Here is a 122,565-nt window from a genome sequence, read left to right as displayed (position 1 = left end):
TTGTACCCATTCTGACTCAGCAGCAGCCAAGCTGTGGGTGACATGCTTATGTTCCTTGAGTGTCAGCTAGGTCTCAGGCTCTCAAGGGTCTCCAAGCTCAGTGAGAAACCATTTAAAGAATAAATGGTGTCACTCTCTTCTGCATGGCTTGGACATCCCTCTAGTTGCTGTGACCCTGCAAGAATGGGGCACACAGAGCCCCAGAGTCACCCAACTTGCCTGACTCTTGATGCGTTGGGTCAGTGAAAGCCAGGAAAGAAGGCATCTCTGGAAATAAGTGTGGACACACTCAAAGGCTTGACCACAAGAATGTTCAGCATGCCTTTGTTTACAATCCAGAAAAATCTAAAGTAACCCACACAGTCAATGGTTAAAGTCTGCTGCCTTCACAAAACCTAATCCCACAAAGAGGGTGTCACATGACACCAAGAGATGGTCACAATGTATCTCTAAGTGAGGGGGTAGAATGTAAAGTTCAGGGGAAAAACTGACTCCAGGCAATTCTGGAAAGGGAGAAGGGGGCTGGGGGCCGCATGCTGCCTCATGGCCAGGGACTCTGGGAGATCTACCAGACCAGAAAGTCAAGAGACCACCCACAAACTGGAGAGAGCACAAGTGCCTGTTGGTGTGTGTACACCAGCCACAAAGAGCCATGTGGGAGGCATGGACTAACCCAGTGTGTACACCAGTGTGAGCAGCTCTGATCCCACAAGGTGGGTCATTTTTATCACCTTGTGTTTGTGTGCTTGTGCTTCCAGAATTATCTGTGTGTTTATGTATGTGCACATTGTGTGACTGCATTGAGTGTGTGTGTGTGTGTGTATACAGACTTCAGGATGACAACAGGTGACCTCAATCACTAGCCACCTTTTGTTTTGTTTGTGTTGATTTTTTGGAAACACTGTTTCTCACTGATACTGGGGTTCACCAGTGCAGCTAGGCTGAATGGCCAGCAAGCCGCATGAATCCCTCTGTTTTCATTGGATTCCAGGTGCATACTGCCATGCCTACCTTTGACATGGGTGGTAGGATCCAAACAGGCCTTCATGCCATGTAGCAAGCACTTTACCCACTGAGACATCTCTCCAGCCCCCTTACACTTTACATTTAGAACTGATGTTCTTTCTTGTTTTGTTTTTAGAGACAGGGTTTCTCTGTGTAGCCCTAGCTGTTCTGGAACTAGCTCTTGTAGACCACACTGGCCTCAAATTCACAGAGATCCACCTGCCTCTGCCTCCCACTGCCTCTTCCTCTTGAGTGCCTGGCTGACGTAATACTTTTACAAGCTTGTATTACAATGAAATGGGAATAACTATTTGATGAGGTAGAAATAGTTTAATACTACATAAAGACTTCGACAAGTACTCTGATTAAAAAGAAGCTTGCAAAACACAGAAGATGGGGTCAGTGAGAAGACTCAGCGGGTAAACAAAGGCACCTGAGTTCTGTCCCTGGAACCTACCTGACGGAAGGTAGAACCAACTCCCACAAACTGTCCCATACCCTCCACTTGTACACTGCAGCATACTTTTCCACACAGGCAACGTAAATGAATGAATGAATGAATGAGTTATCTTTAAAAGCTTTATTTAGGGGACAGAGAAATGACTCAGCGGTGGAGAGCACATATTGCTTGCTCTGGCGGAGGACCCAAGTTTGGTCGCCAGCACCCACGTCAGGTGGCTTACCACCACCTGTAATTCCAGCTCCAGGGTCCAATGCCATTTCTGCCCACCTCAGGCACCAGCACACATGTGGGCACATGCACACACATAGAAATAGATAATGATAAACAATGCTTCTAAAAGCTTATTTAAAAAAATACAGTGTGTGTTCTCTTACAGAAACAACTCTCTGCCTGTGACCAGAAGGCAGAGCACAGTGGTCATCTCAGGGCAGTAGGACACTAACGTTGTCTTACTTGTCTGTATGTTCTCCATTTTCCACAACGGATATTTCTAACTTTGGGGATGACATGTACACATGTGAGCATGTATATTCTTAAAAGGAAAGAAGGCTCAGTTTTTTGCCTGTGCTAACGCGCCTCGGTTACAACAGACTGCATTCCCAGGCTTCTCCTTGCTCCAATCTCTCCCACCATGTCTTCACACCTGCTTCCAATTTGCACCATCTTGCTGTCCTTCCCGAGTCCTTATAAAGGATCTGAAGTCCGTGTTGGAACCAGACAGCCAGGGCTTGGGCCCAATCCACTGCTCCTATCCCGTGGGCGCCCACCACCCCACATGGCCTCCTGGGATACTGTTCCAATTACTGGAGACTCAAAGCAGATCCAAAGACAGAACTATAAACACCACAGGCAGAGGCCCATAAACATCTGGTAAGCGACCCCAGCTGTGCAGATGGGCCCTGGCCCTCATTCACACTGGGACCCGAGGGACTGGCTGGTTACGAGGGATGCCCTCTGCCTCCTCCTTAGACCATGAACTACCAGGAATCATAGACTTGCAGGGAGGGCTAAACTAGGCGAAATCACACCCAAGAGAGTAAGATTATGAAGGCCAAAGATTCTCAGCCATTTGAGCTGCATTACCTATATACTGGGGCCACAGTTTACCTGTCTATAAAATGGGGAAGCAAGGATGTAACGGACTAGACAGCCATGCGCTCTAGTACATTGTGAATAATTCATAAGTCAATGCCCTAGGCATAAATGCTCACAATATCTTTGTCTATACTATACTAGGTATATATGAAAACTTGGTAACATATGCTATAATAACTTATGAATAAAAATTTGAGCATACACCTCCCAAGTGCTGCAGTTACAGGCATGCAGCATTACACTCTGGCTTACTCTTATTGTTTTTATATGCTGATATAATAATCATCTTCAGGTATGTGATGGGAGGACTATGTACAGACAAGCCAGGAGGGCTTCCTGTAGGAAGGGAGATATAAGGCCTATGAGTGACAGGGAGATGAAATCTCCAAAAGCTCCTAGGGTCAGATAACAGAGATATGAGGGTTAGAGGTTTCCTAGGACTATTTCGGGGGAGTTTCAACAAGCATCCTGGACTAAAACAACCAAGCCTCATCATCCTGAGAGCTCCTAACCCCCACCAACACCATAGGACCCTTGGGGAGTGAGGTAAAGCCTAACGCACTACATGAGACCTGAAACTTCTGAGCCCAGCCAGCAGGACCTGAGTTTCTGACTGTGCAACAGTTGCCTGGTGGGTTCTGAGGAGAGATGTCTGGCATGGTGGGTGCTGGGAACCTCTGATCTGTGATGGCTTGTGGAGTAGAGAGCTACTGCCCGACACAGATCCTCTGACCACAAGGCTACCGGGCAGCTGCCCCATGCGTGGGGACCTGATGGAGCTGGGGACCCTTAGGAAGTTCACTAAGTAGCCAGGGTTCTGGAACAGACCCCGCCCCCCTCGGCCTTCTGAGTCCAGTGCTGGAGGCTGGAAGCTTGTCAGTAGTGCAGCCCAAGGGTGGGTACAAGAGCACTCAGAGCAACACAGCTAGAAGCTCAGGTAGAGCTTAAAGATGCTGTGTTTGCCCAGCACAAGCCCACATTCCAACCTCAGCAGTAAAATCAAATAGTACCATCAACAGCAAACACACACACACACACACACACACACACACACACACACACACACAGGAGGCTTTCCAGAGAAGGTACCTGAGGGTGGGGAGAACTCGGATCAGCGAACAGGCCAGAGGCCATCCAAGTGGGACCATCTCTGGCCCCGTGTGTGTCAGGAGCCCTCCTACTGCCTGCATCAAAGACAGCAGCAGAGTCCAAGCCTAAACCTCCCGACATGCCTGTAGACATCTCCCCTCTGCCACGTGACCTCCCGGTTCCTCCATCTGAATCCTACAGGGCAGGTACAGGCAGGAGGGAGTGGCACATTCCAATCCTGCCTCCGAGAGCAAAACCTCCTTTTCCAAGTAGGCCGGAGGCCATGCCATTCTTGGCCCGAGTCACCCATCATCAAGCCAACTCATTGCCAACTGCCCTTTCTACCCATGCTCTTCGTCATGCTCTATCTAAGAGACCATGAGAACAGCAGAGCCAGGCACTCACAACCAAGCCCAACAATCTGAGTTCTATCCCAGAGACCCAATGGGTGGAAGACCTGACGACTCCCAGGAATTTTCTCTGACCTCACGAGGGCTGTGGAATCCATGAATGAGCACACATAGGAACACGCGTAAGTGTAAAAATATTTTTTTCAAGAATGGAATTTTAAGCACTGATAACTGGGGAAATGCAAATCAGAATTCCAATGAGAATCCATTTCCTGTCCATTAGGCTAGCTGCAGCTCACGAAAAGGAAAATACTTTTTGGTAAGGATGCAGCGGAGTGAGAATCCTTATACTTACGCATGGCATGCGTGGTTGGTTGCTTTGCAAAGAATGTGGCAGTTCCTCAAAGAGTAAACACAGAATTCTCTTATCCTAGCAAACCTCCAAAGCTTAGACCTAAAGGGTTTCAGACACACACTTACACTCAAATCTCCACAGCACTGTATGCAGTAGCCAACTAGAAAAACAACACAGTCAAATGGTGGTGGCGCATGCCTTTGATCCCAGCTCTCAAGAGGCAGAGGCAGGCAGATCTCTGTGAGTTCGGGGCCAGCCTGGTCTACAAAGAGACTTCCAGGACAGCTAAGGCTGTTACACAGAAAGACACTGTCTCACAAAACAAAAAAGAAAGTGGGGAAAAAGAGAGAGAATCTCCTGCCTCTGCCTTCCAAATGCTGGGATTCAAGATATGTGTTCCATGTTTGAAAAAAAACTTTATTTAAAAAACTATATTAAAATGAAGTTTTGGTAGATGCTACAAAATAAATGGACTTTAAAAACACCATGGGTGTTTGCCATGCAAGCCTCATGACTTGAGTTAGATCCCTGAAACCTAGGGGAGGAGAACCTAAGTCACAAAGCTGTACTGTGACTGCCACATACATGTGGCGGTTGCATGTGCCTGCATGTAAACATACATCATGCACACACTCACAAAGCGGTAAGTTTAAAAACGAAAACTACGGGAAAAAATTGTGCTAAGAGAAAGAAACCAGGCACAAAGGCCACATCACACAGAATTCCTTTCATGTGAAATGTCCGGTGTCAGCAGGCCACACAAACAGAAAGTGCTAGCCAGGGCGGCAAGCTCCTGTCTCAGCTCTCTGGAGGCTCAGGCAGAAGAATCCCAAGTTCAAAGTCCATCTGGGCTACATGGACAGACCCTGTCTCCAGAAGAAAGAAAAAAAAGGAAGGAAAGGAGGAGGGAGGGTGTGTGAGAGTGGGGGGGGGGCGAGGAATAGTTTAATGTTAGGAGCAGAGAACAGAAATGGAATTAGAGATATGGGACCCGGCTCTTGGCACACGCTGGACAAGCATCTAGTAACTGAGCTCCATGCCAGCCCCACCAACCTCTGTTTGGCCTTACTATTAAAGTGGTGCTGACCTCAGAGCACGGGTCAGTTAGTGTTCCTACTGCTTCCATCTTTTTGTAAGAGTTTGGCAGGGATTGGTGCTGATGCTGGGAAGAGTTTGCAGTGATGTCAGCTTAGCACTCAGCTTCTCTTTGCTGGGAGGCTTCGAGATGTTTTGATTTGCTGGGCTTGAGTGTGGACCAGGGATGGGGCTCAGTTGGTAGAGTGCTCTGTAGCATGAAGCCCTGGGTTCAGTCCTCAGCCCTGCAAAATCCGAGTGTGATGGGGCACACCTGTAATCCCGGATTTGGGTGGTGGAGGCAGGAAGCGCAGAGAGACGAGGTCATCCTAAGAGACAGCCCAAGGACAATCATGAGAGTCTAAAAGGAAAACGACATAATCACTTCTCCACCTTTTAGCTATGACCAAGTGTTTGTCCCATCAGTTCCTCAGCTGCCGAGCTGGTTGGTTGACAGATTTGCGGGGACAGGGAAAAGGTCTTGCTCTCTAGCCCAAGTGGGCCTCAAACTCCTGGTAATTTTCCTGCCCGTTTCTGGAATGTCTGCCACCATGCCTGGCTCTTGCTGGGAGCGTTTTGATCTCTGGTTCTCTTTCCTGGCTCTGCCTACTGGATGACCCATTGCTCCTGAGCATCTCTAGGAATTTGTCATCTTCACCTCAGCTCTCCAGTGTGCTGGTGCACAGCAGTCATTTCCCTGACGTCTCCCACGCTCCTTTTCTGTTTCTGGCCGGTCGGCAGTTCCATCTAAATTTTAAGGATCATTCTCAAAGCCCAGATCACCAAATCCTTCCATCCCAAGGGTCGTTCCTGGGAAAGCAGTCAAGCGTGGTGTCTCTGTGCAGGATGGGTGCTCAGGACCAAAGTGGCAGCATGGCTTCAGGCTCAGATGGAGTGTGTGAACTGGACACCAAGAACTTCCCACCCAGCAGGCTTCTACAATGAATTCTTCAGGTTCAGACGCCTCACACCTCCCAGAAGCTATCTCAGATTGTTACGCAAGTCACATTTTACAAATGGGGAGCCAAGTCACCCACCCTAAGCCCCATGGCCAGATCTGAGGTCCAATCAACCCTCCTGGAATGTCTTGGTGGCTATGCTAGCAAACTTACCCTTCACAGGATCAGTGAGCATTCCCTAAATAGGGCAAAGGCAGGAGAGGGCAGGCTTCAGCTTCCCCATGCTCCTCAAGGTGGACAGAGCAGGGCCTCCCTGGATACCTAATACAGGAGCCCCTCCACCTGCCTCCATGCACGGCAGCAGACTGCCCGCACTGGTGCCCAGGGGCTCTATGAAAAAGAATGGAAAATAACACGAAGAGCACAAACCAGTGGAGGATGTGTTTACTTACGTGTTCACACATGTAAAGTAATTCTGGAAAGATCTACACATCCAGTAGTGGTGGTTTGCACTGAAGCAAGGGCCTGGGGCTGAGTATTATTACTTTCTGCTATACTTTTGTTGGTTTTCTTTTAGGCTCTGGAATGTTTATAGCTTTAAGGACCCAAAGTGGCCCATCCCAAGACTGGGAGGAACAGTGCCAAGCACAGGGAATTGTTCCTCTGTCCCAAGGACACTGCACGTTGCTTGTCTGAAGGCCAGGGCTATTTCCCAGCCTCAGCCCCAGGAGACAGGACCACAGAGAGGACTTGGGGCTGAGGAGTCGCAAGTTGGCCATCCTGGCCGTTATCTAACCTCTCAGACTTTGGGTCTGCAATAGAATGGTGAGAATATCTGCCTCAAGGCCTTGTTACAAGTACTGAGAGGGCAGCTCCCAGGAGCAGAGTGCCTGACCAGCAAGTGGGAAGTTCCTTTTATTATTTTCCCACTTCTTTAATGTCCTATCAGCATAGTGTAATGCTGCCTCACATTAACTACAGGCCTCATCTGGTGAGGCGCACAAGTCTTCCAGAAACTGAGCTGAGAGTGCCCCCTGGTGGGCACATCTTAGACCGTAACCCCACACGTACCAAAATTCAGCTTGCTTTCTTCCCTGTTACTCCTAAACACGAAATATTTCAGTGTGTACTTACTATTAGCCCAGGCTGGCCTCAAATTCATGGCAATCCTCTCGCCTCAGCTCCCATGTGCAGGTGTGACAAGCAGGTGTGACATTCTGCTTCAGTATGTACTCTTAACAGTGACCAACTCCTAAATACCAGTATAATAGCCAAAATAAGAGAGCTTAACTTTGAGAGAACACTATTCCCCTAGAGTGAAAAGCCCAGATTCACAGATTGTCCTTCATAGCTAATTATTTAATGGTCCAGGTTCATTTCCCGGGTCACCGGTGAGCCATTACGCAGCCTTGCCATTATTAGATTTTCAGATGGTTACTTGGCAAACTGTCTTGATGAGGACGTATCTCTGGTTTCCTCTTGGGATCTACAATGTTGACTTCACAGGTAGAAAGCCAGGTCCCCAGGGCATCTCATCAGGAGCCCCACAATGTCAGTCTTTTCAATGCTGGTGATTACAGCTCTAATATCCCTGGGAGAGTGGGACCAACGCCAAAGGGAGCTGGCTGGCCCGCAATCACAGTCAGGCTCTTAGCCTAGGGGGTCTTGGCAAGTGTCCAGGACAAATGGCGTAGTCCTCCCCTGGGCCTGCAGAACCCTTCCTAGAAGGAGCCTTAGGGTCAGGTGGAACGCAGCACCAGCCCCTAACACGCCATCCCAAGTCAAGCTGTCTTGAGCCCCCTTTCCTGCTTCTGCTAGAGTTTTGATCCCACAAGTGATGTCTGAGCAGAAGCTAAAGTTCCCTTAGAAAATACCCCTCTAGCCAGGCGTTGGTGGTGCACGCCTTTAGTCCCAGCACTCAGGAGGCAGAGGCAGGCAGATCTTTGTGAGTTCGAGGCCAGCTTGGTCTACGAGAGCTAGTTCCAGGACAGCCTCCAAAGCCACAGAGAAACCCTGTCTCGAAAAACCAAAAAACAAAACAAAACAACCCTCCCCCCCAAAAAAGAAAATACCCCTCTTCCAAGTTTCCTTTACTTCCTCTGGAAGCAGCCATTGTGGTTGTCTTGGTAGGAAACACATTTATATTCCCAGGAAAAACATGCTAACATTCTTGTTACACAAATGGCCACAAAGAAATTGCCTAAGACTTAGAGGCTGAGGCAGTTCGTGTGCATGTGTGCGAATGTGTAGCAGATGCACGTGTCGCTGCCCAGATGTCGGGTGTCATTCTTCAGCTAGCCACCTTTCTTTGGGGGAGGCAGGAGTCTCTCGTTAGCCTAATGGCCAAGTATGCTAGAGCGGCTGGTCTGCAAGCTCCCACCTGTGTGCTTCCCCGTCACTGGAATTGCAAGCTATGCCATCATGACCGGGTCTTTTAGTTGTTTTAAAACGTGGGTTCTGAGGATCACACTCAGGTCCTGGTGCTTGACTTGTCACACCGTATGGGTCCTGGATCACGGGCTGTTCCTGGCACTTGGCTCTTAGGAAACATACTTACCTGTGCTGTTGGTTCTTTGTCAATCTGACGCAAGCTAGAGTCATCTGAGGAGAGGGAACCTCTTTTTTTTTTTTTTTAAAGAGACTTTGGGTATTTTAAAGACTTTGGGACTTTAAATGCTGAAATGTCTGATGTTGTGATTGTAACATTAACATGGTATCTTAGGGACAAGAAAGAAAAGGTTATGCTATAATAGTGATGTGTTTGTATGTCAAGTTTTCAAGTTGGTTAGTTAGCTCTCTTGTCAACTGGAGACAAACTAGAGTCATTTGAGAAAGGAACCTAAATGGAGAAAATGCCCCTACCAGACTGGCCTACAGGCAACCCTCGATAGATGCTTGATGTGTGTCTAGCCTGCTGTAGGTACTGCCACCAGGCCAGTGGCCCTGGGCATATAAGTAGACTGAAGCCAGGAAGATCACTCCTCTTCAGATCCTGCTTCCAGATCCCAGCTTTGAGTCCCTGGCCTGCTTCCCTCAGCGTGTCTGACATAAACCCTTTCCCCCCAAGTTGTTTTTGGTCATGGTGTTTACCGAAACAAGAGAAAACAAACTGGAAAATTACCCTAAGGCTTTCCCAAGGAACTGTGTCCTCCGGAAGCTTGGGCACTTGGTTAACTGGCATTCTGAGGGGGTGGACGCCTCGCTGTCCAGGGTAGAGGGTCTGGTGGATCTCCACTCACTGAGCTGGTGGTATTGTACAACTCTTCCCGTCCCCTCAGAATTTGTACTACTCTTGATTACCCTGCAAACAGCTGAGCAAGGTTTTTCTATTTCAAGGAATCTTAGAATTCCAGAATAGCATGAGAGATGAGGCTGAGACAGAATCAACCTCACCCTTGCTCCAAATACGGCTCGCCAGTCTTTAGCCCGTTCCTGTTAAGTGACTCCGGAAAGTCTGTCTGCTCCTGGCAGCACAGCCTCCAGCCATTCTGGACGACGGTGTCTCATGACCCATGCATGTTACACTTGCTGTCGGCCAGTTTGTTGGAGCTTGGTGTGCTCACCTGGAACCTGGGCTCCCTTCTCCTCCCAGGTGTGTCCAGGACACCTGTCCTCTTTTTCAAGGTGGCGGTTGGCACATTCTCTGGCGTACACTTGGGACCTTGACTCAATGTTCCCAAAGCTTTCTGAGCTTCAGGGAGTTTCTTGAATATACACTCCTTGATCTTACAGAAATTCTGGGTAAGTGGGTTTGGACTAGGTGCCTGGAACGCCCACTTCCCCAGAGGATTCTGGGATTGGGCCTGCAGAGTCTCTCTGCTGGGAAGACTCTGGTCCTCTCTAGGATATTCTCAAGGCATGTCCTCAGTAAGCTGGAAGTGGGGGGGAGGGAGATATGACAACTACTAATTTTTCCTAAGGTTTTCTTGGATAGTGAAGAACCTATAAAACCTTCCATCTCAGTCTGAGTCCCCAGAAGTTTGCTCAAAATGCCTTGTCCATTTGTCCATACCTGCTGGTATCTCTAAAGTCAGGGCCTGGGACATTCTCTAGGTGAGGCCACTAAATCCAACTCAATTCACATCCTAAAAGACAAGGGAACTATCAATCAAAAAGTAAAAGTGGTGTGTCCCCAGTCATGAAAGAAATGAATGGCAGAAACATCTCTAGACTCTGAGGGTCCTCTTGGGACAGTGGGCACGCCTAGCACTGACAACCCTGTGCCCAAAGGCTCTTGGTCATCTATCTGAGACACTGCATGGTTGCCCTGGGGCAGGCCTCTACAGCATCTGAAAAGGCGTTGATTTAGAATGCAGGGGAAATGCGCTGTCCTGACCAAATCAGGATACAAACTGAGCTAGTTTGGGCCATGATGAAAATCTTCCTATCTCCACCTTCCTAGCAGGCAAAAGTCAGACACAAAAACAGGACCAGTATGTACAAACAGAATCCCATTTTATTAGCAGTTAGTTCAAGATTGTACATTAATGGAGGAAAGTTCCCATGTTTAACACAACCCAAAACGGCTGGTTCAAGAGCCCTCTTCAGGTGAGCTGGGTAGCATGCCCTCTGCAACCCCTTCCCACCCCTGCAGGGAAGGGAAACCTCTGCCTGCCTCCCAAGTGTGCCCCCCACCCCACTCAGTTGGCCCTCTTCTCTCCCCAGGAAATAACATGAATTTCATGCACAAATTACAAAAAGAGCCCTCTTGCCCATAAGAAAAGCTAGCTCAGTCATACAAAACCCTTTCCTCTGGTGGCCTCCTCCAGGCCAGGGAGAGAAGAGGGAGAAGTGAACTTCTAGAAACACTGTGGGGAGTCTCCCCTGGCCTTCACGCTGGACCTCAGCAGAGCTGACACACACAGTCATTGCCCCCGGCCTGCTTGGAGCTGGCAAGGGCATCAAGCCCAAAGCCAAACAACCTTGACCCCAGCACTGCATGGAAGGCCTGGAGGTGAGGGATGAGGGGCAAACTCCTAACCTCATTTCACACAGAGTACAGTTAAGTCTTGCATGGACATGTGGGAACCCCTGCTGTAGTCTCCATCTCCTCGTTTTATGGAAGGGGAAGCTGGGGCCTCGGGAGGAAGACTGTCACATGACCACCCACTGTACCCAGTGCTCTCCTCACATCTCAGCTAGAGCAGGAAACTTCCATCTAGCCCTTCCTGTCATAAGCTGAGGGCTTATTCTTGCTCCAGTGCACACGGACCATCTAGAAAGTGAAGACCCCAGAACCACAGACCAGAAGCAGGGACAAAGCCAAAACAAAGACAGAGAGAAGGAAAGACATGGAGAAACACGAATGCTGTGCTCAGCATGGGCAGCCTGGCTCCTCCAAGGTGTACACAATCATTCTGACAACACTGTGTCCACCCTGGCCTCCCTGGGGCAGTTCAACAGGCCACCCCACCCCACAGTGCCCTCAGACCCTCCCAATGTGACGCTGTCCCTTCAGGGAGCCCTTTCCCCTCCTCCAAGCTGGTTTGGCCCTTGCCACAGGTGGCATGCCTTAGGCAGGAGGGAAATGCCACATTAGCACAAAAAATCAAAGTTACCCTTGAAAACATGTGGGTTCGAGGACTAGGAGGAAACAACTGGGTCTGGAATGTGGAACTTCTAAATGACAACAGACCCTCTGGCCTTAAAATAACACCATTTGGGGCCTGGCAGTGGTGGCGCACACCTTTAATGCCAGCACTTGGGAGGCAGAGGCAGGTGGATCTCTGAGTTCAAAGACAGGCTGGTTCACATAGCAATTTCCAGGACAGCCAGAGTTACATGGTGACACCCTGTCTCAAAAACAAACAAACAAAAATGCCATTTTGGACTGGACCTGGTATAAGTGCACACATTTAATCTCAGCTCTTGAGAGTCAAGTGGATCTCTATGAGTTCCAGGGCTAACCTGGTCTACATAGCAAATTCCAGGCTAGCCAAGACTACATAATGAGACCTTGTCTCAAATAAACAAAAACCAAACATTTAAAAAAAATCAGATGGGCAGAGGGAAAACTTTTTAGAATTCAAAGAAACTTTTAAAAATACAATACAATGTTCTTGCCCTGACTAGATCTGACACTAAAACCGGGTATAATTGCTGGGGGGCGGGATAGGGTGGCAGGGACCTTTGGGTACAGACAAGACGGCAGCTGTTAGTGGGTAGGGACTACTGTGGCGCTGGCTGGTTTGGCAGAAAGCCCTTACCTAATCTCAGGGCAACCCGAGGGTAACAGTCTCATGTACCTGCAGCTCAGTTTGAACACACACATGCACAGGGAACAGAAGACAAGCTGGCGAATGCTAACCTCCTTCAGTCCAGATGAAGGTGGCTGGCACTCGCCACCAATCGCCACCAAACACTGGCTGAGGCGGTTCTGAACTTGCTCTGCTCACTGACATGGCTGTGGAGTTCTAGGGTGGGATGGGCCAGCAGCTTACTCCACTGGAAGCACCCGCTGCTCATACATCAGGGTGTGAAAAGGGCCATTTTGACTTCATGCTCTCAGAGGTGCCTGCCCCAGGGAAAGCTCTAGAACCTGGAATGACTGAGGCAGTTGCAGGTGATCTGCACCCATAAGGCAAAGGCTGCTGGTAGAGAGTGTGGAAGGGACAGGGAAACAGCCTGAATAACTGAAAAGAATTCCCTCAAACTTTTTTTTTTAATTTTCCAATGCTTCCAGTCAATCAGTGGACACTCTAGCTGAGAGATCCTAGAACAAACGTATCTGTTTTCCAAGACCCAATGTCTGCAAGCTGGGGCAGAGTCTGGGTCCAGTAGCATGAAGGAACATAGTAGCAGCAATAACCTACAGGCTGAGAGAAGATGGGGGTCTCAGAAGGAAACAGACCACAGACAGTAGCTCCTCTGTCTGCCAGGGTCTCCAACCTGCCAGCTTCCACCTGAGGCCAGAGGCACAGGCTAAGGGAGCTGCAGGCTATACAGGGGCCTCTCCAACCACCCTACCTCAGCTCTCACAGGGTCTCATACAGAGAGTAACTTTCAGAATACAAAAGCCATCCTCACCGATGATGGGAAGTGAGGCTAAGGGCACACGCTGGCCTGTCTCTGAGTCTGGTCCAGCTTGCTGGCAGGGTGTTTGAGCATAGTCAACCCTGTCCTCAGGTACTGTGTAGTGAGCAGTCCACAAGCTCAAGACTCCAATGAGAAACATGACGTGACACAGCTCTACACACCAAAACCACACATGCAGATTCCCCTGAGCATCTCCCACTCTCCACAGCAGTGGAGAGCTCAAGGAGAGACTAGCTCAGAATGAAGACAGCCACCAGGATGGATGAATGCCGGAAGCAAGAGAACACAGCAGGAACAGTGGTGTGCAGGTCTTGGAAGGGGAAGGCTCAAAGGCACCTGGCTGGGAAAGAGTGGTTTGTCCCCATGTCCTGGAATGACCAACGCTGTGACTGAGGGAAAGACAGGAACCTGGAACACAGGAGGGCCCCGAGGGTGGGCTCAGAGGCAGTGTGGTACTGGAAGAGCACTGGGCTCAGAAGCAGTGGCCTGAAGTTAGCTCTCGGCACTGCTTCCAACAGCTCTGTGACATTGACCAAGGCCACCTCCCATTCCTGAACCTACTTTGTGCCCATCTTGGGACCCTTCCAAGCCCAGGGTGTCAGAATGTCCTAGATGCCTGGTGGATACTGAATTGGCAGTTGAGGGGGCAGGGAAAGGCAACCCAAGCTCAGTCACTTCACATTGTTAAAGGCAGTCCCAACCTAGCACCATGTGAGGGGGAGGGGCAGCTCCCACAGCCCAGCTTTTCCCAAACACCCCAGGGCCACTAGGCTTGTAAACCCAGACTTCCTGGAGTTGCTCTTCCTTTCCAGCTTACCGGCTCTGCTCCCTCTGTGGGAGAGGGAAGAGGGACCCTTCAAGCCATCTCCCTGAGGCCTAGACTCTGACATAAACACTCGTCTTTCCTTCCAACTCATTCTCTAGCATTAAGATATGACACCCTTTGAGGCTAGGGCTTGCCACCATTGTGTATGACTGAATTAAAAACAAACCCAACCAAAAAAAATATAATATATATATACACATAATATATATATATATATATATAAAACACAGTGCGACCCCAGCACCCAGGGTATAAACTCTGGCACCAAGAAAAAAAAAACACAAAATATTAAAATACTTTAGCTTCTTAGTATTTGGGAGGTTAAGGGGGTCTCAGGGGACCCTCGGCCACAGGTTGCTGGGCAAAGCAGTGAACAGCAGTCTTGCTAACTCTGCCGTGTCTGCTGGGCCGAGGCGGTGGCTATAAAACGATGTATGTACACGGAGCATGGACACTGGCAGACTCCTGACTCGCCTCAGCCTTTACCACAGGAAACACCACAGTCCCACCCAGGTGAACAAGACAGGGCTAAGGACCATGTCTCTGGGCCCAGTGGCATGGCAGTGGCCCAGGGCCTACAAGTGACCATGAGCAATAGGTGAACACTATAGGGGCCAGAGAGACGCTCCCCCAAAGGGGAGATGAGATGTGATACTATCAACCCAAATGCAGAGGTCATATGTCCTCTCAAGATGGCCACCCTCACCTCCAATCCAGAGTGCATCTGGGCACCCCGCTAAACCCTGGCAGAGCCTGGCTCAAAACCCTCAAGGACATGCCCAGTTTTTCTCCCTAGTTGGGCGAAAGGCCCAGCTGCACTCTTCTCCCTTACTGTCTGGAGGACAGGGAAATATGGCAGCTAATACTGAGGGGACACCCTGCTGGAGCAGGGAGAGGTGTAACAAAGGAACGGGCAGGAGGAGCGGTAAAACACAGTGAGGGACAGGAGAGAGTCTCCAGGACTCCTCCTACCAGGGAATGACCTTCCACCACCAGAAGTGGTCTTCCCAGGCAGGGAAGCTGCGAACGGAATGGACCTCTGGTACCAGAGAGGTCCGTAGGCCACACATCCAGCAGCGGATGCTCTGAGGCGCTTGCAGACCTGCCTGGACTTCAGGCCCCGATGGGCCTCAGCAGAGTATTGCTCGTTGCTTTTGGCTGGGCGGGCCCAGTGCCCTTCTCCGCAGGTCAGTCTGGCTCAGTGTGAGGCAGGACATCCCTGCTAACGCAAGCGTTCTGTCTGGCTGTGGTGGCCGAGGCTACCTGGTGTTCTGGAGGTCTTCCCGCAGCCAGGTGGGCAGTGTCTGGCCCATCTTATACAGCAGCTTAGAGAGCTCGATGTTGTGGTCCCGGTAGTAATCCTTTAGGAAGGCTCGGGACTGCAGTGGGAAGACAGCTTAGGTCAGAGATGACATGTCAGCATGAGCATGACCCCCTCCATAACACCACTCTGTCTTATTCCAATCCTCTTCCAAAAAGAAGCCTCCAGAGAAAATGCTCATGGGGGAGCACCAAAACCCAGTGCCCAAGGTCAAACCCATGGAGAAAAAGGGAGCATTCATCAAAACTACAGGAAGAGGAAAACAAGACAAGATACAATCTGTGGCCTTCCCTGAATGTGCTTTCATGCAATGTTCTCCCTATAGAGTGGCCTGTTTCTCCTTTCCTAGGTCCAAATCCTGTGGCGTGGTCCCTAACTCTACATTCAATCCTGTAACCACCCCTTGTGTCGGCACCCCTGCCTTGGACTATGCTTTCTATTGTGTGGAAGCCATGCATAGCATCTGCTACCCTTGCTAAAAGATAATAAACACATACTTGACAAAACCAATGCTGACCTCCTGGGCCCAAACCCTATTTCCTTGTCTATGAAATGACTACTGTGAAAGAGGTTCCAAGGCCACTGTCATAGTCAAGAGCAAAGGTTTAAAGGCCTCCCCCAAGAGGGAACCCTCCCACTCCGCCTACTGTCATGGGACTACAGCCCCCACTTACATCCAAGTCCATCTCTGGATATTTCCGTCCCTTGCTTTTGCCCAAACACTTGGTTTTTCCTCCTTCAAGCAGTTGGCACCAAAATCCTTTCTTTGGGTCAAACCTGAAGAGGTTGGAAACCTATGGGTGAGTAGTCTGGTCTCCCTCCTCAGGGCCATGTCCTTGTCCCAGTGTGCAGGGAGTCTCTCTTCTCCACTCACTCAGTGTGAACAGGCAGACTGACACTTGCCATCTGTAGTCAAGTGTTGCCTTGGGCACACCATCTTTCTCCCAGAAAAAGCACCTCCATGTTCTAAGACATTGTGGTCCAGGCTGAGGAGCTTCAGTTCCTCCTATAATCCCTGTGGACTCTTCCCAGTCCCATAGAGTCCTGTGAGACATTCTCTGAGCAATCCTTAATGGTGCAGAATGGGTTTTCCCAATAGATAGATAGATAGATTAGATAGATAGATAGATAGATAGATAGATAGATAGATAGATAGATAGACAGACAGACAGACAGACAGACAGACAGACAGACAGACAGACAGACAGACAGGCAGACATAGATCGATCAATCTATCTATCTATCTTGGTTTTTTGAGACAGGGTTTCTTTGGGTAGCTTTGGAGGCTGTCCTGGAACTTGCTTTGTAGACCAGGCTGGCCTCAAACTCACAGAGATCTGCCTACCTCTCTGCCTCCCGAATGCTGGGATTAAAGGCATGTGCCACCACCACCCAGTGAACCCAAGATTTCTTTAGCCCCCAAATTTCAAGATGGTAGCAACCACATAGAAAACACATGTTATATTCCAAGCAAGGGCCAGGGAAATTGCGTAATGCAAAGACCAAGGCAACACTTACGCCAAGGTTTTGTGGTAGTCAACGGTGCTGGTCACCCCGAGGAATTTCTGCACCGAATCCATCACTTTGGCAGGTTCTGTTCGCAGCAGTTTGCCATCCAAAACAAGGATCTGGAGACAAGGAAAGGGAGAAAGGCTATCTGGACTTGCTTTTGTCCCAGTGGCAAACTGCCCTCGCCCACTGCAGCAGGAATGGCCTGGCTGCGAACACAGTGCCCTGAACATCTAGAGAGCACCCCCTACTCCTGACATCCTCTACAAGGTACCCCTGCTCACTGCCAGCTACCCCACCTTACTCTCTCCCAGAGTTTAAGGGATCGGCAAAGCTGGCATCCCTGCTCCTCACATCCCTACAGTGTACTGACTGCAGCCACCAGCTTCAAGACTTCTCTAAAAGACATCCTGTGATCTAACCCTGCTGACCCTCCACCACCACACCCTGGCTCCTAGCCCCCCACAAGGCTTTCCAGGTCCCCTTAAACTAAAGCCACTCCTTTCTCCAAGAGGCAGGGCAGACAGCTACCTGGTTGGCATGGAAGGCGCTGAGCCAGCGTTCAATATGAGTGGCATACCAGCCAGGGACCAGGCAACGGTTCTGGAGGGCACGCAGCTTTGAGGATGCATCAGGGCCAGCCGTGATCACCTCGTGGAAGGTGTACTTTAGGGCCACTGGGTCATCGTGGGCTCTCTGGTGCTGCAGGCAAGGGAAGAAGATGGGTGTGTCACAGATAGACAGAAGCAAGTGGGTGACCTGGGCTGATGTCCTGGTTCTGCCTCACTGCTTTAGCCTCAGAGTCATCAACTCCAGAGCCCCGAGTTCTACAACTTTTGCAAGGTAGGAGATACACTACACCAGCATCCCAAATGCTCTTCATTGGCATAGTCCCTGAGACTCCTGATGCTCCAGGAACCTGCAAACCAGCAAGTACTAACATCAATGTGGCTTTCTTCCCATTGACTCTTATTTCTTGAGACAGTCTCATAATATCCAGGATGGCCTCAAATTTACTGTGTATAGCGGAGGATGGCCTTGTGACCTTGAACTTCTGATTCTCTGACCTCTGCATTCTGAGCACTAAGAGTACAGGCATGTGTCACCACATCTAGTTTTGTGCAGTGCAGAGACCAAACCCAGAACCGTATGCATGCCAGGCACGCATTCTACCAACTGAGCTACAACCCCAGCCCCCATTTCTACAACCATTTACTAAAACCCAAACAAGGAAACGCTTGACATGATCTTTATAAAATGGAAAACCAGAACCAGTTGCTACATAAAACACAACCATAGTCTCAAAAGCCAGCTAGAGGGAAATACCTGCTCCAAGTCCTGCATTCAAAGCCCCCGTCCTTGCTGAAACAGAGTGTTACTTACTAGAAAGGACATAAGAGTCTCCTCCACCAAAAGCAAAATTATCCTTGATAGACACTGGATGAACTGACAGAAATCACTGAAGGGGGAAACGTCAGGGTGACCCACCTGTAATCTGTAAGCCATCAGCAGATCTCAGAGTCAGAGGTCAGACACTTGTCCATGCTAACTGACCCTGCGCATCACTGAGAATCAATGCACAGCCCAGGGCAGGGCGGATAGGGCAGTAATGTATATAAATGTATAGACAACCTCTACTACTCCTGACTTTTTGAAGACAGTCCAGCTCCCTTCCTCTCCTCCCAGTATCTTCTTATATCCTCCTAGAATGAAGCAGCCTCTTTCTCCTTATGACACTTGCTCCCGTGATCATGGACAGGAAAAATAATTAGGCCTTAGGTTTATAAGACATGCATTCAAAGTGCCACATGTGATGGTGAATCTTAGTTGTCAACTTGATGTAATCTGTATCAACTAACTGGCAAGCAGCATGAGGGATCTTCTTGATCAGGTTATCTAAAGTGGGAAGACCCACCCTAAATGTAAGCAGCACCTCCCAGTGGCAGCCTTGATAAAAAGAGCTGGAAGAACAAGGCTTGGCTTTTGCATATCTGTTGTCACTCTCATTGGCAAGTCCATCTACTCTGTTACTGCTGCTGCTACTGTTGCTGCGGTCCTTCCCTTATATCAGAACTCAACTTCTGGCTTCCAAATGTGAACTGAAGACTAGCAGCTCTCCAGCAATCCTGCAGGCCTTCAGTGACAGACTGGGATTGCTGAGTTCTCAGCCACTCCACTGTGTGACAGTCACTATTAGTCTACTCAGACTCTATCATGTAGCACATCCAATAAATCCTTTATATACATATTTGTTCTGTAAGTTCTGTTTCTTTCGAGAACTCCAGTATACCACATGAAAACCTGTGTAAAGGAGCCCTGTATACACACACACACACACACACACACACACACACACACACACACACACACACACCCTTGTCTGCTTTCTAGAAAACCACTGTGCCCTTCAAGGGAGGCAGCACAGTTGTTTTGTCATGAGTACTGACTCATGGGAGCAGCCCTCTAGCCATCCATGCTTTGCTGGAGCGGTTGTACCCACAGAGGAAGGAGACTACCTGCTGCCCTCTGGACTTCCCATAAAGATGAGGCCCCTGGGAATGGCAAGACAATGTATAAACCAGCATCCTAGAGAACAAGAAAAAGAGGGCTCCTCACCACTGCAGGCTCAGGATGAGAGTTCTAAGGGATCAGAAGAAGAGAGGAACCCTGTACGCTACACAGGATTCAGCAAGGCCCAGGAAGCAGTCACTACAGCATTAGGTGAGGAGGGTCAGAAGGTGGCAGAGACCCACTGAAAGTGGCTAGGCAGGAAGAAGCTTCCCAAGCCCGGACAGTGAACTTCCCAGGTAACCAAAGGCTGAGGCCCACAGCATGAAGGTCAAACCAATCTGATGGCTTGATGCAGGCAGACCAGGAAAGTAGCCTCAGGCACAAGGCCACTCAGACACAGTGCTTGCAGCATGGCATATTCCCAAGAAAGAGCAGGAAGACAGGAGAGGAAACCCCTCCTAGTCCCATGCCAGGATGAGAAGCACTCCCATGAGCCCCGTGGAGTGCATGCTGAAGTCGAGTCAGGAACAGAAACTCCAGAAGCCCTGGAGTACTCACCTGCAATGGCAATAGGGAGGTCTCTGTCTGCAGCTCGTGTGGCAGCCCAGGTGGGAGCTGCCTTCCTAGACCCCAAAAGAGGGATTCATCCTGCCTGAGTCCCCGCTCCCAGCTACCCCTCATGGGTAGGAAACCCTAGCAAGCATAACCCAGATGGCTGCTTTTGGGGTCTAGGCTGTCTCTAAGTCCACTCAGCTTTTGCCTCTTAGGGCTGTCAGGAGTCCAAGACAGGACCCATGTGAAGCCTGGAGTGGGCGGCTACAGAAGATGATATTTGGCACCAATTCTGCCTGTCACCACCACCAGGCCAGAAGCACCACAGAGGGAGGACTATTGTCCCCCATCACATGCCAGGCGACGTGTCCAGGGCCAAAGCCAGCGGTGCTTCTTCAGTGCTGGTGAGTAAATGTATGCAGATCCACACCCTACTCAGGACACAGGTCCAGCTCACTCACCTGGTACCAGGAATAAGCTCGGTCGGCCGGATTGATGAGGATGGTGAGGATCTTGGCCTTGGGCAACAGGGTAGCTGCCCGCCGTGGTGCCACTTCTGAATCAAAGTAGTTGGCACTTTTCTCAAAGTAGAAGTCAGAGGTGGTGTTGGAGGGAATAGGGAAGAACTCCATGTACCTGTAGGAAGTCCAGGGGCAGAGCTCAAGGCCAAATCTCATAATCCAGGGGACCCAGGAAGGCAGTGTGACAGGGTGGGGGTCGCTAAGGTAGAACTTCCTCAAAAACGAAACAAGGCACACTGCCCCAACCAGACTGCCTCTGATGGGGTCTTGGGGAGGAACTGCCACTTGGAAGTCTCCTATTCCAAATTCATTTCTTTTCTGGTGAGCATCATAGACTCAAATGCCTGGAGAGAGAACTGTGCATCTCCACAAATAACCTGCTGGCCCTGACCTCTCTGTCTCTGGGGACAAGCTAGGCTCAGAGTGACTCCAGGCAGGACAAATCCAAGGAGATGATGTCCTCTGCCACCTCTGGGCCTGGGATGGCATTTCCAGTCACCCTTTGCCACACGTACCCTCTCTCTAGACTGCTGTGAATGAGCACAGCTTCCTACCCACACAGAACAGACCTTTGTGGAGATACTGAAAAGTAAACAAAGTGCATATCTCTTCAGTAGTCCCAAGGGCTTTAAAACAGAATCCCCTAGGACCTACAGACCTTCGTACCCCACCGCAGACCTACCTATAAAACCAAAGTCCTGGCAATGGGGCTAAGAAGTCAGCCTAACTTTCTCCATCTCTAATACCGTGTTTCCTAAGCTTGTAGTATCCAGCAACCAACTCCTTAACCATCCTGGGAACAGCATCCACACAGCTACCCACCATCCACATGTGAGTGTGTGGTGGGGCACCCTGTAGGCCAGGCAGAATGACACATATTTCCTTTCTAAGATCCCAAACACACTGGCTTATACTAAGACATCTGGCCACAAGGATTTTAGGTAAGAGGATACACTTGTTAAAAATATAGAATGAAAGAAGGATAAACATGGACAGATGATAAATGACAAATGAAAGAAAACAATGTGGGAAAAAATAGCAAAAGGCAAACACAGAGGCCCATAATCTCCGCACCCAGGGAACCCACTAATTAATAACACATAATAGCAGAGCATGCTCACAGGAGCCTTATAAAGGCAGGAAAGATACAAATGGAAAAACTGGAGAGTAACAGCAGCCCATGTTAGCCCCTATACAGTGCCCTCGGGAAAGTTCTGGTGGAAAGTTTGATTCTACTGCCCCTAGAGAGCTCCTAGATGCCCACAGGAACCCCTCTTCCTGTAGTTGGCCATGAGCATAGGAAAAGCCAGTCAGAATAACCTACTGTCACTAACTGGCTTGTCAGATGGGTGCAACCCTCCCTGCGTGAGGACTCTAGGTTCCTGTGCAGTCAGGGAGGGGCTGGATGCCCACTCCAGCTAGCTCTGACCCTGAGCAAAGGGCTTCCTCATCCAGTGTCCTGTTTGTCACAACAATGTTGCAACATGACTCAACGGTCACTGAGCCTTGTCCCTGTTTACAGGAATTTCAGCTGCGTGTGAGCAAGCACCAGCTGCTTCCTGCTGTGGCCACAATGGCCACTCCAGCTGGCTCCATGATGGCCTTCCTGTCCTGCTGGAGACAGAAGGCCACTTACCAGTCGATGCCTTTGTGATAGTTGTGGCCATTAAAAAACTGGATCTCCTCAAAGGTCTCGGAGCTGGGGTAGTTGCTGCTGAGGTCCGGGTGCATGCCCAGGAACAGGTAGAGGGCCGTAGTGCCTATGAGAGTGGGGGCAGCTGAGACCTCAGCCCAGCCCCCAACAAGACAAGAGAACATTCTGGGCCTGTCTTCCCTAGTCACTGGGGGAGCCTGGGAAAATCCCTTCCCTTCGGGAGTCTTAGTGCCCTCATGAGTATTAATAAAATGTGCACTAGATGCAGTCTATTCATGATCATTGGTCGCTGTAACCCTTCCAGAGACCATGCATCATTACACCGTTCTTCATCACTAAACAAGGACTTGACCTCAGAAGCTTTCTTGCCAACACACTCCCAGCCCAGGTACTTGCTATCTCCTCAGTCTCAGAACGAGGTGCTTCCTGCTGTCTTTTCTAGCTCTGGACCCCGGCATGGGAACCTGGTAACAGCCTAGGACAGGAAGCACCAACCCTCCAGGTCTGTTCATGGAGAACTCTTGGGTCTCTTCACTTCTTGTTACTGCTGTTTGTTTGCTCACTTTGCGTTTTGACAGGGTCCTGATATGTAACACAGGCTACTTCAAACTCATGGTCTGCCTGCTTCAGCTTTCTGAGCGCGGGACTGACAGGCATGGGGCATGATGTCAACTCTCCAGAAGTCAGGACGCCCAGGCCCGCTAGCCCTTCGTGCTGGTGCCTCCCCATCATGTCCCCTTCCTCTTCTTTGAGAGGACCGTTTGTTCATTCTCCAGGGGCTCTCTGTGACAGCACATTCAGGGGGACACTCTCAAGTCTGGTGACTGCAAAGCTTCAGAGTCACAGAGATCAGGTCTCAAGACCCGGAACTATCACTTCCCAACCCTAACGCCAAAAGTCACTTCACTTCTGCGCCCCTGTGCTTGTCTATAAAAAAGGAACATCCACCTGCCCTCACAGAACTGAGTGGATGGCAAATGTCTAGCTATCGTGCCCATGCATCTTTCTGACAGACATGACTAATTGATCAGCCCTCTCTGCGCTGACCCAGTTTTGCCTGGCACTGCTCAAATTTGCAAAGTAGGTGCTCTAGACATCCTGCCTTGTCTCAGAGGCTCCTAGGAGGGTGTCAGAGATGTTCTCCGAGGCTGTGGTTCAAAATAAATGCCACATTTCCCTCTGCTCTCCACCCCCACAATGACAGGCAATTCATAGGTGTCCCCATGTTGCCCCCATTTCTGGTAAAAGGAGATTGAATATTTAAGACTGAGACCTGATCAAGATGGTCCCCAGAATTCTGTGGCTGAGATAACAGGCAGTGGGGGAAGCTGGGTCAAGGGTCAAGAGACCTGCCTGTTTTCTGGGGGCCAATGATGAGAAGCTTTGGGAAGCGGTCACATGTCTTCTCCTTAGACCAGATGTCTTTGTGGCGTTTGTCCTCACAAGGATCCTAAAACAGCAATGGAGAGGATATGAGGGAGGCCTGAGATCCACGAATGAACTCCCTCTACATGTGGCTGTGTTTGTTTGTTTGAAACCAGGGTCTCACTATGTAACCCTGGCTGGCCTGAAAGTCACTATTAAACTAGGCTGGCCTCAAACTCACAGAGATCTATCCGACTCTGCCTCCCTCCCAAGTGCTGAGCTAAAGGCATGCACCCACGCCCAGCTCTTGCTGAATCCTCAACTCCCAACACCACTCTGTAACAGACAGGGACCATTTCTGGTTAGTGTTACAATCCCATCAGGCCTGGAAAACGGTCAGCTATGTGCTCATCACTAACAGGAACTCACAAGAACTTGTTGACTTTAACTGCACAAGCTTTGCCTGAATCCAGGGTTCAGCAAGCTTTCCCTGTGGGAAATGTTTAGTAAACACTGTAGGCTTACAGTACTCTCTGTCTCTGCTGCAGTGACACAAAAGTGGCACAGACAGATACACAAGAAGCGTGACTGGGTGCCAACAAAACTTTCTTTATGAAGACAGACCACAAGCCAGACTTGGCCCAGAAGTAAGTGTGTGGATCCCTGGCCTGAGTCTAGCTTTTGCCTCCAGTTTTTAGTAGTCCAGGTATAGATTTTCCCTAGGACTACCCTAAACTTTCCCTCAGCCCCTTTACCAGTAGCTCAGAGCCTGCTGCAGTTGAAGGAGATGGCATGAGTGGCCACTAGGCAGGGCAGACACTAGTCTTACCCCAAGTTTTCTGGTCTTGGATTTTTTTTTAAATGTGCACTGGTGTTTTTGTCAGCACATATGTCTGTATAAGAGTGCTGGGTCCCCTGGAACTGGAATCACAGACAGTTGTGAGCTGCCATGTGGGCACTGGGAATTGGCCAGGGTCCTCTAGAAGAGTAGCCAGTGCTCTTAACCACTGAGCCATTTCTCCAGCCCTTACCCACAGTTGCTAAAGGCTCTTTTCCAAGGCTGTGTATGAATGTGCATGCGCACAGGTTTATGGGTAGGGATGAGGCATAGACAGTGTGTACACACATTGCACCTATGCATGCCCAGGAGTGTGCTCACACTGCTGAAGGAGTGTGAAGTGTGATGACTGAGCCTGAGCCCACGCCTGAGCCCACGCCTAGAGCCCACGCCTGAGCCCACACCTGAGCCCACGCCTGAGCACATGCCAGGAACAGAAAGTATGTTACTGTAGCAAGGCACCTTGCCACTCTGCCCACCTGCCACAGTGGGTCCTTCTCCTCAGAGAAGATCTGGAAGTACTTCTGGGCCAGCTGCACGGGGGGCAGCGTCTGCAGCCTCAGGTTGGTCCAAGAGTGCAGAAAGCGCACCAGGTGCTTGAAGGTGTACAGCCCCAGGCGGTCATTTCCATAATTGGACAAGTGAGTCATGAAGATGCTGATCTGTGCCGGGGAAGGGCGAGAGAGGTGAGGCGGGCTCAGGTTCTGAGTCACCCTTACCCCACCTGTGACTGGTCACTGATACCAGGGCAAGGTACACTGGGACTATCCACAAAATGTGTGACCTTGAGCTGTGTTCAGCCGAGGAAAACCCAGGTCTAACTGACGTTACAGGCCTAGGGTAGGAAGCTGGCCTGGGCAGGAGCTATTTGCATTGTTTTATAAATCAGGACAGGGAGTGTACATAGAATATGAGGAGTATGCAGTCCACAGGCTGAGAATAACACACACATTGCTCATTTTACAATGTTAGAATAGTTGGTTCCACCTTACGAATAAGAAAAGAGAGGCCCAGAAAAGTTCAAGTGAAATGTGTACGTGTGCACATGTTCACACATACACACACAGAGAATAGAAAGAGACCACAATAAGCGCTAACATTTCAATATAGAAGTGCACAATTACAAAAGAGGAAAACCAGTGCTTTTGTCTGGGTCACACAGAGGAGCCCAGCGCCACAACTGGACAGTGGACCTTCCAGTTTCCAGGCTCCCATGACAATCTGCCCATTCTTCCCCAGCTCAGGAAGCCTCCTGAGTTACAGAAAGACTGTCTGCACCCCTCCCCGTACCAGCCCTGGGCTGCAGAGCACTCACAGGATTAAGGAGCACGGTGAGGAAGAGCTCGCCCCCATTGATGATCTTGTCCAGCTCACTGGAGCCTCCAGGGTACTCATTGTAGAAGATGGTATGTGTGAAAAGGCCACAGGTCTGCCGAGGGAGGACCTGAGAGGGAGCAGTAGAGGGACCATGGTATCTCCAGCCATGGTCCAGAAAGGAAGGTTGCTTCCTCAGGAGAAGGGCTGGGCCTCCTCAGAAAGATGCTCCCCTATGAGGCCACATAACCCCCACTCCTGGGAGTGCTTGCCCGGGGCTCTGCAGCCTGTAATATTCCCCAGGTGAACCACTGCCCTTGCCTTATACGTCACTGCTATTCTCTACACAAAACAAACAGGTCCAAAAGTAGCATGGGAGTCTCTGACATGACACTGCAGGCAGTGCCAGAGCCTCAGCTAGTGTACTAATAGTCACAAACTGATGTAACTGCGAGTTGTCTGTCTTCCTTCGGAAACAAGGCTCTAAGAACAGGGGATGAATGAGCATGTCTTATAACTACCTCATGCCCAGAGTTAACACAAATCCCAGGGCCAGCCTGGGCTATGAGACCCTGTCTCAAAATAAATAAAGAGAGGGAAAAAGGGAGGGAGGGAGAGAGGGAGGGAGGGTAGGACAAAGAGGAAGGAAGGAAGGAAGGAAGGAAGGAAGGAAGGAAGGAAGGAAGGAAGGAAGGAAGGAAGGAAGGGTCCTTGATCCTGTCACAGAAGCTAAGGACGGCAATCTGCCCTTCCTATGATGGAGCCTCTAAGGCAGAACAGCAGCAGAAACTTGCCCACACCCCTAAGTCAGCCAGCTGCAGCCACGCCTCCCAGAAGTGTGTAGCCCCATAACGACAATGCCCGCCATGGCCCTCCAGCCACTTGCCATGATGCCGTTGTGAATGAAGCCACGGCGGTAGCGGGCAGGCTTCAGATGGGGGTACTCCTCTGTGCTGGTCACACGGATGTTCCAAACCTGCTTCCAGGCCTCGTACAGCTGCACATGCACGGGGTACACACCAGAGTGGTGGGGCGCCACTGCATACCCCATGTCTGTGGGAATGCCGTGCTCCTGGAGAGAGGATGACCAGGCAAGATGAGAACGGAGGTCTTTCCCTTTGGACCCTGTTTTTCTTTTATAGAACAGAAGACAAAAGCCAAAGGCTACAATGGCAGGGCATGTGGTCTGAACCTGTAGGTACAGATGGGGAAACTGAGGCCTGGAACAGAAAGGGAGGGACTCAGAATCTCAAAGCGAGTGACTAGCAGAATGTAGGCTGGAGTGTCCTGACTCTCATTCAGCACACATGCCTGGCACCTAGCTCAGGACTCACATTCCTGCTGTCTCCTGGTGGCCAGTGTGTCCCGGCTGGTCTCTTGAGCATCTCTCTTTTCCTATGGACCTCTGCGAGCTCTCCAGAGGTCCCATCCTGCCTAGAGGCAGGAGTCTGAGCCCAGGAAACGAACAGGCCTCAGTGTGAGTCCTCGGGTGACCTTGAGCTTCAGTTTCTTTTATTCGGGTTTTTGGTTTTTGTTGTTTTGAGAAAGGTTCTCATGTAGCCCAGGCTGGCCTCTGCCTCCCAGTGGCTGGGATTCCAGCCATGCAGCACCAAGCCCAGTGAGTTTTAGCTTCTTGTCTCTAAAGAGGGACTGCCCTCTGGAGGTGTCTGGGAGACGGGAGCTACCAAGGCAGCTCACCCCAGGCCCTGGCACAGAAGCAGATCTATCAGACTGACTGCAACAGTACTGAGAGACCAGTGAATCCCAGTCCAGCCCTGTACCCCCGGGCTGTGCCATAGGGAATCTTACTCACGACAGCGAACTTCTTGTTCAGGGCCATCTGCTCAGCCAGCACAGACTGGTTGTGGAACAGGTGAGGCTGCATGTGGCTCCACATGTGGGGGAACCACCAGAACTCTTTCACATAGGACAGCAGCAGATCGTCCCCAGAATCCTCAGCGTCGGTGCCTATGACAGTGACATAGCGGTCAGCACAGCTGGCTGGCTGGCAGCCCTCCAACCCCGCCCCTGACTACACATGGAATATTCAGCCATGGGCCACCTAGAAGCTGTGTGGAGGAGTCAACTGAGCTTTGGCACAGGAGACACAAGTCTAGTCTGGAATGCCCTTGCCTTGATAAGTGGCTTAGGCACACTATCTCCTCTGTGGGCTCTTGGTGTTTAAAGTCAACAATGCCAAGTGTTTCTTCTGTCTCTTACATGCTTACTCTTGTCCTATTCCAATGACGCAAACTGGGCACATGCCCTTTTGCCCACTAGCCTGCAGAAGCTCTGGGTGGATACAGGAGGCTTGAACCTGTGTCTCAGAGGTACGACTACAGCCCCTCTGATGTGCTAAGGGCTGAGAACACAAAGTGCAGTAGCGCACTCTCGGGTACCTTTGGGTCATCTTGCACACTTTCAACCTCAACCTATTGCTGACTACGGTGGTCCTGCCTAGAGCTGCAGAAGCTAGCTGTCCTCACTGAGGACTGTAGGCCTCAATCAGCTCAGGCCTGTTCCCTGTCGTTTGCCCAGCATGTGAGGGACCTGGAAGCGCCCTCAACCTCATCCCTGCTACTGCAAACAGGATACTGGTGGTCATGGTGGGGAGGGACATCATTCGTGCTTTCACTTTCTATGCTATGTACTTCCATAACATAGCTCAGCGATGAAACAGCCAAGCCTTGCATCCTGAGTTCAATCCCCAGGATCCACACAGTGGGAGGAGAAAACCAACCCTCAAGTTGCCCTCTGACCTCCACACGCTATGGCAATATGAGCACAAACATATGCATACACACGGCAAATTAAAATGTAATGAAAGCTTTTTTTCCCCCTGAGACAGGGTTTCTCTGTATAACAGCCCTGGCTGTCCTAGAACTTGCTTTGTAGACCAGGCTGGCCTCAAACTCAGAGATCTGCCTGCCTCTGCCTCCAGAGTGCTGGGATCAAAGGCATGCACCACTATCATCTGTTAACCATTTTTTTTATTCAACTAATATCTTTTATAAGTAGAAATCATTCTGAAAGGTAAGGATGAGGAGGAGACAGGAGAAAGAAGATACATAAGCTAAGACTGCACAGGCTGCCAGGCATATGGAAACCTTCTTGCTGTTACAATATTGTCCCCAAATGCCCTCTCCTGGGATGTCCCTGTGGACCATGAACTCTGGAGTCACTTCCCATCCCCACCCAGTATATCTGGTGCCCTCGTAACAGCAATTGGGGGAAGGAGTGCTGGGAGAAGCCCAAGAGGTTGTACGGAGGGCATGGGTAAACCACCACGTACCTGTGTGGAAGAATTTCCCTGAGTAGCCCAGGTTGAAGGTGAAGTTTGGGATGTGTGTACGAAGTTCATTCTGTGTATCAAACAGGGCCTAGGACAGGCAGAGGAGAGGTAGCAGTGAGGGGGCGGGGTCAGGTCAGGCTCCTCCCATCGAACACATGAAGGGTATTCTCTTAGAACAGGACCCGACACAGGGCTGGCGACACAGGGCTGGTGACGTATTTCTGTGACAGAGCATCTGCCTCACACCTGCCCCCCACGATGCAAATGTTGGGCCCTTGCTCCAATGCTAGGAACATCAAGCAGATGACAGCAGGGCTCAGCCACAAGGAACTATCTCAGGATGAGCTCGAGGGGCAGCCCAGGCTGCACACCTAAGAAGCCAGCCCCCTGCCACCTCCTACACCAGATGCTATCTGGCTTGAAAAGCCCTGAGCTCCAGCCTGGCTCAGCAATGCATGCCTGAAGAGCTGTTGAATTTCTCTAGGCCTTAACTACAAAAGGGGACCAGATCTCTGTCCTCATGGGGCTCTTCAGACAAGTGAGATTGTTCGGTCTGTAAAACTGCATAACTTAAGATAGAAAAGTGGTGAAGTGTGAGAGTTGCAGTCATTTCTGCAGTCACTGAAACCACGAGCACCAACGTCTTCACATGAAGAATTTTTCCTCTACGGGGGGGGGGAATGCAAGACCAGATCAAAGGATCCTGGCCCTTCCAAGGACAAACTCTGTGCTGTGTGCCAGTGTTCCTGTGTGAACACATCTAGCACCCTTGGAATCTCATGGTAGAGGCTGACATCTAGGTTAGGACTGTACCGCTCACACAGCTTTGAGGAAACTTCCGGGAGCCCACTTTCAGGCAGGACTGTTACCTCGGGCGTCTAACCAAGTCTACTCACTGCCTGACAGACACATGATCCAGCCATGTGGCCTGAGGCAAGCTGTTCCATCTCCCTGAGCCACAGTGGCCTTCTCTGTAAAAGGGGACTCATACCTCTTCGCCAGCGGCTGTGAAGATCCAGTGAGGTAACACTTAGACAGCTGAGCACAGATCAACACTAATCAAACCCCAGATAAGCAAATTCTGCTGGGACTACAGAAACTACACCGTATGGCCAGAACGGCACAAGCTAATGAGGTGACAGTGACGGTTCTGAAGGAAAGTCAGCTGACAGCTGTGCTTAGTACTAAAGTGGAAACTGCTCTGCCTTTCTGACTCAGAAGGACGCTAAAGGGGAAGGGCCTGCCAAGGAAGCACTTGCCGTCTGCCCTGAGTCCAGTGTGTGAATACAGGGGTCTAGTTTTCTACAAGCATAGATAGCTCTTTGCTGTTGCACTGCCTCTCCCTCAGAAACGGGGGAAAGGAGTCAGGCCTGGTAACACATGTCCATAACCCCAGCATTCAGGAAGAAAAGGATGGAGGACCAAGAGTTCAAGGTCAACCTGGGCTACATGAAAATGCATCCAAAAGAAAAAAAACAGGGGGAAGGGGAGTGCTAAAAGCTAGGCAGAGTATTTAGGAGGCTGAGGCTCCAGACTAGCCTAGGCTTCAGTATGCAACCCTGGACAATGCTCACAGAGGACATGGCAAGCCTGGTTGCCACAGTCTCTCAGGCATTCCCTTGTTCATGCAGTGAGGACCTAGGCTACATGGATAGAAGCCTGGACCACTGAAGAGTTGTCAAGCAAGCAACAGGGTCATCTGCTTTGCTGCGGTTGGTTACGGCATTGCATGAAGATAGATGATGGTAGGAGGGCTCAACCGGAGTGAGCTTTATCTTCAACAGAACACTTGAGAAGTGTCAGGGGCAGCATTGTGCATAAAAGCAGATCAGTACTGCCTAGGTCTGCTGTGGCAAGTAGGGGAGGGAGGAGCTGACATGCCCTTCCCCCGCCTCAGCCAGGCACCACTGTGTAAGCCTAGTGGAGCCAACAGCCTGAGCCCCTCCCTGGCAGTCTCCCTTACTTGAGGCTTAATGATGGGATGAGACTTTCCCAAGTCACCTAGTCAGTCACAATCCACCATGCTCCTCTTGGCACAGTTCATTTCTGAGCAGGACAAGGCCACAACCCCAGAGGTTTCTAGACCTTAGGCCAGTCCTGCCAGAGGTTTCAAGTTCAGGAAGACAACACCAACGTGTCTGCAGTGCTCAGGCGGAGTGCCTGCCACACTATCCAAAGCCTCTTGTAGCATCAAAGCGATCTGGGTCTGGTGCTAATACACCTCTAGCCCTGTTAATCTCCCGAGAGAGGGCACCAGTCAGCAGGCAGAAGCTCCAGGGACTTAATCCCCTGTTTTGTCTCCATCTGCTTTATTGTTGTTTGTCCTCTGTGGTGGCAACCCACACTGATGCCCTGACTCTAGCGTGCTGCCTCCTCTGCAAAGTCTCCAGTAAGATCCATGACTAAAGGACAACTGTAGCTTAAAGACTGGCCTCTGGCACACTTCTTTCTTGACAGCTCACATGTGTATGCAAGCCTGTGTTTCCAAGGAGCTTCCACAAACAATTTGGTAAATGGCTCCAGAATTCAACATCAGCATCCCACTATCCACATACAGTGGTTAAGACACACTGTGCATGTGACTTGGGATCTTATCCTGAAGAATCTTGTGGGAGCTCTGATAACCACTATCGTTTTTGAAGCATTAAAATCACACCTGGGTTAAAAGGCAGATTACAACCCTGGCCAGATATTTTTTGTTTCTGCCTGGGTCTCTTCCTCCTGAACTCCAGAGTACACATGCAAAATCTCTCCATATTTAGCACTTCATAGATGCCTCTTGCACACAGTTAGAAAGCAAATGGCTGAAGTGGGGACCAATGAGGCTACAAATAACAGCAAAGAGGCCCAGATGGGGGTGTGGCCCAATGAGGTATTCCAAGACTCTCCTTACCTTCACATCCTCCACCTTCATGCGTGTGCCTTCCTTGCCCACAAAAATGTCATCGATGTCCACCAGGATGTATCGGTCCAAAGGCAGTGAGAGGCGCTTCCCTGTGAGGAAGGCCACAGCATCCACGAAGACAAGCTTATGCAGCCAAAAGTTGAGATTGTTGCCAAACAGCACACGCTGGATGCCGTCATGGAGGCCCAGGTCCTGAACCACAGTAGCATGCAGTGCAGCATGCAAGCCCGCATCTGCACCCAGGTGTGGGATGGACTCGGAGGAGCGCGTCTTGGCCAGCAGTACTGGTTCATAGGTCGAGTGATTGGACTGGAACACAGTCCAATCCTCGCCAGGCAGCACACCCTTCTCCACCTCACTGGGCCGCGTCACATAGAGCAGTGGGGACTTGGGGTTGATGCTGCAGTCCTTTAGGCCCAGGTTCGAATGCAGGAAAAGAGGGAAGCCTTTGAGCTGTGCACTCAGCAAGCTGTTCTCATTGGCCTACAGCAGTGTGGGGTAGGAGAACAGCTGTCAGGCACAGGTGAGAACAGCAATGTCAACAATATTTACAACTTCACAAGAACTACCATATCCCTCACTGAATACACACAGAGACACAGACACACACACAGACAACATACACAGCACATGTATGCACATAAATATACAAATACAGACACAGATCTACATAAATAGACACAGATGTGCACAGGCATAGACACAGACACACACACACACACACACACACACACACACACACACACACACACACACACACACACAAAGGCCGCCCTCCCACACAGAAAGGCAGCTCTCTTGCTCACTGGCCACCACTGATCGTGATATGATCTTTACCTCCTTCCCCCTCCTGGGACATACTTGCTGCTGCCCCCATTCCCTGTACTCCCTGTACTCCCTCTCTTCCTCCCTGGTCTCACCACTCCTTCATGCTCTCCCTCACCCTTCCAGACAGCTGACTCTAGACACAGCACATTTGTCTTGTCCCTATACTGGTTCTAACTATCAACTCCTCTGGGGCTGGTAAACTCCTGTTTATCTTCAAAACTGAACACATAAACCTGCTTCTTGCACTGGCCTCCCTGGGGCCATGGCAAAGCCTTAGCTGCTGCCCTGGGTTCAGAGGCTCCCTCCTACCAGCCTCTGCCTACTTGAAAACAAGGCTATATTTCCTATTTTGGATCCCTGACACCCACAGGAACACACATTCATTTGATGAGCAACTATTTTTAAGAATGAAAGAGGAACAGATAGCTGCCGATACCTAGCACCTGATAGCTGTGGGTTCCAGGGTTAATTTATCAGTCTACAGTTACTTACTGTACCAGACATTATAATAAGTATTTAATGAGATATAGTGAGAGAAAAAAGACAGACAGGAAACTGTGTAAAGTGAGAAAAGCAGATGTGACCTCTCTCTCCTCTGAGTCAAGCAGGAAGGAGCGACAGCCATCAAAACCACATAAAAAAAAAAAAAACATGGTAGCCGGGCATTGGTGGCGCACGCCTTTAATCCCAGCACTCGGGAGGCAGAGGCAGGCGGATCTCTGTGAGTTCCAGACCAGCCTGGACTACCAAGCGAGTTCCAGGACAGCCTCCAAAACAACACAGAGAAACCCTGTCTCGAAAAACCAAAAAATAAAATAAAATAAAACATGGTACCCTACATGGGAAAGGTCACAGCAGCAGACCAGCCCCTGCTGGACACCGCTGCCTCAGGAGGCCCCTGGAGAAAGGGCCTTTGGAGCCGGTTACAGTGATCAACTAGGAGGAGGCAGAGGTCAAGTCCTGAGAATAGCCAGTGAAAAGGTCCTGAGGCAGGAGAAAGCACAGCATAGTCAAGAAACAGCCAAAGAGTGGCCAAGAAAGGACAGGAGCAGGAGGGCCACTGGGGGAGCTGTCAAAGGGTGCTGAACGCGGTCACGGGTTCCAGTTTGCACCTGGAGAATGAAGGAGGCTCACCTACAGGGCACCTGTAGGGCTGCCCTGGTGAGCACCAGGCCTGGCACAAGCTGAACAGATTGAAGATGGAAGGTTTTAGTTTGAGCCTTGTGCCAGGTGCAGAGCTGAGTCTGCCCACAGGAAGCTGGTCTCTAATCTTAACACTCAGGCCTTTTCTCATTCCCAAAGCCTCTGCAGGGCATGGCTTTGTAGACTGTGATAAGGAACCATTTTGGATCTCTGAAAGCAGGGAGCAGGGAATACCTGCCAAGTCTCCATCCTGAGCCGGCCTCAGGGCTGAGGGGCAAGAGACTGAGACCCAGACTCAGAGACACCCTCCTCAGGCTCCCAGACCCCCACCACCCCCAGTCAGCACTGGTTCAGAGTGTGACCTAAGAGGGGACCCAAGACACATCAAGCCCTATCTACCACTGCTGAGATAGGGCCCACTGCAGACACTGGAGCTCGGGGATCCCATTTCAAAGTCCTGGCTCCGAGCTTGCTGTGATGGCCTGACTAGACACAGAACCACTGAGGAAGAAACAGGCCAAGACAGTCACCACAGGCAGCCAGGGAAGGGGACAGAGGGCTTAGGCACTGGAGCCCCTGGCCCTGTCATGCGGTCTTTCTCCCTCCTCCTCAGCACTAAGGAGGCAGGGTCAGGAACGGGATGTGAAGACCTAGCACAGGCAAGCCGCCCTGAGAAAGCCTGCATCCTTTCTGCGCATCTCTAGTCAGATTGCTTCTACGTCGTCTTCTGAGGTCATCCACTTAGAAGCAGTAAGCTGGGCTGTCGAATCTTGGCTGTGTGGCACACTAACTATGTCACACTAGTAAAGCCACTTAATTTTGAGTCACGTTATCTGAAAGCAAAGTGCCTACTCTATGTGACAGCATGCAAAGCAACACGCTGGGCACTGAAAGGTCAGGTGGCCTTCACCAGCCCTCGGTGCATTCAGACACAGACCATCTGCCTGCAAGGCTGATGTGTGACAGTGTTAGGATGGCACAGGTGAGGACCCGACACCCACCTCAAAGACTTCTGGGGGCACAGTGTCAGAGCCACAGACCAAGTGCAACTGCTGTGTTTGCTGAACTTGGAGTAGACACGCCACCCTAGATGCCACTGATGGAGTGAGTGACTCCAGGTGCTGGCCTCGTCCTTGGTGCTTCCCTCAACTGTCTTACTTGTAGCGTGGTCTAGAGGCAGGAGCTGTAACTAATCTCACTGTTGAGCATCCTGGCCAAGGTCACACTGCTAAGTTTCATAAAGATTTGGCCAAGAGTCTGGAGTTTTCAGCTTGTGCTTTCTCCCTGCCTTGAGAATCCGGCCTCTGAAAGAGATGGAACTTGAGCCTGGCACAGGCGCTGGAGTCTAAGTCCAAGGCACAGTGTAAAAGCAGTGGTGTGCCTCAACCACCAGGAGGCGTGCATTCTAGATGAGTCAGGAGCCTCAACTCGAAAGCCAGGAGTCTTAACTTATGCAACAGGGCAGGGAGAGCTGACCCCGGTGAGACTGACCACATGACCCCTCTCTTCAATGTGTCTCGAGTTCACTGTACGCAAGGAGCTGGGGTTACACAGGGTCCAAACTCTGTTGTTTTAACCATGCTCAATGTCCACGCCCCAGGCCAAGAGGAATCTAGTATATAATGTAGGGTTTCTGATACAGACTTCCACTAAGTAAAGAAGTCAGCTCCTAGACCCATAAACCTATGGCGTGGGGATTTCTTTTGTTTTGTTTTTTTGTTTTGTTTTTCGAGACAGGGTTTCTCTGTGGCTTTGGGCGCTGTCCTGGAATTCGCTCTTGTAGACCAGGCTGGTCTTGAACTCACAGAGATCCGCCTGCCTCTGCCTCCCAACGCCTGGTCTGCCTTGGGGATTTCTGAACTTGAATCTTGGCAGGGGTGTGAGCTTGGATACATTTCTTTTTGTTGTGTTGTTTTGTTTGTTTTTTCAAGAAAGAGTTTCTCTGTGTGGTCCTGGCTGTCCTGGAACTTATTCTGTGATCAGGCTGACCTCGAACTCAGAGATCCACCTGTCTCTGCCTCCCGAGTGCTGGGATGAAAGCCATGAACCATTACCACCTGGCATTGGACACATTTCTTAAATTCTCTCTGCCTCAGTCTCCCCTCTCTTAACTCACCATGCCCTCTGCCTGCCTTGGAAAATGGCTTATTAGTGCGCAGTAAGTTAATTTGTGTGAAGCAGGAAGGCAGCACACGGCACTGAAGGAGCTCTCAATAAACGTCAGCCGTCTGATGCGTCTCAGGCCTGGGGCTCTGAAGCAACCTTAATGAAGTTCATGGCAGGAAAGGGGATGGAGTTCAGGAGAAAAGAAAAAAGCAGAGAGACAATGGAGCCAGCCTAACTTTGTGCTTCTGTGAAGCCATAAACCAGGCCAGTGTTCCCCAGAGGGTGCTCTGTGAAAGAGATCGGGCTGGCTGGGAAACAAATCATACCGGGCCGCCCCACTGCAGGGTTTCTAAGGGCCTTTGGTGTTTTGACTCACTATCCCTTTTCAATCAGAGCCTCCTGCTGCATTAGTGCATGAAAGAGCATGCTGTGGGAAGCCTGGGCTAAAGCAGCCCTCCCAGCACCGAACAAAGGAACAATGTGCAGAGCTGCTTGGGACATGGGCACCTTCTGCCTGACCCCACTCCTCACTCTCGGTACTCAGCTTTCCTGGCTGACCACAGAGTCCAGCGCTGGCCCCCACACCACTCCCGCATACCCTTCTTCAGGTTATGTTCATCAGACCTACCACAGCCTCTGTGCTCCCAGTGGCCCACTCCATCCCTAGTGTGCTAAACTGCCGGCTCTGGGAAAGCAGGGACTTATCCGTGTCCATTACTCTATGCACTGGGCTTAGCTCAGGGCCCAGGATACTGGAAACATCCAGTAAGCAAGTGTCCCCCATAGTCCCTAAGTCAAGTCCCCAGCTGGTGCCTGTATTCATCTTTCATGACCTATATCCATTGTTCCTGCCCCCTCCTCAAGGGCAGACCTTCCATGACAAGCTTTAAGCAATGACCCCAACCCCCATCCCAGGGGTGGTGCTGGGAACGCCCCAAAGCCCAGAGCAGCTTCCCACCTGCAAACTGGGTTTCCTTTCTCCTTTCTCCTAGTGCAAAATGGTTCTGGTTTGAGAGAAACACAAGCTTCACCCCCACTATCTAACTGCCTCAAGTGAGCGTCAACCCTCTTGTCCCTGCACTTGCTCATCCTGAGGCGACTGCCATGGCAGGGTTCAGAGTTCCTAGCAGAGTTTGCCTTTTCCTACCTTGCACCCAGCCCTAAGTCCCTTCAGGCAGGTGCCTACGGTGCATTGAGCAGTAGGCAATGCCTCCAAATACTTAGTAAGCATTCATCAGCAGGAACCCATTTAACCATCATGGCAAGGCTAGGAGCTTAGTGCTGCCGGAACTGCACTCATTTTAAGAGTATGAACTGGCAGGTACTTGACTAACAAGTGTAGAGACAGGGCTGGAACGGCTCAGACGCCTGCTCCCCAATACCTTGAAGAAGCCGATGATGCCCACGCCATAGGCCACACAGTACTTGTCCAGCAGCTCCCGGTTCCAGGCATCCAGGTTGACGTACTTGAGGATGTTCTCGTAGATGATGAGGGCAAAGCGGCCACGGCCCTTGTCCGTGAGTGTGGGCATGTCCCCCTTTCCCGGTGCAATCTCTGTTCGGTACTTGAAGCGGCTCGATTCCAGGATTGCCACCACCTCCTGGCCCAGCTGTGAATAGAGGCTCTCCACAAACACCAGCACCAGTGGGTCTGTTCGGGAAGGGGCAACCGCCTGCACAGGCTTGATGGGCAGGAGCCGGCTGGGAGCCACAGGTGGTGGGTCCCCACAGTCGGACTCGGAGGCATCTGCTGAGGGCTCAAGGCCCCGGTTCCAACCATATAGGTAGTAGGCAGAGACAAAGACGCTGAACAGGCAGAAGACGAACAGCAGGAAAAGGACAGCCTGTGGGGACATGTGCCGACACAGCCTCCGGAGGCACGCCAGGGCAGGCATCCTGGCCCCCAAGATCTCAACCAGCAGGGGCCCAGCCTGGCCTGGCCCCCTCAAGGCCTCACACAGGAGGCCCAACAGTTGTCCACTGACTGGGAAATTCAGAGACTTAGGAAGTAAGACGTTCAAGTTCAAAGGGCAGTGGAGAGAAGGATCCGGGCCCCTGGCCCTTTCTCCCAGCCAGGGGCACAGTCTACAGGCTGGTCTTGTTCCTTCCTTCTTCTACACCCCTTTATGTCACCATGGCAAACCCCAACGTGGTCCTGTGCAGAGCAAAAGTGCCCCAGGGCGTCAGGGCCTCCTGGGGGTGGTCAACGGCAGGTCTGACGACGAAGGGCCAGCCAGGGGCCGTGGCATGCCTCCTGCTGCTCGCTCTGGCTCACTCTCTCCAGTTGGGCACACAGGGGATGCTGGGCAGCTAGGGAGAAAAGCAGACAGTCAGAGGAGTGGGCTTTCAGGGCCAGCTGACCACAGAAACACGGGTCCTGGCAAGGTGTGCTCATGTTCAAGAACTGTCACCCAACCTGACACTCGTTTATCTCTGTGAGCCTCAGTCTCCCCATGTGGGAAACGAAGCAAACAACAAAGGTAACCACACCAGAAGGAACTGGAAAATGAAGGCCAACAGCATAGAAATCACCTGGGGTGTACTTAACGAACCGTCCACCAATGGTAGCTGTGAGTTCTCATTATTATTAGGCCAAGAGTAGGCCAAGAAAAATTCAGAAGCAGGGTGTGACAGATGGCTCAGAGTGACCTCAGTACTCAGGTTAAAAGTTGTTCTTGAGAAGATCCAGATTCAGTTCCCACTACCTACATGGAGGCTCACCACTACACTCATGGTACATACACATACAAGCAGGCAAAATACTCATATACAAAAAACAAATACAGTATCTTTTTAAAAAATCCAGAAACAAAATGTGACACTGAACAGTTGCAAGGCCTGGAAGGAAAAAGTGCCTGCATCACACCAAACAGCACTTTCTCCTGCCACTCCCCTCCTGGGAGAAAAAGTACCTGCATCACACCAAACAGCACTTTCTCCTGCCACTCCCCTCCTGGGAGAAAAAGTACCTGCATCACACCAAACAGCACTTTCTCCTGCCACTCCCCTCCTGGGAGGAAAAAGTGCCTGCATCAGGACCAAACAGCACATTCTCCTGCCACTCCCCTCCTGCTTCCTACCTTCTGCTTTTCATTCTCTCTGCCAGTCTTTCCCGAGCAACACCAGCAACCCCAGTCACTAACAGAAGCAGCCGAAGCAGGAATCCAACCCAGAGCAGTGTATAGAAGCCTGTAGTGTACAGAGGCATCAGTGAACTCACGCTGTGTGGTTCCTTCCACGCTGGGCTGTGGTAAGGATTGATGAACAAATGTGTCTAAGGGTCTGACACAAGGACACTCAGAAACGGGTGTGGTAAGCATTTCCCGAGATGCAACCATGAATCTCTCTTCCTCAGGTACATGCTTGGCAACCTTGGACGCCAGGTGACCAAAAATACCTACCTGTGGGCCAATGGGACAGGCAAGGACTTCCTGTACACTGGGCCTTATCCACCCAAACAGACAGAACTCTAGATTCTAACTCTTTCCCAGCCTGAGCCCCACCAAGAGGCCCAAGCCAGAACACCATCACTCTCTGGAAAGAGTAAGCAAAGACCACACGTGCAGTGTGAAGGCTCCAATCCCCATGTGGCCACAGCAGCCCTGGACACCGCCCTCCAGCCCCTAGTACATGAGTGAAAACCACCAAACCAAGAAGTGCCTTCCCACAGGGCACTCTGCGGATTAGAAAGCCCTCCATGTGGGCCGGCCATCACAGAAGTGAGGCAGTCTGGGCTGAGGCGCCAGATGGGGAACTGGAAATCTGGGGGTTGGCCTTATGGGTAAAGATTGCTAATCTCCTCCTAGGCCCAAGACTCTGATGTGTTCAGCATGGGGCAATAGACCACAAGAGCTATACTTGTAGGAATTCAGCCTGGATGTAATCACTGCAGAAGCATGTGGATTCCCCCAGGACAGGAGCAAGATGGGGTGGGGAACGGGGAAGGAAAGGGAGAGACAAACAGAACTGAAGCACAGGGGCTGCAGAGATGGCGGGCGGGCGGTTAAGAGCACTGGCTGCTCATCCAGAGGACCCGGCTCTATTTTTAGCACCCACATGGCAGTTCACAACATCTGTAATGCCCTCTTCTGGCCCCTCTGTGGGTACCAGGCAACACACATGGTACAAAGACATACAAAAAGGAAAAATACTCATATGCATAATAAATTTAAAAATTAAAATTCATGTACTAGTTTATAAAGAAACAGATGTATGAAAATGTCATCATGAAACCTGTCTTTTGTATACACACTTAAAATCATATGAAGGGACTGGGGAAGTGGCTCAGTGGATCAAAGTGCTTGATAAGCGACCCGACAGCCTCACAAGAAGTCAGCTACAGCAGCCAGATGTGATCACAGCACTCCCTCAGTGAGAGGAGGCCGAGATAGCAGGAGCCCCAAGAAGCTGTGTGCCAGCTAGCCTAGAGTATGCAGCAAAGCAACAGCAACGACCAGGGACCCAGCTTCAAGTAAGAAAAGAAAGTGGAAGATGAGAACCAAGTCCCGAAAGTTGTTCTCTGACCTCCACAGACATGCTTTGGTGTGCACACGCCTGCACACACACACATTATCATCCACACACACCATTATACAAACACAGAATGGATTTTTTTTTTTTGGTTTGTTGAGACAGGGTTTCTCTATGGCTTTGGAGGCTGTCCTGGAACTAGCTCTTGTAGACCAGGCTGGTCTCGAACTCACAGAGATCCACCTGCCTCTGCCTCCCGAGTGCTGGGGTTAAAGGCGTGCGCCACCACCGCCCGGCCACAGAATGGATTTTTAAAAATAATTTATAATACAGAGAGACCCTGTCTCGAAAAAACAAAAAAAATTATTTATAATTTATTTTTATTTTATGTGCATTGGTGTTTTTCCTGCAAGTATGTTTGTGTGAGGGTACCAGATGTCCTGGAACTGGAGTTACAGACAGTTGTGAACTGCCATGTGTGTACTGGAAACAGAACCCAGGACCTCTGGAAGAGCAGTCAGTGCTCTTAACTGCTGAGCCATCTCTCAAGCCCCAAGAATGGATTTTTTAAAATAATTTTGGGAGAGGGGATTTCAAGACAGGTTTTCTCTGTATAACCTTGGATGTCCTGGGACTCACTCTGTGAACCAGGCTGGTCTGGAACTCACAGAGATCTGCCTACATCTACCTCCCAAGTGCTGGGATTAAATATGTGAGCCATCACTGCCTGACTAAATAAATACTGTTTTAAAAAGATTTATCTATAAGAATTCAAATCTCCAGCCCCTGGTGTCACTCTTCAGATACTGTCTACTTTTTTTCAGAAATAAAGATCTCTTATTGGGCTGGAACTCACCATGTAATCTATGCTGCCTAGCCAGTGAACCCCAGGTATGTGCCTGCTTCCACCTCCCTAGTGCACACCCTTTTCCTCCATGGATTACGTTAGGAGGGAACTCAGACAACCATGCTTACAAGGCAAATACTTCCCTGGCTGAGCTATCACCCCAGTCCCTTGCCACAAATACTACTGAAACAATCTGTATGGGTGTCTTTGTTTCTGCTAAATATTTTCATGTACAGGATAGAAACTGGTACTTCACACACACACACACACACACACACACACACACACACACCTCTCTCTCTCTCTCTCTCTCTCTCTCTCTCTCTCTCTCTCTCTCTCTCTCCATGTTAACACTGGCACCTCTGGTGATTTTCGTGTTCTGCTTTTCTGTCATGAAATGAGGAGTTGGTCCCACCTGTATTATGGTGTACTGTGACCCTGAGCATATATCTTGTCCCTCTCTGGGCTTCCTGTTAGAGGAGGCTTGGGAATTCTATCTCTGTCATTCTGCACTATGTGCAGCTGGGAAAGAGACTACCTACCCAAAGCAGACATCTGCAATCTCAGGGAGTAAACAGGGAAAGAAACATGGTATCTCAAAGAAGTTAGCGGCATTTAACCTCACAGACAGACTGGGGGGGGTGTAGAGGAAGGCTTTCTGGGACTAGTGGAACTTGAACAACCCAGAGCAAGAAGGACTAGTCAAGAATGGAAGAAAGAATGACATGTGCAGCAACCTGGAGATAAGGAAGTGTGTGATGTTTTCCAGAACTCCCTGCAGCTCTAGAGAGCAGAGTAAGAAAGGGCAGGTAGCCTAGCAGAGCCAGGGAGGCTAGAGGGACCAGCATCTCACCAGTGATAGGAACTAGCTACAATCACAGCCACGGCCAGGCCTGACCCCACACCATGCCAAGAGGACTACAAAGCTTGGGGTGGAGTTTGCCCTGATGGTCCCTGCCCACCCAAGGGGAGGTGGTGAGCTCCAGTGTGTGTCACTGGCCTGTGTCTATGCCATTAACAGTCTTTCTGCTTGTTAATAATGCAGTTCATGGTCTCAGGCATCTGAGGGTCAAGGACCCTGATGAGAATCTGGTATTTTTCAGATATAAAAAAGTTCCCACTTTAAACCAGGGCTCCACACAGGCTCATGTGCTGTAACATGCACTACTCCAGTGGGGTCGCTGATGATGGAGAGACTGTGTGTACAGCAGGGAACACTACTTCCTATCAATCTTTCTGTGAAAGCAAAAATGTCCTTTAAATATGAGAGACACTTCAGCATTAAAAGGTCTTCCAGAAGACCTGCATTCAGGTCTCTCTACCCATGTTAGGTGGCTCACAACATCTGTTACTCCAGGTCCTGAGAACCCAACACTCTCTTCTAGCCCCCACTGACACTCCCACACACTCTCAAATACAAAGTAAACATAGCTCAACTTCTAAAAATACAAACGTACATGTACTGTAAATGTGGTAATCCCAGAGAACTCAGACTAGGTGCCCAAGCCCAGCAAGGGCCAAGAGGCCTACATTAAGGAACTCTTACACACGCAGGCTGTAACCCGGTGGCTTCAAGTCAAAACAAGCCTCACCACCTAGGAGCTGCGTACTCTTGTACAATTAACTACTCGGTGCCTCGGTTACCTCATCTGCAGCCAAGGAACTTACATGCTACTTCTGGGGTTTGTGAAATGATGTGAACTCGGCCAAGCCTGGCACACCGCGCTGGGCTGTCCACCCGCTGCTGTGAGTCCTTGCTCTTGTTGCCTCCTTAAGCATGCTCACAATGGCCCCTCACAACATGGACAACAGCTTAGCTCACCCAGCACTGCAGAGCTCATCTCTCTGGCAGCCCTGGAATCTGACCGGGGCAAACCCTGATTTCACAGAGGGAGAACAAGCACAGAAAAAAGTGGGGTGCCTAGTCCATGCAGTAGGGGCCTGGCCCAGCCCAATGCCTCCTCCTCCAAGAATTCCCATCTTTGGAGTCTGTGGCTTTCCCCAGGAGGCAAGGATATAAGGCCTTGGCAAGTCCAGACCAGAGAGAGCAAGCTAACTGGCGCCCTTGTAAGCAAAACACTGACTTCTCACCTTCTGCACTAAACAGCACCAGTGGCCCAAGGGACAAGAACTGGGGAACATTCTCTCTAGAATCATCAAGGCTTCAAGACCGCTGAGGCAATCTGGACTCTTTCCCGTAAACCACAGCCTTGGCCAGCCAGTCACCATATTAGTCAGGTAGCTCATGACATTCCCATCCCCAGAAATGCCTTCCCCAACCTCTTGAGACACTTAATCATCCTTTGCATCCCAGTTCCAATGTCATGGCCTCTCTGAGTCATTTCCAATCACCCCAATCTCCCCCCAGGCCTATCCCTTAGCGTCCCCACCCCTTGCTGGAGGGTGGGAAATACAGTTCTGGAATTCAGAGGATAGATACATGCTCTCTGGTTTACACGGTTTTCTTTCATTTAGGAGACTCCCTCTAAGGGCCAAGTCTTTATAACTTCTCTTTTAAAAGAGTAACACCCAGAACTAGGGAAATGGTTCAGTGGGTAAAGTAGCATCACATAAGCCTGAGGACTGGAGTCTAGACCCTCAGCACCCACACAAATGTCAGGCGGCCATGGCAGCCCTCCTGTGATCCCAGTGCTTAGGAGGCAAAAGACGGTGGATCCTCCAGAAGTCTTTCTAGTTTGAGTAGAGAGGGAGGGGCAGGGAGGGAGAGGGAGAATGTTCTAGTAACAATTAGATGCATATCCCCACATCTTCAATCCACTGAGACCCTGCCCACCTGACTGGCTTCTAAGGACCCTAGAAAATCAACTTTGCTTCCTTCCTTCTCCCCAGCCCTGGGTGTCACACAAAGGTGAGGGCCAGGTCTTAGTCATCATGGAAGCTCCCACTTTTTCTCAGATCCTGATGTCTCCAGATATGACAAATAGCTCCCAGGCAAGGTTCTTTAACAGTCACGTGGAAACCACTAAGTCTTGATTCAAAACTGCTTCCTCCCGACTTTGAGTTAGTCTTACATTCCTTCAAGAAGCCCAGAGGTTCCTCCAATAAAATCCTATCAATTAACAGTCATCACCATGACTGATACTGACACTACACATGAAACATCTCCTATGAGCCTCACACTGTGCTTAGTACCTTTTATACCTCATCTCATGTAATCCTTACATTGTATGTCAAAATCCTCATTTACAGTTGAGAAATGAGGCTTAGAGACTGCCATTTTCCAAAAATCACACATCTAATCCATTGCACAGATGAAATTTGAACCCAGACCCTATGAAACAGAAGAGTGCTCTGGAGCTACAGGAGACCCTCAGCTGTGCAGTTGGAGAAGAACCCCAGCCACAGAAAGAAGCCTCCAGTCCTCAGCCTGACTCCACTGCACTCTCCCAGTCCCAGCCTTAGCTTTGCCTGCCAAGGTGCTGGAGATAATGAATGAGATGCTCTGGTCGTCATAGAGACGCCATGGCAACCCAGCACTTTCAGGAAACACCACTGTAACTGTGGCCACTGCTCTAGAGTTGAAAGTCACTCCCAATCCTACATCCCTGCCTCAAAGTGCTGTTTCTCCACAATGCTCCCTGGGACCCATAGGAAATGGAAGATTTCTTACAGAGCAAGCTGTTCAGAGCATGGCGGCAGAGGAGGGGGCAGGCAGGTTGGCTCAGACGACAGGGTGGGCTCCAGGACTGAGACTGGGAGGCCCCAGAACAGACAAGCACTGGGTGAACTCTACATGTGAGGGTGAAGTGTGTCACTGTGTGCTCATCCTCCTCTACCCAAACACCATCAGCAACAGAAGAGAGCCGTAGTCCAGTCTCAGGCTAAAGGCAGGCTGCCAAGCTAGAGCCTTGGCTTCCTTATTTACCAGTCTGTGACCTTTAGACAAATCTCTCAATGTCTCGGAACCTCAGTTTCCCTTCCTCTGCTGGAAAAAAATGTAGTTGTGTTATATTCTTTTCTATGATATGGACGGCTGGGTGGAGTGGCTTTGGCTTATACCTGGAATTTCAGTACACAAGAGGCTGAGGCAGGAGGACTGCTGAGAGTTTGAGCTAGCTTGAGCTACAGAAAAAACTTTTTTCAAGCAGGGTTTCTCTGTATATCAGTCCTGGCTGTCCTCGAACTCAAAAATGCACCTGCCTCTGTCTGGGTATTAAACTCTCAGATGTTGGGATTAAAGGTATGCGGTTCAAGACTTTTTTTAAATTTCGTGCATATGTACATACATTCATGTGTTGTGCATAGTCTATGGGTATGTGCAGTTGTCAATGTCCACAATCAAGATGTGGGAGGAGCCGGGTGGTGCTGGCACACGCCTTTACTCCCAGCACGTGGGAGGCAGAGGCAGGCGGATCTCTGTGAGTTCGAGGCCGGGCTGGATTGACAGCCTCCAAAACAATACAGAGAAATCCTGTCTCGTAAAACCAAGAAGGAAAAAAAAGAGCATTGGCTGTTCTTCCAGAGGACCCAGGTGCAATTCCAGCACCCACATGGCAGCTCACAACTGCCTATAACTCCAGTTCCAAGTAATCTGACCCCTCTGGCTTCTACAGGCGCTGCATACACATGGTACACAGACACATGTAGACAAAACACCCATACACATAAATTAAATACATCGCAAAAATTAAAAACAAACAAAAAAACTTAAGATCATTGTAGACCAGGTGTGGTGGCTTATGCCTTTAATTTTCCCACTTTGGAGACAGAGGTAGGCGGATCTCTGTGAGTTCCAGGCTGGGCTGGGCTGACAGCCTCCAAAACAATACAGAGAAACCCTGTCTCGTAAAAACCAAAAAAAAAAAAAAAAAAAAAAAAGATGTGGAAAGGGCAGAAGACATTGGCTGTCCTCCTCTATGACCCTCCACCTTATTCCCTTGAGACAGTCTCTCATTGAACCTGAAATTCACCATTTTTTGGCTAGGCTGACAGCCAGCAAGCCCCAGCAATTCTCCTGTTTTTACCCCATTCTCCATTACATGGCCTGGCTACTGCCGTGCCTATCTTTTGACATGGGTACTGGGCTCCAAATTCAGCCCTCTTACGCACTGAGCCATCTCTCCAACCCCAGACCCCATCTTGAAGATAAAGTGTAAAAAGGGGGCTCTCTCAGCAAGAGTATGAACCATATTCAAGTCTTCAAAACATATGCCTTAACTTTCTTGTGAGCTTTGCAAAGGATTCTTTTGATCTTTTTACCTGCTTTTTTTAACCTTAACCTATAAACTTAGACAATACATTTCATTATGAGCTGGAGAAATGACAACAATTAAGAACACTGGCTGCTCTTATAGAGGACCAAGGTTCAGTTCCCAACACCCACCTGGCAGCTCACACCTGTCCCTAATTTTAGTTCCAGAGCCTCTGATGACCTCTCTGGACTCCACAGACACCAGGCACGCAGTTGGTGCACAGACATTCATGCAGGCAAAACACCCATTCATATAAATTTTAAAATTCTAATAGAAATATCAAAAATTAATTGACTAGTTAAATTTTAAAAAGAATTCCAATTTAGCTTTTTTTTTTTAAAAATGAAGCTGGGCCGTGGTGGCACATGCCTTTAATCCCAGCACTCGGGAGGCAGAAACAGGAAGACCTGTGTGAGTTCGAGACCAGCATGGTCTACAAGAGCTAGTGAAACTCTGTCTCAAAAAACCCAAATAAATAAGTAAATAAATAAATAAATAAATAAAATGAAGCCAGGCACAGTGGCAGATGCATTTAACTCTAGCATTCAGGAGGCTGAGGCAAGTGGATCTCTGTAAATTCCAGTCCAGACTGGTACATAATAAATTTCAAGCTAACAAGGGCAACATACTGTTACCCTGTCTCAAAGCAAAACAGGATCTGTGGTCTTGGAACCAGAAAGGAAAGATAGGGAAGGGGCTTCAGGAAAGAGTGGCAGTGTGATATCACCCTGGGATCTGGAAGTGTGCAGATAACCTGTCAGTTCCCTCAGTCTGTCTGTCACACACCATGAGGGTCCCAGCGGTGACCCAGAGCTTCAGGGAAGGTTTCGGAGAGCTTCAGAAATCATGGTTTTAGGTCTCTGGTGTAATGCCACTTCAGAGTGAGCGAGGGAAGGTCCACACAGCCCATCACTCATTTTATTTCCAATCTGAGTCATTCCTGATAACACTGGGGCACCCACCTTCCAATATAGACATTCAAGCTCCTGTGTACTGGATGCGTGTACACACACACACACACACACACACACACACACACACACACACACACACTAAAAGGCATCACTATGGGCACCCAGACCACACAGACACTGAGAGCTCAGGAGGCACCCTGCAGGCAGTTCCAAAGGGTCTGCATGGTATGACTTGGCCAAGAACTCGGGAGGATAGGGTTGGCCCAGACACTAGTCCCCCATACATCGAGAACCACGCCCCACAGCTGGCCCAGCTCCTCCCAGCCATTACACCGGCAACCCAGTCACACTGCCACCCACCCACCAACCAGACACACCCTACAGCTGAGCCACACCCCACAGCCACCCAGCTTGGCCTGCCCCACCCTCCAAAGTCAAAGCAGTAGAGAAAATCCTCACATTTGCTTCCCAGCTCCAGGGAGAGTTGTTCCATTATGAGTTCTCCCCAAGAGGCCGAGACTAGGAGCAACCCCTTCTTGGTGGAATTTGTGGCACTCCCATCCCCCATGATTCCACAGTGCTGACTGGCCTGTGGCCAAGCTGCCTATCAGTCACCCCACCATGACCACAGTCACCACTGGCCAGAGACTGTAAGTGGTTTGGATTGGACTCACAGGGCCGCAAGGGCATAGTCCACCTGCAGTGAGTACACAGAGCACTGCCGTCCAGAGAGAGGAAAAGGAAGGAATTCTTTGAATTGTACCAGCCAGGAATGCCCTGCTCCCACTTACCTTGAGCCTTTTTCTTATCCATTAGAGCCCTGCCCACCCTCCAACAAAGCCAGGACCTGCCTGCTGCTGGTCTTGCAAGCACCTGAATGAACGCTCCTCTACTTCTCCACGGCCTCCCAAGCACACAAGTTTCCTGTCTCCAGTGGGTGCTCACAGCAAAGAATCCTTGCCCTTCCTCTTCAGTCTGTGGCAGGAGTCTCAAGCCAGCTACATCAGTTACAGCCACTTCCCTTTCCTGGACACCACATGGTGAGACTACGCCCACTCCAACAGCGCTGGTGACCTCTATTCCCCAGACTGTCCAGATGAGGAGCCGAGCCCCAGAGGCTCTCAGCCTGTGGAGCTGGCTGGGCAGCTCAGCACCAAGTCTAGGCTCTCCTCCATAGCTAAATTCACCTGGGGCAGCTGGTGCTTGCCCAGTGCTCAACACAGTGTGTGTCTCCACTCTTCCCGCTCATTACCCACTGTCTTTCACATGCAGGGACCCCACTAGAAGGAGCCCCACAAGCCCTCCCTCCATGAGCAAGCACACCAAACAACACTGCTCACCCTGCTTCTTAGCTTGGGAACTTGCTCTGGGTCCCCCCCTGGCAGGCAAAGGCAGGTCCAAGACTGTGGGTGGCTAGTGTCTTATTTCCAGCAGGGCCTGAGTTGAAAATTTATCTGTTCCAGCTCTGAAAAAAGGTTTACCAAGCAAACAAACAGCAGGTGGGGGATGGGCGCTGTAGATAACAAGCCAAGGCAGGACCAGCTATGCAGGACCAGGGACGCCTTCCCCCAAAACAGGGCTCTCTGCTTACCCCAGCATTCCTAAGACCATCAAATCCATGGCAGTTATTTTCCTTAGGTTCTGATGACAGACACTTAAAGGAAAAGGACATTTTCTTACAAGAATAACAACTGTCAGTGGCTGCTGACATCCACTAACTCAGAGAGAGCTCCTGGGAGCTCACAGGGCTGCTGAATATCCCCTGCTGTGCTCACCACACTGGGTAGGGTCACCAGGTGTGCACTGCATGGAAGTGCAGACTCAGAGAAGGTGTGTCTTTAAAAAAAATCACACATCTGAGTGGACACGGAGCTAGAAAGACCCTCCCCAGTCCACTCTGGAGTCCATTCATACGCCCCTTAGAGTTCCCTGCTCAGCATTCCATACCTCAGGCAGGTCCACAGAGGACCCTTGTCTTTCCCCATCCCAGTAGAAACCCTACTAAGAAATGGAATGCATCTGGTAGGCACTTGCCTTTAATCCCAGCAGAAGCAGGTGGATCTCTGAGTTTGAAGCCAGCCTGGTCTACAAAGCAAGCTCTAGGACAGCCAGGGCTACACAACGAAACCTGTCTTGAAAAAGAAAGAGAGAGAGAGAGAGAGAGAGAGAGAGAGAGGGAGGGAGGGAGGGAGGGAGGGAGGGAGGGAGGGAGGGAGGGAGGGAGGGAGGGGGACAGAGGGAGAGAGAGGGATGGAGGGAGAAGGAATGCACTCTAGTCAGAGGCTTCCTGCTAAAGAACAGCAGGGGAAAGAGTAGTTCAAGTCAAAGCAAGCCATCTTGTCATTTGTCCCCAGTGGAAATCAATCTATGCCTTGAATGTCTCTGGTCTGTCCTCCTTTTGGGAAAGAAGGATGTCCAGGCTGTTACATTCCCCTACGGCTCTGAGACATGGACACACACATGAGCAACCAGCCCTCCCCAGGTGTCAGAGCTAAGAACAACAAAGCAGGAAGACATCTGGGCAACTTCTCTGCCGAGCCTGTCTCCCCAGCTGCACACTATGACATGTGTGTGCACCAGAGCGGAAGCAGTTTAGGACTTTTTGAGAAGCTAATGACAATTGCTAGCAGACTCACTCCAGATCCACAAAATCAGGGTGGTGGTGACGGGTCCCCACCAAACAGAACTTGGATCTCCAGGAGTCTTGTCTTTGGCAGAGCCCAGTGTGTCAAATTGGATAAGAATGTCCCCTATAGGCTCACATGAATGCTTAGTGTGTGGAACTGTTTGACAGGATTAAAAAGATTAGGAGGTATGTATGTCCTTGCTGGCTGAGGTATGGTCTCGTTGGAGCTTCTTCCTATTAGGGGCAGGCTTTGAGGTTTCAAAAGCCCACATCAGGACCAGTTTCTCTTAATAACAATGGACTAAGCTCTGAAACTATAAGGTAACCAGTTAAAGGTTTTCCTAATTTTTTAATTATCTTTTATTTTTGTTTTATGTGCATTGGTGTTTTGCCGGCATGTATGTCTGTGTGAGGGTGTCAGATCCCCTGGAACTGGAATTACAGAGAGTTGTAAGGTACCATGTGGGTGTTGGGAATTGAACCTGGGAGAAAAGTCAGTGCTCTTAACCACTAAGCCATCTCTCCAGACCCAAAGTTTTCCTTTGTCAGAGTTGCCTTGATCATGGTCTCTTTTCAACAACAGAACAATGACTAGACACTCAGCTCTGTGGCTAGAGAAGTAAAGCCACATATGTAACAAGTGAGTACCTTTAGAGATCACCATTCCAGGGTCCCGCTGCCCTGAAGGAACTTCAGTTCCTTAGTTTGCCCGCCTCAGGTGTTGCTGTTGACTCCCCTAGCTATTCCAGGAAGCTGTAGAACTAAACTTTCCCTTCACATCCCTCAACCAACATCACCTGTTCGTTCCTCCTCCTCCACCTCAACAACCTACCAGGCCAGCCCGCCACCTCCCTATGGCAGCACATGTTGCCAGGGCACTCTTGGAACCGGCTTCTTCTCCTCCTGACTGTTGACAGACAGAACGCCATGCCAGGCTTAGGAGCTTGCTGTATGTACACCCAGGCCCCAGGTGAGTGGGTCTAAACACACACACACTGCACATTAACACACATTCAGAATGGACAGGGCAGGGGACTGAGGACAACAGTCAAAAGGACCAAGAGGCCAGCACTGACGGGAACCAGGACAGGAATGACGGGACCCACCAGATGTGAGGAACCTCTGCTGGGAACCTCTGCATCTGGCTCCTCACTCACTTCACACAGCTGCACCTAGTCCCAGAGCCAGGGACTAGAGCCCTCTGGGATGGGGGAAGGGAAGAGGGAGAGAGATGGTCCTAGGGCACCCAGAGCAAACAACCCTGTTCCAGGAAGCCTCCTGTTCTCTCACCACCTCCCTCGCAGGGCAGCCAGTCTGGACTCCTGAACCTCCCAGGCCCAGCAAACCCAGGGGCCCCCAGCAAGCAGAAGGTATCCTCCATACGAGAAGAAAAGCATGTCCCCAACCCTAGGAGAGGCTGGCTTCTCTGGTCCCTCTCAGGAAAGGTGACAGGGAGGCATGGAAAGAACCCTGACAAGCACCAAGTGTCAACTGGCTTCCAGCTGCACTTGACTTCCCTGTGACCTCCCCAACCAGCCACAATTTCCTACCTGTCCTGAAAAGAGGAGAGAAGGTTGCTATCCCTCTTGGTACCATCTGGAAGTCAAAGGATCCATGACGTTGGCTTTGGGCTCCTGACCCCGCCCTAGCTGAGCTGACACAGGCCCTTCCCATTGTCCCGCCCCACAGAGAAGGAAGAAAGGTGACTGGCAGGAACATGGAGGGTGTCAGAGTCCCTGTGAGTGTCCACAAGCTAGAGCTGCAAAGCTTGTACCCAGCAATGGCCCAGAGAGAAACAGCAACGTGGCTCTGGTCACACAGTAAACTGGGAAAAGTCAGGCCAGCTGGGGATAACTTTATGGCAGCCAACACTCAGAAGTGTCCACCAGAAAAGGGACTTGGATTTAGCTTCTGAAAGGACACCAAAAAAGTACAAAGCCCTTCTCTAATGGCAGAAGCTCAGGCCCAAGAACAGCAGTGGAACCAATAAGATGACATGCTCACACTTGTGGGCTAACTTCTCAGCCTCTCGAGTCACAGCACAAGGACAACAGGGGTTCCAGGGAACCCCTACAAGGGACAAGTCACCTGGGTTTCAGCACTAGGGAGGCCGAGGGAAGAGCATCCATCGACAAAAAGTTGGGTATCAAACTAGTTTACAAAAACAAAAAACCGCACACCTGGGCAGCAATAAGAGACTCACCAGAGGAGTACCCTAAGCCCAGCCAGCCCCAAAGAAGTCAAAGCCCTGGGGATGCTAAAAGCCTGGAGGCACTAAAGACAGTACAAAGGAAAGCCAGTGGGTAGAATGACTCCGGAGGCACAGAGGCCCCTAATTTGCTAAAGGCCTGGTGGGCACAACAGGCCTGCGGAGACAAAGGATGTTTCCTGAAGGCCCACATGAAAGCAGCCTGTCCCTTCGGACTTGTTGGAGCTTGTCACCATGACAAGAGTCTGCTGCCAATACACCTGGGGCATGAGGGGGCTCAATGCAGTCACTTGGAGGCACAGCTAGCAGCAGAGAGGGTGGGGAGAGGCTGGCGAAGGAGGAAGTGGCTTCTCCAGAGAGCAGAGAGCAGAACAAAGGGTACACCAGACCTACCTCAGGGTCCTTTGGAAGGGGACTGAGGGCACTCCAGATGGTGTCACCAGGTAGCCCAAAAGGCTCCTGATAAATACACCACACACTACTCCCAGGACTCTGCTCAGTGAAGCAAGCAAGGTGTGGGGACAGTTGAAAGACATGGGTGAGGGTGGCTCCTCTATTCCTCACAGGAGGCCCGGCTTTGGAATAACCAACCTGGGACCTCATGCAAGCACCTCCTCTTTCTAGGCTTCCTCTTTCATCTGTAAAAGAAATTGTACTAGATGGTCTCATAGGCTCTCTTGACCCTCAACTGAGATTCAAGATCAGGCACAACTGACATCCACTTCATCCACCTAAAGGCACAATAGCCCAGCTCACCACAGCCCAGAATTCCACTGTCTTCCTCCCCTCTGCCAACTGCTGAGCCCCTGCATCTTCTCCGGGCTTGACTTCACAAGCGAGGAGACTGTGGTTCACAGAGCTTCAGCTGACTGCTCAAACTCCCAGTGGGGAAATACTTAGCTGACATTCAAACTGGTGCCTGTCTTGGCTCTTAATTCCTGGACACAGGTCACCCCAACCCCACCAAGTCCTTCGAAATGCCGTGGGATCTTTGTACTTCCCACGTTTCCTGGGACATATGTTGAAACTAATGTGCAAGGTGGCTGGGAACAGGCAGGTGGAGAGGGGAACCCATGTGGGCACTGGGAACTCCACAGATTGGCCAGCCTGCCACCCAGCCAGCTGTCCACCGCTATGGTTACTGTCCTCATTGTCCCAGCCTACACCTGCCATTTTTGAACCACAAACACAATGCCTCACACCATTGCTTTAGTATCACATGACAGCTTTGGGAAAATATGATAAGGATTTCTCCCCCATCCTCAGGAGGAAGGACACACAACTTCCCCTAAAGGCACACAGGAGATGGCAAACTCAAAGCCCACTCCTCTGCCTCCTTGCACAGAGTTGAGCCCACCCCACACTCAATTTGCCAAACCAGCCAATCGGCCTTCGTGACAGCCATGAGCACATGTGAGAGCTTATGTCTTACCAGCATACCACCTGTCATCTCAGCTGCCCATCCCCCAACCACCCTGCAAGCTAATGCCTGTGCTGATCTCACTGAGCAGACGGGGATGCTGAGCCTTCCAGGGGGCCATTATGCCCACCATCTCCACGCTACACACAGAGGAAAGAGCTGAGCGGCTCAAACCCAAGCTGAATGGCTCCAGAGCCTGAGGCCTAGACCTCTGTACTGTATACTCTGTCTAGGAGGCTCCATCCCAAGCACACTACAAGGGGACAAGAGGTCAGACATATCAAATAGTGCGAGCGCCTGGCAGGGCACGGCGAAATTATGATAACAGGAGGACAAACAAAGCTCCTGGGGAGCCTCCAGAGGGAGGTGGATATAAACGTCTGTCTGGGCATGAGGCCAGGCGTCTGAGCAAGGGACACAGGAACAGAAGGAAGTGTCAGACGTGAGGGGGAGGCCATGTGAGATCTTGGTCAAGCGTCTTGCTTTCTCTGGACCTCAGTTTACCTAGATGCTAAGAAAAGTTGCTGGAGTGTCTCCAGACCCTTTCCCACAGACCTAAACACCCTTGGACCCTGAGAACACAAGCACTGCCCAGTGTTGTCCCAGGGACTTTGAAATGTCCTTGGCTGTCCTGGCACAACTCAACCGCTAGAAAAGGCTTACAAAGCAAAGGGTTCAACCAGCATGCCTGGACCAGTGAAGTGTGTGGGTCCTTAGGGGGCCACATTCCACTCATTGTCAACCTTTCCGTGGCTCCACTGAAGCAGGCACCACCCTGCCTGGACCCCGACCAGGAGCCAAGGCCACATCCAAGTGCACAGAGGAATGCCACTCCAGCCCAGCCTGCCCCGCAGCCAGCCCTGTTACTGCCCTAACTGTTTGCTTTGTTTCAGTCAAGGTCTCACTGTGTAGCCCAGGTGGACCACAAATGTTTTGGTGCCCACATTTGGACTCCTAGGATCAAGTGATCCTCCTGCCTCAACCTCTTAGAGTACTTAGCACTGGAGGTATGCAGCGCCACACCTAACTCAATGTCTGGAATGTCCCTTAAGTACCCTCAATGTTACCTACCCTTCAAGCCTCTCACTCATACTTCCCTAAGGCTGACACTGAATGGCAGAAACAAGGAGTCCCTAGGAACAGGAAATCACCACCCTCCTCCCTGAGACCTGTGCTGTCATGCCAACACAACAAAGACCCTCAGCTAGGGAAGGTACAGAGGTACAAGGGGAAGGAACAGAGCCAAGGACCTTTAGCCGGGCCAGCCCTGTTCCAACTGTGAGGCAGTAAGATTCTGCGTGAGACTCATGGGAACAAAAGGAGGTGACCACATAAGGAGGCCTTCTGAGACTTTGCTTAAGCATCTTACCTGCCATACCTCAAAGGGAAATTCCTGGAACAACCCAGACCCGTACTATCTCAGATCTTAACAACCACAAGTAAATGTGTTCTTCTTTTGTTTGTTTTTTAATAATTTATTTATTTTTTACACGCTTCAGTGTGAAAAATGTCAGCAGCCCTGGAACTGGAGTTACAGACAGCTGGGAGCTGCCATGTGGGTGCTGGAAATTGAACCTGGGTCCTCTGGAAGAGCAGCTCTTAACCACTGAACCATCTCTCCAACCCCATAAATGTGCTCTTGCTTGAAAAACTGCATGGCTCCTATAACCTACTAAACAAAACCTCTACCCTGATGGATCACACAGGTCATTGCTCCTAACAGCTTCTTCTAATTGAGTGTGGTGTCAGATCTTTGCTTAGTGTTTTCTGCATATCTCTCATTAACTTTCAAAATAACCCTGTGAAGCAGGTGTTAGGATCACCCTGTTTACACAGATGAGAAAAATAGAGGATCAGGGATGTTCTTTCATTTGCCCAGAGTCTCACTGCCAAGCAGCAGAGGAAGGACTCACTGTCCACTTGCCTGACTCTAAGCCCAATTTTATTTTATTTTTTTATTTTTTTAGGTTTTGGTTTTTTGAGACAGGTTTCTCTGTGTAACAGTCCTGGCTGTCCTGGAACTCGCTTTGTAGACCAGGCTAGCCTGAACTCACTGAGATCTGCCTGTCTCTGCCTCCCAAGTGCTGGGATCAAAGGTGTGCACCACCACCACCCAGTTAAGCCCAAATTCTTAATCAGCATACTTTGCTATCTCCTCAAACGCTCCCTGCTACGCTCAGAACTCCAGGCCAGGGCAGCACGGAGAAAGGCAAACCAAACAGGGAGCTGGCTAGCAGAGCTAGGGCCTGAGCCTCCTTCAAGCTCCTCAGTCCCACCGAAAACTCTTCCCATGAGGCATGCCACACAAAGGGTGTGGGCCTCCACCAGGACCTACGGTCCTCTCTGTCAGGAGGAGGGGAGGCAGGTTTGCAGACAGAACTGAAAGAGCCAAAGCATTTGTCTCAGGGCAGACTCTTGGAGCAGGCACAGCTCACAACCGGACAGCACTCAGGGCCCAGCTACTTTCCATCAGGGTATGCCACACCCCAACCCAACTGACCAGAGATCACCATTTCTCTCTCCAAGCCTGCTTGTCCTCAGCCTTCCCAATCCAGTTAGTATCAACAATGTCCTTCCGGTTCCTCCAGCCAGCAACACTCTCCTCTCACACCCACATCTAATCCTTCAGCAAATCTGTCAGCTCATCTGCAAGATAAATCCAGAAGCCACCCCTGGTGGCCCCTACCTCCCTGCCACTGAGCCATCTCGTTCTTCATCTGGATACCCTCTGCATGAAGGGTTAAACAGGGCAGTCCTGCGCCCCAAACCCTGCAGAGGCTTCCCCTTTACTCATTCCTAAACAGTAAAGTCCTCCCTCAGAAGGAGCGAGAAGCCCTTCCCCTCCCCACTCCCACCTTCTGCCTGCCCAGGTGCCTTGCTGCTCCTCATATGTGCAGACTGGGCTTGATGCTCCCTCTGCCCGGCAAATTTGTACCAGCATCCTGCCGTGGGAAACACCCACCTGCTGTGGCATAGCCAGGCACACCTGCTATCCCCAGGCCAGCTTTACTTCTCCTAGGGGGGCTTAGCACTTGGCACTTACAATGTGTTTATACTGATTAACTGGCTCGACCCGACTGGTGACATGATACATGAAAACAGAGTCCTGGTCTATTCTGTGCACCGCTGTGTCAGTTCCTAGAAAAGGGTCCCAGTGAAGCAGACGCTTTGTAAAAATGTGTTGAATGGGACACTATCTCCCTTCTAGTCTCGGAGCCCTGAGAGTGGTACCACACCTCAGCCTTAACGAAACCTCTATGGTCTCATGTGACCAGTCCTGGTCAAATTCCTAACGGTGACCACTGGATATGACATTCTGTTTCTGTCTACAGTCTTTTGGCCCCTGAGGAGAGACTCTAGGTCCTGACACTTGGGCTGCCAGAAGGAGCCTTGACAGGGCTGCTGATGGCCTTCACAACAGCCCACAAATGCTCTTAGCAGATGGAGGGGAAAGCCAGGGCCTCGCCTGCCCTTCTCTGTCAGCAGGAAGACTGTTAGAAACTAGCTTTGTTCTCAGAAGAAAGAGCCCACAGCCAGTGCCAGGCAGAAGTGGGCTCACAGACAGCTGGTCCATGAAGACAGTGCAAGGGAAAACCAAGAAACAGGATGCAGGGTATTTAAGGGGTCACTCCCATACCTAGCCTATCTCATGCCTCCAGCGTACGGAGGCCCTGCTCAGTCTTCAGACAATCAGTTGATTGTTCCCACTGCATCGAATCTGCCACTATCTGTACAGAGGGAGATGAGGACAGGGAAGCAAAGCCTAGCTTAGCGTGAGAAGATCTGAGATTGCAGCCTGACTTTCACACCTGTGTGGCTAACATTTGGAGAGCCTCCTCCCTTTAGAACCTCAGTTCACTCAGCTGTAAATGGCTTGTTCGGTCTTATACTTAATGTCTCAGCCTGTGTGCCACAGACCCCCTGCACACCAGTCATTTCTTATAAGGCCTGAGAGCGGGGGGCCTAGCACCTACCTGCTAAGAGCCAGACTTCTGGCTTCTTCCCCTTCTGGATAAGACTACACCTCTCTCAGGGCACCCTTCTCCTGAGCTGTCAGCGTGTGAAGTGAAACCCTCTGGGCCTGGCCAAGGCAGGAACAGGACTCTAGCCCACCCCACAAACCTGCCTAATGTGCTATCCTTGAAGACTGATTCCACAAGCACGCAGAGCCATAGTGACAGGGAAGGAGGAACCCTGCGTGCTGGCCCAGAGGGTGAATGAAAAGCCAGGGGTGGGATAGGGAGGTGTTCCTATTAATGTCCTCTACCAGCACTGGACCCTACGCCCTAAGACACAGTGCTCAAAGTGTCTAGATATTTTGGGGAGGGAAAGGCTAGGACAGTGTCAGTAGACAGAAATCTATAGGCAATTTTTGTTAGTCCCAGGGTTTTCTTGTCTACAGGGTAAGTGTGACCTAGCAGCAAAGACCACTTCCAAAAGGTTCCATCTTCTTTGGCATGGAGGCCCACATCTTTAATCCCAGTTCTTAACGGTTCTTAAGAGCAGAGGCAGGTGAATCTCTGTGAGTGTGAGGTCAGCCTGATCTACAGAGCGAGTTCAAAGGCCATCCAAGGCTTAAACAATAAGAACTTTACTCAAAAAAAAAAAAAATCAAGCCAGGCATTGGTGGTCCACGCCTTTAGTCCCACCACTCGGGAGGCAGAGGCAGGCGGATCTCTGTGAGTTCAAGGCCAGCCTGGTCTACAGAGTGAGTTCCAGGACAGCCTCCAAAACAATACAGAGAAACTCTGTCTCGAAAAACAAAACAAAATCAGAAAATGAGCCCAATAACCCTTGAATGAACAGACAGCTGGACAAAGGAGCTGAAGGCTAAATAAAACAGCATAATCACCAAGAGTACGGAGCGACCAGGAGAGCCTAGTGCAATGGCTACCAGAACTGTGCACACTGGTTTCCACCCTCCCCTTTGTCCCAGGACGACAGGGGCAGACCTAGACAGGTACTGCTGAGAACCGCTGAGCCCGCAGGTTTCTGTGAGCATGTGCTGGACCATGTGTGCTGTGGCAGTGTGAAGTAGCACTCTCAGAGGCTGTGTCAGAGAGAAGGCCTGACAGGAAGGCCACGGTGGGTACCAGGACCGCCTGTGCTACAGCAAGCCTGACTACGGTAAAGGAACACAAACGAGCATCAGCTGCAGCCTGTCTGGAAGGAGACCCCAGAACCGGGGCAGGCTGACTCACAGCTGGCAAAACGATAGCCTCTACCACACCTTCAGTCCCACGGGATGTCATTATTATGCTCCTGCTGTATGCACAGTCCTGAGTCTAAGCACATTTCCAGGACACAGATATGAACAGTCCACACCCTCACGGCCCACAGGAGACCAGCAGGCAGCACAGTGCCAAGCGGGAGAGAAAGCAGCTCCCTGCCCTAAGGACAGGGTGGCAAACTCAGATGTCCCTGGGGTCCAGGATTATGAAACACATGAAATGACAGGCAGGGTCAGTAAAGAGCACAGGCCTCATCCCCAGCAGGAGCCCCTGGAGAATGCAAGCTTGGGGTTTGCAATCCTCTAATGGGGAGCAGGAAAAGCTGGGAGGCGGGGTCCCAAACTCTGGGACTAACAGCATACACCACCATGCCCAGCTTGATGTTCCAGTTTTTGCAGTAAAGCAAGAAGTGTGATTTTTTTTTATGTAAAATTTCCTGTTGACTAGCTCAATATTTGGCATGGACCAAACAGAATCTGCCCATAGGGCATATGTGGCCTGCCAGCTTGTAACCTCTGTTCTCTTAAAAAGCACAGAAAAGACACTGTCGAGTTCACTGCAGAGCTCAGCACAGGAGTTTGACTGGCCCAATGGAGGCCAGTCAGAGAGACCGATTCTCTGTACCAGGAAGGCTGGCCTGGAAGAAGTGTTCGGCTGAAAAGTGAGGCCGGGGACGAAAGGAGACAAATGCAAAGCTGGGACCACGGGGAACACCAGCCTCTTGGCCTTACCGGCTGGCAGGCACACCAGGAGCCCCTGCCACTTAGTAACCGACGTCTCCTCAAAAACCCAGGGTGCCTGCCAGTCTCCGAAGAAGCACAGGCCCTGGACACTGAAAGGAGGGGTTGCCTGCCTCAGAGCCTGCAGCCGAAATCAATCAGGCTAAATCAATTGGTGGGAGAATAGCAGGGGTCCGATTTCAGACCTGCAGCTCGAGGAAGTCGGCTAACAACAGCTCCATGGGGGAAGGGAGCTGAAGAGACAATGGAGGGACAAAACGAGGCTGAGAATCTTGTCCTGCCTGGCCAGGCCAGGTTGTTACATAAGCCTGCCTCAGGACACAGTGTGGGAGCGCCTGGGCCGGGAGTCCCAGAATGCAGAGAAGGCTACCCTCACTGCCTACCCACTGCAACCCGACATCCTTGCCCTGCGGCCCCGGCGCCCGGTGAGCCCAGGGATGGGGGGAGACCCAGAACTGGGGCAGGCATTTAGAAGGCCAAACCACAGACCTGCAGCAGGGACAGCCATGTACCAAACTCTTTTCAAGTGACAGTTCTGTACCAGGCACTGGGGGTGTCCTCCCCATGTACATTCTGACTGAACAGATAAGCATCCCTAGATATTGCCATTCTATACACGAGGAACCTGAAACACAAGGTCACCAAGGTCATACAGATCCTAACTGGGGGAGCTAGCTTCACACCTCTGGGACCACACTTGAAACAGCAGTGTGACATAGCCCCTTCTCTCCAGCCTATAGTGCACACGGCCCTCGCTCATCGCAGAATACCTTATCGCTCTGTCAATCTGCTAAAATTGACAAGACTCTTTCTTAAACACAGTGAGGCCTGAAGAGATGGCTCAGCGCTTAAGAGCACGGGCTGCTCTTGGTCTTAAGTTCACTTTCCAGCTCCCACATGGTGGCTCAAAACCACCTATAACTGTAGTACCCTGTGATCAGATGACCTCTTCTGAGGTACAGATAGATGGAGGTACATGCAGACAAAACATCCATATACATAAAGTAAATACATCTTTGGGGTTTTTTAGTTTATTTGTTTGTTTTTTTGCAGGGTTTCTCTGTATTGTTTTGGAGGCTGTCCTGGAACTCGCTCTGTAGACCAGGCTGGCCTCGAACTTACAGAGATCCTCCTGCCTCTGCCTCCCAAGTGCTGGGATTAAAGATTTTTTTTAAAGAAACAGTATAAGGGCTAGAGAGATGCATAGAAGTTAAAAGCACTTGCTTAAGAGGACCCAGATTCCTGTGAGTTCAAGGCCAGCCTAGTCTACAAGAGCTAGTTCCAGGACAGCCTCCAAAACAATACAGAGAAACCCTGTCTTGAAAAACCAAAAAAAAAAAAAAAAAAAAAAGAGGACCCAGATTCAGGGGCTGGAGAGTTGGCTCAGTGGTTAAGAGCAGAGGCTGCTCTTCCAGAGAACCCTTGTTCAATTCCCAGCACACACCTGTCTGTAACTCCAGTTTCAGGGGACCCAACACCTTCACACAGGCATACATGCAGGCAAAACACAAATGTACATGAAATAAAAATAAATAATTAAGAAAAAAAAGAAGAGGACCCAGATTCGGTTCCTAGTACCCACATGGTGGCTCACAACTCTCCCTAATTTCAGTTCCAGGGATCTGACATCCTCTTTTGCACTCCACAAATACCAGGCATGCATATGTGCACAGACATACATGCAAGCAAAACATCCATACTCATAAAATAGGTTAATTTTTTTATTTAAAAAAAGAGAGAAAAGCAGTATATAAAAATGCCTTCAAAACTCCACATCTGAATTTAGGGGCTCACAAAACCCTGTGCTGGAGAGAACCAGTGGGCCATGACCACAGAGTACCCTATAGACACGAAACCAGGAGCAGAGGGAAGGGCTGCTCACAGCCCTCTGAGGTCTCTCATCTGTAGGCAGTGAGCCCATCACCCACACTTATGGGCACAATCGGGGCCAGGGCCTAGTCATCCCTGCAGAACTGGGAAAACAGAATGAATCAGGACACACAATGGCCTGTGACTCTGTACCCTACTGAGTGTGACTCAGAGTTCCTAGCTGCTGGGTAGGCGGTGTGCAGCTAGGCCCAGCATCTGGACATGGTGGTCTCAGCCAGTAATCCATCCAGCCTTCTGCCCACCACCTTGCTACAGACCAACTTGGCCTTCCCCAACTCCGGCAGCAATGAGTTTCCAAAGCCTCCAGCGCCCCCCACCCCCAATATCCCTTGCCATCTCCAACAAATCAAGATCTGACGGCAAGGCCATGAAGACCCCATTCTAGCCCAAGTTCTGGGCTGCCTCTGGCTGGGAGACTTCTGGCAGTCCCCCCACCTCTCAATCTGCTAGTGAGGTGGGGAGGCTCCCTAATGGAAGTCTTGCCCAGCTCCAAGGCCCTGAATCTATAAACAGGCCTGACAACTTCACAGAGCTCTGGATCTTGCCTTCGGGAAATTACATAAACATCCTTCAGAAAAACAAAAGTCAAACCTACAGACTCAACTTTTTTTTTAAAGATATCAAGAAACCTGTTTCCAGTCCAGCTTCCCCCATCCTACCGCCATTGTTCCAAATATCCTCTCAGGACCTAGAAAATACATTTGGTTTCCGTCTGGGGTTTGGGCTTCTTGGTGATCTTCCTCGTGGAAACTGCCCCACCCCTTCTTGGCAGCTGTCTCCCAGGGCACCCCCATCTCTCTTCCCAGAACTGCCCTAGGCCACCCTGAGAGGATATGGCTACACAGCCTGCCAAAGACTAGAGGGATGGGATAGTTCAAAGAAAACCTTCCCTGGGTAAGAACGACAGCGACAATTCTGGACTCCCTGGTCTGGCACCCTGTGCAGCCCGAGTGAGACCCTCTCGGCTCCTGTCTGAGCCTTAGTCCTTCAACTGTGAGATGAAAGATTGCTATGCCACCAGGAAATCCTGGGGCTTCTAGAAAGTACACTGGGGATACAGGCAGCAAAGAACAGGGTAGATGGTAGACAGACTTTGAAAGTTTATTTTATTTATGTATGCTTGAGCTATCATCGCGCATACGTGTGAGCTTGCTTGCATGCGTGTGCGCGCGTATGTGTGCGTGTGTGTACGTGCGTGTGTGTGCGCCCACGCGCGCCCGCGTTCCCTTGCACAGAGACCAGAAGCAGACTTCAGACCCCTTGGAGCTGAAGCTACAGATGTTCGCAAGGCTGCTGGGATCTGGTCCTAGTGCTCGATAATGGCCCCTAGTAAACTGATCTTACCCCTCCCACTTCACCCAACCAAAACCAAAGGGAACTCACTTTATTTCTCAAATTTAACCTCTCACCATACCTTGGGGCCTTTAGTCAGGCAGCTCATGGACAGAACAGAGAGTAACAGTGTCTGCAGTAGAGGGTCCTGCTTGGGAGCAGAGGCAGGAGGATCTCTGTGAGTTCCATTTGTCTCAATGAGCAAACAAACATTTCTGAATCTATTCCTCCTGGCTATCATGGCCTAGGTACTTCCATCTATGAAACAGAAGTGACTACAGCTCCTCCCTAATTTAGAGGGTTACTCTGGAATTGCTTCTGAGATGTCCAGCAAGCACTGATAAACTAACTGTCAATAGATGTGAGCAGCAATTATGATCATCATTAGAATTACTGAGATGCTTAAAACCACTGACTGGTGACAGCTAAGGCTTCTCAGACCCATATCCGGCCACTGAGCCATAAATATGCATGCCCACACATCCCTAACACACCATTCTCTGATGCAGGACCCACATTCTCTGACCCCAGCCCAGGTCCAACACAGCTGGCTTGTCCCTTGCACCCATTTTATTGTTTGTTTTTGAGACAGTGTCTCTCTATGTCATTCTAGTGGTCCTGGAACTCACTCTGTAGGCCAGGCTGGCTTTAACCTCACAGAGATCCTCCTGCCTCTCCCTCCTGAGGGCTGGGATTAAAGGCACTCTGCCCAGCCTCCTGGCACCCACTCTGGCCAACACAATCTCTCTCACACTCTTCCTACTCCCAAACTGTCTTCCTCAAATTGTCCTAATATTCTTTCTTATACTCACAGGGTTAAACTGTAACCCAAAGCTCTCATAAGACAGTTTCTTAGGGTATGGGGCACTCGTCCAAAATGGTAGCTCCTTTGAAACACAGTAGACAGTGGGCATAATAGTGAATACCTTTAATCACAGCACCCAGGAAGCAAAAAGGGTAGATATCTCTATAAATTCAAGGTTAGCATGGTCTACATAGTATCAGACTAGCCAGGGCTACATAATGAGGATAGTGAGATCCCCTCAAAAGAGAGGAGAGAGAGACAGACAGACAGACAGACAGACACACAGACAGACAGACAGACACACAGAGACAGAGACAGAAAGAGAGAGAGAAAGTGGAGAGAAACTAGGCTTTCCATGGATGCCCCCACACTTGTTTCCATATCTAAATATGCTGAAAACAGGGTCCAAAGAAAGAGACATTTGTTTTTCTGTTAAATGGCCTAGCCGGCACTCACTAAAGAGATAGGACAAAAAGGAACTGGGCTTTCCTGGGTTCCTCCAAGTGCTGGGATCTGAGTGAACTGAAAAGAGAAAAGAGGCCCTGACCTTCCCATGACCTAATCCAGTGGTTCTTGCGTGTCAGAGCCGCTGGGAGAGCAACTGAACAGACTGCTGGGCCTCAGCACCCGGCACCTGACTCAGTGGGTCTTACAAGCTCCCAGGTAACACAAATGCCAGTGCTCCAACTTCGAGACCGCTGGCTGAAACCTGCAGGGAAAGCACCTACTGCTTCCATTCCTATAAAAGCATGGGCCCGGATGCCACAGCTGTCAGGAGGAAGGGCACGCAGGCCGAGGGACACAATCTGAATAAAGGACTGGCTATGACAACACTCACTTCTCGCTGGCATCTGCCCGGGCAGGTAGCTAAATGGAAGCAAGGCAGAGGGTACAAACCAGAGATGTCTGCCACTGAGCAAAGCCTACAACCTCCCTCCGCCCTCCGCCACCTGGAGACCTGTCCAGACAAGCCAGCCCTTGGCCAGCCCAAGGGTGCTGAGAATCCAGACTCTCCATCGTGAAGTCAAACCTCAGGCCGGAAAGACCAGAATCCCCGCCATCTTTTAATCACATGACCTCTGGGATTTTTTTTTAAGATTTTACTCATTTTCATTTTATGTGCACGTTTGCCTGAATGTATTGTATGCCTGTACACTACTTGTGTATAGTGCCCATGAAGGCCAGAAGATGGTGTCAGAATGCCTAGGACTGGGATTATAGTTGTGAGCCATCATGGGGATGCTGGAGATTGAACCTGGGTCCTCTGGAACAAGGAGCTACTTAGGAGCCTTTCAGAATCAGTAAACACTGACTGTGATCCTGAGTCTAAGCTCCAGGGGGAGCCACTGGTCCCTCTAAACCTAGGCTGCCATAGCTGCCTAAAGGTGATATTAATTCCATTTCCACTGCTGTTTTAAGAATGAAGTGACCGGGCGTTGGTGGCGCACGCCTTTAGTCCCAGCACTCGGGAGGCAGAGGCAAGCGGATCTCTGTGAGTTCGAGGCCAGCCTGGTCTACAAAGTGAGTTCCAGGACACCCTCCAAAGCTACAGAGAAACCCTGTCTCGAAAAAACAAAAAAAAAACAAAAAACAAAAAAAAATAGAATGAAGTGAGAGCGGGCGGTGGTTGCACATTTAATCCCAGCACTCAGGAGGCAGAGGCAGGCTGATCTCTGTGAGTTCGAGGTCAGCCTGGTCTACAAATCGAGTTCCACAACAGGCTCCAAAGCTACACAGAGAAAACCTGTCTTGAAACCAATACCCTCCCCACCCCCAAAAAAAAAACAGAATGTGAGCATCTCAGTCAAGAATAACTATCAAGCTGGGCTTGGTGGTGCACATCTTTAATCTAGCTCAGGGAGGCCGAACTGAAAGCCAGCATGGTCTATTTAATGAGTTATAGGCCAGCCAGGCAACACAGTAAGGCCCTGTGTCCAAAAACAGTAACTATCACCAGACAGTGGTGGCACACGCCTTTAATCCCAGTACTCAGAGGCAGAGGCAGGCAGATCTCTGAGTTGGAGGCCAGCCTGGAGTTCCAGGACAGCCAGGGCTACACAGAAATACTGTCCAAAAAAACCCAAAAACTTAAAATGAAAAGCTGGGTGGTGGCGCATACCTCTAATCCTAGCACTCAAAAGACAGAGGCAGGTGGATCCACGTAAGTTGGAGGCCAGCCTGGTCTACAGAGTGAGTTCCAGGACAGCCAGGACTATTACACAGAAAAACCATCTCAATTCCTTCCAAAAAATAAGTGAATGAATGAACAAATAAATAAATAAATAATAACAATGCCAGTCCCGATAAGCATAAGTAACCAACCCTGACCCTGCAGAGTTAAAAGCTTCAAGGTAAGGACAACTGCAGTCCCATAAGCAGAAGTGACAGCAGGGACCTGGCCCCAGCCTGTCTGGCACCCAATCTTGCTTTCAGCCTTGACTTGATCCGTACCTCACTACCACCTTAAGTCCTCTCCTCACCTCTCCCTGCCACGCTTCATTCCTCCTTCCCTCCTGGAAGCTCCAAGGCCACAGCCCAGGTTGTGAGAGATGGGTCTTGAAAGCAGCCATAGGGCCATCTGCCCAACTCACCTGGAACACGTTTTAGACACTACTCAGTGTGGTCACCAGGGAGGAGACTGGGCCTGTTGGACTTGAGTCCCTTAGCCTGGTGACAGGAAGGAAGGCAGAAAGCAGAGGCATCAACAAAAGGAGGAAATCCTGTCCAGCTTCCCAGATACAGCTGCTGCGGGCCATGCGACTGTCCCACCACCCCAGGACTCAGTTTCCTCGCCTGCACTTCCCAGCCTGCTACTTTGAATGGCTCCTGCCTGCTGGGTACTGCACACCAACCACGCTTTCCAAAATTGAAGCTGGGGGGGGTGTTTGTTTTCACATTTAGAATGTGTGAGAGTGAGTGTGTCTGTGGCATGTGTACAAGTCAGGTGACAACTTGAAGGACTTAGTTTTGGAACTCATTATGAAGGCCAGGCTGGTCTTGAACTCACAGATATATCTGACCTTAGTGGAAGGCAAGAATCAACTCCTGCAAGCCAGGTTCTGGCTTGCTCCAGAGGTAACTGTAACTCCCATCCCAGAAGATCCAACACACATGGTGTACAGACACACATGCAGGCAGAACACTCATACACATAAACTAAAAACAAAGGTTAGAAAACATTTTTAGCCGGGCATTGGTGGTGCTCGACTTTAATCCCAATATTCGGGAGGCAGGCGGACCTCTGTGACTTTGAAGATAGCCTGGTCTACAGAGCAAGTTCCAGGACAGGCTCCAAAGCAATACAGAGAAACCCTATCTCAAAAAAGGAAGGAAGGAAGGAAGGAAGGAAGGAAGGAAGGAAGGAAGGAAGGAAGGAAGGAAGGAAGGAAGGAAGGGAAAATCAGTATTACTGGAAGAAGGCTGGCTTGGGTATCCTCAGAGCACAGGGACTTGAGAAGCTAGCTGTGCAGGCCACTGGGTATTAGAACTTCCTGAAGCACACAGGAAAGGCTATGAGCTATGAGAGCAGTGGGGTTGGAAGAAGGCTGAGCTCTACCACACTTCCGAGTTCTCAGGCAAAAAGGGAACTGAGAGGAGTCACCCAAACCTGGCCCTGTGGGTACGGAGTCCCACACCCTCACCAGACGCTCCGCTCCCTAGCAGGCACTCAGCGATGAGGTCCACCCCTTGTCCTCAGGCAGTTTCTTCCCAGGGTAGATGCCCCGGGTGTGACCTTACCGCTATCTTTGGCCTCAAAAAAACCCTACAGGCATCTGCCCCTAGGGAGCTTTCCAGACACTGGAACAGTGACTTTGCTGAGGTCCTCCCCAAACCTGGGCCAAACCCCAAGGCAACTACAAGATCCTGTAGTCCCTCTCCTGCCATCAGCGTCAGCCTGGGCCTGCCTGAGCTGACTAGGTCAGTGAGTTCTCAGGTCTCAAGCCTGTCGCTCTTGCCACCATCTTTGGCCAATACAAACCTGAGAACAGCAAGTAGGTGGCACATAAACAAATCAGTATGGTTCAAGCTCTGGCACTGTCAAGTGACTCTACCCTTCCAAGCCTAGAAACAGGGCAGGGTGGGGTGACCCGCAGCAGCTACTCTGCAGGGTAGTGTGAGAAGCCAATGGGTGTCTGTAAGGAGCCTGGCACCATGCCTGGCACACAGCACTATAACAGGCACCATCTCAACAAACCACTTACAACCTTCTGTCTTCTCGGCTACAACATAAAACCCTAGCTCAGGAGCAGGACCTGTAAATCCCCACAATGCAGTCCGGCGCCCACCGTCCTGTCTGACGGCCTGAACCCTCAGATACTTCCTCTGGGAACCCTTGCTGACATTGCCAACCAGGAAGTGCTCCCTTCCACCGTCCTTCGAGCACCATCCCTGCAGATCACCCTATCACACCCATCTCCAGCCATCCCCCTCTGATCCTTTCAGCCCTGTCTAGTCAAAATCCAGCCAGAGCGTCAACCCACTTCATGTCCCCTGCCACCCCTGGCCACAGAAATTCTCCATATGAATTTGAAAAACTACCCAACTTCCCATCTCAAGCAAAGAATGTCCTCCAAATAGTTCTGTTATTTCAAGCCATACTCAAAACAAAATTCCAACCTAGAAGAAGTCTGCGCAAGCCCCAGAGATTTCTAAGTCTGGCGTTGGTACTAAAGCACAGACACATGGGCCCAGAGCATAGGCAATGCGGGACTCTGAGGCCAGGGAAGAGAGAGCTTGGGCTGCTGAGGCCATCTCTCACATTCTCCGCTGGCACCTGAGCTTTCCTCCTGCCCTTATCTCTCAATCTGAAGACTCTCCCTTGCACACCCCAAGCAACGGGAGGCTCTCCCTGTCCATCTCTCACTGACTTCCTTCCTTTACCTGTTGACTTTCCCAGAGGCCTCTCTGCTCTGATCAGAATGACAAACGAGTCTGACCACACAACAAGGGACAGCCCCCAGTCCCCAAGGGCCCTTATCCAGGCTTCCCAGTCCTCTACTTAATCCCTGGCTTTTCAGAGCTAAGTGGGAATTCCCATTCTTGCTCCTTCAAGCTGACAGGGAAGTCAGCCTGGGAGAGCTCTCTATTCCCAGGGACCAAGGAAAATCTACAAATCCTTGGGAATCCCGCCCTCTGAGCTGGACGGCCTTGGAGCAGTTGGAGCTGTATGCACAAACCTCCCTCCCACAAGAAGCCACCACATAGCCCTTAGTCCTAGGTTTTAAGATGCCATTAATTAGCAATTTGTATTCCATCTTTTAAGTAATTACTCAAAACCCCCAATCAGAGCTTGATTGGTAATCATAACCCTCCCCACCCTACCCACACACACACTCCAAAAGATTGAGCCCAACTAGCACATGAAAAACTGGTGGGGATCTGAGCCACTGTTCAGAGTCACCAGTTGGGTCTTTCCCGAGGGGCTACAAGGTGCCTAGTACTGGGCTAGCTGGACTCTAGAACACACAAAGACAGGTATCTCTGCGACGAGTCTACTCAAAGTTCATCCTTCATACTGGCTCCAAGGATTTTTGAGGCTAGGGTATCAAGGCCTGCCTCTTAGTTGGGCAATGAGGGCCCTGGGGCTAAGACACTTGGAACATAAACCCTTGGCCTTAGGTCCCTCATCTGCCCAAGAGTTCTACTCTTGAGCCCAACCTCCTACCCCTTGCTGATCTGAAAGTGACAGGTCTAAAGGGAATTAAAAAGTCTCTGCAGGTCTCCTGGGTGCTGGGGAAGTCTGTTGACAAAGCCACCAGCTGTCCCCAGTTGGAGCCAGGGAGACAGGCTCCTCCCTGAACCACCACCCACACTGGGAGAGTGTTCCTACCAGGACCCAGCCAGCAACGGAACTTGGACCATCATGAAGCCTCTGATCACGGGCTCCAAACGACCTCCCCTCCAGCTGCCACTCTGACAAGAGCAAGGGCACAAGACCTCGCTCACCCAGCAAGTGCCAGGTATCTCACCTGGGGAAGGGAGATGGGGCAGGGAGGCAGTTCATAGGATTCAGCTGAAAATGAAACCATAAACCCAGTCATATCAAAAGGCTTAGTAGGGATCTGTAGTTGATATACAGGACAGAGAGAGCGGGCAAATCCCCAGGCCCCACGTCCTACCTCCGTGACCTTTTCCATTCAGTGCCTCAGTTTCCCCTCTAAAATGTGCCCAACAGTAACGTGGGAGAATTTTGTAAACGTTACCGTGTAAAGCAGTGAGTTAGTCCAGTGCCTGGCACACAGCAACACGCACTGAACACTTGTTGAATACAAGCATGCCAACATTTCCCCAGGTCCCACACCCTGGCTTCATCCCCACTCTGGCAGATACACCCATTTTACAGGTTAGGAAACAGAGGCTAGGAAAGGTAAAAAACCTGCTCAAGGTCACACAGCCGGGATCTGACGAACACCTAGGTCTGTCTAACCCTCAGTCCAGAGGGTGATATTGTCCCAGAATGTCCCCCCAAGCTCTTCTAGGGTCAGGAGGGAGGACCAATAGTGAGATGTAGGGTCTGTGGGGATCCTGGCACATAAAAGCCAGATGATGGATGAGTCCTCAGATTCCTGGCAGCTCCCAGACCCCTGCGTCCTACAGGCGTCCCCTCCTCATGCTGGTCAAATGCTAGAGTCCTGAGGGAGGAGGGGAGTTAGGGACCAGGCCGCTCGGGGCCCGGAGAAAACCGGTCCGGCCGCCTTCCCCATTCCCGAAGCTGGGACCCGGCCTCTAGCCCCCTCCCATGCTAGACAAAAGTTTCCCCTGTTCCGGAGCCGGGGAGGGGGAGGGGGCATTCCTCGTGGGTGACATTATCCGTGACCTACAGCTGCCGCGCTGCCCGGCCCGCACCCCGGCCCGCCCGGACCCGCGAGGCCCCCACCCCTTTGTCCTCCCACCGCCCGCCCGGCGCCCGCGCGCACCAAACTTGCGCCCGGGGCCGCTCGGGCCCCCGCGCGGCCTGCACGCCGTGCCCGGCTTCCGAGAGCTCGACCCGGGACGCCGGCCGCCCGGCCCTCCGGCCTCTTACCTGCCTCGGCCGGGGCGCCAGGGGGAAGCGGCGCGGGTGGCCGCGCGGCCGCCGGTCCCGGGCGTGCGCGAGGCGGGCTGCGGGCCGGCTTAACCCCTTGCTGGCCGCGCTGCGCCCGCGCCCCCGCCCGTGGGGAGCGCGCACAGGGCCGCCGGGCCGCCCGCCTCCCTCGGCCCGCGCCTACCTCCCCCGCCGTGGCCGTGCGCGGGGCTCGATCCGGCGGCGCGGGGCGGGCGCGCACGCTGCGGGGGCCCGGCAAGGGCCGGGGCGGGACCGGGCGCCGCGAGCCGGGCTGGATTTCTGGCTTCCACCCGGATTCTCCCTCGGCTCTCCCGGCCGATTCGGTGCTGCTCGGCGACCACGTGACGCGGGCTGCCTTTGACCCCGGTCTCGGAGCGGGTAGGGGGCGGGGGCCCGGGCCCGAGGGGTGTCAGACGCGGGACCCGCGAGGGCGGTGCGCCCCGGCCAGGGCCCGGGAGGCGATGACCCCGAGCAAACAAAGCCCTGGGGAAACCCAACAAGTTATTCGGGGTCAGAGAGGGACCCGCGCTGGGGGTCGGAGAGGCGGCGGAGGGGAGGAGGGGGGACAAAGACACGCTCTCCCCGCGACTTACGGGCCTGGAATCGCTGGCTGGGCCCGGGGGCTGCGGGTTCCGCCCCGCTGGCCTGTGACAATCCTCCAGGGCTCCTCAGACAACAGGTATCTGTCAGTGTGGCCCCTCCAGGGCAGGACTTCCCACCCACACGCCCTCGCTCTGACCGAAACACACTTGTATTCCCCCTTGCTATGAGGGTCTGACTCGACTACTGATCTCATCGTTTACTAGGATGTCAGATCCCTCAACAAGTTGTTCCCAGCTTATTCAGTCCTCTCTGTGGCATATGGCAGGTAGACTAAGAGGTATCATGGCCTTGTGCAAAAGTTTCTCCCGCCTGGCCTGTTCAGCAGTCCCACCCATCTCAAAGAGCCTGCAGGTTGGACAAGGTTCCTCCCATTAAGCAGGTGGAAACACTGAGCCTCCTGTACTGTACAGAAAGCCCTTAACAGCCGATGCTAAAATGTATTCTCAGCCCAGAGAGATCTGCCATCGGTCAGCCATCCGGTACACCTGCAAGGAGAGGAAGGTGGGGTCAGCTGGAAGGGTAGGTTCTCATAGATCACCAGGCAGTCAGAGGCCACTGCAAACACGGGGAACAACAGCCAGAGGCATCACAAGAGGCTCAGGATTGTTAACTGTAGGAACAGAACTGGGGGTGTGGGGGGGTGCAATCCAGCAGACTGGAGAGTTCAGAGAAAGCAGCTGGTGCTGGAAGGCTGGACAGGCCCATAGGAGTTCCCCAATGGGATCGGCTGTCCTTGTCGGTCAGCCTACTAGTGTCTCCCAGGGAGAGTGGGGACACTGAGTCCTAAACAGAGAAAGGCTGGTCTGGGAGCTGAGAAGCTACCCGGCTGTTGCGTCCTGTATATGCCATGTTACACCTCTGGAAGGAGTGTAGTCAAAAGGACTGAGCCTGAACTCAGGGCCACAGCCCACAGCTGCAGGCCACATATGGACACGATGTGACTTCTAAGTACATACTTCAGCCACCACCAGTTAGCCGGGGAAAACAGCATAGACCAGCAAATTCTTTTTTTAAATACTTTTTAAGATTTTACTTATTATGTATACAGAGTTCTGCCTGCATGTACACCAGCAGGTCTGAAGTGCGCACCAGGTCTCATTAAGGATGGTTGTGAGCCACCATGTGGTTGCTGGGAATTGAACTCAGGACTGGAAGAGCAGTTAATGCTCCTAACCTCTAAGCCATCTCTCCAGCCCCCTGGCCAGCAAATTCTTGGCAATCTGAGTTTCCACCCCAGACAGTGTAAAGCCCTTGAAAGATGGCCAAGCCCTGTAGAAGGCAGTTTAGAATGTCCATTCCATCAGCGTGCAGCCCTGTGAACACGATCTGTATTCTATTATTTTACTTTACTTTTTATTTTTCCACATAGGGCTGGCCTCAAACTCACAGAGATCCACCTGTCTCTGCCTCCTGAGTACTGGGATTAAAGGCGTGCGCCACCACCGCCCAGCATGATCTGTATTCCAGACACTGTGTGGTTGGGACAGAGTTGAAAAGGACAGGAGTTCCTGCTCAAGCTCGTGAGCTGAGGACGTAGCTCAATTGGTAGAGCATGCAGGGTGCCCTGGGTTCAATCCCCGGTGCTGCATAGATGGTGCATGCCGATAATTCCACAGCACTCGGGCAGTGGGAACAAGGTGTTCAAAGAGCTCAAGTGGACATGAGCCCCCACCCCTTGTTTTAGCCAGAGTGAGCCAGGAGGGAGGCAAAGGGCCAGTGCTGTATAGCCCTCAGGGTTGAAGGAGCAAGGGAGGGAGGGGCTCCAAGGAGCAGCCTCTGAGCCCAACAGCTAGGGTGGGTTTGGGAAAAGAAGGTGCACTTTCCTAGTTCAGGGGACAATCCACCAGGACCATGCGGAAGTGGTTCTGGAAAAGCTGCGGCATGGCAGAGGAAGCAGGAAGGAAAGGCTGAGTCAGTAGAAGCCGAAGGGTGTCAGGCGTTGATTCCAGGCTTCAGGAGCAGCTGGCTCCAGCCTGGCCTGAACCTAATCCTGAGGGCTGACTGGAGAGAGACGGCTCCTCATGGGAGAAGAGATGGCAGGGAGCCAGTCAGGTCAAGGGCAAGCATGTCCAAAGCAGGCTTGGAGGGCTAGCCTGTGAGTTAGGTCCCTGACAGCACTGGCAGCATTTCCTACCTCTGAGGCTTCAAAACCGCTACAGGCTGGGCCTTCCAGCTCGCTGAATGCCCTGTGAGGATCTGTGTGATGGGAGGCCCAGCCATGGTGTCGGTCTTGGAGGACCTCCATTCTTCTATTCCTCCCTCCCCTCATGACCACTCCCCAGGCCCCTTCCTGAGACCCAGGGACTCCGTTTCCTGCTTGAGACTTGCTTGCTATCCCATCATCTATCTGCCCCATCTTGGCAAGGCAGAGGCGGAACTCATCACTCCTCATCTTTCTGTGAGCTCAAGCCCCAGCATCCAGTCTCTCATCCGTGAGCCCTCCTCCCAACTCCTTTTCTCCTTCACCGGTGCGGTCTGATGCATGGCCTCCTTAGCCTGCTCCACTGTATGTAGCCCTGGCTGGCCTGGAATGTGCTCTGTAGACCAGGCTGCCCTATGTCTCCGGAATCCTGGGATCAAAGGCATGAGCTGTAAAGCCTAGCTCCAGGCTGCTGATTTCGTTACAGGAATGTACCTAGACCAGTCTTTCTGGGCTCTGCCACATCTAAACTATGTGGCCATGGTCGTCATCCTCTCAACCTATCTGTGCTATTATCTCTGCAATGTGGGCAATGATTGTGTGTGCTTCTAAGAGCTTTGTGGCAACTAAACATGTGAAGCCCTTCCTGTGGTATCTGTCAGGTGATAAGCACTATATAAATGTTAACTAAATGATGGCAATCCTTGGTTTTTGTTTGTTTGTTTTTTTTTATCTGTGCTGTCCTAGAACTCTATCTGGAGATCAGGCTGACCTTGAACTCACAGAGATCCACCTGCCTCTGCCTCCTGAGTGTTGAGTTTGATTAAAGGCGTGCGCCACATTGCCCAACCATGATAGCGACCCGTTAAGCCTCAAGGTTAAATATTATTTTCTCTTGTGCTTTGTCTAAACTCCTGACACAGCCCAAGTCTTCTGTGTACACTTAACATCCCCTTCATCACTACCCTCCTGGTGCCTACCAGTGCCCAGCTCTCCTCTCTAGTCCAAGGTCATTGGAGGTCTTTGTCTAGAACCCTGCAGAGCTCCAGTGCCCTGATAGTACTTGACTCGTGGCCTGTACTGTGTCTTCCAACAAAATACCCACCAACTAGCACTCCATTGCTATGTTCATTTAGACAGCCAGTGGGGGAAGGGGATGAGCAAGAAAGGTAAGGCCTCTGTGTAATACATAGTATCAGCCATTGCAGATACAATACAAGGAAGATACAATACAATGTCCACGTGTTGTGGTAGTCTGTGGGCGAGGGTGGGTCCTTGAAATGACATAAATGAAACAAAACTCACATGAACAACAACCAGTTAGTGAGCTGGGTTTCTTTAAAGCCAGAAGAATGGGCAGGGCGTTGGTGGCGCACGCTTTTAATCCCAGCACTTAGGAGGCAGAGGCAGGTGGATCTCTGTGAGTTCTAGGCCAGCCTGGTCTACAGAACGAGTTCCAGGACAGCCTCCAAAACAATACAGAAAAACCCTCTCTTGAAAAACCACAAAAAAAAAAAAAGCTGGAAAAATGGGTCCTGTCCAGAGTAGACACTGAGCATCCTTCTGTCTGCAAACCTCTTGTTCAGCCTTCAAAACCTAATGTCCACAGCACCTCATCCAGGAAACCTAGAGCTGCCTAGAAGTCTGTGTAGGTCTTGATCACAGTTTTAATGATTTCCAATGAAGATAGTGGGATTTGCCAAGGATAATCCAAAGTCCATGTCATTTGCTTTTTAAAAAGAAATGTAAGGTGATTTGATGAATATATTACTACATATGATTTTACGTTTGGACTGCAGTGGAGGCAGAAAATAGCCTGTGTGGGACCATGTGACCTGATCTGTGGTTTGGAGAACATGGTCACCATAATTACAGCATTGACCACATGGTGTAACAGTTCCCCCCACCCCCACCAGGGAGAGGGAGAGAGAGGGAGAGAGAGAGAGAGAGAGAGAGAGAGAGAGAGAGAGAGAGAGAGAGAGAGAGAGAGAGAGAGAGAGAGAGAGACATGGAGACAACCTGTAATGGACAGCTTATCCAGTGGAAAACAGATATAGAATGAAATGTTTTGGAAACTGAAGTTTGTTTGGAGATGGAAGACCAGTGGGAGAGAGGGAAAGAGGGAGCAGCATCAAGCAAGCAAGAAAACGTGGCTTCTGCAAATCCGTTAATTCCCCCTTTAACAGTGCCATTGTTATGCTCCAATTACACTCTGACAAAGACAAAGAAAAACATTCTCAGGGGCCAGAGGTTTCTAAGCGAATGTTATCAGCAAGTGGCTCAAGGTTCCCTGAGGACAGACCAGGTGGAGGAGCCCAGCCAATAGGCTGCAGACCGTGGAGCAACCAGAGCTGATGACTTTTTTTTTTTTAAGGCAGGGCCTCGTGTAGTCAAGGCTGACCTCAAACTAGTTGTGTGGTCTACAGTAACTTTGAACTTTTGATTCTCCTTCTTCTACCTCTTAAGTGCTAACATATAGGCCCATGTCACCACATCTGTTTTTAAGCAGCACTGAGGAACCAAATCCCCTGGAAGCCAGACTTTTATACACCCTAGGCAACCAGGCTATCAACTGAGTTAGCCTCCCAGCCCTCAGAGCTCATTTTCATTTTGTTGTACAGTGGGTGCTAGCCATGAAACACCAGGCCTCCATACGACAAGCTCGCTGTCACTAAGCCACACTCCCATTCCGGCGCCTATGTATCTGTGTTATTCCCCTTGACTCTGTTGGCATCTGAGTTTCTGACTTCTAAAGTACTCCAATTCTCCTCAAAGCGATGGAGAGGACTAGAGAGACAGCTATGCTGTTAAGAGCACTTGCTACTCTTACAGAGATCCAGAGTTCAGTTCCTGTACCCGTGGATGGTATACCCTGCCTCTTCTGGTTTCCATGGGCACTAGGCATGCACATGGTATAGGTAGATGTATGCAGACAAAACATTCATAATGTAAAATAAACTCTTTTTTTTTTTGTTTGTTTTTTTGAGACAGGGATGCATTGTGAAGTCCTGGTTGTCCTGGAACTCGCTCTGTGGATCAGGCTGGCCTCAAACTCAGAGACGGCCTGCTTCTGCTCTAGGGTGCTGGGATTAAAGGCATTTGCCACCACAGCCTGACAATTTTTTTTAAAGAAAAAGAAACAGAGAAACTAAGGTCCAGGGAGAGTAGGAATCTGTCAGAGCACCATAAAGTGGAGCCTAGACCACGCCACGCCCCCCCACAGGGTATCACCTGCCCAACATAGATTCCCCCAGGATCAAGTCTAGACACTATTACTGGGTCCTGGGGGAGGTACCATATGGGAAGAGGAGCACTGTAGACCCTGATGGGAAGTTGGCTCTGGATCCAGCAATATAGTCAGCCCTTTGTTTTAGCCTGCCTGCATCAAGGTGAGCATTCTTATCATTCCAAGACTCTCTACATGTCCACCTGTTGGGGTTGGGTGTGAGATGGAGTAAGAGCTGGGGACCAGAAAGGAGTAAGTGAGGGACATGACAGGGATGTCCACACAGAGCACTCAAGACATGCAATCACACTCAGGGCACACAGGATCAACCCTTTCCCTGTAAAGTGCCCTCCAGCTAGTGCTTATCTTACAGGACCTGAATCCAGGGTCAGCCCTCCTACCAGTCATTTGCCTTAGTTCCCGTTGTTAACTGAACATTCGTGATGGTTTCCTTCTTAGCATCACTGTGAAGATTAAGTGAGATATTAGGAAACTGCTTAGCATCTTGTCCAGCATAGCCAACCTTGTTCCTGATAGTTTTACCCAATATTGCCTGACTTCGAATACCTTCCTGGAGCTAGCAGCCGGTAGACACTAGTGAGTCCAAAGACCAGCTGGTTCCCCAGGTGAAAAAATGAGGTAATTGATGAAGAGGCCTGAAGGATCCCAACCCCTTCCTGGAATCCCAGGACCAGGCTATTGTGAGCTGCCATGTGGATGCTGGAAATTGAACCCAGGACCTCTGGAAGAACAGTCAATGCTCTTAACTGCTGAGCTATTTTAAGTTCTCTAAGTTCTCTGGTAGCCACTTTGTATGTTTGTTTTGTTTTTGAAACAAGGTCTCTCTATTTAGGCAGTCCTGGAACTTGCACTGTAGACTAAGCTTACCTTAAACTCAGAGAAATCTGCCTGCCTCTACCTCCTGGTACTTGGGATAAAAGGCATGTACTACCACCGCCCAGTAACAGCATTTTTTAAGCATAAAGAGAAATGGGTAAAATTAATGTTGTAAACATACCGTGTTTTACCGGACATACTCAAAATAGTATCAGCTTGAAATGTAATTAATATAAAGAAATTATAAATGGGATTTTAGGTTTTGTAGTCATGTTCTCTAATACTGTAGCCACTAGGCACTTGTGACTTCAGAGCACTTGGAATGTGACTAGCCATGTGATGGCACAGACCAGTAACCCAGCCCTCCAGAGGTGGAGGCCTCACAACAGTCCTAAGTCAAAGTCATCAGTGGCTAATAGGTTAAGGCCTACATGAGATACTCTTTGTTGTTGATGTCTGTTTGCTTTTTGTTTTTCAAGACAGGATTTCTCTGTGTATCCCTGGCTGTCCTGGAACTCTGTGTAGACCAGGCTGGCCTCAGACTCAGAGATCTACCTGTCTCTGCCTCCCTAGTGTTGGGATTAAAGGTGTGTACCACCACCACCAGACAAGATAATTTTTCAAAAACAGAGAGAAGGAGGAAGGGGTGGGGGAGAGAAAGAGAGAACCAATGAGCTGTTTTGAAATCTTTCCTTTATAGAAAGCTTCTACACATTGTAACACACGGGCTATCCACATTCCAAATGCTCTGAAGTCACGCAAGCCTATTGGCTACCATGTTGGAGAGGATGGTTTCAAAACCTAAAATCCCTGTGACTCACTTTCTAACATGCCAAGATGCTGGGCCTCTGAGATTATAGGCTCCATAATGCTACAACTGTGGTTCTCTTGAATTAAAATGTTTCCAGAGCCCCAGAACTGCTTGTGAAGAAGGCTTTCCTCCACATGTCTCTCATGTGGAAATAAATCCAGTTCCCTACAGAGCCAATGGGGAAGTTGGGAGCAAAGAGCCTCCCCTCAGCAGCCTGCACCATCTGCCCAGCCTGTGGGAGAGGGGGTGAGTGTGCCTCTCCACGTGGGGGACCCTGCTCCTCTGCCAACTCTGGAACTCTTCATCTCCATCCTTCTGTATAAGTCCGCAAGGGAGACCCTGGTCCTGAGTCTTTGTGAAATCCCCCTGCCTCCCTCCTTTGGTTTCTCCTGCATCAAGGCAGCATCTGGGGTCTGTTAAACCCAGATAGAATTCCCCAACAGTGAGATAGGCTTCCATTTACTCAATGCTGGGGTCTGGGGAACCGGGAAGATAGAAGTCAGGGGCCCATGCCTTGGCACTTGGAGAGTCAGAAATCTCTGAGGGTCACAGGACCCCTGTCACCTTTCACTGTGCAGATGGTGTAACAGATATAAGGGCTGAAGTGCTTTCCTAAGTTAGGCACAGGCAAAGTGTCTCGCTGTGCCCAAAGGAACATCTGCTTAGCAACAAGTCTCTTCTGCTCCCCAGCTCCTGGTCCCAATCACCACCTTCCTGTGGGGGAGGACAAGGAGAGGAGCAAGCTGGGCAAGGCTGGATATCAAGGATTCTGGGGGAGGCCACACACATTGCTGTCTGCTAGTGCCTTCTTGGCTTCGGGATGTTTCTTTGTTTGGGCTGCCAGAACAAATCTCATGGATGGAGGGGCTTGTAAAAGGCAAAAGTCGCCGGGCATTGGTGGCGCACGCCTTTAATCCCAGCACTCGGGAGGCAGAGGCAGGCGGATCTCTGTGAGTTCGAGGCCAGCCTGGTCTACCGAGCGAGTTCCAGGACAGCCTCCAAAGCCACAGAGAAACCCTGTCTCGAAAAACCAAAAAACAAAACAAAAAACAAAAAGTAAAAGGCAAAAGTCTGTCTCCCAATTTTAGAGGGTAGGAAACCTAATAGCAAGGCTCTGGCAGATTCCAAGTCAGGCAAGTCACTTCCGGCTCATAAGACTCTGCCATGCCCTTGAATGGCGGGAAAGACAAATGAGTTCCTTGGGCCTGTTTCATAAGGGCATTAACCCCTGTTGTTAGGATTCAGTCTTTGAGACCCACCCATCTCCCACAGGTGCTCCCTTTTCCTAATACCATCAGCTTGGGGGCAGGATTTCAACATAGGGATTTGGGGGCCACCCAGATGTTCAATCATAGCAGGATGCTCAGGTCAGGCCCAGAAATGCCCTGATGAGAACTGGTTCCACAGGAAGTGAGGATGTTTAAGGCTGACCTGAGCTGCAAAACCACATCGAGGCCCAAGCTGAGCAAATTAGGGAAGTTCCGCCTCAAAATAACCTTGGTGTTTTCTTTTAAGTTTTTTTTTTTGGCCCCAGTCACTGAGCCACTGCCGAGGACTCAGCTGCCTCCTCCTCGAGCCCCCTTGATTCCTGAGGCTCCATCCCCCCCTGCCCGCCTTCTTCCTCAGCCACCGTCCACCACCGTTTCCATCGAGGAAAAGGAATCATATTGTATGTCCGCTATCCAAAACCTACACTCTTTGGACCTGTTTGCTGATTCAAGTAAGGGTAATGGCCTGCTTCCTGCTGGCACTGAGGATTATATCCGTATAAGAATTCAACAGAGAAATGGCAGGAAGACCCTTACCACTGTCCAAGGAATCTCAGATGATTATGATAAAAAGAAATTGGTGAGCCGGGCATTGGTGACACACGCCTTTAATCCCAGCACTTGGGAGCACTTGGGAGGCAGAGGCAGGTGGATCTCTGAGTTTGAGGCCAGCCTGGTCTATAGAGTGAGTTCTAGGACAAGGAGGGTTACACAGAGAAACCCTGTCACAAAAAACAAACCAAACAACAGCAAAAAGGATTGTTTTCCTGTGTATGACTGTTTTGTTTTATGTGTATGTCTGTGTATGACTTGTATGCCTGGTGCCCATGGAGCCAGAAGAGGGCCTTGACTTACTCTGGAATTAGAATGAGTTGTGAACAGTCATGTGGGTGCTGAAAATCAAACCTGCTCCCTCTGGAAGAATAGCCAGTACTCTTACCACTGAGCCATCTCTCAGCCCCTCCAAGTTTGTAAAGGTTGGGAATGTAGCCAGGTTGGCAGAGTGTTGGCCAAGTATGTGTGATGACCCGGGTCCAATTTTCAACATGGCATACATTGGGTATGGTTGTACATACCTGTAAACCTGGCTGTGGGGAAGTACAGACAGGAAGATCATGACTTTAAGGTCATTTGTGGCTACACACCAAGTAAGGCCATCCTGGAATACATGAGACTTAAGACATAGTGGGAGGAGCAAAGAAAGTCCTTACCTAATGTTTTAGGGTCCTATACTAAAAAAAGAGGAAGAGGGATGAGGTGTGATAGTTTAGTACAATGACCTGAGTTCCATTCCCAACACCAACATTGTAAGAGAGAACAAACTCTAAGAGTTGTCTGTCCTCTGACCTACATGCACATGTACCTGCATATAAATACACACACTAAATGAATACACGTTTATTTTTAAAGTCTTGGTCTAGACTCCTGTTGAGCCCAGTGCCCAGTTTCAACAGGGCTTGGGCACCAGCCTGGAAGAGGCACAACGCTAGAGCTGACTACTGAAACAGGAGTGACTGGTTTCTTCATTTGTCCCCCTATCCAGCTCTGCAGCCCAAGTCCTTTCCTAGCCCCAGTCATTATATTCATATACGAGCCCAAGTAGGTAGGTCAGCTTGTCATCTGACATAATCTCCCAACCCAAGGGCCACTCTAGAGCTTTTGTTACTGCCCCTCTTCTGACAAGCAGGGAAACTGAGTCCCACAAAGGGGTTGCCTCAGCCCACAGAACCAGAGGGAGACTGAGTCTAGGCACCTAGAAGACCTTGGCTTGGCACCCAACCCAGGAGATTCACTACTCTACCCCAGGCACCCTGTGCTCTGCTGTTAAGGAGCCAAATGCCCAGAGTGGCCCATAGCTGCATTCTCCATGGGCTGCCTCCAGGCCACTGGGCTTCCCCATGCATAGAAACCCCAGGATGGGCTGGGCATTGGTGGCGCACGCCTTTAATCCCAGCACTCGGGAGGCAGAGGCAGGCGGATCTCTGTGAGTTCGAGGCCAGCCTGGTCTACCGAGCGAGTTCCAGGACAGCCTCCAAAGCCACAGAGAAACCCTGTCTCGAAAAACCAAAAAAAAAAAAAAAAAAAAAAAAAAAAGATTCCAAGTACTCAGAGCTAGGCCCACAGATAGTAAGTGTGAGTGACTTGTCCATTATTATATACACAATTGTAAGCAGAAGCTAATGTTTGTTATGGCTCCAGAAACTGGAAGCTAGCAATAGCTATGGTTTTGTATTGTTTTAGACTAGGTCTTATACAGTCCAAGCTGGCTTTAAACTCAGTTTGCAGTAAAGAATGACCCCGAGCTTCTGATGCTCTTCCAGGAACCTTTCAGGGACCATCTACCACACTATGCTGCCTGCATGCACATTACATAAACAAATGCAGCCAGGCGTTGGTGGCGCACGCCTTTAATCCCAGCACTTGGGATGCAGAGGCAGGCGGATCTCTGTGACTTCGAGGCCAGCCTGACTTACAGAGTGAGTTCCAGGACAGCCTCCAAAACAAAACAGAGAAACCCTGTCTCAAAAAGCCAAAATAAATAAGCAAACAAACAAACAGATGCATTCATGTGTGCATGAGTGTTGCAAGACAGAACTGTAGGAAAAGGGAGAGGGGAAGGAAATCTTTTGACCTAGTGCATAAAATGTGGCAGACTCCATCCCTACATGCTAGACAGCATCCATTTTGCAAGAACATGATACTAAGTCACCTTCCCACAGCACTCATTTCTGAGCTGTGAGAAGACCCAGCTCTTCCTACAGCACTATGAGAAGGCATGGCTATAATCCCCGTGCTTCAAAGGAACAAACTGAGGCACAGAGAATAACCCTGAGGTCCATAGCAGCCTAAGCCACACTTGGACCAGCCTGACCCCAAAGCTAATGGTCCCCACTCTGGGCTGGCTCTGAAGAGATCCTGCCCAGCAAGGATCATGGCGGGCACTACTGGAGTGGGGGGGGGGTTGGTTAAGAGTGTTTGAGGCTGCTGGAGACCCGCCCCCGGGAGCAGATGTGGGAGACTGATTGTCTGCAGCTTTCTTTCCACTGCTTCCTGCCCGAAAGCGAGGCAGGGAGAAAGCCGCGGGGATCTTTGGCATCAGCTGCTTTGTCCTCCCTCTTTCAGCCTCCCACTGGCCCAACTCTGGGAAGATCTTCCTCTGTCTTGCCCAGCTGTGAACTTGGAACTTAAGGCTCACTCTCAGGCACATTTTTCAGAGTGAGGGAGTGAGTTCTAGATTCGGACAGGAAACACAAGGTACTTTTCTTTCTGAGTGGGCAAACCTGGAGAAACTGGGTCCCAAAGGGAGAGGCGGAGGTGGGTCATATGTGGGAGTCGTGCATGTTCACAATTTGTAGACTTTTCATAGCAAGGATGTTGGATCATCCGGCCACCCAGATTAGGCATGGGTTAGACTGTGATAGCCCCAATGTAACAGAAGAGGAAAGCAAGCCTTAAGGATTAAGGGACTTGATCAGAATTACACAGACATTTAAGGATAAGCATCAATGTTTGCCCAGGTCTCCAGAAACTGGAGGCTAACTCTAACTGGGTTGTTGTTTGCTTTGGAGTTTATTTTATTTGTGTTGTTTTATTTTGACCCTGAACTCCTGATCCTCCTGCGTCCTCCATCCAAGTGCTGGGTCTTGACCTATGCCCCACATTCTTTTTTTTTTTTTTTTTTTTGAGGAGGCGTCCTCTAATCTAGGGTTATTGCATGCTAGGGAAGCTCTCTGTCAACTGAGTCACATTCCAGCAAGAATCTTGTTACTATCAAGGCTCTCACTGCAACTACTTTCATTACTTTCCCATTCACAGATGAGAAGCGGAGCCTGAGAGAAGGAATTCACCTACACAGTGTCTACCCAGGCATCTGAACATCCACTCAGAGTGTCAAAGTCAAATTTAAACTCCAGATTGTTTAGCTCCAAAGTCTCAGCAAGCAAGATATGGCCACCACCACCATGGTGAAGGGGTACCCTGTTTCTCAGATAAGAACTAAGGCAAACCTGACCCTCAACTGGTTACTGCTTCAGCCAGGGTCCACAAAGTCCTAGGAGCCCACTGCAGGCCCTGAAAACTGTAGCAAGTGTCACAGATTTTGGGAGCCACTGAACAGGGGTGAAGGTTGCAACAGGACCGCATCCTGGACTAAGTGACCCTCTGACAGCCTCATAGATGAGCTTCCCATATACACTCCTAGAGTCATACGCCCACTTACTCACTCATTCATTCATCAAACACCAGCCAACTGGCCCACGCACTTCTAGGCATGGACGCCCACTTCCTTTGCCAGCTTTTCTTACTGTGGCCAACTCCATAATTTGCAGAGCCCCATTCAAGCCAGGAACTATAATCGGGTCTATAATCCCAAGTACGACAAGACAAGAGGATCACCTCAAGCTCAAGGCTAACCTGGGCTACCTGGAGAGAACCCCCGACTCAAAATCACCAGTCCTAAAAAAATAAAGAAAAAAGGCCTTTTCTTGATTAAAAAAAAATTAAGTTTAGAACCAACACAACTGCCTATAACTCCAGCTCTAGGGGGAGCCAATTGTGTGTAGCTTCCACAAACATGCAATTTTAAAAAATCTTAAAAACATTAAAAAGAATTTGTGTGTGTGTGTGTGTGTGTGTGTGTGTGTGTGTGTGTTCCTAATAAGCCAGAAGAGGGCATCACATCCTTGGAGCCAAAGCTACAGGAGGTTGTGAACTGCCCAGTGTGGGTTCTTAGGAACTCACTCTGGTCCTCTGCAAGAGCAGTGCTTGCTCTTACCCACTGAACCATCTCTGCTGCCTTCATCCTTGTTTTACACCAGTGGTTCTCAGCCTGTGGGTCTCGACCCCTTTGTGGTCCAGTGACCCTTTCACAGGGGTCACCTAAGACCATCAGAAGACACAGATGTTTACATTGCGATCCATAACAGTAGCAAAATTACAGTGATGAAGTAGCAACGAAAATAATTTTATGGTTGGGGTCAGCACAACATGAGGAATTAAAGGGTCCCAGGGTGGGGAAGGTTGAGAACGGCTGCTTTACGCCCTCCCTCATGCTGTCCGCTTGCCTACCTCAGGTCTTTTCAAGGGCTGTTCTTCCTGCCTGGAATGCGTTTCCCAATTTTCCCCCATAACTGATCTTTCTTATCATTCAAGGCTCTGTCTAAATGTCACCGACATGGCTCCCTAATTTAAAGCAGCCGCCCACAGAGCTCTCCTCAGAATTCCTATTTAAGAGCCTGGATTTGGCTGAGTATTAGAGCACTTACCTAACATTCACTTAAGACCTGAGTTCAAGTCCCAGCACTGGGGAAAAAAAAGCAAGAAACAAAATCAAACCAAACTATAAAGGCCCACTCTTCATTCCTTTCACAGAGTGCATCATGATCTGTGACATCATTTGTGTCTGCCAGTGGTCGTCTATTGTCCCTCCTCCCTACTAGAGTGATGACTTGTGACAGCAGAGCCTATGTCTGTTCTGCTCAGACGGAGTCTCCCGGTGCCCGACCTAGGACTTGGCATACTACATGCTTAATGACTTTTATTGCTGAGCCTGTTGGCACACGCTTGTAATCTCGGCACTGAGAAGGCAAAAGCAGGAGGACTGGGCAAGTTCAAGGCTAACCTAGGTTGCATAGTGAGTTTCTATCAGGATCACATAGCCAGACTGTCTCACATATGCTCTGTATAACAGCGAGTGAAAGAACACAGATACTCAAAAACACGCTGCCTTCCACCCCACACCTCCTTCCATTTCTTTGTTCTCTCTACCATCTAGACTAGCCTAGGAATGCTCTGGATATGTCCTAGCACACCTGAGTACTGATGAGACCAAGAGTCGCAGCCCCAAGCCTCGAAACAGGAACAGAACAGAGTAATGCAGCGAAGAGTGACTGTTGAGAAAAACAAAGGGGGGGGACAACAGGAAGGAGAGAAAAGGCAAAGAGAGAAGGAATTGAGCTTGGTGATAATCCCGCTTCTTCTCGTTATTAGTGAAGCTAATAATTATTATTAATGCCCGGCCTCTGGTTGATCCTTTCATCCGGCCTGAAGATGAAAGACACTGTGTGGGGACTTTCAGATGCAGGTCCAACTCCTCACAACCACTAATTAAACTTGGCGGCCCCCTTCAATTACCCCCTTGTCCCTAGGGATGCTGTGCCACCTGACACAACGCCTTTCCAGGTGGGAGTCGGCAGGTGGCACCCCTTGGGCCTGGCCCTCCCTGGAGAGAGGAAGGGAAGCTGCTGGGGGTGGGGGGTGGGAAGTCTCACAGCCCAGATAGTCACATGGGAGATGCTGGAAAGAACGTGAAGCAGAAGGCTGGAATACACGAGCCTTGCCTCCAGCTGAAATTACAGCCCCATCCCGGAGGCTGCCCTATCTCCATCTCTCCCCAGAATCTGTGAGCAGCTGGGCCCTGCCATATGGCAATGGGGGAAGGGTAACACTGAGGAAGGAGGTTCTAACCAGACAAAGAGATAGAGTTATGGATGGCCAACCCCTCCACATTGTCCAAGGGTCATGGGTTTCTGACTTCCTTTGGGTGGCTTCCTTTCACTTTCAGTCCAGGAAGTCTCCTCTCCCCAGCGGCCTTGACCAATATCAGTCAGCAGCCCCTCCTACAGTAATGGTCCTCACTGCCTCCTACCCATTGGCTATCTAGATAATAGGGTGTTTGAAGAGGTCTCCTACACACACACACACACACACACACACACACACACACACAATCTAGAGGCTGCAGCCTCAACTTTCTGATAACCTCCAACTGCTTGGCCATTGTCTTCCTTCTAGAGTGTCACACAGATGACTCCAAGCATGACAGGATCTACTTAATGCACCTTCACCCAAGGGGCACCTCCCCCAGGCCTCCTTACCCTGGCACATGGTCTCAGCTTCACCCATCTCTCAAACCTGAATTATTCTCAGCCCCAGGCCCAACTGATCTTAAAAGGTTAGACTCCGCTTCCAAGACGAATCTTAAATATGGATATTGCCCCGGGGGTGTAGCTTGATGACAGAACACTTGCCTGTGAGGCTCTGGGTTTGCTCCAAGTACTGCATTGCCTCTAACTCCCCCAAAAATCTGTGGGTTGTTTCTTTCTTCATAGCTGTCATTGTGGTCTGAGGCACTGTGATCTCTCATTACACAACCATCTTCTCTTCTTGTCCCACTCCTGTCCCCTTCAACTTACACTGATTCTCCAAACAAACCTTGGACTTACTTTATTTTCCATCTGTCTGTCTGTTTATCTATCTACTTATCTACCTCCCTATCTATCATCTGTCTACCTACTTATCTATTAGTCTATCTACCTACCTATCTACCTATCATTCATTTATCTACCTATCAATGTATCTATCTATCCATCCATCCATCCATCCATCCATCCATCCATCCATCTATCTATCTATCTATCTATCTATCTATCTATCCATCTGTTTTTGAGACAGGGTTCCATGCAGCCCATGCTACCCTCAAATTTACTATTTAGCTAAGGAAAACCTTCAACTTTAGACCCTTCTGCTTCTACCTCCCAATATGGATAGATTATGTGCCACACTTGAGATTGATCTCAAGGTTTTGTATATTCTAGACAGGCACTGTACCAACTGAACAACATATCCAACCTCCAGTGCAGACTATAAAGACAGAGATTAGGGCTGGAGAGAAGGCCCAGCGGTTAAAAGCACTTGTTTCTCTTGCAGAGGACCTGGGTTTGGTTCCCAGCATTCTCACTACCATCCATCATAGTGTTCCCCTCCCCTAACTCACTCTTCCTCCTTGTAGATTTTTACAAGACTTTCCTGGCCTTGACAGTCTTTGCCTACTTCTAGCATAGTGGTTCACTCCTGTCGGGTCACCTTCCTTCCCACCACTTAGCACACTCTGCAGGCACAAGATTATGGCTATTCTGCTTACACAATGCCCTGTGAACACTCACATTAGTTAGCTCTTTCCATGGGGAGAGAGACTTACGACTTCCTTATCCACTGCCTTGTTGCCCCCACATAATGAGGGTTCACTGAATGTACACATGGAATTCATGGCCTAGACTATATACTCTAGTACAGACAACCCAATGGGAGGGCGTTGTTCTTCCCCTTGAGAGAGCACAGAAGGGCGGGTCCTCTGTAAGTTAGCCCGTGACTTGGCAGAGCACACAAAGGCATGGATGCAAAATTTCTCCACTGGCTCAGCTCTGAAGCAGGCAAATAGCACTGGGTACGCCCCGACGCTCTCCTGCTTTAGCTCCACTGCGGCGGTCACATCACAGTTACGTCATGAGACATTCTAGCTGAAATGAGCATCGTTCCCTGACTAACTCCAGTAGAGGGTCCTTCCGGCAGCATTATGGAGCCAAGCGCCATCTAGCGGGTACTTGGGCTAGAACAGACATTTCCTATCCCAATGTCCAAACCCCCACAACAGCAGGAGTCACTGCCCTGAATGAATATCCATGCTCAGTATTCAGAGCTGTGGGCCCTACAAGAAACCCTGCTCCCGTCTTCCAGGCCCCGCCTCCAGCCTCTGGTCTCACATCCTCGGACACCCAAAGATCTGATCCTAGTGTTATTTAGCTTTGCTTTGCCTTATTTATTTATTCACTTATTTATTTTTGGTTTTTCTAGACAGGGTTTCTCTGTGTAGCCTTAGCTGTTCTGGTATTCACTCTGTAGACCAGGTTTGCCTCGAACTCACAGAGATCCGTTTGCCTCTGCCTCCTGAGTGCTGGAATTAAAGGTGTGTGCCACCGCTCGGCATTTTGCTTTGTGTTTATGGTGGTTAATTTTAATCATCAACTTGTCACAACACAGTCACCTGGGAGAAGGGACTCTGAGAGTGTCTGAGGACTACCTTAATTATACTAAATAATATAGGAAGACAGGCTCAGTTTCAGAGGAGAACAGGGATGGTATCAGGAACTAAGTGACAGACAGTATTTTTTTTTAATATTTTATTCATTTATTATGTATACAACCTTCTGCCTGCATGCCAGCAGAGGGCATCAGAGCTCATTCAAGGTGGTTATAAGTCACCATGTGGTTGCTGGGAATTGAACTCAGGACCTTTGGAAGAATAGTCAGTGCTCTTAACCTCTGAGCCATCTCTCCAGCCCGTGAAAGACAGTATTGTGTGATGCTTTCGGAAAGGATCTGACTTCATTTTGCCCATGTCCTGAGAAATTGAGTGAAGTTGAATATAAAGATAATGAACTGTGCTGAGCGGTGGTGGCCCACGCCTTTAATCCCAGCACTGGGGAGGCAGAGGCAGGCTGATCTCTGTGAGTTCGAGGCCAGCCTGGTCTACAGAGCCAGTCCCAGGACAGCCTCCAAAACAAAACAGAGAAACCCTGTCTCGAAAACCCTTAAAAAAGAACTGCTGCCTGGCAGTGATGGCGGCACACCCCTTTAATCACAGCAGGCAGCTGTAGTCCAAGCAGGGGCACTTGCTAGATGTGTTGTCCAGGTGTCAGTGGTTTTGAAGGCATGAAAGCTGCAAGATTTGGGGGTGGGCGTCAAGGCGCTGGTGAAAGCCCTAAGGAGCTATTGGGTGTGAAGATGCCAGGGTGGAGCCTTAGGCTGCAGTGGAACTCCAGCCTATCGGAGATGCCATTGGACCACGCACTGAGAGTGCGGCATGTGGCGGCCTTAACCTAGCAGGGAATCTGTGTGTGTGTGTGTGTGTGTGTGTGTGTGTGTGTGTGTGTGTGTGTGTGTGAAGGAGGTGGCGGGACCAGGCACTGGGAGCTTTTTTGGAGCCCAGGTGATTACACTGCAAGCCCCAGACCCAGAACACAGAGCTTCAGGACTCAGTAAGGCATCTGCCTTACAGACTCTGGGTTTGCTTTGCTGCGACCGTTCCCTCCTACTTCCTGGTTCCTCCACTGTGGAGCAGGGGTTTGTACTCTGGGCCATTGCATGTTGGAAGGACGTAACTTGTGTTTTATTTTACAGGAACTCACGAGACTTTGGACTTTTTAAAGTGCTGATACTTTTAATGACTGTGGTATTGAACTTTAAAAGTTTGCCTAGTTCCCCCCCCCAAACGTAAAGTTTGCCTAGTGTACTTTGTATTACAAGGTGACCATGAGCTTACAGGGACAAGGGACTATAAAGTGGTATGTTTGTGTCAGATTGATGAGAGGTGGAGTTAAGGTGCTTAGTTTTCTTTTTCTTTTCTTTCTTTTTTTCTTTTTTTTGGTTTTTCGAGACAGGGTTTCTCTGTATTGTTTTGGAGGCTGTCCTGGAACTCGCTTTGTAGACCAGGATGGCCTCGAACTCACAGAGATCCGCCTGCCTCTGCCTCCCGAGTGCTGGGAATAAAGGCGTGCGCCACCAACGCCCAGCTAGAAGAAGAATCTTTGACACTCTCAGAGGCTCTTCTCAGATGATTCTAGGTAGCATCAAACTGATGATGAAAACTAAGCACCAAGCTGGGCGGTGGTGGTGCATGCCTTTAATCCCAGCACTCGGGAGGCAGAGGCAGGCGGATCTCTGTGAGTTCGAGGCCATCCTGGTCTACAAAGCGAGTTCCAGGACAGCCTCCAAAACAATACAGAGAAACTGTCTCATAAAAACCAAAAAAAAAAAAAAATTCTTCTTCCTCTTCCTCTTTCTCCTCCTCCTCTTCTTCTTTGATTTTTGAGACAGAGTTTCTCTGTAGCTTTGGAGCCTGTCCTAGAGCTCACTCTGTTGAACAGGCTGGCTTTAAACTCACAGAGATCCAACCTCTGCCTCCCAAGTGCTGGGATTAAAGGCGTGCACCACCAACGCCTAGCTGGTAATTTCTTTTCTCTTTTTCTTTTTGAGGCAGGGTTTCTCTGTGTAGCCTAGGTTGTGCTGGAGCTCGCTCTGTAGACCAGGCTGGCATTGATGTCTTCCTTTTTAAAGACAGGGTGCTCTAGCTGGCCTGTCACTCATCATGTAGACCAGCCTGGCCTTGGACTGTCACGAGATCTGTCTGCTGGAATTACAGGCCTGCATGACCAGACCTGGCTATGAGAGACTTTTTAATCACATTAATTGGGAAGACCTTCTCACTGGGTGGCACTATTCTCTGGGCTTGCCGACCTTGGGCTGGATAAGTGCAGAGGGCAGCTGAGCAGTAACATGCTTTCATTTATGGCTCTCTGCTTCCAGATGGGGCCAGTGGCTTCAAATTCCTGTGGCCGTGACTTCCGCACCTCTGTGGACTAGACCTTGGACTATGGGCTGACATAAACCCTTCCTCCTCAAGTGGCTTCCATCAGGGCATTTAATTATCAAAGCACACAGAGAAACGGAGACACTTGTTTTTTACTGTTCTGACAGGGTCTGGCTGTGTCCATCATCTGGGAACTCTTGTAGAGTAGGCTGGCCTCAGATTTGCATCAATCCTCTTCCCTCAGTCTTCCAAGTACTTGGACCACAGACATGTGTCACAACACCCTTGCAGCATTTTCTTTGTTCTTTAGTTTGCAAAACGAGGAGAATAAAAAAATCCTGCCTCTTCTGGTCACTGGGAAAGCTCAGTTCCATGAGGGTGCAGGTCACTGGTTGTGATGCAGGTTCGCCAGCCCCCATTGCTACCCACTGAACACACTCACTAGTCTCATGGTGACTTTACCTTCCCAGATGCTATTGGGGTTGGGGGGGGATGCTGGAGGCCCCTCCGAAGTCTATCTCCCCTCAGACCTCTGCTCAACTGCACAGATGTTTTTTAGATGCTGTGCTTTTTGTCGAGAGGCAACAAGGGAACAGATGGCAAGAGTAAAGGAACGGTGACAGTGGCTGAGCATGTCCTCGAGGCTGGAAAGCTAGAGGAACGTGCAGGGCACAAAGGACAGCAGAGATAGTAGAAGTAATGGACTAAGTGTTCAAATGTGATACTCACCAAGGGCCGGTTAAAGTCCACACACCACCTGCTTGTTTTGACCAGGGTCTAGGGGCTGAGACCCAGACAGTAGTTGGGAAGACTTAAAAGTAGTGGTAACAACATGTAAGAAGTGGTCTCAGGAGGGAAGACGGCAAGATAGTCAGATAGGAAGTTAAGGGCCAGGCAGTGGTGGCGCATGCCTTTAATCCCAGCACTAGGGAGGCAGACATAGGCGAATCTCTGTGAGTTTGAGGTCAGTTTGGACTACAGAGTGAGTTCCAGGATGGGATCAAAAGCTACACAGAGAAACCCTGTCTTGAAAAACTAAATTAAAAAAAAAAAGAAAGAAACGGGAGGTGGGGGAAGGGAGAAGAGGAGGGTAAGGGCCAGGTGGTGGTGGTGGTGCACACCTTTAATCCCAGCACTTGGGAAGCAGGGACAGGTGGATCTCAGTGAGTTCAAGGCCAGTTTGGTCTACAGAGTGAGTTCCAGGACAGGCTCCAAAACAATACAGAGAAACCATGTCTAGAGAAACAAGAACAAAGCAACATAAACAAAAAGGAGGTTTAAGGACCAAGGATAGTAGTGCATGCATGTGATCCCAGCTCTCAGGAAGTGGAGACATCACAACAGAGAGCAGGAGGCCAGCCTGGGTGACTGTGTTGCTGCCTTCAGTCCCTGAGGTTCACAGCATTGCTTCATACAATTTGGACTCAAAGCAGGAGTTGAGTTCACAGCTCTCCTCTCTGCTAATATACTCCATTGAACAACACCTTCCCCGGGAACAAAAGAGTCCCAAAAGAATATCAACAGTTCATGGGAGATTTGCAGACAGACAAACCAGTCCTTAAAGAGAGGGCTCAGCTGCACAAGGTGGCACAGGCCTCTATTTATAGGCAAAGGATGAGGGGGAGTTCGGGGCTAGCTTCCCCTACTTAAGACCTGGTCTCAAACAAACATGCAAACAAGCAAAACAGACGACTGACTGGTGAGAAGCCACACACATACTGACTGTGTCCTTTTTTCCTGAGCTCCTGGCTCTCTATTAATTCCATTTAAGTCTATGCTGGAGGGATGCTCAGTGGTAAGAGGACTTACGGCAACTGCTCTTGCTCCAGTTCCAGCAGAGGACCCCATTCGGTTCCCAGTGCCCAGACGTTGGCTCACAACCATTCCTGACTGACTTCCTCAGGCACCAGGCACACCACTAAGCCTTCAGTCCTTCCTGTACATGCCTAGACACACACATTCTAAAGTTCTTCTATAGGCTTTCTTTCTTTTTTTGTTTTGTTTTGTTTTTATGAGACAGGGTTTCTGATTGTTTTGGAGGCTGTCGGTCCAGCCTGGCCTCTGCCTCCCGAGTGCTGGGATCAAAGGCGTGCGCCACCACCGCCCGGCTTGTAGGTTTTCTTTTTATTCCATGTGATTGAGCATTTGTCTATAGGTGCACCTGTGCACCACACGCATGCAGCTTCCATGGAGGCCAGCCTCATCTACATAGCAAGTTCCAGGCCAGTCACGGTGACACAGAAGTGTCCCTAAATGTAGCTGAAGTCCTTCAGAGTGATATCAACTCCCGTGCACAAAGAACTATATGCTATATATACAGCTTATTATTTAGCTACATGTGTATGTGTCCATGTATATGTAGCTCTCCCATTTGTCATGTTCTGTAATATGAATCTATGGCTGTATATGCGAGCCAGTATATGTGTGTGTATATTGTACTCTTGATTTTCAAGTTCTACAAGGTACACTTCTCCACCTTTCTCCTCATTCCCATCTACAAATCTCCCAATTCGTCAAGGTCGTGCAATATTGTTATTAGAGGGATATATGAAAATGTCTTTTTTCTTTTGGTTTTTCAAGACGGAATTTCTACATTGTTTAATAGTCCTGGCTGTCCTGGAACTCATTCTGTAGACCAGGCTGACCTCGAATTTACAGAGATCCGCCTGCCTTTGCCTCCCGAGTGCTGGGATTAAAGGCGTGCGCCACCACCGCCCGACTGAAAATGGCTATTAAATATAAGGCTTTTATGTCATAACTCCAAATCAGTCACACACGTGGTCTCGAGTTCATACACATATCTGTACAATGGAAATCAAAAGTATCTAGTTTGTGTCGAGAGAATTAACTGAAGCACCGACTATAAGATGCTTAGTGCTGGGCAGCATGCAAATATTGAGTAATTTATTACTGTACTGCTCTATACTGTGCAAAATGGGCCTAAGTCGCATTACAAGGTTTTGTTGTTGCTGTTATTCTCCTCCGTACCACAAGGTGCGCCGTCGCTTCCAGGGTGCCTGGCCTGAGGTCCTGATGCAGGGCGGAAGTCCGTCTAGCTGCGGCCACCGCGACCTGGATCCTAGCTCGCCTCTTCTTCCGCGCGGGTCCGCCCCGTGCGGGTCTCATAGGCATGTGCGGTCACAGAGACACGCAGCACCCGGCGTCCTTAATAAGCCATCTCCGTCGCCGGCAGGCTTAGCCTCCTTGGAGACAGCGATAGAGGCTTCTTCCGGGAGCCGGGATTTCCTTCCGTGACCTCAGAGGTACACTTCCGGAACACGGAAGTGACCCGTCCGCCCGCCCCTTCCGTCTCTCTCTTTCCGGTGGAGAAGTCTGGAGACGACGTTCAGGTAGGGATCCCCGGCGTCCGAGAATCGAGCGGCATCCTCTGGCCAGGGGCGTCTGCGGGCTTGGGGCCGCGGTCTGTGCGCGGTAGCCGAGCCGGGTGCGTGGTGGGGACGAGCGGCCGTGCGCTCGCCGCGACCCACCCGGGTCCCGGGCTGCGCCGTGCCCAGGAGGCGGCCTTCTGGCCCGGGATCGGGAGGTCCCAAGTGGGAGCGGGCGCGAGCCCTGCCAGGGCCTTGCTGTCTCGCCGCAGCCGTCTCCCCGAGCGTCCGGGGAGCGCGTCCCTCGTCGGGGTGGGCCGTCACCGGCGCCCCGTTAGGTTTTATGGGCCGTCGCGGGCCTGCGCCTAACCTCGTTTCCCTCGTGTGGAACGTGCGAGTAGCATTGGTTCCGGCCCCGTCTGTAAGCCGAGGAGTAAAATGGGCTGTCGCGCAGGATGAGGGTGCATCTAATTAGTCCATGGTGATTGCCCCTCAAGAGTTGTCCCACGTTGCCTGTGAGGGTGTCCCCTGGCAGAGTAGGACTGGTTAACACGCTTAGGTTTCTCTGAATAATCCTTCTGTCGTCCCACCGAGGACGGCAAAGCTACCCCGAGCAGACATCATGCCCTTTCGAATCGTGTTTGTTAGCCTCGTTTGAGGGTACGAGCAGGTGACTACATCCTAGACCTGCCCTTGGGCTTTTGGCAAATAGGCCCCGAATAGTCTCCGGAGAGGCGCTACAGAGATGCCGGGTGTGGTTGAAACTTAAGGCCTAGGGGGCATTCTGTGGAGTAGGGGCATCTTGGGTCTAGGAGGAGTATAAGACAGGCTTTGGTGCAGTGTTGTCCGGGACAGACTTAGCCTCAGGTTGGTCAAGGGCGCCCGCCCGCCGCTTTTGGCAAAAACCAAAGCAGCCTCCTTGCTGTGTCTTCTCCCTGGGTCCTGAGGCCGTGCTTACATTGTGGGCTAGACAGGAAGGGGTTGCATACCAGATGCGTTTGCAATTCATAACAATAGCAAGATTAGAGTTATGAAGTAGTGAAGATGGTTTTCTTGGGTGGGGGGCACCACGGTATGAGAACTGTATTGAAGGGTCACAGCGTTAGGTTGAGAACCACAGGGCTAGAGTCACTTGATGCTGGACGCTGAAATTTAGGCGTGGATGTCTTTCCCATTAAACTTCCTGGAAGGCACCCTGACTATCTTGCTGTGTAGACCAGGCGGGCTTACATAGCAACTGGGATCCTCGTGCCTCTGGTTCCCAGCTGCTGGGGTTAAAGTTACACACGCACACATCTCCAAGTCATTGCTTTCTATCGTTTGCTACTAGTGAAGGTTGAAAGATTTGGTTCTAAACAGTGAGTGCTGTTGTTTTGCTTAAGATTAGTAGTTAGAAGGGCGGCCGGTGAAACGAGCATGTGCGCGGAGCTGGGACCGGCACGGTGGAGCACAAGCCAATAGTTAATTATAGCGGAGGGAGAGAGAAAGGGGAGACACGGAGGGGGGTTAAGAGGGAGTGGAGAAAGAAAAGTGGGAAGGGGTCCTTTGCACCTTCGTGCAGACTGGTTCTCATGGAACTCAGGGCTGGCCAGAGTGCTGCCTGAGTGCATCCTGCCAGGTGACAGGGCAGGCCAGCGCAATGCCTGAACCTTTCAGGGAGGCTATCAGATTAGGTATTGTGTGTGGACAGAGTCTCCTAACCTGCAGTTGGCTTCAGTTGTGTCATGCTGGTCAAATGAACTTCCACGATTAAAGAGAGGGGAGCTGTGAGTGCAGCTTTCTCCCAACAACCTGAGCTCAGCACTATTTTGGATAGCTGTTTGCAAAAGTTGAGGTGCGTGATGTTCATTGCTGGACACTCAGGCTCATCCTGAAAATGCTTGGAGCTTTTGTTGAGAAATTGTCTGGTCTCTTGGCACTTCCCTTTGAAGTACAAAGAGGCAGGATATTAGGGAGCCAAAGGAGCTTGGGTTTTCGTTTAGTAGCTTAAAAAATGTTCTGGGGATGTTGTGTCTGTTAACATGAAGGTTCTCCTTCCTCTCAGAAATGGCACCTCGCAAGGGGAAGGAAAAGAAGGAAGAACAGGTCATCAGCCTTGGACCTCAGGTGGCTGAAGGAGAGAATGTGTTTGGTGTCTGCCACATTTTTGCATCCTTCAACGACACCTTTGTCCATGTTACCGATCTTTCTGGCAAGTGAGTACCTGGGGACAGGAAGACAACCCAAGCCTCAGAGGGACTGAGGTGGGAGAAATAGACATAGCAGTTTATGGGGTTCCCTCTAAAGAATTGCTGATTTGCTGAATTCCCCATAAATTAGAAGAGAAAACACAAGTTTCACGTAGCTGGGGATAAACTTGCGTTTCTGATCCTCTTGCTTCACTTCCCATTTGCTGTGATTTTCTGTGGTTGTGGAGGTTGAATCTGACCAGGGATTTGTGCTTAGTGTGCGACTGAGCTACATTTCCTCCCCGAGTTTTTGTTTCTGTAAATGTTAGAGGTTATACATGCGCGTGTAATATATGCATTGTGGAAGTGATTATGGGGATAAAATGCAAAACTAATTGTATTAATAGGGAGTTTGTATAGGGTCTTTGGACCCCTATAAATATACACAACTCCTAATTGTCTTGTTTAGAACCAGGATGTGTGTTGGTTGGGGTCCAGCAAGTGTTCCCTGTGTCCTTGTTGGAAAATGAAGACATGGTTCTGCTTTTGTCCGTAGGGAAACCATCTGCCGGGTGACTGGTGGAATGAAGGTTAAGGCTGACAGAGATGAGTCTTCTCCATATGCAGCAATGTTGGCTGCCCAGGATGTTGCCCAGAGGTGCAAGGAGCTGGGCATCACTGCCCTGCATATCAAACTCCGAGCTACTGGAGGAAACAGGTATGGAAGGCTGGGCCTGGACAGTTGTAAGTTCCCTGGGCTTGCGGGGGTGGATTTGAGATTTGCTGTGTCTGAGAGCAAGCTGTGTTTTAGGAGTGTATGTTCTTTGTCGGGCATGGTGGCACTCAGAAACCAATATAAGAGGTTCCCCAGCACCAGGTAGACTGGGTGTGGTAGTATATACCTGTTGTCTCAGAAAGTGGAGGTGAGGAGAGCAAGAGTTTCGAGTTGGTTATTGGCCAGGCGTTGGTGGCACACGCCTTTAATCCCAGCACTCGGGAGGCAGAGGCAGGCGGATCTCTGTGAGTTTGAGACCAGCCTGGTCTACAAGAGCTAGTTCCAGGACAGCCTCCAAAGCAATACAGAGAAACCCACCTCGGAAAAAAAAAACCAAGTTGGTTATTGGTTGCATAGAGTTGGTAGCCAGTTTGAGCTGAACACTGATGCTTAAATGATGAGCTGGGGTACATAGTACAGATAGAGACGACAACTATAAGAGAATCTTCTTGGTGAGAAAGAAGTTAGGCATTAAAGGGATGATTGGTGTGATATATGATCTAACAAGCGGGGATGGAGTCTCGTGGGTCTTATGTTTTACAGAACAGAGCAAGGGCTTGGGCGTGAAAGCTAGACTAGGTGGCTACTGAGTGGACAGGCAGCCCTTCAGATAGTCCATCTTCCATGGAGAAGTTGCACCTTTGATGTGGGAACGGGAAAGTAGGAATCACAGCAAAGAGCATAGCCAGGCTGAGTGCAGAGCAGGACAGCCACAGGCCAAGTGGCTGTGTTCCTCCTGGCATGCACTTACCTCTGTCCCCTCTCCCCATACACACAAAGTTGGAAAAAGTTACAAGTGTGTTGCCTGTGTGTATGTGTACTGCCAGTTCCCTGTGGAGGCCAGAGAGGACCATGAAGCTCTTGGAACTGGTGTTGAAGTGGTTTTAGGTAGTGGGGAACAAAGGGTTTGGTTTTGTTGAGATTGTATAATATAGGAAAAACATAGCCCTACCACCATTCAGAAGTGAATTAAAACCATGAGTTCTAAGAACATCCCCGCCGGGTGTTGGTGGCACACGCCTTTAATCCCAGCACTCGGGAGGCAGAGGCAGGCGGATCTCTGTGAGTTCGAGGTCAGCCTGGTCGACAAAGCTAGTTCCAGGACAGCCTCCAAAACAACACAGAGAAACCCTGTCTCGGAAAAACCAAAAAAAAAAAAAGAACATCCCCAATGACTAGACCAACAATCCTTCATTTTTTAGGACCAAGACCCCTGGACCTGGAGCCCAGTCGGCCCTCAGAGCTCTTGCTCGTTCGGGGATGAAGATTGGGCGGATTGGTAAGTGTCCCTTCTAGCTGACATTGGGTTTGTTTTGAAGCATCGACCCCTTCCAAGCCATGTGATGTGCACATTGGTTCAAGCTTGTCTAATGACTGTGCAGCTAACTTTTGTTAGCCTGTAAAAGACATTGAGAGCATTGATTTCCATGAGTGCCCCTGTGACTGTTATATCATGGGTTCCCATCTGCAATTGGGTCCTAGCACCTTTGTCCCTCCTTAGTAAATGTTAAGGGTGTGCCTTTGGGGACAGTTCAAGTGAAGAATAATCAACACACCTGGCTTAAAGAGCAGACAGCCACAGGTCTCTGTGGTGGCTGGGATAGAAGCGTGAAGGAGTCCTTCCCCTCCGCTGCTTGTGTGCCTTCTCGAGCCTGTGTTGTCCCTGTCCAGTGGGTTGAGATGAGGGAATGACAGGTGGGCCCTTGTTTGTTGACCTGAGGGTACATTTGGGAAGAATAGGTCTGCTAGTTAGTCTCATGGCTGGGGAGGCTGTCTATACAGCTACAGCAATGACTTTTTTCTTGTTTCTCGCAGAGGATGTCACCCCTATCCCCTCTGACAGCACCCGAAGGAAGGGTGGTCGTCGTGGTCGCCGTCTGTGAACAGGACTTCTCAAATTATTTTCTGTTAATAAATTGCTTTGTATAAGCTATTTTGGTTCTGATACTTGCTTTTTGTTTGTTTTGAGGTGGGATCTCCATGTCTATGTAGATAAGTCTGGCCTCAAACTCCTACCTGCTTGCCTCTGGGATACAGGCATGCACCACCACGCCCTGCTGGGGGGCGTGTTTGTCACTTTGGGGCCACACCAGGGCAGTGTTTTGAGGTGATGTGAAGACTTGCATGTAGGAGCTTCTAGTGTAGGTTGAAGGTTGGGCACACCTGGGTTTGCAGGCTGGCTTTCTGAGAATGGGAACCTGAGAGAAGACATGTTGAGTCTGCAGCTCTGTGGCATTAATTTGCCAGTCAGTATTGTTTTGAAAGTAGAACTGTTGATAGCCCAGGCTGTCCTGGGACAGCTAACCCCAGTAGGCAGGGTAAGAGGGATCACAAGTTGGAAGCCAGTGTAGTATGATGGACTTGGAGTTCCGGGCCAGCCAGGTTTACATGCCAAGACTGTCAGGACACCAAAGAGGTGGAGCTGTTTGCATTGTCTGAGCATGGATCTTAACCTCCTGTAGTGCTGGGGTTACAAGTGAATTAACACAGCCAGTTTGGCTCTTTTTGTTTCATTTTCAAGACAGGATCTCACTAGAACTAGCTCTATATACCAGGCTAGCTTCAATCTCACAAAGATATGCCTGCCTCTGCCCCCTAGTGCTGGGATTAAAGGCCTACCTTTAATCTACCACCATCTGGCTTCCTGTATGGTTCTTGAAGGGCCAGAGCAGGGGGCAACAGTTTCCAAGTGTAGCCCAAGCAGAAGAGCCTTCCAGGCCTGAGCCATATATAAACCTGTGTGGGTGTTTCTCCCCACCCACCCACACCGGCTGTGCAAGATGGGTAGCTTGCACTCTTGTTCCTTGCCTTGCTTTCCTGTGCAGCTCCACTTTGGTACATAAAGTTCCTAAGAATCAGTCACCCCACAAATATACACCAAGTCTTTCATCAGCAATGAAAAAGATAACGGTTTATTTGCTTTCCGGAAGCTTGCATCTAGCTCCAAGGACACTGGCATTCAGATGGTACTGAATGTTCTGAAAGGATTTTTTTTTCTTATTCCTTCCAGACAGGCTCTCTTGTGTAGGCCTGGCTGGACTGGTACTAAACATAGATTCCCAACTGCTTCTGAGTTCTGGGGTTAAAGGCACATACCACCATGTATGTCCACACAGTCGTCTTTGTTTTTTGAGACAGCTCCTCTAGTTTTGGAGCATGTCATGGGACTGTAGACCAGGCTGGCCTTAACTCTGAGATCCCCTTACCTTTACCTCCCAAGAGCTTGTATTGAAGGTGTGTGCAAGATGATTAGTCTTTTTGTTTGTTTTTTGAGACAGGGTTTCTCTGTATTGTTTTGGAGGCTGTCCTGGAACTAGCTCTTGTAGACCAGGCTGGCCTCGAACTCCCAGAGATCCGCCTGCCTCTGAAGATGATTAGTCTTAAACCTTTTAGGTGCTACTACTATTCCTGTAATAGCTGAAAGAGCCCATATGAAAAGTAAATTGAACGAGCTGCTTTTGGGGGCACACCTGTGATCCTAGCAAAGTTAGCTACTGTGCAATTAGGGCTATCCTGGGTTACAATTTGAAACCTGCCTCAAAAAAAGCCAGGTTTGGGAGCATGCCTTTAATCTCAGCACTCCAGGCAGAGGCAGGTAGAGCTCTATATTCAAATTCATATAGTGAGACCTTGCTTCAAATAAAAGCTCCTGTAACACTGGGAAAGGTGTTCTGTTTGGTGTTTGCTTGGTTTTAGTTGGTTTTAAATTCAAGTGTATGAGTCTGTTGAGCACTGCCATGTGTTGGGATGGAGCTGGAACTGCAAGTGGTTGTGAAACACCCGACCTGGATGCTGGGGACTGAACTCTGCCCCCCTAGAAGACAATAATGTCTCAGTCTCCTACTTGCTCTGTTTTTCTAAGACAGAGTTTCTCTGTGAAACAGTCTTGGCTGACCTAGAATTTATATAGACCCTACTGACCTGGAACTACCTCCGGAGTGCTGGGATTAAAGGTGTGAGCCACCACCATCTGACTGGTAGTGCATTATTCTAAAATTCATCCACGTTGTGGCAAGTGCCCATGCCACTTCCTTTGTTGGATGATACTGCATGGTCTGGATGCATAATCTACTGCACATTTTACCTAACTGGAGGCTGAAGAGGTAGGTGGCTTGGTAGTTACACTGACTGCTTTTCCAGAGGACCCAGGTTCAATTCCAGCATCACCATGGTGGCTCACAAGTGTCTGTAACTTCAGTTCCAGGGGATCCCAGGCCTCTTCTGGCTCAGGGGGGTACAGTATACCCATGGTGCACAGAAATCCAGGCATAAATTTTTACCTATACTTAAGTTTTTTTTTAGTTTTTATTTTTAATCTTTTTTTTTAAATAGCTTGTTTTACATGTCAATCCCAGTTCCCTCTCCCTCCCCTCCTCCCGCACTCCCCTTCCCCCCCAGCCTCCCACCCTATTGCCAATTCCTTCCACGTAGGAGATATCTAGAGTCTGTCATTTCGCTCTGGGTAGGGTCCAGGCACTCCCCTAAGAGTCCAGGCTGAGAGAGCATCCCTCTTTGTGCTATGGGCACACGATGACTGTATTAAGTTTTTTTTTGTTTTGTTTTTTTTCGAGACAGGGTTTCTTTGTGGCTTTGGAGGCTGTCCTGGAACTCGCTTGGTAGTCCAGGCTTGTCTCGAACTCACAGAGATCCTCCTGCCTCTACGTCCTGAGTGCTGGGATTAAAGGCGTGCGCCACCAACGCCCGGCAAGATTTTTTCTTAAATAAAGGTTGGCCAGGCATTAGTGGCACACGCCTTTAATCCCAGCACTCGGGAAGCAGAGGCAGGCGGATCTCTGAGTTCCAGACCAGCCTGGTCTACAAAAGCTAGTTCCAGGACAACCTCCAAAGCCACAGAGAAACCCTGTCTTGAAAAACCAAAAATAAATAAATAAATAAATAAAGGTTAATTGGAGTGCATGATGTGAAATTCCCAAAGAATAAAGAATTATTTTTTTTTTTAAAGAAAAAGGTTGAGAAAAATAAATGGGCTAGAGAGACGGTTCAGGTCGAGAACATTTTCTGTTCCTGCAGAGGACCAGTGTTGACTACTACAGAGTGTTGGGAACTCACAGCCGCCTTTCTGCCTTTAACTCCACTCTAGAGTCTGATGCCTTCATACACATGTGCATGCAGACACTAGAAATTTTTTTGGGGGGGGGTTTACGAGACAGGGTTTCTCTGTATTATTTTGGAGGCTGTCGGTCCAGCCCGGCCTCGAACTCAACAGAGATCCGCCTGCCTCTGCCTCCCGAGTGCTGGAATCAAAGGCGTGTGCCACCACCGCCCAGCCACAAGAAATCTTTATCGGGGTTGTTGGGGAGCAGGTGTTGAGGAAAAGTTTGAAAATGTTAAATTAAGTGTGTGTTGGCAAGATGGCTCAGCAAATAAAAGGGCACTTGCTTCTAAGCCTGAAGCCTTGAACTCAGTCCCTGGGATTCACAGGGTGGAAAGAGCCCAACTCCCACAAACTGTCCTCTGACCTCCAGAAAAGTACTGTGGAACACACCCACACCTACACATAAATGTAATAGCACACTTAAAAACATGTGGTTAAACCCAGGTCATAAATCCAAAAGTGGGGGTGGGTGGCCACAAGTTGTCCTTAAGAAAAGAATTCGAGTAATTTAAGATCAGCTAACTGAGAGCCGGGCGTTGGTGGCGCACGCCTTTAATCCCAGCACTCGGGAGGCAGAGGCAGGCAGATCTCTGTGAGTTCGAGGCCAGCCTGGTCTACAGAGCGAGTTCCAGGACAGCCTCCAAAGCCACAGAGAAACCCTGTCTCGAAAAAACCAAAAAACAAAAAAAACAAAAACAAAAACAAAAACAAAAAAACCCTGTCTCAAAAAACCAAAAAAAAAAAAAAAAAAAAAAAGATCAGCTAACTGAGCCGGGCGTTGGTGGCACACACCTTTAATCCCAGCACTCGGGAGGCAGAGGCAGGCGGATCTCTGTGAGTTCGAGGCCAGTCTGGTCTACAAGAGCTAGTTCCAGGACAGCCTCCAAAACAATACAGAGAAACCCTGTCTCAAAAAACAAACAAACAAACAAAAAAGATGAGCTAACTGAGGCACCCTCCCTCCCTCTGCACTGGGTGACTTGCCTCCCAGTGGATAGAATATGGAAGAGGGAAAATAAAAGTAACCAAGAAAGTTCATAGCATCTGAAATCATGTCGTGCGGGAGCCCTCACCCCAAGAATTCTCCCAGAACACTCATAGCCTCAACCTACACAAGAGAAAGCTGTAACTGAATTAGATCTGCAAAAATACTCTTTTCATTGCCATATTCATGAACATCAAAGACAAGACCGGAGGAGACAGACACTATATACCGGTGTCATTTCTTTTGACAAATATATCACAGCAGTGGCAGATGGCAAGGGACACTGGGTATGTCCTATATGAGAACACGTAGGTTATCTTACTATCAAGTGAAATTACTGAAGGGATGTGATTTCTTCCTGTGGGTGTGGTTTCTAGGTGTGTGGGGCACAGAGTCAAGAGGTGGCCATTCCACAGCTTCCGTCTGCAATGCTTTAGTGGGAACCGCTGTGATGCTGTGCCTCGGAGGGGATCACAGGATGGAGTGTTTAGCCAGACAAGCTGCTGCTATTCTTGTTCAGTTCTGGTGCCAAGCATATAAAGGACAGCTGGCTGGGATCCTGGTGGAAACATGCTGGCGGTTGCTGGAGCAGTCTCCTCATTTCCTGTGATGGAACATTGCAACTTGTCCCGTTCCCTGGTAACCGGGGATGCAGTCAGCAGGGCCACTCGAAGTCCTTTCAAGGTTGATTAGGTTTTGGATTGGTGTTCTTTTTTTTTTTTTTTTTTTTTTTTTTTGAGACAGGATTTCTCTATGACTTTGGAGGCTGTTCTGGAACTAGCTCTTGTAGACCAGGCTGGTCTTGAACTCACAGAGATCCACCTGCCTTTGCCTCCCAGTGCTTGAATTAAAGGTGTGAGCCACTGGCGCCCGGTGGTGTTTTTGTTTTTAAAGGACGGCTAAGCTGTGGTCAGCTTGGACTCCAGCATTCTATGGGCCTTTGAGGCAGATAGCATAAGACATACACTGTTACCTACCTGACCTCTACAGAGCTTGGAACCCAGCCTCAGCAGGTGACAGCATGGGGACCCAGCCTCAGCAGGTGACAGCATGGGGACCCAGCCTCAGCAGGTGACAGCATGGGGACCCAGCCTCAGCAGGTGACAGCATGGGGACCCAGCCTCAGCAGGTGACAGAGCATGGGGACCCAGCCTCAGCAGGTGACAGAGCATGGGGACCCAGCCTCAGCAGGAGACAGAGCATGAGAACCCAGCCTCAGCAGGTGACAGCATGGGGACCCAGCCTCAGCAGGTGACAGAGCATGAGAACCCAGCCTCAGCAGGTGACAGCATGGGGACCCAGCCTCAGCAGATGACAGAGCATGGGGACCCAGCTTCAGCAGGTGAGCCTGAAGCTCGCTACCCTAGTATCCCTCTGGAGATGGCCGCTATCCAACACTGCCCTGTTCCTGGCTACCTGCTCACTGGACTTCATGGAACGGTTTTTCTCCTAATCAGTCACTACATTTTTCCTGTGACCTGTGGAAACTAGACTGAGGGACTGGGGGTGCTCAGTGGAGGTTTTAATAACACAGGCCCAACTTGTACAATAAACTGTTCTGTCCCATTTAGTACCCCTTTCTCTTTGTTTTCAGAACAGAATCTAGTCTCTTCACGGAATCTCCTTGGCCTTCTTCTTTTTCTTCTTCTTCTTCTTCTTCTTCTTCTTCTTCTTCTTCTTCTTCTTCTTCTTCTTCTTCTTCTTCTTCCTCCTCCTCCTGCTCCTCCTCCTCCTCCTCCTCCTCCTCCTCCTCCTCCTCCTCCTCCTCCTTGTTCTTTTCGAGGCAGGGTTTCTCTGTGGCTTTGGAAGCTGTCCTGGAACTAGCCCTTGTAGACCAGGCTGGTCTTGAACTCACTGAAATCCACCTGCCTCTACCTCCCGAGTGCTGGTCAAATGACCCTTTCACAGGGGTCGAATATCAGATATCCTGTATATGACATGTTTACATTATGATCCATCTAGTAAAATAACAGTTATAAAGTAGCAACAAAAATAATGTTATGGTTGGAGGTCACCAAAACATGAGGAACTTTATTAAAGGGCCACAGTGTTAGGAAGGTTAAGAACCACTGTTCTAGAGACTTCTTGTGGTATTTCTCCCCTGAATTCCCATAGCACCTGTTTGTTTCTGAGTGGTACCGCTGGCCACCTATGTATTGCAATCGCCCATTTCTCCACAACTGTGTTGTCTCTGACAGAGAATAGGCCCTGCTCCACATTGGCCACCACTGTTTCTGGCCCACTCTGCAAATGCAGGGGCTTCGACAGAGATTAATAAACCATGGAAAGACTAGATGAAGGGACTCCTGGAAATAAGTCACCAGAGAGCTAGTACAAAATGAAACAGATGTAGACACCCTAAAGACTTCAGATACTAGAATCTGAAGTGACTATATATGAAGTGCTTAAGGAAGTACTCAACGAAACTGGGCTTGGTGGTGTCACCTTTAATCCTAACGGTTGGAAGGATCTCCGTGAGTTCCAGGACAGCCAGAGCTACACGCCGAGACCCGGTCTTGAAGAAACAGGGAGAAAAATGAAGAAAACAAAAGAAATGCACAATGGAACTTCATGTGATAGTGACGTTTATAGTGACGTTTCCATCACTGGGGAGTGATACAAGGATAGACCAGGCCACCGAAGTCAAGCAGCTATAAGCCATTGTTGAATAGGGAAACGGATAAAGCACTTAATGCATAAGCATGAAGTCTTAAGTTCAAATCCCCAGCATCCATGTAAAAAACCTGGGCATGGCCACGAACAGCTGTAATCCCAGCATGAGTAGGGCAGAGAGAGAGGCACTGAGACTTGCTGGCCACAAACCTAGCTCTAGGTTCGGTGAGATCCTGTTTAAGAGAATAAGGCAGAGGGTGGCTGTGAAGGACACCTGATGTCCTCCAAATCCATGTGTCCACCCGCTCATGGGTGCGCACGCACTTTGCTTTTCAGATAAGAGAACACCAGCCGTCATTAATGCGCACTTCCCTATGACATCATTCCTAAGCCATTTACCCATTATCTTGCCTGTGTATAGTGTTTAACTCCACCTGATACGTGTATCTCTCTCACCAAGCCCAGAGTTTCTCAGACTTGAGCACATCTGCAATCCAGATCTCAGGGCCTCACCTTAGCCATAGCTTCTACTTCCAGGGCTCTGCAGAAAAGGTCTGAAGATTTGCCTTTTTTTTTTTTTTGAGACAGGGGTTTCTCTGTGGCTTTGGAGGCTGTCCTGGAACTCCCTTGTAGTCCAGACTGGTCTCGAACTCACAGAGATCCTCTTGCCTCTGCCTCCCGAGTGCTGGGATTAAAGGCATGTGCCACCAACGCCCGGCCAAGATTTGCCTTTTTATTTGTTTTTAAGACAGGGTTTTTCGCCGGGCGTTGGTGGCGCACGCCTTTAATCCCAGCACTCGGGAGGCAGAGGCAGGAGGATCTCTGTGAGTTCGAGACCAGCCTGGACTACCAAGCGAGTTCCAGGACAGCCTCCAAAGCCACAGAGAAACCCTGTCTCGAAAAACCAAAAAAAAAAAAAAAAAAAAAAAAAAAAGACAGGGTTTTTCTAGCCAGGCGGTGGTGGAGCATGCCTTCAAACCCAGCACTTGGGAAGCAGAGGCAGGTGAATTGTAGCACCATTTAGCCTTGCCAGTGTATTTGTGTTAGTGGCCACACCCCTTTGGGCGTGTCTTCAGGTGCTAACGGAAGGGGAAAGAGGGAAGCATGAGGCGATGAGGCGGGAGCGCTCTCTCTCTCTCTCTCTCTCTCTCTCTCTCTCTCTCTCTCTCTCTCTCTCGTCTCAGATCGTATCATAAAACACCCATTTATCATTTTTCTTGGGTCTAGTGAACTCATTATCCCCGCCTTCAGTGCTTCAGTGGATCTCAGTGAGTTTGAGGCCAGCCTGACCTACAAAGCAAGTTCCAGGACAGGCTCCAAAGCTAGAGAAACCCTGTCTCAACACTCCCCCCCCCCAAAAAAAGACAAAGTTTCTCTGTGTAACCCTGGTCATCCTGAAATTTGCTCTATAGGCCAGCCTGGCCTCGAACTCACAGAGATCCGTCTGCCTCTGCCTTCCGAGTGCTGGGATTAAGGGTGTGCTCTGCCAGCACCACCCGGCTTGAAGATTTGCCTTTCTAAAAAGTTCCCCAATGATGCTGGGTCAATGATTCAGAGACCTCACTTCGAGATCCACTGGCCTTGGTGACTCTGGGACTTCTGTATTTAGGTCACTGCTATATCCTAGCACCTGGAACATCGAGTATCTGGTGTGCTATAAATGCTTGTCGACTCAAAGTCTCATTCAACCACCTTGGGGAAAATGCTGGTACTACCCATGCCTTACACGAGGGTAACAGTGTTAGAGAGGTTACGCGGCTTGCCTCGGTGTACACAGCTATGAAAAGTAATATGATCCGTAGAAATGAGCTGAACCGGGGCTCAAACCTCTATGTCCATAGCCATGAATTACACCCTTCATCACATCACACTAGCTCATCTCTAGCAGGCTGTGGTTCAGTGAAGACAGTCTGCCATGGAATTCATGGGAGAGTAAGACTTTTGGTGACCCAGCATCTGCAGGGGGAGTTGAGAGGTAGATGGCAATGAAGGGGTCTGTCCCAGTCGCCATGAGCCTGTAGATTTCTTCTATGGATGACCAGCAGGTGGCAGCATTGTCATGACAGGAAGCAGCCCGTAGCACGCTCTCCGGAGATCTGATTGTGTGGCTCACGGCCATTTCTGTGGACATCAGTTTCTCCTCTTTTCTCAAGAAGAGGTTGGAGCTGTGTAATGTCCAAAGAGCCCTTCCAGTTCAGCTGTAAAAGCATCAAGAAGGGTTTGGAGAGATGCTTCAGTGGCTAGGAGCACTTGCTGCTTTTGCACAGGACCGAAGTTCCGCTTCTAGTGCCCACGCGGCAATTCACAATAGTTCATAACTTCAGTTCCAGGAAACCCAACGTCCTCTTCTGACTTCCACAGTAACTAGTGATGCATGTGGTGCACACACAGACAAGCAAGAAACACACTCATGCACATAATATAAAAATAAAATATTGCCTGGCGGTGGCGGCGCACGCATTTAATCCCAGCATCTGGGAGGAAGAGGAAGGTGCATCTCTATGATTTCAAGGCCAGCTTGATTTTACATAATGAGATCCAGGACAGCCAGGGCTACACAGAGAAGCCATGTTTAGAAAAACAAAACAATATATATTATAAATAAATGTAACATTTATTTATTCTAAGGGGGCTGCTGAAGAGATAGATGATGGCTCAGTGGTCAAGAGTACTTGTTCTTGCAGAGGACCTGGGTTTGGTTCCCAGCACTCACAGGATGGCTCACAGCCATTTGGGATCCAAACCCATCTCCTGACCTCTGAAGGCACCAGGCACACATATAGCGCACAGACATACATGTAGGCAAGACATCCATACACACAAAATAAAATAAATAAACATATAAAAAATTGAGAGCTATATTTATTTGTTTGTTTGAGACAGAGTTTCTCTGTATTGTTTTGGAGGCTGTCCTGGAACTCTGTAGAACAGGATGGCCTGGAACTCACAGAGATCCACCTGCCTCTGCCTCCTGAGTGCTGGGATTAAAGGTGTGTGCCACCAATGCCTGGCTGCCAGTGAAATTTAAATCTTTCTTCTCTTGGACTGAAAAACAACAAACCCCACTAGAATTAGCACCAAAAGAAACATAATGCAGGCGTAGCAAGATGGCTTAGTGGACAAAAGCTCTTGCCTCACATCTGGCAGTCTGCGTCTGAGCTCCAGAACCCAGAGCGGAAGGAAAAAGCCGTCTCCCAAAGTTACTGTCTGACCCCTTCTACACGTGAGCACAGGTGCTCCTTGCCCTTGTATGCATGCAATAAAACAAAATTAAACATAAAAACACTGAAAACTACAAACACAAAAGCCTGTAATCCCAGCTCAGTAAGCAGAGGCAGGAGGACAGAAGTCGAGGCTAATCCCAGCTATACAGTTTGCCCAAGGATAAACCCTGTCTTACAAAGGCCCAAGTAAGGGCTGTAGGGATAACTCAGTGGGCGAGGGTGTTTCCCACCGTGTCCACATGAGTTCAACCCTGGTGGGAAGAAAAAAACCAACTCCAGCCAGTTGTTCTCTGACTTCCACAAGCGCACTGTGGCATCCACACACCCCACACTTACACAGCCACATCCAGTCAACCAACCGGTGCTATAAAACCCACAGCCACATCCAGTCAACAAGCGCACTGTGGTATCCACACACCCCACACGTACACAGCCACATGCAGTCAACCAACCGGTGCTATAAAACCATTCTAAATCCCCAAAGTACAAAGGGACATTAAATTTAAATTATAAATATTTTAAAAAGAGTTACTTCTCTGTTATGGATACAGTGTTCTGCTTGCATGCATGTCTGCAGACCAGAAAGGGCACCAGATCTCATTATGCATGGTTGTAAGCTGTCACGACTGCTGCGCGGCCTGTGTCCGAGAACGTGCGGAGGGTGTCGGGTATTGATAACACAGAGACTCGTTCAATGATATAAAGAGAACTTTAAACAGGCTCCAAAAAGGTTCAAGAAAAACTTCCTAAGAAAGGCTCCCACCAGAGAAGCCTCTGCTCTCTCCTCTCCCCTGGCTGGTCCTGCTCTGACACCAGAGGTGGATGTGTGTGGGTTTTTGAAGGTGCGGTTAGTCTTTGGACAAGGTCGAGGTCAGGGCGGTTTCCGTGGGAAGGCCTTTCCCAGGAACTTATTGTATCATTTTTAGTAAACAGGTTTTTACTAAACATTGTCTTACAGCTGCCTACTCCCAGGCAGAAGGGGAAGTGGCCAGGAACTTATTGTATCGTTTTTAGTAAACATGTTTTTACTAAACATTGTCTTATAGCTGCCTACTCCCAGGCAGAAGGGGAAGTGGGTCTCTGCTCAAGGTCTGGTGTTCCCACAATTTACCCCTTTTTATTTTCAAATGAGGCACTCTTGGCTTAGGTCAAGTAGGGTCACCCTCCCTTTTCCGTCTTTGGGGGACCTTGAACCCCTGTTTTAGGTGGGAGGGGTCTTCCCCACAGGTTGCCCGTCATCGGAGATACCCCAACCTTAAATCATCTGTAACCAACCTTTATGGCTATCGGGATTGCCATGGGCTAAGCTAAGCAATACTTGGTTACGGATCTCTTGTCTCTGGAACAAGGCACGTTTGAGCTCGGCATAAAGCCAGAATGCCTACCGCCACTGCCACCATTTTTAGGACCCCCATCGACATAGCGCCTCTCCATTACCATACCCATCACCAGATCTGGGCCATAACATTCTACCAGCCTTTGTCTCTTACAAGGGTAACCCGCATGTGATTTACATTTACAATTTGATAAAGTTTCCAATCGTTTTAAGATCTGCTCAGGAAAGCATTTAGAAAGTGCACTTGCACAGATACATTAGGTACAATCATTGATGTTACACATGTAGCATTATGAAAAATATGAACAATAGTTGTCGCATTAGGACAAGTTGTATTTCTCTAGAAAAATACACTGGCCTAGTCGTGATTCCAGAAACAGGAACCATCAAGTGACCATGTCCTGTTCAAATACTGAAAAGAGGCTTTTGCCACTCATCATAGTCCATACCAATGTCCAAATGCTTTAAATGGGTCCTTTTTTCTCTGTTAGCTTTATGATGAAAACTCATGGGTCCGGAAGGTTGATGCAGTAGGTCTGTTGAGAAACTGGAAATCTCGAACCAACTGTTTTCTTTCTTTTTTTGGGCTGTAGATTTGATGACATCAAGGGTCAGGAACACTGATTTAGGAGATCTCACTCAAACTGGCTTAGGTAGGCTCCCATGGTCTCAGGTCTAGTTTTTTTCTGTTTCATGCATCTCACTAAATGGTCTGACAGCTGTCGAAGCTTTATTCTTTTCCTGCAAGAAAACACAAATATGTCCTCGACCCCAAATTAGGGTCTTCTCCACTGTCTAGTGTATGGATGTCTCCATTTGACCTGAGCAATGGTTGCTCAAGTTTCATCATGCCAGAATCTGTCTGAAACTCACTGGCATTCACATTATAAAATTTTTAAATGAGGAGTGTATTATTTGATGAGTCATGTGGGGACTGGGGGCATTATTTTTCCTTTTTTATTTTCTAAAAAAATTTTTTTTGAACTGTTGAAGCTGGGCCATAACAGTAGAAGGATTTGTCTACCCTCCTTGGTTAACTATCTAGGTAAATTGGGCTTATTACTTAGATTATTTGTAGATGTCCATTAAAAAGGACATATCCTTTGAATATTTCCCAAAAACTTCTGAAAAATTACTCAAAGATTGTAAACTATACTGTGTCCAAATAACTTTTTGAAAATTATTTGAAGTTTGTGAGCAGTCTTTTTCAATCTAACCTGTAGAGCTCTCACTAGCTGACAAGGCCTCATTTGTATCTTAAATTTTTCTGTTAAAACATTAACAGACTGGCTGGATGTTTCTTTTGGCTATATTTAACGCAATCTAGGTAGCTTCTTAACTATTTTTGAAGGGATTTAAGTATCCTTTTAATCATATAAGCAGTTCACACTCACACATTCGCAATCACATTTCATACATACCGGTGTGGCCACACCATACATTTAGAACATACATGCATCTTTTAGTCATCCTTTTTCCCTAGGTCATGATTAGTCTGTTGTAATGAAGCTTCCTTAATTGAAATCTATGTAAAAGAACAACTCCAGCCAATCCTTGAACTAAAAAGGTTAAAAAGTCCTATATGTTTTTATCATTCCTCCATTTGAGCTACAGTCATGGGGTACAGCCGTACCTACTCCTTGTAACTCTGTAGATGCAAGGTAGAGAGGCCAGGATTTTGGCCAAAAGTTTTTAGAGATGACTCACAAAATAGAACTTAAATGTAAACAAAATTTTCCATTCCATATACCTTTGTCTTTGTCTTTTTCTTTAATTAATACCAGTACCAATTTTTTTTTTTTTTGAGTCAGGGTTTCTCTGTATTGTTTGGAGGCTGTCCTGGGACTTGCATAAAGGTGTGTTGGGATTAAAAGCGTATGCCGCTGGGAATCTCTTGGATTCCCCTACTTCCTGACCCTGGTATCAGGCTTAGGAGGGGGAAACTCAGAATGTCTAGTTTCTGACTTTTTAATCTCATTGGCAGCAGCCGCTTCCAATGTATTATTGGTGTTATAAAAATTGATGAACAGGGAGCTGGAATGACTAACTGGCATCAACATGGGGGAATCCTCACCAACGCCCATATTTCACTTACCTGAGTGTTCAGCAATGGTTGGATCTTTATCATGGTGAGCATTCCTAGTATCCGGAGTAGTATTGGGGTCGACATGCCTGATGCACCGTTCGGGGACCCAAATGGGCTTCTCACTTCCTGGAGGGAAAACACAAACAGCCCCTCGGACCCTAGCTAGTAGGGGAGTGGGTGGCTGCCATTTTCCTGTAATCAAATCCTTCCATCTGACCCATCCCAAGGACTGGGAGGGTTTGTTCCAATGTCTCTCCATAGCAGACAAATTATTACAGTCTACGGTCAAAAAATTTAAAATGTAAAGTATGGTGGATAACTGAATATTGGGGGAGGTAACATACTCCCCCTTTTTTATTTTCTTAAAATACTGTTTGAGAGTGGCATGGGTGCGCTCCACAATAGCCTGTCCCGTGGGGTTGTGAGGAATACCAAAAGAATGGACAATGTGATGTTCCCTGCAAAAGGCAGCAGTAAGCAACCATGTGGTTGCTGGGAATTGAACTCAGGTCCTCTGGAAAGAGCAGCCAGTGCTCTTAAGCCCTGAATCATCACTCCAACCCCTTAGAGATATATATTTTATGTCAATATATAATCAATATAATTTATTGTTTTGAATTTAAATTGTGTGGTTTTGAGATGGGGGAAGTCTGTGTTACAGTCCTGGCTGTCCTGGAACTCTCTATGTAGAACAGACTGTCCTCAAACTCACAGCTGTCTTCCTGCCGCCGCCTCCCACGTGCTGGGATTAAATGCGTTCGTTACCACGAGAGGCTAAGTTTTACATTTCTTACTTCAGTTTATTTATTGTCATTTCTAGCAGTCTTGCCCTGACAGTAGGTGCTTATGACATGTAGCCAGTGGGGCCTGCTGGCAGGGATTCCAAGCAGCGGCTGCAGCAGTTGGGAGCAGACAGGCAGGCTTGTGAGGGCAGGACGGAGGCCTTGAAGCTGCCCTTCTCCCACTCATGGATCTGGCAAGGCTGAGCTTGCCTGGCAGAGAACCAGAGTGTCTGTAAGGAAGGAATCATGGTCTCAGGGAAATCATGTTTGTGCAATAAATAACAGCTGAAGGGCTGGGGGACGGCTAGCTCGGTGTGTAAAGCTCTTGCCTTGCAAGCATGAAGGCGATTTTCATCAGCACACGGAGATAAGCTGTGGGTTTCACCCGGGCAGCCTGTCTCCACTGCGCTCCTCAGAAGTTGGGTGTCCTACGCTGGGGGTGTCTCTGTCTCCATGGAGTATGCAGTGGCAGAGGAGCTTGGGACATAGAGTCTGAGAGGGGCAGGGACAGACAAATGATGAGAGCCATTTCAAAGACTTGTGGACCTCCTTGCTTCATTCCCCCTCCCAAGTATCTCCCTTTCTCTAAATGGGCTGGCGAAATGGCTGAATGGCTAGCTGCTGGCTGACCTTTCAGAGGACCCAAGTTCAGTTCCCAGAACCCACATAGCAGCTCACAACTCCAAATTCCAGGGCATCTGAAGCCCTCTCCTAGTCTCTCTGGGCACTGGGCACAGAAGTCCACAGTTCTGCTTGTCCCTCCGACTCTCTGGGCAGCGTGTGGGAACTCTGAATCCTAGAAGCGGGAGCGAGGCGGGGTGACTGCCGGGAAAGTCACTCCAGGGCCCAACCACAGCTGTTCCTGTGCCCCACCAGCTGGGTCTATTAGGCATTGTCTGTGAGACCCCCCCTTCAGCCCCCTTTCCTCCATCACTGTTCTCCTATGGGACAAGCACATGGCACACCCGAGTTCCTTATTTCACCCCTACTCCTCTCACCCCTCACCCCTGCTCTCACACCTGCCCCATCAATGTCACCAGTGATTGTGTGGCCACGTCCAACAGGCATTCTCTGTGCTTGCTGGCTAGCTCTCTGGGCAGGGTTTGACGGGGGGCCATTCTCCCTTTATGAGGATTCCTGAGTGTGCCTAGTGCTGTCCCTGCTTGATGAAGTTCAGGGCTACTACTCTTCCATCCAGTCTCAAGACAGAGGCTCCTTTCTCACGGTTCTGGAGGCCGTCTGTAGGGTGACAGCTCACGGATGTCCTGCTCAAGTTTCATTGTGGGATCCATCCTCCATTGTCTCTCTACTCCATGTTCCAAGTGTGCCCACGGCCGTCACAGCAGAACCTAGCTGGAACAAAACTCTTCCCACTGTTCCAGTCCTCCCCATCTCAGGGAATGCCATCACCATGGACCCCCATCCTCCCCTCTCTCGCCCTCCCTCTCTTTCATGACACCCCTCCCCCAGATCTCTCCACCTCCATTTCTAAACCCTGGCTCCCTCTCTAGCCCTCCTTGGACCTATACGGACCATACACCCACTTCCAACATGAAGCAGACCCTGGACCTTCCCGCCCAGCACCCCCTCTAGATAGTATTGTTCTTGAAATAATCCAGAGGGGACTCAAGGCTCAAGATTTGGATTGGCACTATCCAAAAAGTCTCACCCTACTTCCCCCTGGGTGGCTTGCTACACTCAGACACACAGCACTTCTTTCTGTTCCTCAAATGTGGCAAGGACATCCTGCTTTTATACACAACATCATCTTCTCCATCATTCAAGCGAGGAAACTCAGCGGGGTGTGGATCCCACTTTCTATCTGCTGTCAGACAAGGTGGCACCCGCTTGATCTGACACTCTCCCTCCCTTCCTATTCCACTGAGCCGATTACCATCAAGGTCCTCCTAGGAGCTTCCTAGCTTGGATGACTTCTGATCTCCACGTCCATTTCCTGTCCCTGGAACCTGGGCCACAGCCACTACCTGATTCCTGCACAGACTCAGCTGTCACCCCCACCAGGACTCCTGTGACTTCAAGGGCCTCTGGGGCCTCCTGACCCTGCTTCTGGTCCATTTCAGGGCTGGCATAGAATTGCTGCTTCACCAGTATTGTTGGATGAATGAATCCCAGAGGAGAGATTCAGGAATTTTCCAGAGGGTCATGCCTTCTTCCTAGTTGCCAGATGACACCTCCCGCTGGGAAAAAGTTGGGGCGCCCCAGGTTGCAAACCGCTTGGGGAGTATATGTAGCTCTGGGAAAATCCTGGTGGTGGCCTGGATTCAGCAGCTCCTTCGGTTGGATTGGAACGAACAGCTTCTCTCTCCCAGAAACAGCATGGCTACCTAGAGGCCTTTCCTCCCTAGCCAGTTTCCCCTTGGACCATCACAGCTGTCCCATGAGGCCCTGCTGCTATCTCGGATTCTCAATGGGGCCAGCCTTCTAAAGTACAAGTTTGATAAAGGCCTCTCCCAGCTGCCTGCAGAGTGAAACCAAAGGCATGTGGACAGCTGGGGTAGCCATGATGGTCCCCTGGCTCTTCCTCCAGTCACATCAGAACCCAGTACTCTATGTAGTCTTTGCTCTGGTCGCAATGTCCACCTAGAGCTTGTTTTCTGCAGACAAGTTAACTGTCTTACCAGCTTCAAGTCTGAACTTGAATCTGACCTTGTCAGCCGGGCCTATTCACTTCCCGTGAACACAGCAACCTGTCCCAGGACTGTTGTGGACTTGCTGTGACACTTGCCTGTCTGTAACATATAATACGGATGGGGACACCATGGCCCTATGCATCCCAAGCACCTGGATCAGTACCAGGCACAAGTAGTTATTGAACAATCATGTGACCAAAGGAAGAGATGTTCACTTGCTGGGGCAGATACAGGGCTAGGGCCCAGACTGTTGCCTCCCTCAGAGGGACATCTTTCTGTGCCTGGACAGAAGGCTCCCTTAAGAGGGCCTGCTGCTCTTCCCGAGGACTCGGGTTTGGTTGTCAGCACACACGGTTGGCTCACAGCCACCTGTAACTCCAGCTTCAGGGAACTGAAATCCTCTTCTGGCCCCCTTGGCCTACCTACATACATGTGGCGCGCACAGACAGAAATATAAGTAGATCTTTTTTTTATTTTTCAGTTTAAATTTAGATAAGAAACAAGGTTGCTTCACAAGTCAGATCCAGGTCCCTCTCCCTTTCCCTCCCCTCCTCCCGTGCCCTCCCCCCAAGTAGATCTTTTTTTTTTTAATTGTACCTTTTCAGATCCCTTGTCAGGACCAAACATGTACTGGGCTCTGGTGGGATCTATACAGAGTCACCACCATGGTGGTACGTAAGATCTGCTTGAGATTCAGCAGGGGGATACCAGAGACTGAGGGCAAGGGGGAGAACAGAGAGAGGTCCTGGGATACTCTACCTGCTCAACCTACCCAAGGTAAACTGGAGGGAAGCCACCATTCCAGGAGCCTAAGTGCCCAGACTAGGGGAAGGCAAGCATCTCAGGAAGTCACTCACACTATCTCATGGGTGACAGACTCCAGGAAGGTCCAGAGAAGAGGAAGGTCCCCTGTTTCTCTGTTGAGCAGCGCCATATACTACAGCAGGTCCCACAGTCAGATTGAACAAGTATGACCGAAAAATTGTATCACTGAGCAAACTAAGACTTACAACATGCTTTCTCCATGCCAGGCACATGTGTGTTCAACCTGTCCGGCAGTTCAATGAGATAGGTCTTATCATGCCCATTTTATAGGTGGGGAAACCAAGGTACGGAGGGGTTGACTAACCTGTTCCAAATCCCCCATTTATAAATGGTGGGACTGAGGCTGTTTCTTGCCAAAAGAACTGATAGCTACTGAGAATTCTCAGAGGATTAAAACACACATATTATGCCGTGGAAGAGTCCCCATCTCACATATCAATACAACAACAATGTGGGCGGGCGTGTGACACACCTTAAATTCCAGCACTGAGGAGAGAGAGGCAGACAGATTTCCAAGAGTCTAAGGCCAGTCTGGTCCAGGAAGAACTCCAGGTCAGCCAGGGCTGTGTAGGAAGACCTTACTGATAAAATAATAAAATTTTTCCTTAGCTGAGGGTGGTTTTGAACTTCTGATCCTCTTTCCTCAACCACCTGAATGCTGGGATTACAGACATGTTGGTTTTATGGGGTGCTGGGATCCAATGTTACAGAGCTTCATGCACTCCAGACAAATACTTTGCTAGCTAAACTGCATCCCATCTTTTCCGGTTTCCTTGTCTCCAGAGAGAGCTTTCCCAGGCCAACTGGAATGGAGCCATAACTGTATACAAAGGCAGGGAGATTACTCAACTGGGGTAATCTTTGCTTTGTATGTGGCTGGCAGATGCCCCTTCAAGCTGGTCCTGGGTCCTTTTGGTAGGTCCCAGGGGCTTGAGCATTTGGGGTTTGTGAGGAAAATAGGTGCCTCAGAGTCACCTGCCTTTTCTCTTTTCCAGCCAGGTTTGACTGACTCAGGGCCTCTGCCATAGCTCCTGTGTTCTTCCCACTGACACCATGGGGACAGTTCCTGCTCTACGAATCTGGCTATGTGAGGGGAGTCAGTTCCCCTTCCCTCCCACAACCCCACAACCCCAAGACAGGGTTTCTCTGTGTAGCTTTGGAGCCTGTCCTGGAACTCACTCTGTAGACCAGGCTGGTCTCGAACTCATAGAGCTCTGCCTGCCTCTGTCTCCCAAGTGCTGGATTAAAGGCGTGCACCACCACCATCTGGCTCTCTGTTTCTTTTTTGTTGTTGTTTTTTGTGTTTTTCCAGACAGGATTTCTCTGTGTAACAGCTCTAGCTGTCCTGGAATTCCCTCTGTAGACCAGGCTGGCCTTGAACTCAAAGAGATCCGCCTGCCTCTGTCTCCCAAGTGACTCTCTCTCTCTCTCCCTCCCTCTCTCCCCCTCTCTCTCTGCCTCTTGACAGCAGAATCAATGTAACCAGTTGCTTCATACTCCTGCAATAACGCCTTCCCTGCCATGATGGAGATGAAATGTGAGCCTAAGAAGCTCTTCTTTCCTCTGTTAGCTCCTTTTCTCTCGATGTGACGCAATCCCTGACAAAGCCCATTTAGGAAAGAAGCGCTTATTTTGGCTCCCAGTTTGCTGGTACAGTCGTCCTCACGGTGGAGTCATGGGCCCAGGAGTGTAAGTACTTGGTCACATTATGTCCATGGCAGGGAGGTGCAGAGCAATGGATGCCACCCCTTAGCTCCCTTTCCCCTTTTTATTCTGCCTGGGACCCCAACCCATGAGAAGGAGTCACCTACATTTAGAGTGAATCATTTACCCTCAATTAATCTAATCTGAAAAATCCTGCATAGATCGGCCTGTTTCCATGGTGATTCTAAATCCTGTGAAGTTGACAAAATTAATCATTAACACTTTCTTCCTTTTTAAAATACAATTTATTTTTATTTTTATGTGCACTGGCGTTTTGCCTGTGCATATATGTCTGTGAGATCCACTGGAACTGGAGTTACAGTGTGAATTCTGGGAATTGAACCTGAGTCCTCCAAAGAGCAGCAGTGCTGTTAACCGCTGAGCCATCTCTCCAGTCCTATTAACATTTTATGTTACTATCATCAGGTATTTTTGTCACTGAAATGAGAAGGTAATGCTGCTTCTGTGATGATTTGTCTCGGTGGAGATTTTAGGATGGAAATGATTTTTTCCATAGGATTTTGAAGACATTACTCCATTATCTGTGGTTTCCAGAGTCAGAAATAAGAAGCATAAGGGCATTTTGAGACTGAGCAGGTGGTGGCACACACCTTTAATCACAACACTCGGGAGGCAGAAGCTAGAGGATCTCTGAGTTCGAGGCCAGCCTGGTCTACAAAGTGAGTTTCAGGACAGCCACACAGAAAAACCCTATTTCAAAAAAACAAAAATAAATAAGGAAATAAATAAATAATAAAAGGCATTTTGATATTGAAATCTTTGTATATGTCTTATCTTTTCTTTCTGAAAATTTGCAGAATATGCTTAGTCCTTACTTTTCTGAAACTTCATGGTGATATACCTTGCTGTGAAATTATTTTTTATCTTGTCCTTGCTACTCACTGGGTCCTTTCAGTTTGGAAAATTGTGTCCCTGATTTCTGGGAATTGTATTGAGTTACGTCACTGGTATTTATTCCCCCTCTTTTTTTTTTCTGTTCTCTGTTTCTAGAACTCTGGCATTTAGCTATTGACCTTCCTAGATTAGTCATTTCTTCTTCTTCTTTTTTTAAAGTTTTTTCAAGACAGGGTTTCTCTGTGTAGCGCTGGCTGTCCTGGAACTCACTCTGTAGACCAGGCTGGCCCTGGAACTCACAGGGATCCATCTGCCTCTGCCTCCCGTGTGCTGGGATTAAAGTTGTGTGCCACCACCGCCCGGCTTCTATTTTTAGTTTTGGAGAGTTCTTTTTAATTCTTCAGTGGCACTCACCCTTATTAGCGTCCTCTTTTCTATTCTAGGTGCAGCTCCATCCTTTACCGCACTGGAAGGTTAATGAGTTCATTTCTTCCTCAAGCCTTCACCACTGACTGCTTTGCTTGCTCTCTCTTATTCTAATGCATTTCTTTGGATGCCTCATGACCCTTGGCTTCCTGAAGTGGACACTGTAGCCCATGAGTGGGGCTTGGCTTGTCCAGAGAAAGCCTGCACAGAGTTATCTGGCTGGGTTGTCCTATTGGGGAACAGTTCTGGACTCTTCAAGCTTTCTCCCCTGTGATGGGCATGGCCCCTAAGGAAGCTTCCTTCAGTCCATGGCCTGGAGGAAGAAAGACTAACTTCCAGCATTCTGGCCACAGGAGAAGACTGAAGCTGGGCATCAGGGGGGGCTTGTGACCTTCTGTGTCAGGGGGGTCAGACTTTCGGTCTGCTTTATGGGAGGAACTTTGGGTCACTGTGACTAAACACCCAACAGAAATGATGTGTGGTATCCCTGGCGTACAAATCGACTTTGGCTGCCCATCCCACAACGAGGGATGCCCTCTCAGCCTGAACTCTTGAGGGATGGCCCAGACCCTGTCCTGGATGACATGACAGACTCTGGGGATCCTCCATGCAGGGCCTCACCCTCCCTGGGGATTGGAGTGGAGATTGGGTAGGGGACCTGATGGGGAGGGATGGGGAGGAGAGGAGGGAGAGGGAGATGGGATTGATATGTGAAACAAGCTTGTTTCTAACTTAAATTAAAAAAAGGAAGGAAAGCTGGGCTTTGGTGGCGCACGCCTTTAATCCCAGCACTTGGGAGGCAGAGGCAGGCAGATCTCTGTGAGTTCGAGGCCAGCCTGGTCTACAAAGTGAGTTCCAGGACAGCCTCCAAAGCCACAGAGAAACCCTGTCTCAAAAAAAAAAAAACAAAAAAACAAAAGGAAGGAAAAAAATGATCTGTGGAAGGAAAGGTTTATTCTGGTTGATGGCTGGAGCTTGGTAGTTCACCATAACAGGGAAGGTGAGACCCAGCGACTCAGGCATGGCAGTCAGAGTGGGAGCAGTGGTTATTTACATTAGATTAGGAAGCAGAGAGAGCAGGCCCAATTAGGGGCATGTATAACCTTCAAAAGCTACCTCCTGGAGTCCTGATTCTGCCAGCCAGGCCCCACTTTTCTTTCCTTCCTTCCTCCTTCCTTCCTCCTTCCTTCCTCCTTCCTTCCTTCCTTCCTTCCTTCTTTCCTTTTCTTTTTTGGTTTTTTAAAGACAGGGTTGTTTCTCTGTGTAGCTTTAGAGTCTGTCTTGGAACTGGCTCTGTAGACCAGGCTGTCCTTGAACTTATATCGATCCACCTGCCTCTGACTCCCAAATTCAGGGATCAAAGGCGTGCGCCATCACTGCCTGGCAGAAGGCCCCAATTCCTGAAAGTTCCACAGCCTTCAGAATAATGTCACAAGCCAGGGACCAAGACTCAAACAAAAGCCTATGGGGGAACAGTTTAGATTCAAACTGTTTCTTAATTACTGTTCTATTGCTGTGAAGAAACACCTTAAAAGAGACAACTCTTAGAAAAGAAAGCATTTAATTAGAGGCTTGCTCACGATCATCATGGCAGGAGGCAGACAGGCATGGTGCCGGGGCCGTAGCTGAGAGCTTTGCATCCCGATCTGAAGACAGCAGGCACAGAAAGACTGGACCTGGTGTAGGCTTTTCAAACCTCAAAGCCCACCCCCAGTGAACTCCAACAGGGCCACATCTCCTAATCCTTCTCAAACAGCTCCACTCTCCGCTGACTAAGCATTCAACTGTATGAGCCAATGGGGGCCATTCTCTCCCATCACAGGCCATAAAGGGGGAACCTAGGGAAACACTCTATTCACGAGTTCATCGGAAGACAGCCAGAAGAAGAGGTGTGAGGTACGGGAGGTGGGTCCCCAGCACAGGGCGTCTGTTGCAGTCTCGGATGTGCCACTCTCTTGAAGTGTGAAAGCTATTCAGACCCTGTCCGTTGGGTCTTTACGGAAGTCCTGTTTCTGAAGCTATGACTAAGTTATTTGCCAATATGATTATGCCCAATTTTCATTCCTCTTCCCTCTGTAAAGATTTCAAGTTCTCATCCTCTCATCAAATGCTTGGTTCCTCTGGCAGCAAGCCTCCATCCTAACTAACGTATAAAAATACACCCTTGAGGGCTGGAGAAATGGCTCAGCACTGGCTGTTCTTCCTCAGAACCCGGGTTCAATTCCCAGCACCCACATGGCAGCTCATACCTGTCTGTAACTCCAAGATCTGACACCCTCACACAGACATACAAGTAGGGAAAATACCAACGCAATGAAATAAAAGAAAATTATTTTTTAAAAATACACTCTTGTGCTGGGGATGCAGGTCAGACTGCTTATCTATCGTTCAAAAAGGCCCTGGTTTCAATTGCTGCAGGAATCTTTCTGGAAAAAGCACTCCACACTGATGAGACTGGAAGAGAGGAGATGTCACAGTAGACCAAAGCCAGGACAGCTCCTGGAAGCCTTCGATACTGGTCCAGTTTGGGGTCTCCTTTTATACTCTAGAACACAAGGTGGGGTGGGCGAGCAAGCAGACAAGATTTTACAGAAGCGTACCTGACAGCAGGTTGTTAGGGGCAACGAGCCATTGTTTCCGCAGTTTCCCCAGGTCTTTCTGTCTCAGGTGGCAAGGGAAGTCACTCTTGGCAAATAGGCAGGACAAGCAGTGATGTACACAAATCGCTAAATAGACCAATAAATTCCTATCAGATAATAACAACTAGCCTTTCCTACCTTATCCCACTTCACAATCCTCAGCATTGCATAAACTTGGTGTGGTGGTACGCACACGTAATCTCTGCACTCAGGAGGTGGAGGCAGGAGGAT

General features: G+C 49.7%; 2 protein-coding genes and 1 long non-coding RNA gene across 9 annotated transcripts; 2 read left to right on the top strand and 1 right to left on the bottom strand.

Moving 5' to 3' along the window:
- Positions 1-10,768: 10,768 nt before the first annotated feature.
- Positions 10,769-71,037, bottom strand: Ndst1 (N-deacetylase and N-sulfotransferase 1). Of its 7 annotated transcripts, none has more exons than XM_040741759.1 (15): positions 70,956-71,037; positions 37,433-38,360; positions 31,962-32,456; positions 29,069-29,156; positions 27,590-27,744; positions 26,663-26,848; positions 25,778-25,906; positions 24,942-25,124; positions 23,613-23,709; positions 22,242-22,365; positions 20,546-20,720; positions 17,553-17,723; positions 17,031-17,140; positions 16,187-16,289; positions 10,769-15,570 (listed from the first exon to the last, which is right to left on the bottom strand). In XM_040741759.1, the coding sequence occupies exons 2-15, from the start codon at positions 37,943-37,945 to the stop codon at positions 15,451-15,453; spliced, it is 2,649 nt and encodes an 882-aa protein (XP_040597693.1). In that variant the 5' UTR covers positions 37,946-38,360; positions 70,956-71,037; the 3' UTR covers positions 10,769-15,450. The 7 variants fall into 7 exon arrangements, with proteins under 7 accessions (XP_040597693.1, XP_040597692.1, XP_012972222.1 ...); XM_040741758.1 differs by lacking the exon at positions 70,956-71,037 and adding an exon at positions 70,772-70,845; XM_013116768.3 differs by lacking the exon at positions 70,956-71,037 and adding an exon at positions 51,671-52,082.
- On the top strand, positions 50,844-55,443 carry LOC110341760. The gene is made up of 2 exons (XR_005875724.1): positions 50,844-51,090; positions 55,249-55,443. It is a non-coding gene; the product is annotated as an uncharacterized LOC110341760 (long non-coding RNA).
- Positions 71,038-94,017: 22,980 nt separating the features above from the next.
- On the top strand, positions 94,018-99,025 carry Rps14 (ribosomal protein S14). The gene is made up of 5 exons (XM_040741761.1): positions 94,018-94,173; positions 96,194-96,344; positions 96,874-97,035; positions 98,295-98,371; positions 98,908-99,025. The coding sequence occupies exons 2-5, from the start codon at positions 96,196-96,198 to the stop codon at positions 98,973-98,975; spliced, it is 456 nt and encodes a 151-aa protein (XP_040597695.1). The 5' UTR covers positions 94,018-94,173; positions 96,194-96,195; the 3' UTR covers positions 98,976-99,025.
- The last annotated feature ends 23,540 nt before the right edge of the window (positions 99,026-122,565 follow it).

The sequence above is a fragment of the Mesocricetus auratus genome, unplaced genomic scaffold (assembly GCF_017639785.1).
Source record: "Mesocricetus auratus isolate SY011 unplaced genomic scaffold, BCM_Maur_2.0 Super-Scaffold_6730, whole genome shotgun sequence".
In the NCBI taxonomy this organism is placed as follows: Eukaryota; Metazoa; Chordata; class Mammalia; order Rodentia; family Cricetidae; genus Mesocricetus; species Mesocricetus auratus.
The sequence above is the reverse complement of the archived record's forward strand: the minus strand, read 5'-3'. Positions and strand labels throughout refer to the sequence as shown.

Excerpts from the sequence above, each read along its gene's own strand:
- Ndst1 (XM_040741759.1), bottom strand. The coding sequence starts at position 37,945 with ATGCCTGCCCTGGCGTGCCTCCGGAGGCTGTGTCGGCACATGTCCCCA. Across the intron at positions 25,125-25,777 it reads TCACCGTGCTCCTTAATCCT|ATCAGCATCTTCATGACTCA; the intron begins GTGAGTGCTCTG and ends TCCCCGGCACAG. Across the intron at positions 20,721-22,241 it reads TATCACAAAGGCATCGACTG|GTACATGGAGTTCTTCCCTA; the intron begins GTAAGTGGCCTT and ends GACTTCCTACAG.
- Rps14 (XM_040741761.1), top strand. The coding sequence starts at position 96,196 with ATGGCACCTCGCAAGGGGAAGGAAAAGAAGGAAGAACAGGTCATCAGC. Across the intron at positions 96,345-96,873 it reads GTTACCGATCTTTCTGGCAA|GGAAACCATCTGCCGGGTGA; the intron begins GTGAGTACCTGG and ends TTTTGTCCGTAG. Across the intron at positions 97,036-98,294 it reads CGAGCTACTGGAGGAAACAG|GACCAAGACCCCTGGACCTG; the intron begins GTATGGAAGGCT and ends TTCATTTTTTAG.